The 144,179-nt window shown below is 38.0% G+C and overlaps 1 long non-coding RNA gene and 1 other non-coding gene across 2 annotated transcripts; one reads left to right on the top strand and one right to left on the bottom strand.

Annotated features, from left to right (window-relative positions):
* Positions 1 to 50,118: 50,118 nt before the first annotated feature.
* Positions 50,119 to 114,179, bottom strand: LOC125963989 (uncharacterized). The gene is made up of 3 exons (XR_007476438.1): positions 113,935 to 114,179; positions 112,781 to 112,883; positions 50,119 to 50,301 (listed from the first exon to the last, which is right to left on the bottom strand). It is a non-coding gene; the product is annotated as an uncharacterized LOC125963989 (long non-coding RNA).
* Positions 106,384 to 106,491, top strand: LOC117203429 (U6 spliceosomal RNA). The gene has a single exon (XR_004486180.1). It is a non-coding gene; the product is annotated as a U6 spliceosomal RNA (small nuclear RNA).
* Positions 114,180 to 144,179: the final 30,000 nt, after the last annotated feature.

The following is a 144,179-nucleotide window of genomic DNA, read 5'->3' as shown; positions in this document are numbered from 1 at the left end:
ATACTACAGTGAATTTAGGACTTTACTTTAAAAAAGGCACTTTGATGATGGGAGGGAAGATAGAATGCGAGATCCAGGCTGCTGAGTTAGGGAGATGAGCAAAATGTATGAAGATCTGGGAGGACCTGCAATAACTCTTCCAAGACAGAGTAAATGACTGAACTGAGCCAGGAGGAAAGACACGAGCCATGTGTACAGTGGCTTGCTGTACTCGGCTGTGCTAGTGTTGCGTGAGTTCAGCTGCTGATACTGGCTGGCACAAATTGGTAATGTGAGGAAACAATCATATATAAACCAGTATAACCTCTGTGCTATCCTGATATCTCTCCATTTACTCATCCCTTATAAGCTAGCTGGCATTATGGTAACAGATATTGTAGCAACAAAAATTATTCTTTTTCTTGGTTTTAGGTATTTTATGTGTCACCAGCAGATAATTTATTTTAATAATGATGAACCAGGGCTCAGGCACAGGAATTCAGGATTTCACTGGGTGCTCAGCTTGCTAATTTGTCTTCTTTACAAACCATTTCTGAAAACAATTACTTTTAGGGTGGAAATCTCCTTTACTCTCTTGCAAGTTCCTTGAAGAGTACTGTGACTGAGAACGGTTTGGATTCCCTGACTCACTGTGTTTTGACCTAGAAGGTGCTCAGTATGTTCTTGATTATTGACTGATTAACCAACACACACGTGCACGTGCACTCACGTATGATTAGAAATAAATATTTAAGCCTTACTTCTCTAACACAGTTGTGTTTAAACCTTCATTATAAATATTTCTCTTATCAGTCATGAATAAAATTATGGAAGTAAATAAACAAGGTTGCATTCAGTAATTGTGGAAGGAAAAACTATACAATTATCTGTATATCGAATTTGTTATTGTTCTGGTTAGAAATTAAATGTGCTCCTGAAGGAAACTGTCCATGGTATACCAGCACCTCTTCTGCCATTGTGGATCTGTAAGAAAAAAAAATTCTAAGCATTTGCACAATTCTGCCCCAAGAAAATTAGAAGTGTCGATCGCAAAGGAATGAAGTAGCAGCTATTTAGAACAGTGTCTCTCCTCCACATATGTGTGCAGGATCCGGCATGCTTTCTGTGCTTAATAGCATATGGCCTTTGTGTGGGTAACTCTTCAATGAATGTGTGACGGCGCCATCATGTACTTCGCACATGGGGTAAAATCCTTTACTGAAAGATTTTGTGCGTTGCTAATGAACGTGTTGCTAAAACTGTACTATGCCAAAAATAATCAGAATAAGAAAATACGTTTCCTCTGTCCATTTTCCAACTGAATGCTGAAAAAGTGGTCCCTCAGGGTCTCTCACACACTGTGTATAAAGCAACATCTTCTAAATTGAGAGAAAGGAGAAAACAACACATTCTTTTAGAATCTGGGCATTTTGTTGGTGTTCCTCAGAAGCTACTTTGGTGAAAGAGAATTTGATGTCAGGGCGGGTGAAATTATTAGCTTGTCCCTCAGGGAAAGGGGTACTGCTGTAGGAAACAGATGAAAGTTACTGTATGAGGCACAGGCTGCCAAGGAGGCACCTCTGATGAGCCAGGGTACTAATAACAAGTGACACATTCTTCTAAAATGGGACTCATGGTAAAGGGGAGCAACTGACGAGAGGTATATTTCCAGGAATACTTTGGGTTATGGAGCATGGAACCTCAGGGTTCCAAATGGTCACTTGGTTTCACTGTGGCAATTAGCTACCAGCAACCAGCATCTTTTATCTGCTTGATGTGACTAAAAATTTGACACTAATTATAATGAATGACAAATATACTGAAAGTTGGAGTCCAAGGCTGAGTGCTTGAGGACCTGGTAGTTATTAATGTTATTAGCTGTTGTCAGAAGAATTAATTTCAAACGTATTAATTCTGCGGTCTTTTCTCCTCTTTTAAAAATACTAGGAGAGTGATTTCTTTTATTGGACTCTTTTTCTCTTGTGCTTTCTAAATCTTAGGAAGTATTATCTCTTTAGATTGGAAAGCATATGACATGAGTCAGTGTAGCTTCTGTTCCAAGTACCTGTTGGTGTTTGGGGGCAGCACAGAAAAACAGTGACTCTCAGCATTCACTGTGCATCAGAATCACTTGGAAAGACTTAAAAAATACAGATATTCAGGGCTTACCCTCAAAGATTCTGAAACAACTGGTTTGTAATGGGCCTGGGTGGCTGTATTGTGAAAAGCTCTTGACATTCTGAGATGCAGCTAGGACTGAGGACAAATTGATTTAAACGACACATGTGAAGGTCATTTGTTAAAAGGACAGTGCCTGCTACAAGTTGTTGTTCAATTAATGATAGTGATGCTGGAGGAAGCGGAGGAAGATGATGAGAAAGAAGTACCAGTCTGCCTGACGATGCCATGAGACACAACATCCTCTTAGGCAAGGATGACATTACCCCTGCTTTCTGTCAGCTTATTCTTCTTAAAAATTGACTTCCCTTGTCCACCTAGTTGTAAATAGGTTCATCTATGTTTCTTGGGTTTTAAGTCCCTATTCATTCTAAGGTGCATCATCAAATTGGTAGTAGCTCTTTTTGAGGGAGAAGGGGGATCATGAGTGAAAGGCCCAATTAAATTTGCCTCTCATTACTAATCACATTCTGATTTCAGAAAGAGTAACATGTGGGAAAAGAGTCTTGTAAAAATGAGAAAATAGCCGTTTGACTTTCCTTTCCTATTCAAGTCTGAAGGATCGTCACCTAGTGAAATTAGTCTAATTAATGTTGGGAGTCTCCAGGAAAGTATTTCTGTTTACAAGCAGCTTAATTAAATCACCTTATTCAGGGGGAAAAATTGATTTCCTCTCTCTGCATTTCAGTAAAGTCCAAATCAATCATCTCTAAGAAGTACCTTTTTCCAACTTCAAATATTGTGTATTAAGTTATCAAAATGTTTTTGTCAGTAACCTTCAACCACCCTTAATGTGGAAAGTAATGTGGAAAGCTAGTACATATGTGAGCACAAGCTACTAAAGACACATAAAAATAAAACAAGCAGACTAAACTGTTGAATTAGTTACAAGTGTTCTTAAAGTACAACTAATCTACTGAGAAAAAGATGTCACATGTCACGTACAGATTGAATTATATACTAGCTCACCGGATTAACAAAGTTCATTGATATGAAAACATAAGTTACATTTCAAATCTTAAAAGGTCTCATAATTTAGGAGTACTTTTTGATATAAAATTTCTCTTTCTCTCTCTTTCCCTCTCCCTCTCCCTCTCCTGTGGTGGAAATAATTGTGACCTCCATAGGATGTAAAATAACTCAGAAGCTAATACTGTATCTGTGAAAGGTATCATCTTATAAAATGAATTTTTTTATTAACCATTTGATCTCTTTCCTTCCCTGGAATAATCCCCTTTTACAGTTGTTCTTGTGTTTCACATATTATAGTGACAGCTACTGGACTATCTTTTTTTGAACTGTGTAGACAGACAAAATAAAGCCATCTGTCTCTTCAGCACCAGATAACTAGGTAAGGTATTTATTCTATCTCTGATAGTACAAAGAAGGCAGAGAGAATTTTAATACTTTTTTTTGGAAACACTAATTTTCTAGACCCGCTCTTGTGTATTTGCTTTTAAGCAATCTCACCCCTACTGTAAATATAAAATCAGAAAATCTAATAAACAACATCAAGTTACATACTTATTAAGTTTATGCTGTACCCTATCATCTCCATGTTATTATTCTTGAAGGGCACTGAAATTTAAGAGACTTGAACATTTGATGTAAGCTTTTATCATGAGTACTACAATTGAGGAAAGCAAAAATAAAAGATGGTATCTATAAATTTTCTACAAGCTACCTATTCTGAGAGCATCACCCCTGCCCTAGTTTTATTGACATATAATTGAGATATAATATTGTATAAGTTTAAGATGTACATGTTGATTTCATACATTTGTATATTGCAGAATGACTGCTACCATAGTGCTAGCTAACACCTCTAACACATCACATAATTACCATTTCTTTTGTGTGGTGAGGACATTTAAGATCTACTCTCGTAGCAACTTTCAAATATATAACACAGTATAATTAACTATAATCACCATGCTCTACATTAGATCTCCACAGCTTCTTCGTTTTATAACTGGAAGTTTGTACCCTTTGACCAACATCTCCCCATTTCTCCGAACCCCACCCCAGCCCCTGGTAACCATTTTTGTACTCTGTTTTTGTGAATTCAGCTTTTTTAGATTCTACATGTAAATGGTAGCATACAGTGTTGTTTTTGTTTGGCTTATTTCACTTAGCATAGTGCCCTCAGGTCTATCCATGTTGTTGCAAATGGCAGAATTTCCTTCTTTTTCATGGCTGCATAATATTCCATTGTACATATATACCGCATCCTCTTTATCCATTCATTCATTGACAGATGCTTAGGTTGTTTCCATGTTTTGGCTATTGTGAATAACGCCGCAGTGAACATTGGAGTGCAGATATCTTTTCAAGATCCTGTTTTCCTTCCTTTGGATGTGTACTCAGAAGTGGAATTGCTGGATCATATGATACCTCTATTTTTTACTTTTTGAGGAACCTGCATACTGTTTTCCATAGTGGCTACCCCAGTTAATATTCCTAAAAAGAATGGACAGGGATTCTTTTTCTCCACATCCTCACCAATACTTGTTATCTCCTGTTTTTTTGTTAATAGCCATTCTAATAGGTGTGAGGTGATGTCATACTGTGGTTTTAATTTGCATTTTTCTTATGATTAATGACTTTGAACACCTTTTCATATGCCTGTTGGCCTCTGTATGTCTTCTTTGAAAAATGTCTATTCAGATACTCTGCCCATTTATTAATTAGATTGTTTGTTTTTGCTATTGAGTTGTATGAGTTTTTTATCCAGGCATATCTTGGAGATATTGTGAGTTTGGTTCCAGACCACCACAATAAAGCAAATATCACAATAAAGTGAGTCACATGAATTTTTTTGTTTCTCAGTGCATATGAAAGTTATGTTTACACTATACTACAGTCGATTAAGTGTGCAGTAGCATTATATCTTAAAAAAGTACATATTTTAATTAAAAATACTTTCTTGCTAAAAATGCGAACCATTATCCGAGCCTTTAGTGAGTCATAATCTATTTTGCAATATAACATCAAAGATCACTAATCACAGATCATCATGACAAATATAATAATAATGAAAAAGTTTGAGATTTTGCAAGAATTACTGAAATGTGACACAGAGACATGAAGTGAGGAAATGCTGTTGGAAAAATGGCAATGATAATCTTGCTCAGTGCAGTGTTGTCAGAAACCTTTAATTTGTAACAACAACAACAAAAAGCAATACCTGCAAAGCACAATAAAGAGAAGCACTATAAACAAGGTATGCTTGAATATGTAGGGTATTAGATCCTGCATGCCACAACTAAGACCTGAGGCAGCCAAAATAAATACTAAAAATATAAATAAGTAAATAAATATTTTAAAAATTGCAAATATTATAGGCAACCTCCCATTCAGTAGGTTGCCTTATCATTTTGTTGATGGTTTCCTTTGCTGTGCAGAGACATTTTAGTTTTATATAGTCCTACTTGTTTACTTTTGCTTTTTTGCCTTTGCTTTCGGTGTCAGATCCCAAAAAAATCGTCAAGACTGATGTCAAGGAGTTTACTGCCTATGTTTTCTTTTAGGAGTTTTATGGTTTCATGTCTTAAGTTCAAGTCTTTAGTTCACTTTGAGTTGATTTTTGTGTGTAGCATAAGATAGTGTTTGAGATACTTTCATTTGCAAATGGCTGCTCAGTTTTCCCAACACCATTTGTTGAAGAGGCTGTCTTTTACCCACTGTATATTCTTGGATCCTTTAACATAAATTAATTGATCATATATGCACGGGTTTATTTCTTGGCTTTCTGTTCCATTGATCTGTGTGTCTGTTTTTATGCCAATGTCATACTGCTTTGATTGCTATTGTAATTTAGTTTGAAATCAGGAAGCATGATGCCTTCAGCACTGTTATACTTTCTCAAGATTCCTTTAGCTATTCTGGGTCTTTTGTGATTCCATTCAATTTTAGGATTGTTCGATTTCTGTTGAAAATGCTGTTGGAATTTTGATAGGGTTTGCATTGAATCAATAGATGACTTTAGGTAGTATGGATATTTTAACAATATTAATTCTTCCACTTCATGAGCATGGAATATATTTTCATTTATCAGTGTCTTCTTCAATTTTGTTTATCATTTTCCTAGAGTTTTAAGTGTACAAGTCTTTCACCTCCTTGGTTAAATTTATTCGTAGGTATTTTATACTTCTAGATGCAATTGTCAATAGGATTGCTTTTTAAATTTCTCTTCCTGATAGTTTAGTGTATAGAAATGCAAGTAATTTTTGTATATTGATTTTGTATCCTGAAATTTTATTGAATTCATTGATTAATTCTAAGAGTTTTTTGGTGGAGTCTTCAGTTTTCTATATATAGTATCAAGTCATGTGCAAATAGTGAAGTTTTACCTTTTCTTTTCTTATTTGAATGCCCTTTTTTTCCCTTTGCCTAATTGCTCTGGCTAGGACTTCCAATACTATGGTGAATAAAAACACAGTGGTGAATAAAAGTGGCAAGAGTGGACATTGTTGTCTTGTTCCTGATCTTAGAGAAAAAACTTTTGGCTTTTCACCATTGAGTAGATGTTAGCTGTGCATTTGTCACATATGGGCTTTATTATGTTGAAGGTTGACCTACTCCTTTTTTTATTACTTTTGTATATCACTCTTTTTCTACATTTTGTGGTTTGAAATGAGCTTTTTATATAATTTTATTTTTCTCCTTTCTTAGCATACCTTCTTTTGATGGTATTTCCTCCCATTAAGTAGGTTGTCTTTTAGTTTTGCCAATGGTTTCCTTTGCTGTGCAAAAACTTTTAAGTTTAGTTAAACCCCATTTATTTATTTTTGCTTTTGTTTCCTTTTCCTGAGGAGACAGATTCAAAAAATATTTCCACAACTTATGTCAGAATGTTCTGCCTATGTTTTCTTCTAGGAGTTTTATGGTTTCCACTCTTATCTCTAGGTCTTTAATCATTTCAATTTTATTAATGTATATGGTGCGAGGAAATGTTCTAATCACATTCTTTTACATGTATTTGTCCAGTGTTTCCAGCACCATTTATTAAAAAGACTGTCTTTATTCCATTGTATATGCTTGCCTCATTTGTCATAATTTAATTGACCATAAGTGTGTGGGTTTTTTCCTGGGCTCCCTATTCTGTTCCATTGACCGATGTGTCTGTTTTTGTGCCAGTACCATGCTATTCTGATTACTGTAGTTTTGTAGTATAGTCTGAAGCCAGGGAGTGTGATATCTCCAGCTTTGTTCTTTTTTCTCAAGATTGCTTTGACAACTTGGGGTCTTTTGTGGTTTGATGTGAATTTTAGGATTATTTGTTCTAGTTCTGTGAAAAGTGTCATGGGTATTTTGATAGAGATTGCATTAAATCTGTAGATTACTTTGGATAGTATGGACATCCTAACAATTTTCTCCCAGTCCATGAGCACAGAATAACTTTCCATTTATCTCTATCATCTTCATTTTCCTTCATCAGTGTTTTATAGTTTTCAGAGTATAGTTCTTTCACCTCCTTGGTTAAGTTTATTCTAGGTATTTTATTCTTTTTGATGCAATTTTAAACAGGATCATTTTCTTGCTTTCTCTTTCTGATAGTTTATTAGTGCATAGAAAACAACAGATTTCTATATATTAATCTTGTATCCTGCTACTGTATTGAATTACTTTATTGGTTCTAATAGGTGGGTTTTTGTTTTTGTTTTTTTTGTGTGTGTGTGTGTGGAGTCCTTAGGTTTTCTATATATAGTGTCATGTCATCAGCAAAGAGTGACAGTTTAATTCTTTCCTTCCAATTTGGATGTCTTTTATTTCTTGTCTGATTGCTGTAGCTAGGACTTCCAATACTATGTTGAATAGAAATTATGAGAGTTGGCATCCTTGTCTTGTTCCTGATTTTAGAGGGAAAACTTACAGCTTTTCACCATTGTGTATGATGTTAGCTGTGGGTTTGTCATAAATGACTTTTATTATATTGAGATATCTTCCCTCTATACCAACTTTCTTGAGAGGTTTTTATCATAAATAGATGTTGAATTTTGTCAAATGATTTTTCTGCATCTATTGAGATGATCATGTGATTTTTATTCTCCATTTGGTTAATGTGGTGTATCACTTGATTGATTTGCAGATACTGAACCGTCCTTGTGTCCCTGGAATAAATTCCACTTGATCATGGTGCATAATCCATTTTATGTATTGTTGAATTTGGTTCGCTAATGTTTTGTTGAGGATTTTTGCATCCTATCTGTCTTTCTTCTCCATCTGGTATTCCCATTATATCTATATTATACTTCTTGTAGTTGTCACACAGTTCTTGAATATTCTCTGCTGTTTTTCCCATCTTTTTCCTCTTTGCTTTTCAGTTTTGCAAGTTTCTATTGACATAGTCTCAATGTCAGAGATATTTTTCCTCTGCCATGTCTCATCTGCTAATATGCCCCTCAAAAGTATACCTCATTTCCATTACAGTTTTTTTATCTCTAGCATTTCTATTTGATTCTTTCTTAGAATTTCCATCTCTCTTGCTACATTACCCATCTGTTCTTCTATATTGTCTATGTTTTTCATTAGGTCCCTTAGCATATTAATCATAGTTGTTTTGAATTCTGAATCTGATAATTACAACATTCATGCCATACCTCAGTCTATGCTTTCTCTGTGTTTTCAAACTGTGTTTTTTACCTTTTAGTTTGCCTTGTAATTTTTTGTTGAAAGTCAGAAATAATTTACTGGGTAAAAGGAGTTGCTTTAAATATGCCCTTCATGCTGTGGTGGTAAGGTGTGGGGGGTGGGGAAGCATTCTATAGTCTTATGATTAGGTCTCAGTCTTTTAGTGAACTTGTGTCCCTGGACTGTGAACTCCACTGGTGCTTCTCAGATTCCTCTCCCCTCCTTCTCCTACACCTTAGGTGAACAGGATGGCTAGAATAGGCTAGAGTTGGGTATTTCTCTTCTCCCAGATCAGTTAGGCTTTCATAAAACTAGTAAAAAAGTTTCTCTTGAAGCCAGATTTTTCTATGAAGAACAGAATGCTTTGGTATATTTCAAAATGGTTGCTTTCCCCCTCCCCTGGGTGGAAGTTCTGAGGGCATATTTTCTCTGACTTTCACTGTGAGAACCTGTTAAGGCTTTTGGAGGTAAAACCCACAACAGTATGAGGTCTCCCAAATGACTGGGTCCCCTCAAGTTTTTAACTCTCAGACTTTTTCCACACTGAGCCTCCAGCAATTTTGCAGTTATAGTTTAGGTTTTCCTATGTTGGTGCTGTTTCCTAGGGAGGTTTCTGCTCTGGTAAGTTGTGATTCTCTGTAACCTCCTATTTGTCTCTCCAATCTTTGGAAGAATGGTTTGCTCTGTGACGTCACTTCTATGACAGATCTGAGAAGAATTGTTAATTTTTTAGTTTGTTCACTTTATTTGTTACGGCAGAGTGACAACTTCCAAGCTCCTTACATGCTGGAATGGAAACCAGAAGTCTCATATTGCCCTTTTAATACTGGGTTTATTCTTAGGTATTTAATATTTTTAAATTGCTATTGTAAATTGGGTCTTTCCTAGTATTACATATCCTACTAATATTGTTTTATACATGAAAGCTGTTACTTTCTATATGTTATTTTTTCCCAATCACCTTAATAAATTCTCTTATTGCTTGTAATAATTTTTCAGTAAAATCTATTGGTTTTCCAGGTGTACAATCATGCCAGTTCACCACCCAGCACAACTAGAATACAATTGAAAGGGTGGTTCCTGGGGTTGTGAAACATGGTGACCCTGCTAATTCATGTCACCTGAAGGAGAGATAATTTTGCCTCCTCCTTTACAATTTTTATACTTGTGATTTCTTCATCTTGCCTAATTGTATTGGCTAGTTCCTCCAGAACAATGTAAACATAACTGTAGAATTATTTACTGTCTTTACCTTATTTTTGACTTTAATGGGGAAACACCACTGTTGTTTCCTATTAAGTGTGATGCTAGTATCATGGTTTGTTTTTTTTTTTTTTTTTTTTTTTTTTTTTTGCGGTACGTGGGCCTCTTGCTGTTGTGGCCTCTCCCGTTGCAGAGCACAGGCTCTGGATGCGCAGGCTCAGTGCCCATGGCTCACGGGCCTAGCCGCTCCATGGCATGTGGGATCTTCCCGGACCGGGGCACGAACCCGTGTCCCCTGCATTGGCAGGCAGACTCTCAACCACTGCGCCACCAGGGAAGCCCACTAGTATCATGTTAAAGATATCTTGAGTAATTTCTATTTATTTAAAGTTTTTTAAAAATCAGGTGTAGGAGAGAATTTTGAGTACAATTGATATTTGAGGCAATGGATGTCATCATGGTTACAAGAAAAGCATTTGTGTACATACAGAAAGGAAGGGATCATGGATTAAACCTGAGGAAACATCTGTATTTAGAAGGTGGAAGGAGAAAGAAAATATAGAACCAGTCCGAGGAGAGTCCAGGTCAACATAAAACTGGCTGATAGTGTTTTGAAAACTTTCTAGTATTATTTATAGAAACGTAAGCTATTTATGCTTGGACAGAAGTCCCAGCAACCAGTAGAATAACAAAATTAGGATATTGCTTATTTGCTTTGGAAGAATAATGTATATTAGTTTTGTAGAATTTCTGTAGAAGTTATAAATGATGTATGAAATAAAAAAGTATCTCTATGTGCTGCAACATTGCATTCAGAGGCAATCAGACAGGTCTATTGAGCTCAAAGCCCAAGATGAAGTAAAATGAACTCCTTTGCTTCATATTCTGAAACATAGAACTATTTCTTGTTTTCCTAATGTTTCACAGAATTGAATCTCTTGCTCTGGAGACACCTCATATCAGTTCTGTTAACAACAACAAAAAAAGTGATTCTCAGTTGTGCAAAGTTTCCCTAGAAATGTTTCTGCATGAGGCATATTTCAGTGATGTTCTCTGAAGAAATGGTAGTTCACTAAGTTGGAAAGTGTAGATGGAAGTACCAGAATAATTGCATCACAAGCAAGATCTTACATATACTGGATATACATAAACATGTAAAATATAATAGTAAGGAAAGAATCCATAGATTAGCTTAGTTTACCTTGAGAATATTCCTATTACTTGTCTTCCATTTTCCTTTTTTAGCTGATATTTATCTATCTAGGGGGTTTATTGATTATCTTAGAGATATTTTTTGACAGATAATGTAAAGTTACGGCATTATTATTTGAACTCATTCTTCTAATTGTGGGACTGTTGCTGGGCCCACTAGATGTTGATTTACAAGTCTGTTTACATGAGGATTTTCTTTTGGTGGAAGGAGAGAAGACAGAAGCAGAAGGGCACAGAGGTAATGGAAGAGAAGAAGCATGGAGAGTATTGCAGGGATTTGTCCCTATCTATCAACCCAGCCCCCAGTATTTCTACCAGAACTATATAAAGAAAAGGGCTGCCAGAATAGGCTATTTTTAAGAAACATTCTTTAAGATTCTGGGACACAGACATTGTGACATGGTGCCCAGAAGGTATGTTGGCCTTAGCCTAATAGCTAAGAAAGAGCCCTGGAGAAATTTCCTTGACTTTAAACCCTTGCTCTCCAAATGTCTAGCTTCGTGACTTTAGACAAATTACTTCCCTAAGCCTCAGTTTCCCATCTCTATTAGTTTTCTGTAGCTGCCATGGCAAATTACCATAAACTCAATAAGCAACAGAAATTTATTATCTCAGTTCTAGAGGCCAGAATTCCAAAATCAAGATGTCAGTAGGGGCATGCTCCGTTTAGGAGGCTCTGGGGGAGAACTTGTCCTTTTCCTGTTTTAGATTCTGGTGGTTGGTGGCATTTTTCAGAGTTCCTTGGCTCATGGCTGCATCATTCCAAGCTCTGCCTCTTTTTACATCCCTTTCTCTCCCCACCCCCTCCCAACCCCTTCTCTTTTTCTCTCTGGTGTATGAAATCTCCCTCTACCTTCCACTTATAAAAGACACTTATGATTGGATTTAGGACCCACCTAGAAACTCTAGGATAATCTCCCCACAGCAAGATCCTTGACTTAATCACATCTGCAAAGTCTGTTTTCCTTTATAAAATATCAATTACAGGTTCCAGAAATTAGGACCTGAAAAGTTGGGTAGCCATTGTTCAGCCTACTGCAATATCCTACGAAATGGTGATAATAAAAATGCCTACCTCCTAGTTGTGTGATAATAAAAGAGAAAACACAAGTAAAATATTTAGCATAGTTCCTTTCACACTATAAACATCAATAAGTGTTAGAGATTCTTCTCACTAAACTGTAAGCTCTTTGTAAAGTTACCATGTCCATTTTTGCACACCATCATAGCCCTAGTGATCAGCACAGCGCTACCACAATAAATATTTGTCAAAAGAAGTATATTAAAAGGAATATTTTTCTCACATTTGTTACCTCAAAATGTATCTTGGGCACATTGAGGAATCTGTGGGATAGGGGTGGGATAGGGAGGGTGGGAAGGAGGGAGGGGTGGGATAGGGAGGGTGGGAAGGAGGGAGATGCAAGAGGGATGGGATGGGTGGGATAGGGAGAGGGGTGGGATAGGGAGGGTGGGATAGGGAGGGTGGGAAGGAGGGAGATGCAAGAGGGAAGAGATATGGAGATATATATATGTATAACTGATTCACTTTGTTATAAAGCAGAAACTAACACACCATTGTAAAGCAATTACAGGGATAGGGAGGGAGGGAAGGAGGTGGGATAGGGAGGGTGGGATAGGGAGGGGTGGGATAGGGAGGGTGGGAAGGAGGGAGATGCAAGAGGGAAGAGATATGGAGATATATATATGTATAACTGATTCACTTTGTTATAAAGCAGAAACTAACACACCATTGTAAAGCAATTATAATAAAGATGTTAAAAAAACTTCCCATGGAAATTATCAAACAAAAAAAAAAAAACGGGAAAAATTTTTATCAATATGGAAAATTAGTTATGTGGGGGCTTATGTTCATACCATAAATTTGAAGAACATTGCAAAAGAGGAGTAATGAAGAGATACTGATTGGATATTAATATATGATAAAGCAATACCTCCTAAAATATTGGATATATACCCTGTGCTGTATATTACATCTTTATATCTTAGTTATTTTATGCCTAGTAGTTTGTGTCTCTTAATCCCCCTTCTTGCCCCTCCCCACTCTTCTCCTCACTGGTAACAACTAGTTCTCCATCTCTGTGAGTCTGTTTCTGTTTTATTATATTTGTTTAATAAAAACATTTTTATTTTAGATTCCACATACAAGTGAAAACATATGGTATTTGTCTTTCTCTGACTTATTTCATTAAGCATAATACCCTCCAGGTCCATCCATGTTATTGCTAATGGCAAAATTTCATTCTTTTTATGGCTGAGTAATATTCCATATATATATATATCTCACATCTTCTTTTTCCATTCATCTATTGATGTGCACTTAGGTTACTTCCATAGCTTGGCCTTATAAATAATGCTGCTATGAATATTGGGGTTCATATATCTTTCAAATTAGTGTTTTTATTTTTTTGCATATATACCCAGACAGAATTGCTGGATCATATGGTAGTTCTATTTTTATTTTTTTGAGGAACCTCCATACTCTTTTCCACAGTGGCTGTACCAATTTATGTTCCCACAAACAGTGTACGAGGGTTCCCTTTTCTACACATCCTTGCCAACACTTGCTATTTGCGGTCTTTTTATTGATAGCCATTTTGACAGGTATGAGGTGATTCTCATCATGGTTTTGATTTGCATTTCCTTGATGATTAGTAATGCTGAGCAACTTTTCATCCATCTTTATGTCTTCTTTGGCAAAATGCCTATTCAGGTTCTCTGCCCATTTTTAAGTCAAGTTTTTTTTTTTGATGTTGTGTATATGAGTTCTTTATATATTTTGAATATTAACCCCTTACCAGGCATATCATTTGCAAATATCTTTTCCCATTCAGTAGGTTACCTTTTTTTGTTGTTGATGGTTTCCTTCATTCTGCAAAAACTTTTAAGTTTGATTAGGTCTCATTTGTTTATTTTTTCTTTTGTTTCCCTTACCTGAGGAAACAGATCCAAAAAAGGTATTGCTAAGACCTTTGTCAAAGAGTGTACTGCCTATATTTTCTTCTGGGAATTTTATGTTTTCAGGTCTTACATTTTGGTCTTTAATCCATTTTGAGTTTATTTTTGTATATGGTATAAGAAAATGTTCTAACCTCATTCTTTTACAGGTAGCTGTCCAGTATTCCCAGCACCATTTATTGAAGAGACTGTCTTTTCCTCATTGTATATTCTTGCCTCCTTTGTAGTAGATTGACCATATGTGTGTGAGCTTATTTCTGGGCTCTCTATTCTGTTCCATTGATCTATGTGTCTGTTTTTGTGCCAGTACTATTGTGATTTGATTACTGTAGCTTTATAGTATATCTGAAGTCAGAAAGCTGATACCTCCAGCTTTGTTCTTCTTTCTCAAGATTGCTTTGGCTATTTGGAGTATTTTGTGGTTCCATATAAATTTTAGGATTATTTGTTCTAGTTCTGTGAAAAGTGTCATGGGTATTTTGATAGAGATTGCATTAAATCTGTAGATTACTTTGGATAGTATGGAAATTCTAACAATTTTCTTCCAATCCATGAACACAGAGTATCTTTCCATTTATCTCTATCATCTTCATTTTCCTTCATCAGTGTTTTATAGTTTTTAGAGTATATGTCTTTCACCTGCTGGGTTAAATTTATTCCCAGGTATTTTATTTTATTTTTTGATGTGATTGTAAATTGGGATTGTTTTCTTATTTTCTCTTCCTTATACTCTGTTATTAGTATATGGAAAAGCAAAGGATTTCTTTATATTAATCTTGTATCCTGCTATTTTATTGAATTCATTTATTAGTTCTAATAGTTTTTTGGTGGATTCTTTAGTATTTTCTATATATACTGTCATGTCATCTGCAAATAGTGACAATTTTACTTCTTCCCTTCCAACTTGGATGCCTTTTATTTCTTTTTCTTGTCTAATTGCTGTGGCAAGGACTTCCAATACTATGTTAAGTAGCAATGATAAGAGTGGGTATCCTTGTCTTGTTCCTGATTTTAGAGGAAATTTTTTCTGTTTTTTTCTTTACTGCTGGGTATGATGTTAGCCATGAACTTTTCATATATGACCTTTATTATATTGAGATATCTTTCCCCTATACCAACTTTGATGAGAGTTTTTATGATAAATGGTTGTTGAATTTTGTCAAACACTCTTTTGCATCTATTGAGTTGATCATGTGATACTTATCCTGTGTTTTGTTAATGTGGTGTATCACATTGATTGATCTGTGCATATTGGACTGTCCTTGCATCCCTGGAATAAGTCCCACATGATCATGGTGTATGATCCTTTTTATTGTTGAATTCAGTTTGCTAATATTTTGTTGAGAATTTTTGCATCTATGTTTATTAAAGATGTTGGCCTGTAATTTTGGGGTTTTTTTGATAGTGTCTTTCTCTGGTTTTGTTATCAGGATATTGCTTACCTGGTAGAATGAGTTTGGGATTGTTCCCTCCTCTTAAATTTTTTGGGATAGTTTAAGTAGAATAAATATTAAGTCTTCTTTAAATGTTTGCTAGGATTCCCCTGTGGAGTTGTCTGGTCCTGGACTTTTGTTTGTTGAGAGTTTTTTTGATTATTGATTCAATTTCAATATTAGTAATTGATCTGTTCAGATGATCTGTTTCTTCCTGATTCAGTCTTGGAATATTGTATGTGTCTATGAATTTATCCATTTCTTCTAGATTGTCCTAATTGTTGGCGTATAACTGTAATATTCTCTTATGATCTTTTGTATTTCTTTGCTATCAATTTTCCTCTTTCATTTCAAGTTTTGTTTATTTGGGTGCTCTCTCCTTTTTTTCTTACTGAAACTGGCTAAAGACTTATCAATTTTGTTTATCTTTTCAAAAAACTGACTCTTGGTTTCATTGATCTTTTCTTCTTTGGTGTTTATTTTATTTATTTCCACTTTAATCTTTTTTATCTCCTTCTTTCTGTTGACTTTGGGCTTTGTTTGTTCTTTTTCTAAGTCCTTTGTTTGAGATTTTTCTTGTTTCTTGATGTAGGCCTGGATCTCTATAAACTTTCCTCTTAGAACTGCTTTTGCTATGTCCCATAGATTTTAGAAAGTTGTGTGATTCTGATTTTCTTTTTGATTTCATCATTGATCCATTTATATTTTAGTAGCATGTTGTTTAGCCTCACATGTTTGTGTTTTTTCCATTTTTCTTCCTGTAATTGATTTATAGTTTCATACTATTATGGTTGGAAAGGATGCTTGTAATAGTTTCAATCTTCTAAAATTTACTGAAACTTGTTTTGTGGCCTAGCATGTGATCTATCCTGGAGAATATTTCATGTGTACTTGAAGAGAATGTATATTCTGATGTTTTTGGATGGAATGTTGTGTAGATATCTATTAAGTCCATCTGCTCTAATGTGTCATTTAAGGCCACTGTTTCCTTATTGATTTTATGTCTGGATGATCTCTCTATTGATGTAAGGGAGGTGTTAAAATTTCCTACTATTATTGTATTACTGTCAGTTTCTCCATTTATGCCTGTTAATATTTGCTTTTGATATTTAGGTGTTCCTATGTTAGGTACATATAAGTTTATGAATGTTATATCCTTTTCTTGGGTTGACCCATTTATCATTATGCAATGCCCTTTGTCTTTTATTAGACTTTGTTTTAAAGTCTACTTTGTCTGATATGAGTATTGCTTTCTTTTTGTTTCCATTTGCATGGAATATCTTTTTCCATACCTTCACTTTCAGTCTCTGTGTGTCTCTAGATTTGAAGTAGTCTCTTGTAGGCAGTATACATATGGGTTTTTTTTTTCTTTATTCAGACAGCCTATGCCTTTTGATTGGATTGATTACTCTATTTACATTTAAAGAGATTATTTATAGTTATGTACTTACTGCCATTTTGTTACTTGTTTTCTGATTTTTTTTAACATCTTTATTGGAGTATAATTGCTTTACAATGATGTGTTAGTTTCTGCTTTATAACAAAGGAAATCAGTTATACATATACATATGTTCCCATATCTCTTCCCACTTACATCTCCCTCACTCCCACCCTCCCTATCCCACCCTTCTAGGTGGTCACAAACCACCTAGCTGATCTCCCTGTGCTATGTGGCTACTTCCCACTAGCTATCTATTTTACGTTTGGTAGTGTATATTGTTTTTGTAGTTCTTCTCTGTTCTTTTCTTCTCTTCCCTTGTGATTTGCTGGTTTTCTTTATTTTTATGTTTGAGTTCCTTTCTCTCTACTTTTTGTGTGTGCATTGTAGGTTTTTGATTTGTGGTTACCATGGAGCTCATGTATGTTGACCTATAACTATATGTACTTATTTTAAACTTAGAGTCATTTAACTTCAATAGATCTATATCTTTTACTTTTACTCCCCCCACCACATTTTATGTTTCTGATGTCATATTTTACATCTTCATGCCTATTGCTTAACTATTTATTGTAGTTAGAGTTGACCTCATAATTTTTGTATTTTAATTTTGTACTAGCTTTTAAAATTTGTTGATCTACATGTTTTTACCAATGGGATTTTCCCCTTCCTGTATTTCATTATTTCTTGTTATAGCTTTTTTTTTCTTTCATTTAAAGAAGACCCTTTAACATTTCTTGTAAGGACAGTTTAGTAGTGATGAACTCTTTTGGTTTTTTCTTTTCTGAGCAACTCTTTATCCCTTTTTAAATTCTGAATGATAACCTTGCTGGGGAGAATATCAGATTCTCCTGAAAAATCAGCTGATAGTCTTATGGGTGTTCCCTTGTATGTAGCTCTTTGTTTTTCTCTTGCTGCCTCTAAAATTCTCTCTTTAATTTTGCCATTTTAATTATGATATGTCTTGGTATGAGTCTCTTTGGGTTCATCTTGTTTGGGACTCTCTGTGCTTCCTGTATCTGGACATCTGTTTTCTTCTTCAGGTTAGGGAAGTTTTCAGCCATAATTTCATCAAATACATTTTTTACTCCCTTCTCTCTCCTCCTTCTGGAACTCTGTTTTTCTTTGCGTTACACGGGCCTCTCACTGTTGTGGCCTCTCCCGTTGCAGAGCACAGGCTCCGGACATGCAGGCTCAGCGGCCATGGCTCACGGGCCTAGCCACTCCGTGGCATGTGGGATCTTCCCGGACCAGGGAACAAATGCGTGTTCCCTGCATTGGCAGGCAGACTCTCAACCACTGCACCACCAGGGAAGCCCTGGAACTCTTATAATACAATAGTATGCTTGATGTTGTCCTAGGGATCCCTCAAACTATGCTCATTAAAAAAAATTCTTTTTTCTTTTTGCTGTTCTGATTGGGTGTTTTCCACTATTTTGTCTTCCAGATCACTTATGTACTCTTCCATATCACTTAATCTGCTGTTAATTCCTTCTGGTGTTTTTTCATTTCAGTTATTGTATTCTTCAGCTGTAACTGGTTCATTTTTATATTTTCTAGTTCTTTGTTGAAGTTTTCACTGTGTTAGTCTATTCTTTTTTCAAGTTCAGTTAGCATTCTTATTACTATTGCTTTGAGCTTTTTATCATGTAGATTATTTACCTCTGTTTCTTTAGGTTTTTTTTTTCCCCCCTTGGTGCTTTATCTCGTTCTTTTATTTGAAGTATAATCTTGTTTTTTCTCATTTTGTTACCTTTCTCTGATTGTCTCTATGAAATTAGGTGAAACAATTATCTATCCCAGTTCCAAAGATGTGGTGTGTTCATTGTTGTGTTTTCTAAGACTTGTTTACAAAATAGTTTTTTTCTGTTCAATTGTTCACTTCCCTTCCTTTTTCCAACTTTTTTGTTCTTGCTCTCTTTTTTTGGTAGTATTTTCAACAGGAGTTGAAAGTGTTTCCTTGTGTGAGAGTATCCCTGTGCAGTCTGCATGTGTCCAGTGGCTTTGATGGAAGAGCTTGATCTGAAGTGAGCACATTCTTTGTCTTCCTCTAGGTGCACTTACAGTCTCTGCCTTTGTGGGAGATAAGGCTGGAGTCAGAGGGGCTAGAGCCAGAGCCAGTTATGAGCTGGGTCTTCTTCTAGGCTCAATGGCAATTGCTGCCCAACTGGAGGCAGGTCTTTGCCCCAAAGGGCTGAAGCAGGATCCTTGAGGGCATTGGGCTTCTTCCCAGTGTGATGGTTGTCTCCACCTTGATTGGGGGCATGGCCAGAGCCTGAGGGCTTGGAGCCAAACTTCTCAGCTCACTTTGTTCCTTTCCTGGTTCATGAGTGTGCTCACTGGCAATGGTGAAGTCATGCTGGAATGGTCCTGGCAGGCTGACCACACCACCAGGCAGTTTTCATTCTGCTGCCTGTGTACTGGGACTGGCATCAAGTTAGTCTGTGTGTGCACTATTCAAGGGTAGAGTCTCGGTTTCTTACAACCCTCTGGCAAGTCCCACTGGTTTTAAAACCTGCTAAGGTTGCTCATCTTCCTGGTGTCAGACCCCAAGCCTGGGCTGCCTAAAATGTGGCTTGAATCCCTCACTCCCCAGGAAGGCTATCCCCCTACTCTTCTGGGTCACCTGCTAGTATGTGGGTCCCAACTAAATCACTTCTTCTTCCCTCATACCAGACTCTGTGCGGTTCTTTCTTTACAGCCTTGTTGTAAAAAAGCTGTTCTGCTAGTCTTCAGGTTCTCAGTAAGAGTTGCTCTATATATAGTTGCAGTATTGGTGTGTGTGTGGAGGGAGGTGAGCTCAGGGTTCTTCTACTCTGCCATCTTTATCCTGCCTCCTCTTATTTTTCTGTTGTTGACAGATGTATGGGTTATTTCCAGTTTTTAACTAGTACAAATAAAGCTGCTATAATGGAACTGGAACATTTGGATAGCCAAGAGTTAAACCTTTTATTCCTCTCTCTCTCTGGCTCCATCAGCCCTTTTGATACATATTTTAGTTTTTACATTCCTAAGAGAAACACTACAGTTCCAAAGATGTGGTGTGTTCATTGTTGTGTTTTCTAAGACTTGTTTACAAAATAGTTTTTTTTCTGTTCAATTGTTCACTTCCCTTCCTTTTTCCAACTTTTTTGTTCTTGCTCTCTTTTTTTTGTAGTATTTTCAATAGGAGTAGAACACCAATGTAAAAAAAAAAATCCTATAGATTAAAAAATACTATTGGTCAAGGTATGGCTCTGGAATTGCAATTAAATATAAAAGGAAAACTCTCTTATATTGTGGATTGACTCTTCCTGTCTCTCATATCAGTGTTATAATGGGGTTCTTTGTATTTTCCCAGAAATGGGACTGAATTAAATTCTGCTAAATCTGTTTTATATGATATTGTTGCTTAATGACACCTATTTCTAATACTTTTCTTTGTTCACTTTTATCTTAGGAATTTCCCATTCTTACAGATGAGACAAGAAATTTTATTAAAATATTCATGTCTTTTTTTTCTCGTTTCTGTAGTAAATTTAAAGCAAAAGGAATTTTTTTTAACCCCTCTCAAGAAGAACAATAACCTTCAGTGGGTCTGAGTTTATGCCCCTTGTCTTAGGGATTTATGAAAAATTTTTCTGTTTTGCTGTCAAAATCAGAGGTTGTCAAGCATCTGAGGACAATCCCACACCCACGATGGTGGGGGATGTGAAGAACCTTTGAGAAGGAAGGTGATGGGTGTTGTGGAGAAGGAGGACAACTCTGCACAACACAGAGGCAGTTAGCTTTACTGAGACTGAGGTTTGGGGGATTACCATGAATGGTAGAGATCTACATCTTGTGTGATACAGGGCTTCACTGGGTCAGTGTCTGGAGGATGGTTCTAGACACCAAGGTGGGCCGCTGAAGACAGTGGCAGGATCTGTGGCTGAGACTGTTTTCAGTAGAGAGAACCATGGTGAAGGGCTTCTTTGGGCACCCAGGACAGGAGTGTCTGGTAGGCAGGAGACAGTAAGTGTTGACAGTGGCATCATAATAGAGGTGAGAATGGTGGCTTTCACAGGCAGAAAAATAATTTCTCAAAGATGCCTACATCCCAGTTCCAGAAATCTGTGACTGTTACCTTATATAGCAAAAGGGACTTCACAGATGTGAGGTGGTTAAGGATCTTGAGATGGGAAGATTGTTCTGGATTTATTTGGGTGGGCCCAATGTGATCGCAAGAGTCCTAACAGGGAAAAAGGAAGGGAGAAATGGCAGAGAAGGAGATGTGAGGACAGAAGCAAAAGTCCAAGTGATGTAATTGCTGACTTTGAAGGTAGAAGCAGGCCATGAGCCAAGGAATGTGGGCAGCCTCTAGGCGGTGCGAAAGGCAAGGCAATAGGTACTTTGCTAGAGCCTCCTAAAGCTATGCAGCCCTGACAGCACCTTGATTTTGTCCCTGTGAGACCCATTCCGGACTTCTGATCTCTAGAACTGTAACATAATAAATTTGTGTTAAGCCACTAAGTTTTTGGTACTTTGTTATAATGGCAGTAGGAAATTAGTATAGTGGCCACAATGGCCTATAAGAGTCAGACTCTTCCCTCATTTTTTAGGTTTCCCACAGGTTCTTCTAAGTTCATGTTTGTGTGGGGAAAGACCACACCCACCCCCGCCAAAAACCCCGAAAAAACAGTAGCAACTGATCTCAAGGATCTTATCATTCTAATGACTGGAGCTTAGAGTCAGATGTAATTTTATTAAAGAAAGAAAAGTGATGTTTTGAGCAACAGGGTTGTGATTTATATGTACGTCTCAGTGTGCATGATTTGATTCATTGTGACTCAAACCAAGTATCACATGAAGGTCCCAAAGGTTGAATCCTTACTTCCTTAAAATTTGTCTATATTACATGTTTAACCTGTATGTATTGGTAAGAAGTATTTGACCCTACAATGTCAAGGCCTCTAACAAGTGTAACTATAACCTTAGGAATAGACAGTTCTCTTGGTTTGCTGTACAATTACTGTAAGGTATTTGAAAGAGGAAACAGAAAGGGTGATTTAGAGCACTGGTTTGAATTTCTGCAAAGGGAGGGGGAATCTTTTCGAAGACACAAATGGAAGCCAATGAGAAAACACATGGCTTTCACACTAAAAGAATAAAAATAGCTCTTCCTTCTACCAGGGAGAAAAAGTTATTTTCCTCTTCCAGGAGTAATCAGTCATGGATTGTGCAGAGTGGAAAGTTATAGAGGCAGGAAAAGGCAGGAAAAAAAAACACAAGGGCCCTCTAAAAAGAGTCGCAACAGCACGTTTTGCAGTTTTTTGTGAGCACTTTGAATTCAATAACTTTGGTTCAGAGGACGCCTAAGCCATGAAACAAGTGTGTAGCAAAGGTGCATACCGTGTCTGAAGAAAATGGCCAAGAGAGAAAGTTTTAGAAGACAGTGAGTCAGGAAAAATTAAGATCATGCATAGGAAGACAAAGAAATGACAGTAAGACCTGGCATAATATATGTCCCCAATGATAGTGACTAAGTGGAAAAGCAGATCTGTAGGGTGAAATCCTAAAAATTGTAATTCAGCAAGAAGATTTTGTTAAGCTTTGCAATTATGGATGACTTTTTTTTCTCTTTGTCAGATGTTTTGAGTGGTCATATCATTTTTAAAATTAAAAAGTTGATAAGGAAGACTATCTTTCAGAAGACACTCTGCCATTCTTCTATTCCTCTGCCTCCTCCTTTCCTCCATCAATGATGTCTTTACAGTCACTTATCAGTCTCCTTTGCTGAATCTCCTTTTTCCTTATTATCATTTGGAATCTTTTATAGAGAGAGGCCTGTTTGCACAGCAAACTCAGATTGCACAGCATGAGACCCACAGAATCCTCTCTGCAGACATTACCAGATGCTTATTGGAGTGCTTTGCCAAATCTGCCAAGGCATTTGCAAATATCCAAGCTGTTTTTCCTGCTTTAAAATGTTTGGTGAAGAAACTAACAAAACAATGTAAAGCAATTATACTCCAATAAAGATTTAAAAAAAAATGTTTGGTGAAGAAACTAACAAAACAATGTAAAGCAATTATACTCCAATAAAGATTTAAAAAAAAATGTTTGGTGAAATGATGAGATGTAGGGGAGAGATGTAGAAGTTGGATGGCAATAAATACACATCTCTGTGGGTTGCTGTTACCTCCTAGGATGCAGAGCAAGAGCCATTGGGAAATGTTAATTCACTTAAAAGCTGGAGTCCCTTAGAGGAAAACGTAGGCAGAACACTCTATGACATAGATCACAGCAAGATCCTTTTTGACCCACCTCCTAGAGAAAGGGAAATAAAAACAAAAATAACAAATTGGACCTCATGAAACTTAAAAGCTTTTGCACAGCAAAGGAAAACATAAGCAAGACAAAAAGACAACCCTCAGAATGGAAGAAAATATTTGCAAATGAAGCAACTGACAAAGGATTAATCTCCAAAATTTACAAGCAGCTCATGTAGCTCAATATCAAAAATCAAACAACTCAATCCAAAAATGGGCAGAAGACCTAAATAGACATTTCTCCAAAGAAGATATACAGATTACCAACAAAAACATGAAAGAATGCTCACCATCACTAATCATTAGAGAAATGGAAATCAAAACTACAATGATTGGGCTTTCCTGGTGGCACAGTGGTTGAGAGTCTGCCTGCTAAAGCAGGGGACACAGGTTCAAGCCCTGGTCTGAGAGGATCCCACATGCCATGGAGCGTCTAGGCCCGTGAGCCACAACTGCTGAGCCTGCGCATCTGGAGCCTGTGCTCCGCGGCAAGAGAGGCCACGATAGAGGCCCGTGCACTGTGGTGAAGAGTGGCCCCCGCTTGCCACAACTGGAGAAAGCCCTCGTATAGAAACAAAGACCCAACACAGCAAAAATAAATAAACTAATTAATAAACTCCTACCCTATCTTCTAAAAAAAAAAAAAGCTACATTGATTTATCACCTCATACCAGTCAGAATGGCCATCATCAAAAAATCTACAAACAGTAAATGCTGGAGAGGGTATGGAGAAAAGGGAACCCTCTTGCACTGTTGGTGGTAATGTAAATTGATACAGCTACTCTGGAGAACAGTATGGAGGTTCCTTAAAAAAACTGAAAATAGAACTACCATACCACCCAGCAATCCCACTACTGGGCATATACCCTGAGAAAACCATAATTCAAAAAGAGTCACGCAACGGGAGAGGCCACGACAGTGAGAGGCCCGTGCACCGCGATGAAGAGTGATCCCCACTCGCTGCAACTGGAGAAGGCCCTTGCACAGGAATGAAGACCCAACACAGCCAAAAATAAATATAAAAAAAAAAAAGAGTCATGTACCACAATGTTCATTGCAGCTCTATTTACAATAGCCAGAACATGGAAACAACCTAAGTGTCCATCGACAGATGAATGGATAAAGAAGATGTGGTACATATATACATTGGAATATTACTCAGCCATAAAAAGAAACAAAACTGAGTTATTTGTAGTGAGGTGGATGGACCTGGAGTCTGTCATACAGAGTGAAGTAAGTCAGAAAGAGAAAAACAAATACTGTATGCTAACACATATATATAGAATCTAAAAAAGAAAAAAAATGGTTCTGAAGAACCTAGGGGCAGGACAGGAATAAAGATGCAGATGTAGAGAATGGACTTGAGGACATGGGGATGGGGAAGGGTAAACTGGGATGAAGTGAGAGAGTGGCATGGACATATATACACTACCAGATGTAAAATAGATAGCTAGTGGGAAGCAGTCGCATAGCACAGGGAGATCAGCTCAGTGCTTGTGACCACCTAGAGGGGTGGGATAGGGAGGGTGGGAGGGAGATGCAAGAGGGAAGAGATATGGGGATATATGTTTATGTATAGCTGCTTCACTTTGTTATAAAGCAGAAACTAACACACCATTGTAAAGCAATTATACTCCAATAAAGATGTTAAAAAATAAAAATAAAAAAAAGCTTGAGTACTTCCCAAAGGGTTGGTGTTGGTTCACAGCTGACCTTAAGAGGTGATGGTGTAGCAGGTAAGGTAAATTCAAGCGATTATGAACAGAGGAAGCTCCTGATGACTTTATGTCCCTTTCCTTCCTGAACTCTTACCTACTGGCTTATACTCCATAACATCTGGGGTGGAGAGAACCTAATGCCTTAAAGACTTTATATAGATACTCTTAGGCTTCCAGTTTCCAGAATCTTAGACCTTCCAAGTGAGTAAGTAAGACTTGACTTGGCAGTGTCTTTACATCTGTGACTTTATCTTTTATTTGGATTCCATGTCCAAATAAAATGTCACTTAGGATTTTGTCTCTAAGGATCTGGCTTGTTGGTTGGCCTGAGACATCTCTTGCTTTAAGGAGCGTTGTGCTGTATCCAGCTATAACACAAAATCTGGTATCCAGTCCAGAGGTGATGAGTATGCTGTGGGATAACAAGGGTCTTTGTTCCTTTTACCCCACCTGACCCTTCACATCCTTACCCATGAAGGGGAGGGTGGCCCTTCAGTTCAAGGCAATCTGTATGAAGTAGGAGAGAAGTTTGTATTTTCTGTAAATGCCATTTCAAAACATCCAAGGGTAGATCCAGGGGTAGAGCTGGGAGTGATCGTCTTGATCTTATTACAGGGATAGTGTCAGGACAAAGCCCCAGGGACCAACCACTTGATGAGAGGGATTTCAGGCTGGCTTGATGTTGGTTTTGTATGAACTAAGAGGCAACTTGATGGGAAAAGTAGAGACGTGTTTTTAATCTTTATCTTATTACTTGCATCCTGGATCTGCTCAGCTGCTAGCAAGATTCTAACCTTTTTGGTGTGGGGGCTGAACCTAGGTCCCCTTCTGGATGGATGTTTGGTGCTCTGGTTAAAATGCTGCAACGCAGAGAAGGAGCAGAGCCCTGCACGTGGACCCCGAAGACAGAATTATAGGAGGGTGCTGGAAATACTTCCTGCAGCTCTGTCGAAGAGCCCGTGAAGTGAGCTCACAAGCCTTTGCCCAATTTTGTCACCTTTCCCAAGGCAGCCCTTAGAATCGCCATAGGGGACTGGGCTGAGGATGTTATGGGAACAAAATGTATGAGAATGACAGTGGCAGTTTGCTAAATTCCTGAGGTGTCCGGGAGAAACTTACACTCATTTTTCTTGTTCTTGTTGTTGTCATTGTCCCAGAGAGTGAGCATTCATTCAGCTTTGATTAAAATGTGCCCTTTTCCAACCACCAGTTTATTTGTGCCTTAGTCAAACAGACGAATCCCTTAGAAGATATTATCAGGCCGGTGCAGTGAGAACTATTATGAATCTGTGACAGTTTCAAGACAGAGAGGTCTGAAGTAGCTGGCATGTTGTTGTTCATAATTCAGGAGCATTGGCAGAAGTCTTGGAAAATGAATGGATTTTCTTAACCTTATTACTTGCATCAGCATTAATAAGCCCTCTTTTTTTTCTTTTTTAAGAAGGAACATTCATTTCCACATTTCTATACAAAATATTTTCCCAGGGCTCTTACTATAATTTTAATTGTCACTTATGTAATAAACTTAAGATATTTCTGAGCATAGTTTTTACTCACAAACTAACCAGTTCCAGTTTGCCTGCTATTGGAAGCCTGAATAGGAGGAGCAAAGGACTCGAAAGAAATGACCAGACTCCATGCCCTTAGTCTCCATGTATGGGTTCCTCCTCAAGTTGCTTACAATGACCTGTGCATTCTGCTATTTCAGTTATCCATATTAGGGCAAGTAACTAGCTCATGGGCTGGTTACCGACAGAGTGAGATAAAAATGAGAAGGTTTGTTGAAAGCAAGGCATCTAGTAACTGTTTTTCATAGACAAGGCAGCAAAACCAACTCATTGGATTCCCAAGGTTCAGCAAGTCCATCCTTGAAAGATCAGAGACTGGAGTTCTAGAATCTTCCTGCTTGAATAGGCAGTTTTCAAAATCACTGATACACATACACTTTTCAGTGCAGTAGTTAGGGGTCAATCCAAAGTTTTTACTGAACTACAATTAAAAAGGGCTGACTTTGACTTCCCATTATAGGATGGATTAATTATCTGGAGAATATAGTCTATCAGAGAATACAAAAAATGCTTATTAAAATGTATTTTAAAATGACAAAGCTGGCAGGAAAGTAAGGGAAATTATACTAGGTTAGAAACAATGGGAAAGTATGAATCTAGACGGATAAAAGAATTCTGGAACTGGCCTTTATCTGGGGGCATTTGTATAGTGGGTCATACTTTAATGGGCCACACTTATGCATGGGCAGATAAAGGCTGAGTCTGAGGAGGGTAGAGGTCAGATCAGAGGCTCTTGAATAAGGCTGGTTCTCCTTTAAGAGTACTAAAAAAAGGCCCACTGCACAGAGGTAGCTGGAGAGATACTGTCTGCTTTTGCCTTAGCTCTGGGTGGAGTGAGGAAACACATTTGTCCAGAAAATTCCTAATTTCAACTCCACAGTCACATGAGTTTGGAGACAGAAATCATACTCTCCGTGGTATCCATAGAAAGTTTAGTCTAAAGTGCCACTGGATTGGTTGTACCTCCAGGTACCTGGCATAAAGAAGCAAATCTCTAGAGGAAAACATTTTAAACCAAGACTTCAAAGAATTCGTACAGGTAAATTTTTGCAAAACGTGATTGCAAAATTTAAAAAAAAATCACAAAACAAATGAAAAGTAAGCCACCATAAACAAGAGCCAGCTGAAAGAACAAATAACAGAATCAAACTTCTGAGAATAGAGATGTTGGAATATTCAGATACCAAATTTAAAATTATCATGTTATAATATTGTCTAAGGAAGTAAAAGAAGGTATGACAAAGGAACACATATCTATTGAAAATAATCAGTTATTTGAAAAAGAACTGAAAGAGAACTTTTATGAATAAAAAATATAATAACTCCAAGTAGAAATGCTATACAAGTTCAACAGCAGGTTAGACAAAAATGAAGAAAAGTACACCTGTTTGTAAACTGGAGGGTATCTCTAAAGAAATCGCTCAGAATGAAGCATAGAGAAACAGATGGAAAATATTACAGGGTAATTTAATAAATGTTGGAATCACAGTAATAATGTCTAATTTGTTGGACTAAGAATGAAGGTGGAACCAAGTCATTGGATAACAATTTATAAATCAGGAAGGAGGGTGATGAGAGTAAAAACATTCTAAGATCATTATGTCTTTGTAAAGATTGTAAAGATATTTAGACCTTAGTAAATATAAATATTGATATTAAATTTTCCAAGGCAATCACCGAAGAATGGAAGTAGAGTTTGTATCTTCCAATCTAAGAATGGGAAAAAATAGAATAAAGGGGAAAAATAAGAAATAAACCTCAGTCCTAAAGAAAGCAAGTTAGAAGGAGGAGAAAAAAACAAGAACATGGAAGATATTGAGGCAAAGAGGAAGCACAAAACAAGGCAGTAGAAAGTAATCCAGTTATATTAGTAATCATATAAGTGTAAATGTGCTAAACTCCCTGGTTAAAATACAAATATTTTCAGATTGAATTCTTAAAAATCCTACAATTTTCTGTTTACAGGAGATTGAACGTCTCATGCAGTTTATAAGAATATAGGAAGAGTAAAAGTAAGGGAATGGAAAAAGATATGCCAGGAAATATAAAGCAAAAAAAAAAAAAAAACTGGTGTAGTTATATTAACTAGAAAAAGTGGACTTTAACGTAGAAAACCCTACTAGAAATAAAGACGCTTACTATATGTTGATAAAAGTTTCAAGTTTTTAGAAAGATACTGATAATAATTTATAATGTAGAAGTGCTTAATAACATAGGTTCAAAATACATAAATCAAACTAAATATAAAATCAAACTAAAATATGAGCAGAAATCAACAAATCAGCTATCATAATGGGAGAATTTAATTTTCCTCTCTTGTAACTGATAAATAAAGCAGAACAAAATCAATAAGGGTATAGAAGATTTGAAAAATATAATCAACCATCTTGAGCTAGTTATATTTTTTTAAGACAGACTTTATTTTTTAGAGCAGTTTTAAGTGCACAGCCAAATTGAGTGGAAAGTACAGAGATTTCCCATATACATCACACATTCATAGCTTCCCCCATTATCAATATCCCCCACTAGAATGGCACAGTTGTTTGTTACAATTGATGAACCTACACTGACATTTCATTTTTACCCAGTGCCTATAGTTTACAATAGGGTTCATTCTTAGTGTTGTACATTCTGTGGGTTTAGATAACTATATAATGGCATGCATCCATGTCTTTATACAATTATCTTTTGAACACTGACTGCTTCCAGCAATGGGAGGAAAGAAATATATTTGTAATATATTTATAACTATTTAAAAATATGTATTTTTCCTAGCTCAAGGAACATTTACAAAAAATGAACATGTTCTAAGCCATAAAGCATGTTTCAACAAATTTTAAAGGCAGTTTCTTGTATGCTGCATTCTCTGACCTCAACTTAGAAGAGCTTAGAAGAGAAACTCATGTAATGATACTGCAAAGGAGTCAAGCTTTTTATAAAGTTATCTGCTTTTCTTAATACCTGGTTCTATTAAACAGACAAAGCATAGGCCAATTTCTCTTTGAAGACTGTGAAATATGAGATCAAAGGGAAGATCTTATTTGTGGGAAGGTGAGGAAAAAAATGATGCTAGAAACTTCCCTGTGATCCAGGCATGTTATCAATTCCTAGTTTCTTGTGCTACAGAGGTATTTCAAAATTTTGTAGTCTTACTGCTGTGCAAAACTGAAAATGCTAATATTTTCACATTATTTTAAAAATTAAAAATTTAGTTCATAAGGAACTAAAAGGGGTGAAGGCACTCAGATAAAAAAAACAAATAGTATCTGAAACCCCCCAAAGTATAGCACCAAAGAACGGTTTTCGATTTTTCTCTTATAAGATGTCAATTATTATTTCAATCAGGCTGATTTACTTTTCTTATTTTAGCCTTTTCCCATGGCCAGCTTGAAAAGAATTACATTGTTTAAACAGATTTTACTGCAATTCTTCAAAAGAGGGGTTGTTCAGGGTTTGTTTTGTTTTGTTTTGTTAACATTCAACAAATAGCATTTTGCCTTTGTATCGTTCTGCTGATTTGATGCAAAGTCTCTCTAATCTCAAAGCCTTTGGGATTGCATTTGCTTTAAGCTTTACATAATATGAATTCAATAGATATACCTGTTAAATTTTAACGTTATATAGGGATTTCTAATTGTTGAAAAAATATTTCAGAAACCTTAAATATAAATGCCGAAGCCAAAATTAGATTATCTTTAAGTTAATTACTCTAAGCCTCAGTTCTTCAGCTTCAAACAAAAATTGTGTTGCTCTTGTCATAAACTGTCCTATTAATATAGCATAGTTTAAATTTTTTTGATATAAAAATTTGAAACATTAATGAATTATTATTATAGCAGAAATCAGGTAACAAAAAATAATAAAATTACTTCAGTAGAATCTTAGCTCTAAAGTAATTTGAAAAGAACCATAAATAGAGAATAAGAGAAAATATTTCAAATATGGGTTCAGGAAAATATTAAATAGAGTTCAATGAAATTCTCTATAGTTCTGCATCTAGCATTATTCTAGTTCCTATGAGGCTTATTAAGAAAGTAAGTAGCATGGTTTTAAAGTTATATTAGAATTAACCAAGTGTTAAATTGGGGTTCATGACAACAGCAAGATTCAGGGTAGGAGAGAATGATATGAGTTGGAGATGTTAGGAAGTTACATAAAATAAATAGATGTCCTTGAAGGATAATAAGTCATATGTGAAAAAAGAGGCCAAGGGAGGAACAATGAGGAGAGGGGAACAGAATGAATATGTTGTGTTCTATATGGGATGGTAATTTTCTTCAAATTCACTCATCCTTAGAGAGCATCTGATAAAAATACTCTCCTTTAAAAGGCAAGTTACCTCCAAATATATTTGAATTTATGTGCATGGTCTTTTAATTTCATAAGAGAGGTGAACCATCACAGTTGCAAAGGTATCATAAGGATTTTTATGTTGATCATTCTTTTTATCATTTTTAATGTGGGATACCCCTGTTAAAAATTTCTCATAAATCTGGTAGTGCTTGGAAAGTCGTTGCTTTTTTTAGAGACTCCTTTCGTGTGTGTATGTAATTTTGAAACCATTTTTCTCTTTTTTGAATTATTAGAAGGATGAGACATTGGAAACATCAAGGATCATACATAAGCCAATTCAAAAAACATTACTTCAGAGACTTTGGGGGAAACATGAAATATCTTCTTGTGAACCAGCAGGCAGGTGATGTGATGTTTGCCAGAATGCTGCAGGAACTGTAATGAACATTACTGTTCCAAATACACTTGTTATTATTCAAATCAGAAAATGGTAACCTCATTTTCTGTCTCAATAGAATCCCTCTATTATGATGGTTGTACATTTTATAGATGTAGAAAGTCTTTTTTTTTCTTTTTTTAAATTTTATTGGAGTATAGTTGATTTACAATGTTTTGTTTCAGGTGTACAGCAAAGTGAATCTGTTATATACATATATCAACTCTTTTTTAGATTCTTATATAGGCCATTACAGAGTACTGAGTAGAGTTTCCTGTGCTATACAGCAGGTTCTTGTTAGTTACCTATTATATATAAAGTAGTGTGTCTATGTCCATCCCAAACTTCCAGTTTATCCCTCTCCCCCCCCCGGTAACCATAAGTTTGTTTTCTACATCTGTGACTCTATTTCTGTTTTGTAGATAAGTTCATTTGTACCTATTTTTTAGATTCCACATACAAGCGATATCATATGATATTTGCCTTTCTCTGTCTGACTTACTTCACTCAGTATGACAGTCTCTAGGTCCATCCATGTTGCTGCAAATGGCATTATTTCATTCTGCTTTATGGCTGAGTAATATTCCATTTTGTTTATGTACCACATCTTCTTTATCCATTCATCTGTCTATGGACACTTAGGTTGCTTCTGTGTCCTGGCTATTGTAAGAAGTGTTGCAATGAACGTTGGGGTGGATGTATCTTTTCGAATCATGGTTTTCTCTGGATATATGCCCAGCAATGGGATTGCTGGGTCATATGGTAGTTCTATTTTTAGTTTTTTAAGGAACCTAAGTACTGTTCTCCATAGTGGCTGTATCAATTTACATTCCCACCAACAATGCAGGAGGGTTCCCTTTTCTCCACATCCTCTCCAGCATTTATTGTTTGCAGAGTTTTTATGATGGCCATTCTGACCAGTGTGAGGTGATACCTCATTGTAGTTTTGATTTCTCTAATAATTAGTGATGTTGAGTATCTTTTCATGTGCTTTTTAGCCATCTATGTGTCTTCTTTGGAGAAATGTCTATTTAGGTCTTCTGCCCATTTTTGGATTGGATTTTTTTATGATATTAAGCTGCATGAGCTGTTTGTATATTTTGGAGATTTTTAGAGACTCCTTGGTAGACAAATTAAATGCTGGTGGTTGCTGATTTTTTTTCCCCACATGCTTTAGGAGATGAAGTAACTGGGGGAAGGGGGCAATTCAAAGATGAAAGAGAAGACTTGAAGTATGAAACGCCATCCTATTGATTAGCAATAGGGTCAAATTTTCATCTGAGCAAGAGCTGATTCATCATAGGAGATAGGCTTCTGAGAACCAACACAGAACAAAAAGCTCCTGTTTTTTTGTTTGTTTATCTAAAGAATTTATAAATGTAACCTATGTGCTTCCATGTTGTGCTGAGTCCAGAGGCATAGGGCTTCTCAATTTAACTCCCTACCCGAGTTGCCCTTTTGCCCCTGTGAGATCTAAACATTTTGGGGGCAATTATTGAGAACTTATTAGTAGTCTAGAATTTTTCAATTTTTGTAAATATTCTCTGAATATTCAAAAGTAATGTATATGTTATGCAAATACAAATTTTGGTATATACCTCTTATTAATTCTATTATATTAATTTATTTGTCAAGAACTGAGTTATATAAAATCTGTGGTAATTGGACTATATATATTTATGATTTATCATTGTTTTTCTGATAATTTGGTTTTATTATATCTATCATATTTTATTCAGCCTTCTGATTTTTTAAACATTTCTTTGTTTCCCTTTTATTTTTCTGTTGTTTAGGTTTTCTTGGCAATTTTCTAGTTTTGCTTGACATTTCTATTCTTCTGTGGTTATTTGAACTCATATTTTTCTCTCTCTGTTAAAAATAGCATTTTATAGCAGCTTGAGTGTCCACACCATTCCAGTTAGCAAGCTGAGTCTCTTACATATATTATTTAATTTTTGCAACAGCCCTGTAAATATTAATACCCCAATTTATTGATGAGAAAATGAAGTTAAGTCATTTGCTTGAGAACACAAAGCTAATAATTGGCAGGGCCAGAGTTTGAACCCACTCTTCTGTGGCTTCTTTTGTCCACTAAATTCTGTCATCTCCTTAGTTTAAAATATTTTTCACTCTGTCTTTTTTCCCATCACAACTTGTTTTAACTAACATGAGCTATTAGATCTAGAACCTTATATTAGTTTCTTTCTTTAGGTATAAAGTTTTCTTTTAAGGGTTATTTATATTTACATTAAATTTCACAATAATCTTGATAAAACTACTTAAACAGAATATGACATTTTACTGGTTATATTGCTTTCCTTTCTTTGCAGTTAATCAATTTTTGCTGTCTTTGAGAGATACTCTTCTATCTTCTTAAAATTTAAAACTTTATTCAGAATCTCTACAGTTGTGGCTCTTTAATTTTTCTATACAATTAAATATATTAGGGTACTAAATGGACCTTTTCTATGTGAAAATTCATATCTTCTTTTCTTTTTTCTTTCAAATCAGGGATATTTTCTTCTATTATTTATTTAGTTGTTGCTTCTCCTCTGGCCCTTCTCTCCTCTTAAAGTACTTTATGCTAGATGTTCTGGATACCTCCCATGCTGACAGTATTTTGTTCAGTGTATTTATCCTTCTTTGTAAATTTCCACTGAATTCTGGGAGCATTTGCAAACATGTCTTGTAATTTATTTGCTTGTTTTTGGTGTTATCTAATTAATTTCACTTTACTACCTCCAGTAAAATTCATCTCTCTTGATTTTCACATGAAAACTATTTTTCCTAACTCATGTCATTCTTTTTTTATACAGGCAAATACTATTGAGAGCACAAATAAATTACTTTCTGCAAACTTTAAAGTATTTGTAATAGTACAGTGCAGTTGTTATGATGCCCCAAATTGTTCACTTTCTTTTAAACTACTAAAATGTTTCTGTTTTCTAGTAATTTTTTTTCATTTTTCATCCTCACAGGTGGATGTATTTTTTTTTAATTTTTGAATTTTATTTTATTTTTTTATACAGCAGGTTCTTATTAGTTATCCATTTTATACACATCAGTGTATACATGTCAATCCCAATTGCCTAATTCATCACACCACCACCACCCCCCCATCACCACTTTCCCCCCTTGGTGTCTATACATTTGTTCTCTACATCTGTGTCTCAATTTCTGCCCTACAAACCGGTTCATCTGTACCATTTTTCTAGGTTCCACATATATGCGTTAATATACGATATTTGTTTTTCTTTTTCCGGCTTACTTCACTCTGTATGAAAGTCTCTAGGTGGATGTCTTTTATGTCTAGTAGCCACAGTTGAGCTGTGTTCTGTCAGAGATCATTTCTTTAGCTCCTATAGTTCCAGAAAAAGAGGAAAGTAGAAGTTTGTATTTTTTGATGTTTCAATTTTGTCCATGAAAGAGAGGCGTAGAAGCACTTTGGTGTCTGGAGCCTTCATTATTATAGCAAAGAATTCATCTATTCAACAAGTATTTACTGAGGACCAGCTCTGTGTCTGACACTACTGGGCACTGAAGATATGATGATGAATATTCCATATCCAGTCCTTGCTCTTATTTGGTTTATAAACTCTTAGAGAAGTCATATATCAGATAATTACACAGAAATCTACTTAAGTACCAAGAGTGGTAAGGGTTATAGAAACTTAATGGGTTCCTGGTGAATTGGAAGGACTGACAGGAGACTATTGTTCATAGTGTCGTGACCATAGAGAAGAGTCCAGAGAGGTAGGACAGGTCAGATCATGAAGGAATTCTTGGGACACATTAAGGACAATAATGAGAATTGTCCAATGAGAATAATCCAAAACCAGTGGAAAGATATGAAGTGGGTGGATGGTGTATTTAAACTTATATTTTTAAAGGCCCACTCTAGCTTCCATTGTGCGGGACAGATTGTAGGGACCAAGTGGATATGGGAGACCACTTTAGAATGTTCTTGCAGCCTTCCAGACAAGACATGATTGTGGTTTGGACCAGGCTTGTTGTAATGGAGATGGAACTAAGTGAACAAATTTAAGGAATATTTAGGTGGGACAGTATTATTAAGAGAAATGGATAACTGATTCATAGTGGGGGTGAGAAAAAAGGATTTCATTTCCTTTTCTGTCACAATAGCCTACCACTGATGTGACCCTTCTCTATCTGGCACTGCCTGCCTTAGTAACAATGACTTTACTTAGCACACTGTCTACTCCAAGTGGGAATGAGACTAAGAATGGGCCTCTCTTCATTCCACTATTTAGCGAAGTTAATGGCAGATTCTAAATGTCCCTACTTCCATCCTACTTGACAATTCCTGCTTCTAGGAGTCACAAAGTCATATGGCATTGAGAGTGCAGGTTCTAAAGCCAGACTGGGCTTGGTATTTGTTTCTGCTACTTACTGTCAGAGTGATTTAGGGCAAATTGCTTTATTATTCTTGCTTCAGATTTCATACCTGTAAAATGGGCATAATTCCAGCATCTACTTCCTTGCAATGTTGTGAGGCTTGAGTTACTGTTTATAAAGCACATGGAACAGTTTCTGGCACATTTTAAGTATTCTAATGTTAGTTACAACTGTTATTACTCTGATTTTGTGGTGGCTGGGAATCTTGCCCACTCACTTTCCTGGCAATTGCTTCTATTCTTGCAGGAATTGTTTTCTCTTATGTGGTTCCACGTATGCCATAGATGACATAATTAAAAAAAATTTTTTTTCCTGCCTTATGAGTAGTACACAATGCTTTTCCTCTATTAAAAATACTCTGCCCACTTAATTGGTAAATTGGACTATGATCACTGCCTTAATAATAAATTCTAAACTAACTCTTAATGGTTACCAAATTGTGCCTTTCTGCCATATTTAGTTATTAGATGGTAGAGAACTGATGTAGTATGTCTAAGAAACTGGCCTGTGGACATCAGCAGGAGGCAGATATGTGACATAATGAACGGTTACAAAAGGAAAATATATCAGCATTCAATCAGAGAAACAGCCACTAGGAGATATATATTAAGAGATTTATTGCATGACTTTGGCTTGTGTAATGGTGAGGGCTGGCTAGATAAGTCTGAAATCCACAGGGCAGGCTGTCAAAAAGGGTAGGATTGAGCTCTCTGGCTCAAGCTGAAGCTGCAGTCCACAGGCAGAATTTCTTCATCAAGGAATGATTACTTCCAATCTTAAGATTGAGTTGGGAGTACCCTGATTATCTAAAAATAATCTCCATTAGTTTCAGTCAACTGATTATAGACTTTAATTACATCTACAAAGTATCTTCGGCAATATCTAGAATAGTAGTGTGTGTGTGTTTTTTTTTTTTTCAGTATGTGGGCCTCTCACTGCTGTGGCCTCTCCCGTTGCGGAGCACAGGCTCCGGACGCGCAGGCTCAGCGGCCATGGCTCATGGGCCCAGCTGCTCCGCGGCATGTGGGATCTTCCCAGACCAGGGCACGAACTCATGTCCCCTGCATTGGCAGCCGGACTCTCAACCATTGCGCCACCAGGGAAGCCCTAGAATAGTAGTGTTTGATTGAATAACTGGGGACTATAACCCAGCCAAGTTGACACATAAAACTAACCATCACAAAAAACAGTACTTAAAATCTTTTAGAAACTGCTTTTCTGTTTTAAGGGAAGGTTATATGGTCTAAAAATGCAATCTTTGGAAATCAATTTCAAGTGACTGGAAAGCTTTTTCTAATACTTGCACTTTACTGTATGAATTTTAAAAATTACTGATGAGTTTTGCTATTTCAAATGTTTGTGCTATATTAATTGACTACCCTTCTTCCTCCCACTATACCTTTTTCAAACACAATTTACTGCATTCTGATTCAGGTGACAGAGGCATCCATTAATTTTTGGTTGTGCAAGCTTCTAAATTGCTTTGTTTTCCCACAGATTTTTGAAAAACAGTACTACCACCCACTTTCACTTTTGTTGTTAACTCTTTTCTTCTTAAATATAGAAGCAGCTACAGTGTCTTCTCTCTTTCTCTCTGTCTCTTTTTTTTCCCCATCTTCAATTTTAGGTCCCTGAATAGGCTTCTATGTAGTACTGCTCAACCTCATCCATTGCTACCTCATGCAGAGGGCTGGTTCCAGATTTGTTGTCTTTCAGGTGTCTCTGGCCAGCAGCAGAGCCAGTCAAGAAAATAATCCTTTTACACTGTGTGGGTGGACTTTGTTGATCTTACAGAAATAAGACAGGGCACATTCTGAGCTGAGACTGTCTCATCTGTGCTGCTTTAGTTGTCTGATTTTAATTTAGAATGTTCACTTTTAGTTAGCTTGGTTTTAGTAGGTTAAAATTAACTGGGGGTGAAACCAAAACAACAGAAAGAGTCTAGGGGAATCAGTGACTTACTGATGCCAGTCAGGACAGCGTGCTGTGTGGAGAGGAGTTCCAAGAATCAAGGAAAAAGGGGGCTAAAACAAGTATCAGGAAGCCAAAGGAAGGTCAGTGGTGTAAGAGAAAGAGAAATCTCAGGGAAATGGCAAAAGCCATAAAAGGAAACAAATAGGGAGCAAATTTTAAAACAAATGATGTGATATCTGGAAAAATATGTCGAAAGGACTTCAAGAAAGGACAGTTTATTTTCTTCATCTGTGATATACTGAGTTCATTAGCATTACATTTGATCAAAAACTTCAAAGAATTAGTTTTTTTTTTTTAATTTACCATTAATCTATTGCCCCTCCATTCACTCAAATCAGTATTTTCCCATTGGTTTATTTTATTTTAAAAATACAGTTAAGACCAGTGATTCTCAAAGCGTGGTCCCTGGACCACTGCACCAGATACCTGGGAACTTGTAGAAATGCTGATTGTCAGGCTGAGTCCCAGACCTATTGGATTTAGAAACTCTGGGAGTGGGGCCCAACAGTCTGTTTTATCAGGCCCTCTAGAAGCTCAAGTTTAAGAACTACTAGTTAAAACAAGTATAAAAACTGTCTTTAAGAATGCCAGTGTTAAGCGTTACAATACCAAACTTTTCATTTCTTGAGGTTCTATTAGAGGATACTGAACCTAGTGCCTAATCCATTACTTCTTAGAGATCTGTTTTGTTCCCAGTGTCATCTAGATCCACTTCCAGTACAGGAATCTCTTTCTCACTCCTGAAGGGCTGAACAGAATTTTTATTCTTGCCTGCTAAGTGGAAGTACAAAAAGTTTTTCTAGCATTTCTGGTCCTTTTTATCTTGTTGCTATCCTGAAAATAAATTCAATTTCTCTGCTGGTCTGAAGCACACATACAAGTCTTATTTTTAGGGATTTGATATATTGCAAAGTCCTTTGGGTTCATTTCAGTTGAATTTATAATTAGGCTCCCTAATACACTCATGCTGGGAAATGACTCGATCAACCTTTTGAAGTGACTCACAGCACATTTTCCTCAAAGGGATCCTCTTACAGAAGCTGTGTATTTTTGATCATTCTTGTTCTATAGTTTTCTGTAGTTTCTACAGTATGAAACATAAATTAGACTAACCAGTAGTATCTACCTCCTTTCAGTGTCCTCTTCCATTCCTCTGGATTACTGTATTATTTTAGCCCAATATTGTCTTTTTCTTCTCCTCTGTTATCCTGTCAGATGTCAGATACACTCTCTGTGTGTCTTACAGATTCCTTTTTTACATCCCGGAATGAAAAGAGGATGGGGTAAATGCAGAAGAAGGATAATTTTGCTAGTTGAAAGCTAAGGAATTTCTAATGGCTTTAGTTTTCCCTTTGGAATAGGAGGTGAGGTAATTTGTTTAGATAGGGGGAAGTGAGTGAATTGGAAATATAGGTATATTGGTAGTTAAAATATGGGAATACTCCTAAGCTATGCTAGGAGTCCCCATTTGCCTCTGTTTTTGTGTCCCACCCTTACCCAGGATCCCTAGACCTTTCCATGATCCAGCATCTAGAGGGTAGCACTGTCTGACCCCAAAGCTACATGCAGCCCCGGTTCTGATCAGCGGATTCCCATTCCTTACTGGTAGCTAAATATTTTGAAGATTACTGTGATCAGAGATTTTCTGAGAGAGGAAAATATTTGAATAGGTGTTGTATATAGTGGGACAGCGGAATGGCCACAGAAATTCAGTAGAATTCCTGAAGGTCATATCAAGGGCTCAGTTGCTGGTGATTGTTATGACTTTATGGTTTTAATCATTATAGGATTTTCTCAGGTGAAGGCAAGGAGAAAGGAAGTAGTCGAGTTGATGAGGTTTGGGGTTTTGCTAGAAGGTTCAATAAAAATACAAATAGGCAGAAAATAATTCATATTTCTACCATATCAAGCAAATCTGTGAAAAAAAATGGGCAAAATTATGACCAGTATGGTATCCTTTTAATGAAAGCTAAAGATGTCTAAAATACTCTGCTGGGAGTCTTCTCAATCCGTGGGTCTGTATCTCACATTGTCTTTGAACTGCTTTATAACTCTGCAAGTTGTAGAAAATTGATGGTGATGCAAATTATTTTTGTCCATAAACATGCAAACAGACTTTATCCAGTGGAGATGTAAATGATGCTTATCATGTGGGTATTCATTGTTTTTACATCTATGAGCAAATTCATTTCAGCATTTTTGATTGCCTATATTTGTGTTTGTTCTTCAGACTCTTCTTTGGTTTTATATATCTTACTGGATTCCCATTAATTAATGAGTTAAATAAAATCTTTGACAGGGGCTTCCCTGGTGGTGCAGTGGTTGAGAGTCCACCTGCTGATGCAGGGGACGCGGGTTCGTGCCCCGGTCCGGGAAGATCCCACATGCCGCGGAGCGGCTGGGCCCATGAGCCATGGCCACTGAGCCTGCGCGTCCGGAGCCTGTGCTCCACAACGGGAGAGACCACAACAGTGAGAGGCCCGCGTACTGCAAAAAAAAAAAAAAAAATCTTTGACAGATGTTTATTTTATGTTTGCATGAGAATCATGATGATATCTATATACCTATATCTATATATCTTATAACGAACAGTTCAAGCTTCTCTTTTTCCACTGGTCAGGCTGGCATTGTCTGCCAACAGATGCATTCATTTGTTAACTTGATCATTCAACAAGTATTTATAGAACACTTACCATGTGCTAGCTCCTGGGTTTGGTTTAATGTCTCTATGGACAGCTCATGCCCTGACCTCTTAACCCCACTCACCATACTGACACCTTAACATCCATCACTTGCTAGAACAACTTATTTGCTATGACCATGTATCATTTTTCTTAATTTTTTAGAAACACTTTTTTTTTGAGAAGTAGACATGGGACCAGAACCAAGACCTCCTCACTCATGGCTTGGTGCCCTCTTCATGCCTCCTTATAGATCCCCATCCTGGGATGGGTAATGCCAAGCCAAATACTTATCAGTTTAATTTGCCTTCTAGAAAGGCAGAATGGAACTCTAGTGATCAGGGGAAGTTTACATGAATAAAATAAGCAACAGACGTCTGTAAGTTTACCAAGGAAGTGCAGTGAAGTAAGAAGAGCTGAGCAGAGGGGCTTTTGTGTACTTGCTAAATGTTTGCTCCCTTGCCATTTTCCTCAGAGACCCATTTGCTTCTCTTTTCAGTCTGGCTTGATCCATTTATATTCATTTGAATGTTTGTTTCTCTTTTTCCTTGTTCATTTTCTCTGTAGCCTTCAGTCATTCCTGACAAGGTGATTTTAGCCTCATTTTTTGTTGGTTCTTATTTCATTTTCTTTCAAGAGATGAAAAATTCTACTTTTACTGGGGAAAAAAGTATAGTACTTCATAAAACTTTCGGTCTTGCAGATTGGAAAAAAGATTTGTTGCTATATTAGGAAAAGTGGAAAGACTCTTGATAGAATAAAGAGAGATTAGTTATATTAGGAAAAAGAAAAAAAAGACAGAAAGATGTTCCAATTAGAACCGCTGTCACCAAAAACATATTTTAATATATTATCTTCAAATTAAAATACTTCACAAATTTTAAAATAGCTGTCCCCATGCCAACTCGTAGTGATAACATTCCTCTGATTTGTTCGAGGTAAAGAAATGAAATCCCCCTGGGTGCTTTTGATGAAAGCACTGAAAGTAAATTACACTTGAAAATCGTGTTCTCTTACAAATAGATAAACAGACTCTTTAAAAATATACAACATGCTTTGAATATTTCACTCAAGTGCAGATTATTTTTTGAAAAAAGTAGTGCACAGAAATGAATTTACAAACTGAATTGAGTTGTGAATTTAAAGAGTTATGCAGTCAGATCAGTTATAAATTTCATTTGGTAACAATTTCAGATATATTAAAGACAGATGCAAATTTAACATCAGGATAGTAAGGATAAGAAGACTAGTTTAAGGATTTCATGGAAAACATGTTTTGGGGCAAAACATGTCTTATATTGTAAGACTCAGAGGAGATTATTCAATAAAAATAAGTTTAAAAAGAAAAGACAACAGACACTATCAAGTTTATCCAAGGCTCCAGGGATTGATTTTTCAACATGTGCTCAAGGAGATGGGTAGGGCATTATATATGGCACTGATAAGGCTTTAGCAGGGTAAGCCAGTTAATCTCCTTTGTAGTCGTTCTTTTACTGAAGCAGTTCACCTCTTTCCCTATGCTCTCCCTGCAATCTTTGATGGTTAGGCATATGCCCAGAGAAAACTTCATAGCAGTGGATCCTGAATCAGGTAGATTAACTTTGCCTATGTTGAAATGAATGCAGCAATTCCTTCAGTAGAACTAGTTTCTGAGACTCTAACCCGGGTGGTATGAACAATCACTGTCACCACTGAGTTAATTCCCCTCTTCTATCTGCTAATTTAACTGGAAATTTTAAAAAAATTATTTACTCATATATGCTCTTCCTTTGATGACAAATTTTAGATATGGGTAAAGGCTGATTTAAATACTTAAGTAATCAGCTCGGTGCTTTGTGTCCACCTAGAGAGGTGGGATAGGGAGGGTGGGAGGGAGGGAGACACAAGAGGGAAGAGATATGGGAACATATGTATATGTATAACTGATTCACTTTGTTATAGAGCAGAAACTAACACACCATTGTAAAGCAATTTTACCCCAATAAAGATGTTAAAAAAAAACAACCCACAAACAATTGCCTTGCGCTGTTGGACAAGCCCACTACTGTGGTATTCTCATGCAAACAAGGCTCTTTGACACTTATGGGTTTGGGTGACTAGGGGTATCACTTAGTCACCCACACACCATGTTTCCATAGAGTAGAGGGCTCTTCAGTTCTACCTGCCAGGAGGTAGCAGTATTGAAGTGATACTTCAGCATGGTGGGTGACTGTGCCAGCTGCTGGGCAACTCCTAGGTAGGTAAGATAGGTCAGGCTTGTTGTGGGTGACTAGCTGCCTCCAGTTTAGGGGAAAGAATGAGGAAGCTTGGATTTGGCCTTAGTTCCTCATGGCATTCTCTAAACCAGCTTTAGAGAAACCGTATCCTGTATTCTGTACAATGAAACTGAAATTGATCTGCTTTGGTCAATTCTTTGGGTACCTAGGACTTCCAGGGGAACCAGGAAGTGGTGAGAGAGGTTCATCAGCCCCCCTGCAAAGGCACTGCCCCAGCAGTCAGGCTTTTCTTTCAGCCTTCCTTTCTCAAACCTCTTTCTCATCTCTAATTGCAAGGTTTCCCAATTTTGGCATTATTGACATTTTGAGCTGGATAATTTTTTGTTGTAGGGAATTGCTTTGTGCACTGGGGCATGTTTAGCAGTATCTCTGGTGTCTACCCAGTAGATGCCAGTAGCAATCCCAGCCTCCAGACGTTTGCCAAATATCCTCCAGGGATCAAAATTGCCCATGTTGAGAACCACTGTCTTAATGAAGTGATCTTGGAGAATGGAAGATTCTAAAAAAGAACAGTGAATATGTGCTCCAAGTTACACAAGCAATTACTGTCTTTCCTGGGATGGCAGAAATATTCCATAGCATACTATTATTTTCCTCAGAAACTATAGACAGGCCTTTCATTTTATGTTCTTAAGATTCCTTTTTGCAAACTCATGGCTCAGAATAATCAATACATTTGAAAATTGTTTTTTTCCCCAAGTGAGAATAACAAGTCAAAAAAAAAAAAAAAAATAACAAGGCTTTGCTTCCCCCCCCCCCCCCCCCCCCCCCCCGTGAACAGGCAGTTTTTCTCTAGTCAAGATGGTAAATGTCTTGTGCACTAAGATGAATTCAGCTATAGGGAGCTGATACATCTAGGTCAAACAGCTGTCTTTGGTGTATATTTGTACTCCCTCTGTAGGCATTTCTAAGTTCAGAAAACCTTCTCTTTATTTCTTTCCCCCTATAGCTTCAACAGCACATTCGGAATTACCACATGAATAGCCTCCTTCGGGCTTTTCCTGTTTTGGGAATCAATCCTTGACTTTTCAATGATGAAGCATTTGTCTTCCCATCTTCACTCACCGGGGTAAAGACATAGGGGTTCAGGGACTCTGTCACAGCCCAAACTAATTGAACACGTGGCATAGGGCATTCAGGGTTGAGCTGTCTTTATTCTCATCAGGTCGGATAGTATGCCAAACTTGTTTCCCATCAACCTCATTGTTATGCCATCCCCAATTCATATTATCAACTTATATTTGGTATTATATCTAACAAATTTTAGAAATGCCAAAATTGTAATGAACAACCCCAAATAGAAAACCAAAGCTACATTATATATTTTCATCATTACAGGACTTTTGTTTTTCTTTGTTTTGCTTATTGGGATTCATGTAAGTTAACACAGCAAGCAGTTTTTCAGTTACAAATTGGCACTATTGTCAGCACTTATCCTTCTCCTCAATTTTGGAAAATTGTAAAGCCATTGATGATTTTATAAGGCAGAACTCTGGTACGAAAGGACTTGGAAATCATTGTAGAATGTTCTCTGAGGCTATTCATTCAATATACTACTGAGATCAAGTGGTCAAACAAAATATTGGGCATCTTCAAGGGAGATACTGAAAACAAGATGTTATCTTTCTTTCTTCTACAAATTATGATACATCTGTACTAGAAATATGGGGAGTAATTTTTGTCAGTTAACAACAGAAAGGATATTAAAGTTAGAGAAATCCAGAAAAAAAAGGCATCTGAAGAGTGTGTGTGTGTGTGTGTGTGTATGTGTGTGTGTGTGTGTAGGCACACCCACAGGTGTATGAAGGGTAGGTATGGGGAGAAAGAGGTTGGGGAACTGGGGTGAGAGTAAGGGCTCCTATATGAAAATGTACTACAAATATTAGACCTCCACTTGGAAAATTAAAGACTAGGCAGAAACCTGATTAATATCAGTAAAATCACAAACAACATAGATAAGAGAAAGAAGGGCTTGTTCAAAAAAATCTTGAAGGTCTAGGATGAGAGAAGGTCCTTTAGAAACTTGAGAGGGACATTTAATATAAATACAGAGAAGCATTAATTGGCTTAGTTGAGGACAACATGTTGAGACATATTAAGAAGAGCTATAGGTAGGAAATGAAAACACACTTAAAAAGAATTGGGACATATTTATTTAGGATTGACAAAGTTATGAATGACTTACATGAAAAGTAGGACTAAACCCAACCTTCCTTTCTATAACTTTGATTGGAAATACAGCCCACGCTGGATGTGTCAAACATGGATCTGAATAAGGAGATTGTTATTTCCATGTCTTTTTAAAAATTAATTAATTAATTAATTAATTTTTGGCTGTGTTGGGTCTTCGTTTCTGTGCAAGGGATTTCTCTAGTTGTGGCAAGCGGGGGCCACTCTTCATCGCGGTGCTTGGGCCTCTCACTATCGCGGCCTCTCTTGTTGCGGAGCACAGGCTCAGTAGTTGTGGCTCACGGGCCTAGTTGCTCCGTGGCATGTGGGATCTTCCCAGACCAGGGCTTGAACCCGTGTCCCCTGCATTAGCAGGCAGATTCTCAACCACTGCGCCACCAGGGAAGCCCTATTTCCATGTCTTGTTGTTGATGTTGAATGAAATTCTTTGTCATGATGTTTAACCACCAGCTCCCACACTTTTTATATCCTTTCTTTACATCACCACTGAAGAGAATAATCCAGAAAAGTTACCTTACAAAACACAAGATCTTTTGTCTGTAAATAAATGAATGGTCGGCCAATTTCTGGTTGGGTTGAGAAATACCTGGAAGCCAGATTGACTCTCTAGCTCCATTGCTGACATCTGTAAATAGTAACAACAGTGATCAATATTTATATATCAGTTACTGGGCCAGATACCCTAATTTAGTCCTCACAACAACCCTATAGGCAGATGCTTCTCTTACTCCCATTTTACAAATGGGGACTCTTAGATACAGAGAGGTTAACTTGCCCAAGGTCATAGAGTTAGTGAGTGAAAGAGCTGGTATCTGAATCTAAGGACTGCAATTCCCTCCTCTACGATCTTAACCACTTGTATACTGTCTACCTCTCGCCAGAGGAATTGCAGTGATTCCTGTGAAGCAGCAATTTAATCAGAAGACAATGTGAAAACTGTTCAGTGATGATTACGAGCGAAGGAAAAAAAACAACAATTAGTTTAAATGTAATGTGGATCAGTGTAAGTATTTTCGGCTCCAAATATGCATGATATAGTTACAAAAGTGGAGATGGTAACTGGTCTAACCCAAATATCAATGTGTGGTATTATCTGGAAAACTTTATGGGATTTTTACTTTTGCCCCCTATTTTCAGTAGTTAGGTTTATAAAACCCTTCAAACTCTTAGTGTAAAAGTACAAATACTCTGCCAAACAACATTCCCCTTTAAAGTGACACTTTCAGAGGACTTCAAAGTGAATGTTTGAGCTAAAGTGCGTCTTAAAAATACCGTGACTGACCAGAGGTAGAAATGCTATGAGGTCAAAACAAGGCTATGGGAATTTTTTAGAAAAAATAGCAGGCACTGAATTATTTAGAGATGAGGGGTATTGTGTTTGGAAGAGGATTTTTCTAGATTTCCCATACTGTCTTCCCCAGGTGATTTCAAAGAAAGCTGTGAAAATGTAGGAGCTGGTAGTTGAAAATAATGACAAAGATTTGAGTCCTAATGATCAAAAAACCCCTTACTAACTTAGAATGGCCATTTTCCCCTCCAAACTATCCGTAACTAGGTAAAGGACATGGTGTGTTAGCTTAGCTCAATTATTTTTAAGCACTTTCAAAGAAAAACCCTTGGCATCCTTTCTTCAAAGAAACTTTCTGAAGAAACCTAGTATGTAGAACACAAGCTCAAGCTGATGCTGGGGTGGGAGTGGGGAATCTGCTGGGGCTGTGTAGACACCCTCCCTTTTGGAGACATCCTATCCCTCCTGAAGGCAACCTAGACATTTAATATGAAACTGAACAAACTTCTGTTTTAGCTTGTTGTTGTAAATTTTGGCTAAAATGTTGAAATAATAAGGCATAAAAGACATTACATACACCCAGACCCCAAGTTTAACAATATGTATTTTTAGGTTTTTGTCAAGCTAGTACCTTTTGAATACCATTCTTATTCAATGTAGGCTAAATCCATGTTCTTTAAAATGTATTGGTAAAGAACCTCAAATTGATTTTTCTTGATTCAGTTTCGTTTAGTAGTTCGTGTCTTTCTGTTGCATTCTTTATGGCACCAATAGCTATAGAATTTATAAAGACTAGCTAGATGGCAAGAAGCAAGTATGCTACAGTTACTTTGAAACTGAGTTTGAACTTGGATGTATGTAATCTATTTTTTCCACTTGAAGAGATTGAACATATTGTGTTATCTGTACTAAAACCTAGTGTTATTGGAGAGAACGCTGGTCCTAAGAACCAAGTAGGTTAAGTGATGTATTGCTTTTATTCTTTTTTCTATCATTTTTCCCTTCCAGTGCTTTCTCATCTACTGGTCTCTAGGGAAAGCTCTGAGTCCCCTTCCACTCTATTCTTTAGAATCCCAAAGAGACGGTGTTTGGCTATGGATGAGTGAATCATCCAACAAATGTTTATAGCACCTGCTTCTTGCTAGGCACTAAGCTCTGCTCTGATACTACAGTGGTGTGCAAACCAGAGGAGGTTCAATGTTCCCACCCTCATGGAGCTTAGACTTCAGAGGGAGAGACAGACATATTTACATAATTATAAGATACTGAGTAATGATTGTGACACGTTATAAAGGAAAGTATAGAAAAGAATAAAATCATGTACCAGAGACCTAATTTGGTCTGCAGGAAAGGAAAAACCTCTCTGTGGAACTGATGTTGGAACACTTAATATAAAATTAGAGTGTTAAGAGCTCAGGGAATTGAAAGTTAAATGAAGAAGATTTGGGGTTAGAAAAATCACAGGACTGGAGGAGCTGAAGGAACATATTTTTGGCAGATGATGTCCTTGCTTTATCTGCTGAAGGTAGAACCCAGATTCTAGCTAGGTACCAAGGTTAAATGCTTCTGATGGGACTGAGCAAAATAAGAAGTACAAAGAAATGGGATATGCTTTCATATACATTTTAAGATTTTCATTTTCTGTGGGTCAATAGAGAAGGAATTTACTTTAGAAAAAATTAAATTAATATGAAGAGTTTTTTATTATTAAAATTTCAGGCATTTGGGCAAATATCATGAGATTTGGACATTTATATTTTTGAGGTTAGATTTTCTGAGCTGTCTTCACACTTGGTTCATATCATTTAACCCTTTCAGGTCTGCTTGGGGAAAGGGATGAAGTCATGTCTCAGAGTGTATACTATATGGCTTTCTGGTAAATATAATTCATCTTCAGTCTTGACTCCTCTTACAGGCTTCTACAACAATACAAAAACATGTTTTAAACCAAGAGGGGCTCTACCTAATGGTTTCATTGGTTCCAGCAGATATGTAGAATCAGTGTCAAGATTTGGAAAATCAGGCATATTTTTTTTTTTGTTTTGACTGAGCCCTACTGAGGTTTACAGGAAAAAAACAACACAGTATGCTATGCAATTAGCTTTAAGTCTCCCTTTCACATTTTTTGCAAAGACGGGTCAAAATTTTAGGCATGGGCATTTATTAAGCCAAAACACTATGAGTTTTGGCTTAATAAATTTTGGGGCTGAGCAAAGTGGTAAAGACTTGGGCTTCTTCCTGGCAAGTTATAGTAGTTATCTGACATCTTTTATTCAGCAAGCATTTCCTCTGATTTTTTGCAACAAGGTTCTGCTTTCCCATAGGAGATTACTCTTACTCCATTCTATATGATCTGGATAAGATAATTACTCAAGATGTACCAGCTCTCTGTCCGAACGTGAGCAGTGACTCAAGCAAGACTAATGGGATTCCTTCTGGGAATTTGAATTTAGGCCAATTCTCCTTTTACGGCGTCACTAAGACACATAATTTCAACTGACTGTGGACCCACTTATCAGGAAATGTTATTAAATAGATTTAAAAACAATCATGAGAAGAGTAATTCCAGGGTAGAAGATTGTTGGAGCTGAGTCATTTTTTAATGCTAGAGACCGAAAGAGACCCTCTCTGAGATGCCGTTCCCCAGATCCTCAAGCTATCCTAATTCTTGTCCTTCCTAGGGATTCTGTGAAGTACGTCATTTCCCTCCTGTTGTGGTTAAGTTAGAGTATGTTCTGACACTGGCTAGTATGTTTTTGTTATATTCCTTTGGATTGATTTCCTTTGGATGAACCTCCTCGGCTTGCTCTTCTCATGCCCCAGAGTGGCACACCCTCCTGGAAGAGGGCTATGGAAAAGGGCAGAGGAGGCTGCTGAACTTGATTTTAGTATAGGCTTTGGGCCAGAACCACCAAGGGAGTCTCTTGGCCTCCACATGATCCAGTCCTGTTCATCAACGCTAGAGGTTCTTTATCAGCACTTACGGTTAAGTCCATATAGCAACAAAAAAAATGAGCTTTGGCCTCCCCTATCCTCCTTTCTCGTTAGGTTTAAGTAGAGAATCGCTTGCGGGAATATGGTCAAGAAGGTTTTCTTTGCTTAACTTACATGGAACCCAAATGTCAAAGCGATTAACATAACCAATCTGGTGCAAATGATTTTCAATGCTTGATTTGGATATTTTGAGTATGTCGGCTATCTCCCACGTGGTATAATGTTGTCAATTAATGTCTCCATTTGACCGTTATCAACTTCAACTGATCTACCCAACCATGAAGCATTGTCTAGGAAGAAATGTACAGCATGAAACTTCACAAACTACTTTTGACACGTTTGATCAGTCACAGCACCTTCTCCATACACTGCACAAATCTCTTTTTGCATTTCAGTTGCATTTTTACCTTTCTTGAAATCTTAAAGGATAATATGCCAAAAATGTTGCTTTTTTCTTCCATCTTCAATATTAAAATGGCTACACCAAAATTTACCAGTTTTGATAAGATTTTCTTTTTTAAATGCAGGCTAATATGACAGCTCTCACAATCAATCTAACAGAATTGTTTCAAATTAAGTTAAAGACAACTAAACGCTACTAGAGCCACCTTATGGAAAAAAACCGAACAAAGTTTTTGGCCAACCCAGTATATATCTTGCTCATGGATCTGTAGTGCTAGGTGGATGGTTGAGGTGGAAAAATTCTAACCAAGTGTCACTAGAGGCATGACTAATGACTAAATAAACCCATTTCCTTGAGTGATTTTTTTTTTAACATCTTTATTGGAGTATAATTGCTTTACAATGGTGTGTTAGTTTCTGCTTTATAACAAAGTGAATCAGTTATACATATACATGTGTTCCCATATCTCTTCCCTCTTGCATCTCCCTCCCTCCCACCCTCCCTATTCTACCCCTCTAGGTAGTCACAAAGCACTGAGCTGATCTCCCTGTGCTATGTGACTGCTTCCCACTAGCTATCTATTTTACGTTTGGTAGTGTATATATGTCCATGCCACTCTCTTACTTTGTCACAGCTTACCTTTCCCCCTCCCCATATCCTCAAGTCCATTCTCTAGTAGGTCTGTGTCTTTATTCCCGTCTTACCCCTAGGTTCTTCATGACCTTTTTTTTTTTTTTCTTAGATTCCATATATATGTGTTAGCATACGGTATTTGTTCTTCTCTTTCTGACTTACTTCACTCTGTATGACAGACTTTAGGTGCATTCACCTCACTACAGATAACTCAATTTCGTTTCTTTTTATGGCTGAGTAATATTCCATTGTATATATGTGCCACATCTTCTTTATCCATTCATCTGTTAATGGACACTTAGGTTGCTTCCATGTCCTGGCTATTGTAAATAGAGCTGCAATGAGCCAGGACATATTTAAAGTGATAAAGGAGAAAAACCTACAACCAAGATTACTCTACCCAGCAAGGATCTCATTCAGATTTGATGGAGAAATTAAAACCTTTACAGACAAGCAAAAGCTGAGAGAGTGCAGCACCACCAAACCAGCTTTACAACAAATGCTAAAGGAACTTCTCTAGGCCAGAAACACAAGAGAAGGAAAAGACCTACAATAACAAACCCAAAACAATTAAGAAAATGGGAATAGGAACATACATATTGATAATTACCTTAAACGTAAATGGACTAAACGCTCCCACCAAAAGACACAGACTGGCTGAATGGATACAAAAACAAGACCCATATATATGCTGTCTACAAGAGACCCACTTCAGACCTAGGGACACATACAGACTGAAAGTGAGGGGACGGAAAAAGATATTTCATGCAAATGGAAACCAAAAGAAAGCTGGAGTAGCAATTCTCATATCAGACAAAGTAGACTTTAAGATAAAAACTATTAGAAGAGACAAAGAAGGACACTACATAATGATCAAGGGATCGATCCGAGAAGATATAACAATTGTAAATATTTATGCACCCAACATAGGAGCACCTCAATACATAAGGCAAATACTAACAGCCATTAAAGGGGAAATCGATGATAACACAATCATAGTAGGGGACTTTAACACCCCACTTTCACCAATGGACAGATCATCCAAAATAAAAATAAATAAGGAAACACAAGCTTTAAATGATACATTAAACAAGATGGACTTAATTGATATTTATAGGACGTTCCATCCAAAAACAACAGAATACACATTTTTCTCAAGTGCTCATGGAACATTCTCTAGGATAGATCATATCTTGGGTCACAAATCAAGCCTTGGTAAATTTAAGAAAATTGAAATCGTATCAAGTATCTTTTCTGACCACAACACGATGAGACTAGATCTCAATTACAGGAAAAGATCTGTAAAAAATAGAAACACATGGAGGCTAAAGAATACACTACTTAATAGCCAAGAGATCACTGAAGAAATCAAAGAGGAATTCAAAAAATACCTAGAAACAAATGACAATGAAAACACTACGACCCAAAACCTCTGGGATGCAGCAAAAGCAGTCTAAGAGGGAAGTTTATAGCAATACAATCCTACCTTAAGAAACAGGAAACATCTCAAATAAACAACCTAACCTTGCACCTAAAGCAATTAGAGAAAGAAGAACAAAAAAACTCCAAAGTTAGCAGAAGGAAAGAAATCCTTGAGTGATCTTACAAAACTTGATGAGATCAGGAGGGCACATATCATTTCCACTTTACAGACACATAAACTACAGCTCTGCGTCTATGTGGTATGATGGTGTCAGGACAGAACTCAGGACTCTGTCTTCTGCATTACTGAGGCCACATCATATATTTTAGTTGACTGTGAATAGAGCTTCTATTTTAGAGATTTAAAAATTATGCTGGCTATTGGAAAATAATTGCTTAAGTATCCTTAGTCCCTGCCCTTGCACGTGGTGAATAATCCATTTATATTATTCTAAGTACTTGCTTGCCAGTTTAGCTTGAGCTATATAAAATTGCCATTTGGTAGGTGAAAAACTGTCAAATACTGGCTGTTCCATGTGATTCAACCCACACCATTGAGAGATCAATTCACCTCTTACCACTCACCCTCCTCACTCAGCCACACTTGTGGCCTCCTCGCTGTCTTCACACAGAATGTTCTTGCCTCAGGGCTTTTGAATTTCTGTTTTCTCTGTCTTGATTGCTCTTCTTTCAGATAATGATTCCCATCCTCACTTTCTTCAGAAATTTTATGCAAATGTTACTGTCTCAAAGAAGCCTTCCTTCATCATCTAGTCTAAAATTTCAATCCCCTGTCCTGACCAAACACACCTTTTCTATCCCCCTTTCTGGTTTATTTTTTTTCCCTTTAGGATCCATCATTATTTTACATATTATATATAGTTATTTATTTTCATTTATTGTGTATCTTTACCTTATAATGAAAGCTCCCAGTGTGTAGCGATTGTAGTTTGTTTTATTCACCGCTGTTATTTCCAACATTTAAAATAGTGCCTGATACATAGTAGATGCTCAATAAGATATGTTGAATAAATGAGTGTGAACTGACCTGTAGTAGCCATAAATCCATGGGTCTAGATCTTTGACAACATCACATGGGTAATTGGTTACTCTGTTTTGTGACAAAACCAGGATTGTAGAGGTCTCTGTAGCTATGGTACAGAGTGATGGGGAGGCCAAGGAAACACAACTGTGGCCCATTCCTTTCCCATTCTAACAGGACAGCTCAGTTTTTATCTCTCTTATATTTTGGGGTTCAGGTAGGATTTCATTAGGGAAAAGGTTTATGCAGATGGATAATAACAATTTGAAACTACTGATTTGGGATAACCACAACAAAAAGTGTTTATAAGTGATCGTGTAGTTTTGAGACTAAAATATTGTGATTACAGTGTTTTTTCAGCACCCCATGAGGAGTGTAAGGGGTGGGTGTGATGGGGAGTCATCTGTAAAACCCACACATTCGGTGAGCTTCATATTTGAGAGATTTTTAAAACTGTTCTTGAAATGTAAAAGTTATTGTATTTTAATGAATTGTTGAAAACTCCCTCTCCCTCATTCCTTGGTATATTACTCTATATTAACCCTCCATGTGATTGAAAATTCCTAGTGGGGAAGGGGACACAATATTATTTATGTATTTACTTTTTGCTGGGAAATTGGCCTGAGTGCTATACTGGCCAGAAGCAAGGGAAAGTGGCATCAGGAATAACAGGTCTTAGTCCACAGTCTCCGAATTTGTGTATTTCAACAAATTTTTAAACACATGATGACACAAAAATTGTTAAGGCCGTAGTATAAAGACATTAAAAGAATTGATGTGAAAGCAAGATGGTGAACCATAACGTAATCAAAAGATATGTCTGCCTCTATTTGTTCTCCCAGTAACCTGGCCCAGAACCCTGCCTCAGATCACTGAGGGCTGCCTTAATCTCCTGTTTTTCCATGATACACTGCTTCCCTCTCACAAATCCTTCAAAATGGATATCAATGCACTTTATATGTTAATACAGAACTTTGCTCTATTGAAAATATAAACATATAAAGCAAGCTTTTACCTATCAAGATTTACAAATTGAAAAGGAACGTGCTAATCACAGTAAGCGTTAGTTGAATACTTAATAATTCTTAGACTAGAAGAGTAACTGATATTTAGCTAATAATTAATAATGATTTGGATGGAAGAAATACTATTTTCATGCAACTATACACATGTAAGACTACCAGGGGAAAATAGATGGGAACAGGAAAAAGGAAAGAAGCTGTGTGATAGTTACAGCAGAATGAATGAAATTCTGAGTGAAGATTAGAAAGTCCAGGTAAATAAGACAGAGGAGAGCCAAAGGGTCCAGTGATACCGTAAAATGGAAAATGCAGCTGTTGTAATGAAATGAGGTCCTCCGTCTATTTTTTTTTTCTTGCCCTTACATTGTTTCTGTTAAATAAACATAATGGTTCGGTTCTTAACCTGTTTTGATCCAGGGACCTTTTGAAAATCTTGTTAAAAATGATAGATTTTCTCCCCAGAAAAAAATGCTCCTATGCACAATGTTCTCCAAGGCCACTAAGTGGTGTGCAAAAATGTAACCTTCTTTGTTTACCTGCTGCATTTGTCTCTGTCTCAAGCCTGCATTCTGCCTGATAGCAGGAACCTAATCCAGCTCCTGGCAGTAAGCCATCCCTTCAGTGGCTTCTCCATGACTTGAGGTTTAAAATAACAACAACAACAAAATCCTGATATTTCCTCCCCTCTTCCTGCTTCTGGGGTTACCTCTAAACCCTGGGGCTCTGCTTCTTGTTCTGGCTCTACTTTGAGCAGGTATCCCTGAGACATATGAACAGCGTGTTGGGGCTTCTGGTTGTTGCTTCCATCACTGCTTGCTTTTCTTGCTGAGCAGCCATGTCCCCATTGTGGTGCACCTGCATGGTCCCTGCTCCTGGTCACTGCTATGTCCTTTTGTCCTGACTCCCCGATTCTCCCTCTGTTAGGGCTCTGCCCTTCTTCCAATCCTTTTCTCCTTGACAGCTTGGAGGCTCTGGATGGCACAGGAGAAGTAACTTGGTCATAAAGGATTCTCCTTCTGGGAATATAAGAATATGTCTACGTATTTTCTTATTTAAAAATATACAAAGAATAAATGAAAAAGTAATCAAAAAAAAAGAATGAAAATGATTTATAGTGGGTGGGTAGGAAAGGAGTAAAAGGGATGGGGAAGGGAGTGAGACTTTCGAGTGTGCCTTTTAAATAGTTTGGACTTTTAAACCATTTTAACAATTTACGTATTCAAAAAATGAAATTAAATGAAAAAGGATGAAACAAGTCAAACCTTAAAATTGTTTACTAACAGGAACAAATACTAATCCTAACTATATATTGAACTGATAACATAACTATAGATAAGATATTTAATTGGATTATATTTGTACACCTATTTGTACTTGGATATAATGTAAGATAATAAAATAACTGCAGGGAAATCTTAAACTATATTTAGTAGTTAACTAATGGCAGTTATTGTAATTCTAAAACTATTTTGTGTGTATTTTAGGATAAAATAAATGAATCAAGTTGTTGATATCGTTGGCAGCCAGGATTTTCACCAGGAGAAGGGAGTTTCAACATACAGGATGTAAGGACAGTAAGGAAGAACTCCTTGGTATTAAATTTAGATTGGAGTTATAATATAAATTAAAACTTTAAAATATCTGTATATAGCTATAAGCACATATAAATATTATATAAATAATAGAGAACATATATATATGTATATATGTATGTATACATACACAGAGAGATAACTGGCTAACTGTATACATTTGTTCTCCCCTGGAAAGACCTAAAATCAAAGACACCCTAGTGGCAGCAAGTACCACTAGTACCCAGACCTTGGTTGTGAATACCATAATCTACTAAATGAAACCAGAATTTCTTAGAGAAACAGCTAAAATGGGGAAAGTACAAAGTGAGCCTGGAACTTCTTGTGACAGGAAACAATGAACTGTTCAAAGACTAACTGGGTCTTGTCAAGAACACAACATGAATAGTAATGGTAATACATAGTAAAAAGTCCATGAATCCACAGTGATACCCAGAAATAGGGAGAGGGAAAATGAGAGGGAGAGGGAGAAGGGCAGGAATAGAGGGAGGGATTGAGAGAGAAGATTGTCCTCCTTTAAGTAGAATAATGCCAACTAATAAACGCAGAATGAATGATAGAACAGTCCCCACTTTGTAAACTCTAACATATTAAATTGATTTAGGTAAGCATCATCAATGGATGCTGTGGTGCTGTGGTAGCAGAAAAACAGTCCCCCAAAATGTTCATGCCCTAATCCCAGAAATGTGTTACTTTACATGATAAAAGGCATTTTGCAGATGGGAGTAAGGTTAAGGACTTGGAGATTATCCTGGATTATTTGGGTGGGCTCAGTGTCATCAGCAGGGTCCTTATAAGTTGAAGAGGGAGGTAGAAGAGAGAAACAGAGAGATGGCAATATGAGGACTCAGTTACTGATTTTGAAGATGGAGGAAGCAGGCCATGAGCCAAGGGAAGCAGGCAGATAGTGAGATGGTTGGAAAGAGTGGGTCAGGATGGTAACAGTTGGTGGTTCTTGGGGAGGGATATGCAAGTGTTCATGCAATTTTCTTTTACTTTTCTATAGGTTTGAAAATTTTCAAGCTAAAAAATTAGTTAAAAAGAAAAAGCCTAGGGGCTTCCCTGGTAGCGCAGTGGTTGAGAGTCCGCCTGCTGATGCAGGGGAAATGGGTTCGTGCCCCGGTCCGGGAAGATCCTCTCCCGTGGAGAGGCTGGGCCTGTGAGCCATGGCCGCTGAGCCTGCGCGTCAGGAGCCTGTGCTCCGCAACGGGAGAGGCCACAACAGTGAGAGGTCCGCGTACCGCAAAATGAGTTAAACTAGGTGTGGATTATTATTGTCATTTTGCACATAGGAAAGGTTAATAATATGAACATAGACACAAGCACCAGTGAACATCAGGGATGGAGTAGAACTCAGGTATTCCAGCTATGCATCTGTTGTACATTTTATTAAATCAGTGTTTAACCACCTGTGGGCCCTGGTGGCTTCAGGATCTATTGCAGAAAGTCTGTCCTGCAAATGAATTTGGGTACCCAGCTTTGTCTATAGATTGAACTATGCCTCACACATATTCTACTATTTACAATGTCAATTCAGCTGTTTAAAAATATTTAAAAATTAAAGTATTCTCCTTCTATTAAATATGTACATTGAGAGTTTTAAAAAACTGAAAAGCCAAGGATTTGGATATTTTCTTTCTGGTTACTTCTATGGCGCCACTGCTCATTCTCAGCATAGGCCATCAACATAGGACAATACTGATCCCAAGTCTTGCCTCACTAGAAGAATTTCTTTGAGGGTGGAGAATTGATATGAGTTTTTCGTTGTTATATTTCTAGAGCCTAGAACAGTGCCTTGTACTTAGCATGTGTCCAGTAAATACTGGTTGAACTAATGATGGGACAGAACTTCAAGGATGGAACCGGATTAGCTAAAGTGTCATATATTAACCGTCCACACACAGATAGAATTTTGTCTACATTTTAGAGCCATTAAAGAGCTCTCTGAAGTCATCCTTAGACTCTAAATGAAACCCCACTCTACAGTTCTTCCTTCCCTCTCAGTAATTTTCTATTGATCTTCTAGTCTTTATTTCTCTGTTACTCAATTGTTACTTCTAAATAGGCCCCACTAGCTGGGCTGAGTGCCTTTTTAATCTGTGCATTTTATTTCTTGAAACACATTTTAAGCTTCTTAAGGACAGAAACTACTTCTTATCTATTTTTTTCTACTCTTTTTTTCAAACCCAGAACCTGACATGGTGTCTATTTTTTTTTTTTGTAGGCACCTGTTATTTTTGTTTCTCCTGGCTTCTATTCATTCCTCTTCTCTTTTTTTTTTTCACAGACACACACTATATTTTATTTTTACAAGAGATAAATAGACTGACACCAAGCATTGTAAATGGATGACCACAACAAAAGCAACAATGATTGCAATTACCAAACACGAAACCCACTCATACTATGTCATAATATTGACATTCAGTCCAGTAATCCTCCACTGTAACAGCTCCTTTACTTTGCAGTGAAAATTGATTTGTATATTTTTTGCCTCTGAGTCCTTGTGGGATTTTTTTTTTATTCAAACAGAAAGTCACAAAAATTATAATCATCCTCATCAGTTCACTCAGTCCCATGTAATTAATTTTTTTTCATCTTGATCTTTTGTTAGCACTTTTATGATTTCATCAGTTTTCCATTAGAGTTCAGAAAATGCTTATTCATTCAGTTCACCAGTATAGTCAGTTACCAGAAACCTGTACTTTCAGAGTCTTTTCCATGAATTCCTTGAAGATGAAACCCTTTTATAGGAACATATTTGCAAAAGCATCAGATACACCCAGAACTGTCTGTAAATGACAAAAGACTTAAAAATGACCATGGTTAAAGATTTGATGAAAGTTCATAATAATGCAACTGACAAGGAAATTTAGTTATTTCTGAGATATACATTTTAAAGTAATAACTAGAATTATGACTTACAACATTATACCAGAATATATAAGATTTTTAGAAATTTCATGTAATGTCTCAAATATTTATATTAACATATTTCCATACAAATAATCCAAAGAAAGTCTGGTATTAGTTGTTTTGTTTGCTTGTTTGTCTTTTTATACTGCAGGTTCTTATTAGTCATCAGTTTTATACACATCACTGTTTACATGTCAATCCCAATTGCCCAATTCATCATACCACCATCCCCACACCCCTGCCGCTTTCCCCCCTTGGTGTCCAAACGTTTGTTCTCTACATATGTGTCTCTATTTCTGCCCTGCAAACCAGTTCATCTGTACCATTTTTCTAAGTTCCACATATATGCGTTAATATATGATATTTGTTTTTCTCTTTCTGACTTACTTCACTCTGTATGACAGTCTCTAGATCCAACCACGTCTCAACAAATGACCCAATTTCGTTCCTTTTTATGGCTGAGTAATATTCCATTGTATATATGTACCATACCTTCTTTATCCATTCATCTGTCAACGGGCATTTAGGTTGCTTCCATGACCTGGTTATTGTAAATAGTGCTGCAGTGAACATTGGGGTGCATGTGTCTTTCTGAATTATGGTTTTATCTGGGTATATGCTCAGTGGGGGGATTGCTGGATCATATGGTAATTCTATTTTTAGTTTTTTAAGGAACCTTCATACTGTTCTCTGTAGTGGCTGTATCAATTTACATTCCCACCAACAGTGCAAGAGGGTTCCCTTTTCTCGGCACCCTCTCCAGCATTTGTTGTTTGTAGATTTTCTGATTAAGCCCATTCTAACTGGTGTGAGCTGATACCTCATTGTAGTTTTGATTTGCATTTCTCTAATAATTAGTGATGTTCAGCAGCTTTTCATGTGCTTCTTGCCCATCTGCATGTCTTCTTTGGAGAAATGTCTATTTAGGTCTTCTGCCCATTTTTGGATTGGGTTTTTGTTTATTTAATATTGAGCTGCATGAGCTGTTTATATATTTTGGAGATTAATCCTTTGTTGATTCATTTGCAAATATTTTCTCCCATTCTGAGGGTTGTCTTTTCGTCTTGTTTATGGTTTCCTTTGCTGTGCAAAAGCTTTGAAGTTTCATTAGGTCTCATTTGTTTATTTTTGTTTTTATTTCCATTACTCTAGGAGGTGGATCAAAAAAGATCTTGCTTTGATTTACGTCAAAGAGTGCTCTTCCTATGTTTTCGTCTAAGAGTTTTATAGTGTCCAGTCTTAGATTTAGGTCTTGAATCCATTTTGAGTTTACTTTTGTGTATGGTGTTAGGGAGTGTTCTAATTTCATTCTTTTACATGTAGCTGTCCAGTTTTCCCAGCACCACTTACTGAAGAGGCTGTCTTTTCTGCATTGTATATCTTTGCCTCCTTTGTCATAGATTAGTTGACCATAGGTGCGTGGGTTTACCTCTGGGCTTTCTATCTTGTTCCATTGATCTATGTTTCTGTTTTTGTGCCAGTACTATATTGTCTTGATTACTGTAGCTTTGTAATATAGTCTAAAGTCAGGGAGTCTGATTCCTTCAGCTCCGTTTTTTTCCCTCAAGACTGCTTTGGCTATTCGGCGTCTTTTGTGTCTCCATACAAATTTTAAGATGATTTGTTCTAGTTCCGTAAAAAATGCCATTGGTAATTTGATAGGGATTGCATTGAATCTGTGGATTGCTTTGGGTAGTAGAGTCATTTTCACAGTATTGATTCTTCCAATCCAAGAACATGGTGTATATCTATCCATCTGTTGGAATCATCTTTAATTTCTTTCATCAGTGTCTTATAGTTTTCTGCATACAGGTCTTTTGTCTCCCTAGGTAGGTTTATTCCTAGGTATTTTATTCTTTTTGTTGCAATGGTAAATGGGACTGTTTACATAATTTCTCTTTCAGATTTTTCATCATTAGTGTATAGGAATGCAAGAGATTTCTGTGCATTAATTTTGAATCCTGAAACTACCAAATTCATTGATTAGCTCTAGTAGTTTTCTGGTGGCATTTTTAGGATTCTCTCTGTATAGTGTCATGTCATCTGCAAACAGTGACAGTTTTACTTCTTCTTTTCTGATTTGGATTCCTTTTATTTCTTTTTCTTCTCTGATTCCCATGGCTAGGACTTCCAAAACTACGTTAAATAATAGTGGTGAGAGTGGACATCCTTATCTCGTTCCTAATCTTAGCGGAAATGCTTTCAGTTTTTCGTCATTGAGAATGATGTTTGCTGTGGGTTTGTCTTATATGGCCTTTATTATGTTGAGGTAGGTTCCCTCTATGCCCACTTTCTGGAGAGTGTTTATCATAAATCAGTGTTGAATTTTGTCAAAATCTCTTTCTGCATCTATTGAGATGATCATATGGTTTTTATTCTTCAATTTGTTAATATGGTGTATCACATTGATTGATTTGTGTATATTGAAGAGTACTTGCATCCCTGGGATCAATCCCTCTTGATTGTGGTGTATAATCCTTTTAATGTGTTGTTGGATTCTGTTTGCTAGTATTTTGTTGAGGCTTTTTGCATCTATATTCATCAGTGATATTGGTCTGTAATTTTCTCTTTTTGTAGTATCTTTGTCTGGTTTTGGTATCAGGGTGATGGTGGCCACACAGAATGAGTTTGGGAGTGTTTCTTCCTCTGCAATTTTTTGGAAGAGTTTGAGAAGGATGGGTGTTAGCTCTTCTCAAAATGTTTGATAGAATTCACCTGTGAAGCCAACTGGTCCTTTGCTTTTGTTTGTTGGAAGATTCTTAATCACAGTTTCAATTTCATTACTTGTGATTGCTGTGTTCGTATTTTCTGTTTCTTCCTGGTTCAGTCTTGGAAGGTTATACCTTTCTAAGAATTTGTCCATTTCTTCCAGGTTGTCCATTTTATTGGCATAGAGTTGCTTGTAGTAGTCTCTTAGGATGCTTTGTATTTCTGCGGTGTCTGTTGTAACTTCTCCTTTTTCATTTCTAATTTTATTGATTTGAGTCCTCTCCCTCTTTTCCTTGATGAGTCTGGCTAATGGTTTATCAATTTTGTTTATCTTCTCAAAGAACCAGCTTTTAGTTTTATTGATCTTTGCTATTGTTTTCTTTGTTTCTATTTCATTTATTTCTGCTCTAATCTTTATGATTTCTTTCCTTCTGCTAACTTTGGGTTTTGTTTGTTCTTCTTTCTCTAGGTCTTTTAGGTGTAAGGTTATATTGTTTACTTGAGATTTTTCTTGTTTCTTGAGGTAGGCTTGTATAGCTATAATCTTCCCTTTTAGAACTGCTTTTGCTGCACCCCATAGCTTTTGGATCATCGTGTTTTCATTGCAATTTGTCTCTAGGTATTTTCTGATTTCCTCTTTGATTTGTTCAGTGATCTCTTGGTTATTTAGTAACGTATTGTTTAGCCTACATGTGTTTGTGTTTTTTACGTTTTTTTCCCCTGTAATTCATTTCTAATCTCATAGCGTTGTGGTCAGAAAAGATGCTTGATATGGTTTCAATTCTCTTAAATTTACTGAGGCTTGATTTGTGACCCAAGATGTGATCTATCCTGGAGAATGTTCCATGCGCACTTGAGAAGCAAGTGTAATCTGCTGCTTTTGAATGGAATGTCCTATAAATATCGTTTAAATCTATCTGGTCTACTGTGTCATTTAAACCTTCTGTTTCCTTATTTATTTTCATTTTGGATGATATGTCCATTGGTGTACATGAGGTGTTAAAGTCCCCCACTATTATTGTGTTATTCTCAATTTCCTCATTTATAGGTGTTAGCAGTTGCCTTATGTATTGAGGTGCTCCTATGTTGGGTGCATATATATTTATAATTGTTACATCTTCTTCTTGGATTGATCCCTTGATCATTATGTAGTGTCCTTCCTTGTCTCTTGTAACATTCTTTATTTTAAAGTCTATTTTATCTGATATGAGTATAGCTACTCCAGCTTTCTTTTGATTTTCATTTGCATGGAATATCTTTTTCCATCCCCTCACTTTCAGTCTGTATGTGTCCCTAGGTCTGAAGTGGGTCTCTTGTAGACAGCATATATATGGGTCTTGTTTTTCTATCCCTGTGTCTTTTGCTTGGAACGTTTAATCCATTCGTGTTTAAGGTAATTATCGATATGTATGTTCCTATGACCGTTTTCTGAATTGTTTTGGGTTTGTTTTTGTAGGTCCTTTTCTTCTCTTGTGTTTCCCACTTAGAGAAGTTCCTTTAGCATTTGTTGTAGAGCTGGTTTCATGGTGCTGAATTCTCTTAGCTTTTGCTTGTCTGTAAAGCTTTTGACTTCTCCATCAAATCTGAATGAGATCATTGCCAGGTAGAGTAATCTTGGTTGTAGGGTCTTCCCTTTCATCACTTTAAGTATATCCTGCCACTCCCTTCTGGCTTGTCGAGTTTCTGCTGAGAAATCAGCCGTTAACCTTATCAGAGTTCCCTTGTATGTTATTTGTCATTTTTCCCTTGCTGCTTTCAATAATTTTTCTTTGTCTTTAATTTTTGCCAATTTGATTACTATGTGTCTTGGCATGTTTCTCCTTAGGTTTATCTTGTATGGGACTCTCTGCACTTCCTGGACTTGGGTGGCTGTTTCCTTTCCCTTGTTAGGGAATTTTTCAACTATAATCTCTTCAAATATTTTCTCTGGTCCTTTCTCTCTCTCTTCTCCTTCTGGGACCCCTATAATGCTAATGTTGTTGCATTTAATGTTGTACCAGAAGTCTCTTAGTCCGTCTTCATTTCTTTTCATTCTTTTTTCTTTACTATGTTCCTCAGCAGTGAGTTCCACTGTTCCGTCTTCCAGGTCACTTATCCGTTCTTCTGCCTCAGTTATCCTGCTATTGATTCCTTCTAGTGTAGTTTTCATTTCAGTTATTGTATTGTTCATCTCTGTTTGTTTGTTCTTTGATTCTTCCAGGTCTTTGTTAAACATTTCTTGCATCTTCTCGATATTTGCCTCCATTGATTTTCCGAGGTCCTGGATCATCTTCACTATCATTATTCTGAATTCTTTTTCTGGAAGTTTGCCTATCTCCATTTTATTTAGTTGTTTTTCTGGGGTTTTATCTTGTTCCTGCATCTGCTATATAGCCCTCTGCCTTTTCATCTTGTCTATCTTTCTGTGACTGTGATTTTTGTTCCACAGGCTGCAGGATTGTAATTCTTGCTTCTGCTGTCTGCCCTCTGGTGGATGAGGCTTTCTAAGAGGCTTGTGCAAGTTTCCTGATGGGAGGGACTGGTGGTGGGTAGATCTGACTGTTGCTCTGGTGGGCAGAACTCAGTAAAACTTTAATCCACTTGACTGTTGATTGGTGGGGCTGGGTTCCCTCCCTGTTGGTTGTTTGTCCTGAGGCAACCCAACACTGGAGCCTACGTGTGCTCTTTGGTGGAGCTAATGACAGACTCTGGGAGGGCTCACACCAAGGAGTACTTCCCAGTACTTCTGCTGCCAGTGTCCTTGTCCCCATGGTGAAACAGAGCCAACCCCCGCCTCTGCAGGAGACCCTCCAACACTAGCAGGTAGGTCTGATTCAGTCTCCCCTGGGGTCACTGCTTCTTCCACTGGGTCCTAATGCACACACTACTTTTTGTGTGCCCTCCAAGAGTGGGGTCTCTGTTTCCCCCAGTCCTGTCAAAGTCCTGCAGTCAATTCCCACTACGCTTCAAAGTCTGATTCTCTAGGAATTCCTCCTCCCATTGCCAGACCCCCAGGTTGGGAAGCCTGACGTGGGGCTCAGAACCTTCCCTCCAGTGGGTGAACTCCTGTGGTACAAGTGTTCGCCTGTCTGTGAGTCACCCACCCACCAGTTATGGGATTTGATTTTACTGTGATTGCGCCCCTCCTACCATCTCATTGTGGCTTCTCCTTTGTCTTTGGATGTGGGGTATCTTTTTTGGTTAGTTCCAGCGTCTTCCTGTCAATGATTGTCCAGCAGCTAGTTGTGATCCTGGTATTCTCGCAAGAGGGAGTGAGAGCACGTCCTTCTTCCCCGCCATCTTGTTTCCTCTTCCATTCCTCTTCTCTTGATAATAACATTCTGCTTTCTTTCTGGGAACTCATCTCACCTCTATTTTGTAGACAACTGTGGGTAAATGCAAGCTATCCTGTCCTGTCTTAGCCAAGCAGGAGAGGAGGTTTTGGAAGAGATAGGTTAACAGCTAGACTGTAATCTTCTTCAGCATTATAATTAATTGAGGAAAAATAGAACACTGTCAACCTTCTTACGATATCAACTCAAGAAATTTTTTCATTGCAATGGTCTCTGTGGGTTTGCTGTGAATAGATTACTGATCCATGAATATTCTTGCATACTTGGTTGTCAAGATAATTTATCGTATAATCTATAAGTTTTGATTTGTAGCCTCATAAAAGACAGGAAGCCAGGCAGCCTCTCCTTTAGTTCCCCAGTGACAGGTAACTAGAAAGATATTTAAGCTGAGGGACCCTAAGCCCTGCAGTTTTCTTGTGTTTTTGTGATTCGCACTCTTGTCATGTCAGTGCTGGTCCCTCATGACTAAAGTGTATCCCATGTAGTGACTGAGACATTGGAAGATGTGTCTGGGGTGTCCAAGGCCTCCACGACCTTGTGGCAGTATGTTGTTGTCCCTCTTCTTAAGGCTTCTGTGTGCTTTCTTAAGGCTAAGTAAACTCAGTGATGGATAAGCCTATTGTATGCTGTGCACTTGATTGACAGTCTTGCAGCGTGTGACCCAGACTCAGCCAATGATACTTTCTCCTGGGACTTTGAATCTTGGGTTGGTGGCATATGTCCTAAATGGATTTTTTTTCTTTTTTAATTTGACTGGCAGCACAGCACTCTGACAAAGCTATAGAATAGTTCTTGCTCCCTGGATGTCAGAGCTACGTGTGTTTCTGTCTATTTCCAAGCTTTTCCACGGTTTCTGTTAGCATGCTCTCTTTCCAATGAATTCCTGTTTACCTAATTAATCAGAGATGGTTTCTTTTAGCTGCCACCAGAGAACTCTGACGATACAGCTATGAGTAAGGTAAGTTCTCAATACATTTTAATTGTTTAGTTAGTGTCTTGATTAGCTACTGCTCTGTAATAAATCACCTCTAAATGTGGTGGCTTGAAATTACAACCACTTATTTAGCTGCAGTTATGCAGGCCCATGGGTTAGACTGGGCTCAGCTGTCTGGTTCTCTTGGTCTCAGCCAAATTTCCCCACATTCAGTATTTTTGCCATAAACATCTTTGCCACAAATGTTTTTGCCCCAAACATTTTCACTGCATAGCTAAATGGCTGTGAGGCAAGTTTGCTATCATGGATAAAATAATGAAAAATAAAAGTGGGATACTAAAAAGGACATACTAAAACATGAGAAATGAGTAACAAAGTTAAGAGGACCTTATTGCAAAATACAAAATACTTGAATACATTTAGAATGTGTGTAGATTCATGCAATACTGCACGTATAACTGATTTTATTTTGTGGGTTGTACCTAAGCACTTGTCTTCCAAGGCTTTCGTTCATGATATTTTATACATTGATTGATTGATTGTTAATTTGTCTCCCTGTTTGGTGCCACACTTTTTCTTTTTTGCTAAAATTTCTTCCTTTATTAATAAAGGTAGCAGTTTTCAAACACTAGGATGCATATTTGTAACTGAGCTTTGTATTGTGTTGGGAAAGCCTCTGCACTGTTGTTTGTTAGCATTATTTCACATGCTGGTTGAAAGATGTTTCAAAGTTCTATGGGAAACATGGGTTCAACTCTGTGCCTTTGAGGCTTTTGAGGCCTCTTTCTCTTCCAATGTCGTGTGTTTCAAAATAAGAAACCCACTCTTGGGACAAATCATCATCATCATCGGTCAACTCAAAAAAAACCAGTAACGTTGCTAACCAGAAGAAATGCTAATGTATTCAACCAGATGAAAACAAACTTTCTAATCAAAAACTGCCAACCATTTATTTTACTTTTCATGGAATAATTGCCTTAAGGCCAATTAGCTTTGGGCAAAAATGCTTGTGGCAAAGATGTCGCTAAGAATGTTTATGGTGAAAGTGCCTAGAAAAATTTTCTCATGCTTTTGTGGTGGAATGCACGTCAGGTGGGCAGCTTTGCTTCTGGAGGTTAGCTGGCCATCTAGGAAGTTTCTCTGGTCTTAGAACTGGCACAACATTGCTTCAGCTGTATTATATTGATAAAACTAAGTCACAAGTCCAGCCCAGCTGGGAGGTCACATTACAAATGGGTATGGATATAGAGAAGGGAATAATTGTGGCCAATTTTGTAAATAAGCTGTCACAGTAATTTGAATGGAAAGGAAGTATACAGAATAGAAATAGATATTAATGCAGAAAATGTTGTTGTGTACTTTAATCTGCAATTGAAATGCTTTGTCCAAAGCACATTTCTCTTTGGTGTGAATGGAATAGGCTAGCTGATGTTCATCCCATGGCCTGCCCAATGAAAATATGCCCACCTGCACCAAGGAGGCCCTATTATGAACTATAATGCCTTGACAAATAACCAGAATGTGGGAGGAATGGTATATTTCTTTTTTAACAGATCAAATCATATCATTAGGTCTTAAAAACTTAGCATTATCATGTCTTATTAATTTTTCAGAGGGATAGTTGCCCAATTCTTTTTTTTTTTAACTGCCTAGTCCCCTTATTTTCTTTTTTTTTTAAGCATTTTTATTGGAGTATAATTGCTTTACAGTGGTGTGTTAGTTTCTGCTTTATAGCAATGTGAATCAGTTATACATATACATATATCCCCATATCTCTTCCCTCTTGCCTCTCCCTCCCTCCCACCCTCCCTATCCCACCCTTCTAGCTGGTTACAAAGCATGGAGCTGATCTCCCTGTGCTATGTGACTGCTTCCCACTAGCTATCTATTTTACATTTGGTAGTGTATATATGTTCATATATACACTACCACTCTCTCACTTTGTCCCAGCTTACCCTTCCCCTTCCTCATGTCCTCAAGTCCATTCTCTTGTAGGTCTGTGTCTTTATTCCCATCTTGCCCCTAGGTTCTTCATGACCATTTTTTTTTTTTAGATTCCATATGTATGTGTTAGCATACAGTATTTATTTTTCTCTTTCTGACTTACTTCACTCTGTATGACAGACTCTAGGTCCATCCACCTCACTACAAATAACTCAATTTTGTTTCTTTTTATGGCTGAGTAATATTCCATTGTATATATGTGCCACATCTTCTTTATCCATTCATCCGATGATGGACACTTAGGTTACTTCCATGTCCTGGCTATTGTAAATAGAGCTGCAGTGAATATTGTGGTACATGACTCTTTTTGAATTATGGTTTTCTCAGGGTATATGCCCAGTAGTGGGATTGCTGGGTCATATGGTAGTTCTAGTTTTAGTTTTTTAAGGAACCTCCATACTGTTCTCCATAGTTTGCCCACTTCTTGTCATTGATAGACTGGAGTGCTAGAAAGGTCAGGGAGAGCCCTTAACTTAAAAAAAAAAAAAAAAAAGCTAAGAAAAAACATTCTCCAAGCCTTTAAAGTAGGGTTATGTCTCATTCCACCTTTGCATCTCTCCATGATAATGACAGGCTTTACAGAGAAGGCGTTTAAATATTGAAGAATTAATACTGGCTTCTATAGTTGAGACTGCATCATTAGTTATGTCCTGACTCATGTAGCTGGAAAACTTATTTACTTTGGATTGTAGAAATAGACTTTAGTCAGGTGTAGAAAAATTCATGTGGTGGCCTATAGAATTAAAGAAAAATGGACCACTTCAACCAATATTTATTAAGTATGTGTTCACATTCAATATTTATTTAGAGGGGAAACTGGTTTATTAATAGTAAAAATTCTTCCTCCCTCCCTCCCTCCCTTCCTTCCTTCCTTCCTTACTTTCATCCTCTTTTCCTATTTTATTTTCTCCCAAACAAAATTTCACATCAATGAGAACATTAGGTAATGATAAAGTATTTACTGAGGTGAAGTGGAGTGGCAAGGAGAGGGTTGGTATTGCACTGTGCCCGCTGTTTCACAGTTTGCATACCAAGCTCAGTGAGCCCTACCTGGTTTTCCAAATTCCTCTTCTCATCCTCACAGCTACCAGGTTTCCTCCCTCTCTTTTCCCATCCACACTCTGCCTTCTTGCTCCTGCCTTAGATTTTCTAGATCTGTATCTGGGATTCTCAATTTTTCCTTTCTTAGGCAGAGCAATTTAGTGCTGTAACAGTTTTAAATTCAAACTTTGACACTCCCACTCACTAGTTAAAACTGCCTACAGTAACATCAAAGGCCATTATATGAGGAACAAAAGTTTTACTCCTGTTTAACAAATAGAAGTTCCTCCAGATATCAAAATTTGCGTTCCTTAGAAGGCAATGGGAAATAAAAACTGACAAATCTACTATGAGCAGATGACCATAGTAAAAGGCAAAATAAGCAATTTCTTACATGGCCTGCATAGGAGAGGGGCCCATTTACATCTTTCTATTGTGTTAAAAGTTGTTTTGATGTGTAAATCATTTAAAAGTTAAAATAATTCTCATGATATTTTAGCAACCCTTATGGAATGGAGTCCTGGAGGTATTCAACTTGTCCAACCTCTAACACACCCATAGTTATTGTGATAATGAAATTAACTGTATCTGTTGAGAGATCTTTGACAGCAGTAATTGACAAGTGAACGCTTTAATGTACATCTGCCCCCATCTGAACACTTTTTTCCCAGGATTTCTCTCCTGAAGCTACAGTGATGGGGTGGGTGGGAGGGGCTAGCCATCTCCATCATGCCTCTTTCTGTTGGTTCTCCCAGCTCTTCCACTTCATTCACTGCCCCTAATTCTTGCTACCTGGATTGCAGTCCCTGAAAAGAAATTTGTCTTTGTTTCCCGCTCTGTTTTCTAGGGAACCTAAGCTAAGATACTCATTAAGAAAAAAAAGAGGATAAGACTGGGAAAATAAGAATACTGTAAACTCAAACTTTACTTACTTTAAAGTGTTTTATGTGCATGAGGTAAAGGGCTATAATTCCTTCCACTCAACGTTCTTTGAAATATCAGAAAGACTTGTCATTTTCCATTTTTTCCCCCAAAGATTGAAAAAAATCCGTAAGTGCATTAGAAAATCAAAAAATGTAAAGAATTCTTAGACAATAAAAAGCAATTGAGATTATTTTATAAGAGAATCAAGAGCAGGGAAACCATGTCTCCAGATCCATTTCAAGCCTACCTGTATTTTTCCATCTCCACCGTCACCTTCCTAGACCAAGGTATCTTCCCCTCTTGCTGGGGTTCCACCTGGTCTCTTTGCTTTGCTCTTGTCCTCCTACAATTCCTTCTCTATGCTTTTCCCACCTTCAAGCCTTTGCAATTTATTGTTGCCTCTGCCTTGGATGCTCCTTACCTGCTTCTTCCCGTTGGCTCCTTTTAGTTCACCTTAAACATCATTTTCTCAGGTCAGAGCATCTTCTGACCTCCTGGTCTAAAGTCACCCTCCTCTTCTGCTTACCTCCCATCATTTCCTATTCCATTTATCTGTTACTTTTTTCATGGAATTTACCAAATCTGTTACAGATTTTTATTTGTTTGCTTCCATATTAGTGGCTGTTTCTCTCATTAGAATATCAGTGCCATGAGGGCGGGAACCTGGTCTGTTGTCTTTATTGCCCTATCTTGGGTTTTCAGCACAGTTAGTGACACACAGCATAGAAAGAATGACACTTTTCTTAGGGCTCTTCACTCAGTCAACGAGCACTGTACCAACTATTGAGCTAGATATTGGCAGTCAAGAGGAAGGAAATAAGACCCTGCCTTCAAGGAGCTCTGAGTGGAGAAGAGCATGGCCTTTTATTTTCTGATGCATAGTTTGATCATTTGTGCTACATATTTTATTTTTTTACCATTAGACTTTACCACACTGAATGCAGGATCTCAATCATCTTTGTATCTCTACAGAGGTTAGCATATACCATGAAAATAAAATCATATTTTTGATAACATTTAAAAAGTTCTAAGGGAGCTTTTATAAATATGATAAATTATTATTATTTTAATATTACTATTATTATTATTTTTTTTTGTGTGTGTGGTACCCGGGTCTCTCCCATTGTGGAGCACAGGCTCCGGACGTGCAGGCTCAGCGGCCATGGCCCACGGGCCCAGCTGCTCCACGGCACGTGGGACCCTCCCGGACCGGGGCACGAACCCGTGTCCCCTGCATCGGCAGGTGGACTCTCAACCACTGCGCCACCAGGGAAGCCCTAATATTACTATTATTAATTGTCCAGTAAAGTATAATCAGTGCTTCTTAACTATTTGTTAATTACCAAATGAGATGTTTACGTAAAAGGGTGAGAAAAAGATTGTGGTGTTGGTGAAAAAGAAGAGTCTGAGTGGATTGTAGGTAAAGTGATCAAAAGAAAAATTGGATTTGAAAGCCAAATCCCACACTGCTGTAAGGATACTCTTCTGCTCATTTTCTTTCCTGGAACTTTATAATTTAATAATAATCATTTCTTTAGATGTCTGTAGGAAGTTAAATAATGAGTCTGCTGCAATTTCAACACCTAAGAACAAAAAGTTCACAAACCATAGCATATTTATCTACTTGAAAATTACCTCATTATTTTCCAGCTTCAGTGTGAGAAGGTCACGCAAATTAATTAACAACATACGGTCAGCAACATTCATTTAATTGTGATCTTTTGGGAGAAGGAAATCATGTACCACTGTCACTGATGTGAGTTGGGAAGCGGGGGAACATCACACACCTGTAATTTTATTAATTATTAATGAAGACCAATATAAATAATGCATTTCCTATTTTGTTTACTAAGCCAGTGGGACTTGGTATAGCCTGAGATAATATCTCTGCCTAAGACAAAGAAAATTCCAGCTGCTCTGAATTTCTCGGCTGGAATTTATATCCTATAAATTCCAGCCGATAGTTTGCCAAAAAGGGATCTGGCTACTACAAGTGGATTTACAAAAATGCTGTCTGTGAGCTAATGCTTAATAAATACAGCTTAATGATAATAATGTGAGCTACTGAGATGAAAATACTTGTAAGGTAAGACCTGGTGCCTTTTCAAATCAGACATGTTCCCCAGACATCATGGAGCCATGTATACTTTAGAAAGAAAATTAAAGGAAATTTATGCATGTGTGTGGTCCCATATGAATGCTCACCAAAGGGGGACTTCAGCAGAGGACAATTTTAATAATCAAGTGGATAGGGCAACCTGTTCTGTGTATGCTAGCCAGCATCTTTCCCCAGGTACCCTTGTTATTACCCAGTGAGCTTATGAACAAAGTGGCCATGATGGCAGGGATGGAAGTTATGCATGGGCTCAGCAACATGGACTTCCACTGACCACTGCCAACTTGGCTGTGGTCACTGCTGAATGCCCAATCTGCCAGTAGGAGACACCAACTTTGAGTTCCTGATATGGCATCATTCCCTGGGGTAATCAGTCAGCTACCTGGTTGCAGTTTGATTACATGGGACCACTTTCGTCAGGAAAGGTCAGTGCTTTGTTCTTACTGGGATAGACACTCTGCATACAGATTTGCATACAGCATTGCTTCTGATCAAGGAACTCATCTCAAAGAAAAATGAGTATGGCAATGGGGCCATGCTCATGGAATTTACTGGTCTTCCCATGTTCACTATCCTGAAGCAGCTGGCTTGATAGAGTGGTAGGATGCCATCTGAAAACTAAGTTACCACACCAGTTAGGTGGCAGTTCCTAGCAGAGCTGAGGCAAGGTTCTCTTGAGGGCTGTATATGCTCTGAAATCAGCATACAATATATGATGCTGTTTTTTCCATAGTCAGGATCCATGGACTCAGCTATCAAGGGGTGGAATGGGAGTGGCACTACTCACCATTACCTGTAGTAACCCACTAGCAAAATGTTTGCTCTCTGTTCCTGTAACTTTATGTTTTGCTGGCCTAGAGGTCTTAATTCCAGAGGAGGGAATGCTTCTACCAGGAGACACAATGTTTCCATTAAACTGGAAGTTAAGACATGTCCACTGTGAAGTCCTCATGCCTCTGACTCAACAGGCAAAACAGGGAGTTCTTGTGCTGGCTGGAGTGATTGGTCCTGATTATCAAGGAGAACTTGGACTGCTTTTCTACAATGGAGGTAAGGAAGAGTATGTCTGGAATAAAGGAGATCCCTTAGATTGTCTCTTAGTATTACCATGCCCTGTAAATATGGTCAACTACAGCAGCCCCATCCAAGTAGGACTGATGGCCTAGACCCTTCAGGAATGAATGATCACCCTGCCAGGTAATGAGCCATGACCAGCTGAGATGCTTGGCGAAGGCGAAGAGAATACAGGATGTCTGGTAGAAGAAGGTAGCTATAAATATCAGCTACAACCACATGACCAGTTACAAAAATGAGGACTGTAATGGTTATGAGTATTTCCTCCGTATTTCTTATGAATACGTTTGTGTATGTGTATAATATCTTTTTTCTTTCCTATGTTATTCCCTTATCATGTAAGGTAAGATATATTGACTTGATATCAGTATTTAAATATTGTTGATTTTACGTCATAGTATTTAAGTTATTGGATGTCGGGAGAAGAGTAAACATCACTCAAGGACTTTACCTCTTTTTCTGGGAAAGGTATTAGTGCGTTTTCAGTTGTATGTAGGATAGTTGTATCATGTTAGATGGAATTATAACCTTGTTATTGTTTTTATCTGGAGATTAAGTATGGTTTAAGGAGATGCATATAGTTGCCAAGTTGACAGCTGGTGGGCTTGTGATAGTTAATTTTATGTGTCAACTTGACTGGGATAAGGGATGCCAGACAGCAGGTAAAACAGTGTTTCTGGTGTGTCAGTGAGGGTGCCTCCGGAAGAGATTAACATTTGAATTAGTAGACTGAGTAAAGATTGCCCTCCTCCATGTAGGTGGGCATCATCTAATCTGTTGAGAGCCTGAATAGAACAAAAAGGCAGAGGAAGGGTAGTTTCACTCTCTCTGCTTGAGCTGAGACATCCATCTTCTGCCCTCTGACATCAGCGCTCCTGGTTCTTGGGCTTTTGGACTCAGACCAGGACTTACACCATCAGCCCCCTCACTCTCAGGTCTTTAGACTCAGAGTGAATTATACCATTGACTTTCTTGGGTCTCCAACTTGCCGATGGCAGATCTTCTCAGTCTTTATAATCATTTGAGCCAGTTCCTCATAATAAATCTTTTTTTACATATCTGTTATATCCTATTGGTTCTGTTTCTCTGGAGAACCCTGACTAATACAGTGTGTGCATCTATGTGTCTATAGAGCTAGTATTTGATATAGAAAAGAATCCACTGAGAAGCATAGAAATAAAATGTAAAGAAAGAATAAAGAGTAATTAGAGAATAAAAACTTATTACCCAGTCAGATTTCATAGAATCGGAAATCTAATAAAAAGGCATTTGAATCAAAAGAACCTGGGTACAACCTAAACATTGAAAATAAGGGGAAAATGTCCTCCCCCCCTTTTGTTTTTCATTCACTCTATACCCTTTCCTGATGATTTCATTCACTTCCAGAGCTTCAGCCCAGATGTCAGTGTATAAACGTGGACTAGAAGAGAAACTTTTAGCAAAAGTTTACTAGATAACATTCTATGAAAGACCTGAGCTCTGCACAGGCAGCTGCCTCTAGACATCTTACGTGGATACTCTGGTTCCTCAGACTCAGCGCACCCCAACCTGTACCCATCACTTCCCCTTGCAAACCTGCGCCTCAGTGCCATCACCATCCAGCCAGTCTCCCACAATAAGCCCCAGATTCACCCTTTTCCCCTCCTTTCCATTTACTCCTCATATTTGATTGTCCATTGACTCCTGTTGCTTCTACCTGCATTCTTTTGAATGCAAGCTCTGTCCTCTGCCTCCCTTCCCCCTGCCTTAGTTCAGACTCTATCAACAGAGTCCAACAGGTCTGTGCTTCTCCAGTCCTTCTGAATCTCTCTCCATCTGCCATTACTGCTGCCAGAACAGTTCCCCAGTCTGCAGACCACTGGTGATGCTCAAACTCCTCATCATGCCACAAAGGCCCCTCACAGCCGGGTCCCAACACACCTCTCCTGTGACAACCACTCACTCTTCCCAAAGCCCAGCTCTTGGGAATTCTTAACCATTCCCCCAAAATGCCAGGCTCCTTTGCACTTTCACTCCTTTGTATCTGCAACTCCCCCTGCTTGGAATTCCTCTATTCCTTCTTCCTGCATTCTCCTTGAAGCCACCTCCAAATGGGTGACAATCTTGGGTACTGGTTAAGACTAGGGGCTATGGAGACAGATAGTCGGGGTTGGAATCCTCCACCAACTTGCAGTGTGATCTCAGGCAAGTCACTTAACTTCCCTTGTCTTAGGTTCCATGTCCATAACATGGGAAGATCAATAATGATACCTATATCTTAAGACTGTTATGAGAGTTAAATGATAAAATATATGTAGCAGGACTCCACATCCCTTCTTAGAACAGTAAATGTATAATAAATGTTAGATACTATGACCAAAATTTCTCAAGGCAGAGTTAGTTCTTCCCACTTCTTGGATCTCTAAAGATGAGGGCTCTGGTATCTGGAAAGTTTGCTCAGAAGGACAAGTGATGTCCTGAGTTCCGAGGAAATTACTAGGGGAGTTTTCATAGTTAGACCAAGGAAAATCATTCTTTATTTCTTCAGAGTCCTAGGCACTGGGGATACAAAGTGACCAGTTTGTTGAATAAGCCTTTTGGAACTAAAGTGCAAAATTATATTTTTCTTCCCTCCGTTTTTAAAACTTTCTCAGCCACTGGATAAGAACCCATCAAGTCCTATAGATATTCTCTTCACTCTTGAGTAATTGACATTCTCTAACCTAAGTCACAAACTCTGTCTCAATTCAGTCGAATTTCCAGTCTAAGACATGATTAAAGCTTTAAACTTGATTTAATGCTATTTCGTTTCTTTGCTCCAGCTCTGCCTGCTTTAGGCTAAAAGCCTAGAGTGGGAAAGTGAGTGTGGTGTTGGATAATGATAAACAAAACACAGACCTATTTTTCAAGCTCACTGTCTTTTGTGGGGACAGACGAATGGTAGATTGGATTACAGTGTGACATATGCTGTAATAGAGGTATGATTATGGGCGTAGCAAAGCAGAAGAAGGGTGCTGAAATCAAGCTGTGACATGAGGAAGGCTTCCTATAAGAGATGAAACATGACCAAAGCTCAGTCTCACAGGACTGGCGACAGTTTCCAATAGAGGAAGTAGCAGGTGCAAGGCAGGAAAAGGATCATGAACCTAAGGATCACTTGCCAAAGGGATTGGGTTTGCCATAGATCCCAAGGGAGTTACTTTTGCCAGCTGTGCTACTAAAATGTATATGACCACACAATGTAGGCGTGGAATGTGGTTTAGATATGGATTAGATTAGATATGGAAAATATTGTGGGTTGATATTTTGGGTTCTCTGATTTACTAGCTGCCTGATCTTGGGAAAGTTGTTGAACCTCTTTGAGCCCTAGTTTCTTCACCCAAAATGGAGAGATTGTTACTCACCTCAAAGTGTATAAATTTAAATGAGGAACTACATATGCAGAGTTCTTTGTACTATCCTATTGGTTCTGTTTCTCTGGAGAACCTTGACTAATCCAGTGTATGTTTCTGTGTGGATATGTCTGTGTGTCTATGGAGTTAGTACTTACTTGGTTTGGGCTTAATAATTGTTAGTTCATTTACTGAAACTATCTCCACTCCCTGCTTTTAATTTATATTGAGGACAGATTGGAGGAGCAGAAATTATATGGCAAACTCAACAATAGCATTTCTAGATATTGAGACAGCATGGACCTGAATTAGCAAATTGGTAGTGGGATGGGAGAAAAACCACATATAGTTGGAAACAGTGCCCTAAAAGAAATAGACTAGCTATGTCTGTTGTCATTGTTAATTTTCAATTACATTTTTATTTGCCCACTCGCTGATTATGTTTGTTTGTCTGGCTTCAGGATCCATCATCTTTATGGTATTTGAATGTAGCCTTGTACACAATTTGAGATCCTCAAAGAGAAGTTATTTCTATAAAAAAATGATTTGTACATTAAAATAAGCTGCCACCTGGGAGATTATAACCTAGAGGCATCATTACTTTATTAACTGAGCCCAAAATTGTTGGAGTAAGATTACCTCAGATGAAGAGGTGGCATATGATTCTTAATTGCTTTTGATTTCTAACACAGCTTATTTTGGTTTAACTAAAATACATGTCCATTTATTTGAAGTACTCTGCCTAGAAAGGTGGGGCTATGAAGTCAATGCAAATAGAGGAGAATCATCAAAAGAAATATGGTGGAAATGGCACCAGAGGAATCAGAAAACCTGGGTTTGTTTCTGGCTCTGTCACTGACTAGTTGGGTAACTGGAAAGGTTGCTTGTAGGATAAATAAATATGATAAGATGAATATGGGGCCTGAATGGTGAAGTAACTGATAATGTATTTCCTTTTGAATCCCCCCTCTTATCTCTTTCTTTACTTCATTATCTTTTACCTGTTCAAACCACTAAGGCTCAACTGTTACCAGAGGTTCACCTGGGTATGAAAGAATTTTGTAAGAGTGAGGGTGATATGCCAACATGAGTGTGTCGATATGATTATATTACTAGTTCTTTCTTTTTGTGACCTTCTTTCTGTTGTTAATGCCAAACCAGAATTTCTTTTAGTGACTTTGATCTAGGAACTATTATTATTCTTAGTGAAAAGTCTTTCACATAATTCATATCATTTAAAAAATCATGAATATTTACCCATATTATTCATATTTACTAATAACACTTCCAATGCTTTTGATGACAGAGTAGCTTAAAGCAGGTCAATATTTCAGGCTAATTATTTGTGTGTCACCTGTTGCTGAATTTCTTCAGCAAATAGTACCATTCTTGGTTTGTGACTTAGATGACAGTAGAGAGTCAATCACTAATGTGAATTGAATGTGAAAATCAGGACTTGTTTGTTTCCTGGTTGATTGCTTTAATTCTGATTTGATTTCTTCACACCAAAGGAAGTGAACATGTAGTAATCCAGGTGGAAATTTAATATCCTGTCTATGCAGTACAAAATTGGAGTGGGAAACCGAAGCTTTTTGCAAAACATTCTATATCAATATCATGCCAAAAATGTTTTTTATTGAATGTCTAGAAATATGGTCCTGTTGTAAGATTTAGTACACAAAGAGTTGTCCCAACCCAAATCTGTGCTTTCAAAAAACATATTTTCATGCTATGAGCTTAAGAGAAAGAAGAGGGAGGCTTTCTAGCTAACAGTAGTAGCTGAGGTACTGTGGCATTTTAAACAAACTTGAATGGCCCAGTTGCTCAATAAATCCTCTTCGTTTACTTTCACCAAATGCACAGGAGGTTGGGACATGACACTGAGTTAATTATGGGTGCAGGACTTTCCAAAATAACACTGGGTTGAAGACAGGTTGACATTTTCAGTAATGCCATGGGTCAGAAAGGTAAGCTAATTTGGGCTCACGTAAATCTGGAAAGCAGCTTTATGTTTTACCCAGTAGAAGGAAAGAAACAATCCTTAGAGTCCGTTGCAACACTGCCTTGGAAGGGTCCTAAAGGCCATCTCGTTTAAACTGCAACACTTGTGATCAGGTTGGTTGGATCTAGAACGTCACAGAGTGCTTGACCTTCAGGGCCTGGGCTGGTCACAGAGCTGAAGAACCATTTTGACTCAACCAGTCCCAGAGTGCCAGATGAATCTGCTCAGTGGCCAATTCCCTATCTTCACGGTGCACATGTGAATACTCACCTGTGTGCATGCCCCCAAGTGAACACATACACACGCACACACACCATGGTGTGCAAAGGAAAGGCTTGAGAATAAGACCAAGAAAGCTTGTGTTTTTTATCCCTTTTCTGTTACTTAATAGCTATGTGGTCTAGAGCAAATCACCTCAGCAAATCACGCTGGATAACTGCCTTTTGCCTCTCTGGATGTCCTATCTACCCTTCTCTAACCTGCTCTCTGTCCCAGGGGGCTGACTTTTAGGGACTATATCAGAAGGCTTCCTAGTCTTCTGGTTTCCTGTTGGGTTTGGTAAATGCTGAGCCCCAGCAGGAGGCTGGAGGGAGAGAGAACAGTGAGCTTGGATGTTTTTCTGTGAGCTCACCTTGGGCTGACTTTGTCCCTCAACCAAAGGTCATAACTTCCCTTGGGCATATTATCCTTGTGTGACCCTCCCTGCTGTCCCCCTTTATCCCTCACCCACATAGTCCCTACCTACCTTACAAGCTGAGGATTTTCCCTTGATAAATAGTCTCTTTACTAAACTCTCTTTGAATTATGTTCATTTGGTTGTACCAACTGTTTCCTGCTGGCACCCTGACATGTTTTGTTTTGTTTTATTTTTTTCGGTACGCGGGCCTCTCACTGTTGTGGCCTCTCCCATTGCGGAGCACAGGCTCCGGACGCGCAGGCTCAGCGGCCATGGCTCACGGGCCCAGCTGCTCCGCGGCATATGGGATCTTCCCGGACTGGGGCACGAACCCATGTCCCCTGCATTGTCAGGCGGACTCTCAACCACTGCGCCACCAGGGAACCCCCCCCCGACATGTATATTCAATGGACTATTATGAGACGATCTCTTAGTTTATGTCACTGTTCATCAAAGAAGGGGCCATGGTGGGTCAGTGATGACTGCCGTGAGCTCAGCTAGAGGGAGGTGAGCATAGATGTCCAGAATTAGCTCTTTCACAAGTCTCCTCTGGTTCTAAATGTTCTATGACTCAATGTGTAAGAAACTGAAAGAAGCCTATTACATTTTGGACTTTTATATTTCTATGGGGAATCTGGACTGGGATGATTAGACAAATGTAGTTTAAAGGAAGTTACAAGCAAGGTGTGCCTATGAAAACCAGAGATGAATCCATACACACAGAGTCTTCCTATAAATAGTGCCTTTCAACTATTGTTCGTTATTTTCAGTATTGGATTATTTTTCACCAAGTATTGCTTTTTTGTTAAGTGTTAATTCTAGGTCAGTGTTTTCTTATATGTAGCAATATACAGATTATAAAAAATATACAATAGTTAGACAAGCCTCATTTGGCAATATGGCAAAAGTATTTACTACCAATTAGTAGTATTAAAAACCATCCCTAGGGCTCTGGGTGTATTCTCTGGATTGCAATTCTTTTTACTTTCCCATCTACCTCTCAAGTTAAAACAGAAACTGCTTATACTCATGAAATTTGCCTGGTAGTAATACCCTTGGGCTTTCTTGTAAATTTTCCAAGAGTGTATATATGGTCAGAAAAGCCAAATGTGCCTATTTCAGCCCTCACTGTGGTAAGACTCATGAGATGATTTGAGGTCACCTTTCTCCTGGTAAGGATTTTATCCAGTTTCATTTTCAAAAAGGATCAACGACCAAAACTGCTTATGATCCCCAGCGTGAGTAAAAACTTTAAAGGAATTTTTCTGTTAGAAAAAGTTACTAGAGCATTCCTGTCAAGCTGTCTATCTTTGTGGGATTTGATCATTTGAACATTCAGTAGTTGATAGAATTTGACAGCTGCTGCAGCTGTCTTTTTTTTTTTTTTTTTAAAGATACTCCTTTAAGGGCCTTATATCATGGTTCTCCTCTCAAAACAGTGACCCAGAGCACTTGCCACTTTTGCCCACAGAAGCTAAACCTACTAGTTACTGGGAAAGAATATATTACTTGGCTATAGGATGCTAATAGTAAAGATAATTCTTCTTATCTTTGTTTTCCAAATTCCTTTCACACATGCTTGGTTATGTTATATTTGGGATAATGTAATGAGGTTCTTAGGGAAAGTGCTTTATTTTTAGTTTACACATGAGAAATCTGAGGCAGAGAACTGTTATTATCAGGCAGCACTAGAACCCTAAATTATTAGTTCATAATAGGCTTTAATTTTCATTTTCATGAGTTATTCATATTTAACATATGCCACATAATTTAACCGTAGGAGAGCATTCCCCATTCATAATTAGGTTCGTAAAAATGGTCTAGTAGTTGAAGATAATACTCTCCACTTTCAAGATACCCAATATTTTTAATGCTATTTTTTCATCTATATATTCCAACTTGAAGCACAGTGTGATTTGGTGCTTTGAGACAAGGCACAGACCATTAAATAGGCTTGGGATTTTGTATCCCTCACTAATCCCCTCCCAGCCCCTTTCTGCTTATTTCTTTACCCTGAAGCAAAGGCTGAGATTCTTCTCCACATGAGCCCTGTATTTGGATTTTAGAGCATATGGGTCATAGCACCACAGTAAAAGGAAAATAAAGATTTATACAGATGACTTTGGCAATTCCAACCCTCTTTGTTCCAAAGAACAAAACTTCCTTTGGCATGTTGTGTCAGAGGACTTGCTTGCACTACCTTCATATCCTTTGCAGGAAATGTATATAATTGAGAAGATCTCATCTGGAAAATCTAGAGTAATTATACTAATGAGCTGGACCTGCTGATCCCAGAGATCCTTTCAGCTTTAACAGCCTGGAATTTCAAGTATTAACAAAGAATTTGATCTCCAAATGATTGAGCTATTGTGTGTGAGGCAGAGAGCAAAGGGGTATGAGGAAGGGAGGGTTTCAATGTCCATGTGACCTAAGAAATGAGGATTGAGAGAGATCAATCCCAGCATGAAGGAGCCATGATGAAAAATATTATAGAAGCAAACTTAGAGAAATCACAGATAGTCATAAAGTTGAAGTTTGACTGGGAATGGAGATAATTACATGGACTTGGAACAGAGGAATTGGGAACCAAAATGTCAGCATAGTGCTGCATTCTGGAATCCAAGCATGTGGGTTCAAATCTCAGCTCTGTCCTCAACTGTACATCTGTCCATATATGATTCAGTACAGAACAGCACACACACCTTAGAGCAGTGATTTCCAACCTTATTTGGATATTAGAGCACTAGACTCATCTGGGAGTTTTGAAAAAATGCAGGTGGCTGGGCCCACTTCTGGAACAGTTCAGTCAGAATCAGGGACTCGTTGGGGACTGGGGTGGTGGAGGAGATAGGCTTGAGAGCCTGGTTTGAAAGTCACAGGTTTATAGCCATTATTCTCACATTTTTGTGTGTCAAAATCAACTGGGGTGTTTGTTAAAATAGATTGCTGGGCTCTATGCTCATTGATAGTGTTCCTGGTGAATTTGAGGTTCTTTCTTTGTCGCGAAAGGATTCGGAGATGCAGTGATAGGTAAGAATCAGATTTATTTAGAAAGAAACACACTCCATAGACAGTGTGGGCCATCTTGGAAGGCAAGAGGCAAGAGGCTTCAAAATATGGTATGGTTAATTTTTATGGGCTGGGTAATTTCATAGGCTAATGAGTGGGAGGATTATTCCAGTTATTTTGGGGAAGGGGTGGGAATTTCCAGAAATTGGGCCACCTCCCACTTTCTGGCCTTTTATGGTTAGCCTCAGAACTGTCATGGCATTGGTGGGTGTGTCACTTAACATGCTAATGTGTCACAATGAGCTTATAATGAGGCTCAAGGTCTAGTGGAAGTCGAATCTTCTGCCATGTTGGACCCAGTTGGTTCTCACTAATTTTTGTTATGTACTATGGCTATGTCGTTCTTTTAGAGGTTGTGCCCTGCCCCCTTTCCTCCTGTTTCAAAAGTGAACATCATCAGGTCAAATAGTTTGTCCACAGATCAGAGTGTTGCAGGAAGGGACATCTCTTCCAGGGCTCGAGAGTGGTCTCTTAGAGTGTTAGAGTGGGTCTAACACTCAGAAATGAATTGTCCAAGGAGACACATGTGCTGACAGAGACTTTATTGGGAAGGGCTGCCTGGGCAGAGAGCAGTAGGGTAAGGGAACCCAGGAGGGCTGCTCTGCCTTGTGACTCGCAGTCTCAGCTTTATGGTAATGGGGTTAGTTTCCTGGTTGTCTCTGGCCAATCATTCTGACTCAGGGTCCTTCCTGGTGGCACGTGCATCACTTAGCCAAGATGGATTCCAGCGAGAAGGATTCTGGGAGGTTGGTAGGCATATGGACTGGCATCTCTTCTCTCCTTTTGACCTTTCCCAAATTCTTCTGCTTGGTGGTAGCTTGTTAGTTCCAAGTTCCTTACCAGGACCTCCTGTTTTAAGATAACTCATGCCTGGCCAGGGTGGTTTCAGTCAGTGGTTCCCCTAACAAGAGTATTCAAATCTATGACTATCCTAAAAATACCTGATACTTGATTTTATTAAATATAAACAATGACACAAGAGGAGCACGAAAAGAAGATGAAGCAGAATAATTCTATGTAAGATGAAAGACAAGTTGAACTCTAGCACATACATGGAATTGAACAGAATTCAATTGTTAGGAATTTTGTGGTTAAGGTCCCACACATTTTCTTTCCCCTCATAAGTCGAATTTGTAGATTGACTCCTCCTGACACCACAGGTCACCTTTTAAATGTTGACTTCAGTTGATTTTCTCAGGTGAGAAATGAATTTTATTAAATATTCTAAGAATATCTCATGTACTAGAAAGAAAAATATGATTGCTATCAGGTGATAAACATTACCATGAAAAGAGACCAGTGTAGATATGAAAAATCTAGTCCTAAAGCATACAGAATACAGTCTGAACAATGTTGTAATGGCAGAACACATAGAATTCCTGCTTGTTTGCTCTTACTGATGTCTTTTCAGAGGATCTGGAAAGCTTTGTGTGTGGTGTGGTTTTTTTTTTTTTTGGTTCTCTCATTTAATGAGGTGGAGTATTCTCTAAGGCTCTAAGCCTTGTCACACAAGATGTGGTCCACAGACCTGGAAATGTGTTAGAAAAACAGGATATCAGGTTTTTCCATAGACATATAAAATCAGAATTTACATTTTCACAAAATTTCTAGGTGAGTTATGTGCCTTTTTAAGTTTCAGAAGCTGTGCTACAACATTCCAACATTGTAAATCAGGGGTTGTGGGGAAGCAGATCATGGTCTAACAGAGAGCATGAAGATACATTCTCCTAGATACTGCTCCAGTTAAGATATGCGTTGGGTGCAAACAAATAGGCAGAGAAAAAAAAATGTTAAAGAAGAAAAACCATAGTTCATTGTCCTCCATCTGCCTTGCCTACATAGTGTAGAAATTTGGGCCTATATTGGTGAGAAAAGTTTCAGAGGATGGTGAGACACTTTCATGGCATTAGCTGAGACCACTGGCTATCTTGGTTCTAGTTGCTTTATCTTTCTAAGGTGAACCAAGTCCTGACAGAAAAACAGGGGAGTGAATACAAATAATAAAAGCAATCCCATTGTAACTGGTTTTTGAAAGTTTATCCTAATGGATACAAACTTGGAAGGGTCTAATTTCTTCTCAGCCAGTGCCTTTGACATTATTCTGTTGAATCTGGCTTTCCTAGATTTTAATAACATCTTTGTCAGATCTCATAGCTTCCAAATAAATTTCAGTTATTAAGTCTAGTCCAGTCCAATATAAAACTTCAATCACACCTACCCCCTCTTCCTAGCTCAGGGTTCATCAGTGGCCTGAGGGGGCATGCAGCACGGGGCGGGGGGAAGGAGGCCCTCGCTATTAAAGTCCACTTCCCTTCCCTTTTCCTCCTCTGGTGTGTTGGGCTAGGGAGGAAGGAGATGGCATGAGAGGGAGAAGATAGAAATAGATGTATGGACACATGTGTAAGCTTTTTAGGTGGACTGTGGGAGGGACCCACTTCATAATTACTCTCATGGAAGATCCATCTCCAGCTCAAACTTTTCCCTTGGCCTCCAGATTCCTTCACCATTAGTATTTCACATGGCCATAAGCTCCTGCTGCTTCCTGAAGCAACAGAGAGCCCTCCTATTTAGGGTGTGAGCTCGTAACTCAAGTCTCGCTACTATGTTCCAGTGTTCTCTTGACATATGAGAGACTCATACATCACTCATACATCACACATCACTCACGTACTCAAACATCACCAGACACCACATGGCTTCCGTTCCTTCCTTCACTTTTGCCATCTGTGTTCAACTTTCTTGTCTGTTCAGATTAGCAATAACACTAGGAATGAGATGCTCGTCTCTTTTTCCTGTAGACACCCCCAAATCCTACAAGTGGTCTTTTGGTGGAGCCCTCACTGGACTTTGGTGGATGAGCACTCGCCTTCCTTCCTCCCTCCATGAGGAAAAGCTTCAGTACCCTGATTAGACCTTAGAATCAGTCACGTGTGAGTCTGTGGATCCTCAACCCCTTCTTCCCTTTCTCCCTCTCTACTTTTCTGTTTCTGTCTCGGGGGAGAGTCCTGAGGGATGTTTTGGAGCAACAGAGAGAATATACTCACCTTTTACAAGAACTTGGAGGGGCTGTCCTGCTCCCCAGTTGCTTGTACGTTTATTTAGGAAGTGTGTTACTAGACAATTCTGTGTCCTCAGCCGTGAGGCCTCACTGCCAATAGTATAGTAGGAAAGGTTCTACTCAGCAGCCCTTTACGTTATAATATACAATATCTATTGATGATTTCCTTTGTACTGATTGTATTAAGCATTTTATGTATTCTATTTCACTTAATCCATATGACAATACCATATGATAGTTCTATTGTTATTCTCATTTAAATAGTTAAACTCTGTAATGGACTTCTGTTATATCTGGTTGCACAAAAATATTTTTAAAAGCCTTCCCATTTTGTAATAATTCCATTGAATTATGTCTTACTATCCTAGTGAGGAAACTAACAAATGAAAACTTTGTTTTTGGAGAAGAATAAGTGATTTCGATTCTACCCACCAGATATACCTGCAAGAGACTTCATACAGAATTGAGTCACGTGTAGTGAAGAGGCATGGTGCTGAGTTTCCATGTTGCAGCAGGTACTGAGACAGAGAAAGTGTGTTAATCCGTTTGGGCTGCCGTAACAAAATACCACAGGCTGCGTAGCTTATAAACAACAGAAATTTATTTCTTCCGGTTTTGGAGCCTGGAAGTCCAAGATCAGGGTGCCAGCATGGTCAGGTGAAGGCCCTCTTCTGGGTTGCAGACTTCTCATTGTATCCTCACATGGCAGAGAAAGGGCAAGGGATCTCTCTGTAACCTCTTTTATAAGGGCGCTAATCCCATTCATGAGGGCCCTGTGGTCATGACCTAAACGCCTCCCAAAGGCCCCAAATCCTAATACCATCACCTTAGGGATTAGGATTTCAACGTACAAATTTTGTGGGGGGACACACACATTTAGACAATTGCACTGAGGAAGGCTCTATTACTGACAGTGATGGTAGCAGCCCCCTGACTTAGGCACTTTCTGATGATGGCAGAGGAAGAAGTTTCCTTCTTGGTAGGTTGGCTCTGAGATGTAGCTCTGGATGTTCTCCCCAGAAGCTCAGCTTGGATTCTGACTCTTCAGCCTTACAAAGGTTCTGTGGACTCTCTCTGTCTTTCTCTCTGCTTAAACCAGTAACACAGGGTTTGTTGGCTACAGCAAAGCACCCTGGCCAGGACAACAACATTACCAATATCGCTTCTATTCTTCATATTTGAAGAGGGAAAAACTGTAGACATTAATCTGTTTTATAAAGACAATCCTTAGAAAAATCTGAAAGTCGGGACTATCAATGGTTACAATATTTCTCCACCACTAATAGATATAGCTTTACTCTAACAGTGTTCTATTGAAACTAAGATGCTTATGAGGAGAATGTTTTAGATAACATGAAGACTCACTCTGGGTTCAAAATATCATATTTAAGATTTTGCTTTGGCATTGATGCTGCATATGATTCAGCAAATTTGTTTCGCTGAAGCATAGGATCATGGGGTGAAAAATCAGAAGACCTGTTTGAGTTCCGGCACTGCCCTTTATTAGTTATGTGGTCTTAGGCAAGTTTATTAACTGCTTTGAGACTCAGTTTCCTCATTATAAAATTGAAATAATCATCACAGTAGTATTTTCCATCCATTCAAGTTTTCTGGAAGATCAGATAAAAATGTTCTGTGGGCAATGAAAAGCTAAAATAAATAAAATAATAATTATTATAGCTATGGTCTTTTGAATAATCTCTGTGAGTAGAAAATAAATGCCAGATTTATTTATAATTTATTATATATAATGCCAGATCCATTTATAATTTATTATAATTTAATTTATTATAATCTGGCTTTTCTCTAAAAAGTCGGATTACTAGGAGAAAAAAGGAAAGACATTTTTAGGAAGGCATAGAGAACATATATATTTCTTTGCATGCAAACGTCTTTTTTCTCAAATTACGTAAGGCCTCTGATCAGAATATAGCAATTCAGGATCCCAGGAGAGTCAAATACATTTCATCTACAGTTCTGGAAAGGATGGCCAATTTTTTGAATGCTTTATTACCCATGAAAACTTCTTATTCCCCAAATATTATTTGTTCAATTAAATAGAAGAATAGAAGAATAAATAGAAGAGTAAATAGAAGAACAGTAGAAGTTGCCTAGAGGTTCTTAGGTCTCTGGAAAGTTGCTGGGTAGTTGCTAAGTCAAGTCTGTCTTTTGAAGATGGAACACTGGGACCCTGGCGCTTGTGTTGTCTAGTGAAAAAGGCCAAGGTCATTTCCATGGGGACTGCCCTTCTCCTGCTCTCTTCCCCGCCCCCACCCCCCTTCCTCAAAGGGTAGAGTAGGTTTAATGTGTAAAAGAGCCATGAATTCCTCTTGGGTGTACTGCATTCCCCCCTTCCCATCTGTGCTTCAGGATTACATCATTTTCCTGAGTGTAGAAATCAAAAGGAGCATTTTTCATAATTTGCAAGGGTGGCTATGGTAGGTCAAGTTTGCTATAATAGCTTTTCAACTGTGTTCTATCTTCATTTTTACAATCGTTATATGCATGGGATAGCTGGTGATAACTATATTCACTGGCACATGAGACCACTCCCTGTGAGAAAAGCATTTGCATTGGAAGAATAGGCTGCACTTGCCATGCAACTGCTCTCAGCAGAGAGGATCAGATATCAGGAGCACAGGTGGAGAGATGGCAGAAGCCTGAAATCTTCAGTATAATAACTTATTTCACAATACAGTGGTCCCTCCTTTACTGTGGTTTCACTTTCCATGGTTTCAGTTACCCACAGTCAACCATGGTCTAAACTATTAAATGGAAGATTCCAGAAATAAAACATAGATAAGTTATAAAAATTGGGTAGTGTTCTGAGTAGCGTGATGAAATCTGGCACCATCCTGCTCCATCCTGCCTTAGTCATTTGGTAGCCTTCTGGGTTATCAGATCAACTGTAGTGGTATCACAGTGCTTGTATTCAAGTAACCCTTATTTTACTTAAAACTGGCCCCAAAGTACAAGAGTAGTGAGGCTGGCAATGCAGATATTCTCTTACTGTGCCTAATTTATGAATTAAACTTTATCATAGCTAGTTATTATAGGAAAAGCACATAGTATATATAGGGTTTGGTACTATCTGTTGTTTCAGACATCCACTGGGGGTCTTCGAACATATCCTCCTGAGGATAAGGGAGGACAACTGTAAACTGTGATTGGGTTCCCTGAGACTACTGGAGAAAGGGCGGAAAATTCTATACAACTGATAGGATGCCTAAGCATGATGACCCACACAAATATTGGAGTACAGTCAGAGCTTTGAGGAAGGAAAGCTGGAAATTTGGAGAAAGCTTTGGACTTGGAAATGGGATGCAGAAAAGGTTTATTAAGATTTCTGGGGGCAAAGGAGCTTGGTGGAAATGTGCATTCTATTTATTAGAAACCCTTCCCATAACTAATACTTGAATTGTGCTTTAGAGCATACAAAGAGCTCTTATATACATCAGTTCTCTTTTCATCCTCCCAACCTGTGAAGAAACTATTTTGTTCCCATATTTCTTACAAGGAAACTGAGGCTAAACTTTCTTGTTTAATTTGCTTAAGCTCACACAGCAAGTGAGTGGTGGAGATAGATCATGTGACCTCAGCTGGAGCCCATTCTTTATTACCCCAGCTATCTTGCTGATTACATTGAGGATAATGGTGATGACTTTAATTTTTATTAATTTTTTTTTTAAACATTACAGGAATTCTTTCTTCAGGCTAAGAAACTGAGGCTTGTAATGTCAGTTTTGAATTCTGCTTTATAGTTCCAAGGTGAGAAGCTTAGATCCTTTACTCTATTTCAGATTTCTTGACTAAACAATGATGTTATTTGAAGTTTTCTGATATTTGTCAAATTATTTAGGTCAACACATGGAAACAGCTTCAAGTTTAAAATGACTCTTGTAATCCCTTTCCTGTTTCTCTCCCAAGAATGATTTCCTCTTTCACGATTGGTTGGCCTGTATGTTACTGTAAAAATCAGTTTGTGGAAGGCTAGTTATTTTAAAAAAGTTGATTTTTTTTTTACTATAATGGAAAAATGCTATTTTCAGAAGCATGAATTTAATTGTCTTAGATTACTAGAGTCCCAAAGAACCAACTGTGATAGATATAGCTACTACTGTCAAGTAAGTGATGCTATAAAGGAAAATAAAATTTTGGTAGAAAGATTAAACAATTACAGAAAGAGAAGAATGGGATTTTGTTGCCTAAAGACAATGATGTAAACTGAGAAAGAATCCTAGTTGGCCGCCCCCTTGTCAGGAAAGGACATCTGTCTTTGAACATACACATAAGTCATGAAAGTACAACTCCCCCAGGGAGGGGTAAAATTTTAAGCCTTAGCAGGATTTTAAGTCATAATGTACATAAACTCAACAGTCATTTGTAAGAAAAGGTTTTAACAGGGTTAGAATTAAGGGAGAAAAGCAGGACACGTGACTGTGGACACTTAAAGAGACAGGGTAATAGCATTCCTAGGGTGATAACAGGACTTTGGAAGGGGCCTAGTTCCTGATCTTTCTGAAGACAGTCCAGTAATAATCCTGCTCACTTTCTTATCTAACAAAGACAGGCTTAATATCCTGCAAACAAATTAAGAGATAAAAATATATAACCTTTTATATTACTTCGGTTTCTGATACAGACAGTGTGGCCAGACAGGATGTTTAGCCTAGTTGATTAAAAGCACTGAGCTAATAAGACCCCTAAAAATTATCTGTTCACAGTAAGCTTTGTGTCCTGGAAGAACAGTGCCTGCCTATGCTGAACTGTGCAGTAGACAGAGTTCATCTCGAGTGTCTCTTACTCCCACCTGCCTCCTCTGTCCCTGTTCCCAGAACTTTCCCACACTTTCCATTTCCCTAGTGCTCACTCACATCCTCTGGCTCACGGAGACTTCACACCTGGGTCTGCTTCTGGCTGTGTCTCTGCTGCAGCCCTTTCCTTTCTGCCTAGCTTCTATTTAAACTTACCTGTCCTTGCTCTCCTGACCCCAAGGCCACGTTTTCTGTTAGATGAGAGTATCTGATAACCCGTGCTTTCCCAAACCCAACTTCTAGTGTTCCTCCAGATATCAGTAGATACAACTCAGGGGGATAGAAAAAGAGTTACTTGGCAAAATAAGTTTGTAAAATTCTGCATTGTATACCACCGTCTTAAAGATTCACAATTCTCATTAGCATATTAAGGCTTGGTGAAGTCTTTCAGAAATAAATTTTTGTGATGAATTCAGTATGGAAGAGACTATTATAACAATAAAAATGAAGGTGTAAATTTTTATCCTTCCCAGATATTATTATTTATTCTAACACAAGTCTATAGAAAAAAAATGCCTTGACTTTGAGGAATGACCCTGAGTTTTGGAGTTTCAGGCACAACAGTGTGTATTGATGGGTGGTATTTGGCACAATTCAAATTATTTCTGATTACTTTCTGCGCTGCTAAACTAAGCCACAGTCTTAGGGTATTTTGATTACTTCCTCTCCAATCAGAAAAAACGGGTAGAGTTTGGGTAAGCTTAAGGCTCTTGTTTTAGCAATTTCTATGTCCATTATTTCCAGATATTCTTTTTTTTTTAATTTCAAAAGATATTCTTTTGAGAAGTGAAATGTTCTTCTTTTCCCATCAGTCCACTAATATCAGGTCACTCAACATTTAAAATACGGGTGAGAGGAAGGGGATATGGGGATGTATGTATACATACAGCTGATTCATTTTGTTATACAGCAGAAACTAACACAACATTGTAAAGCAATTATACTCCAATAAAGATGTTAAAAAATAAAATAAAATATGGGTGATATTGGATTCTTCTTCTTTTCTTTTTTTGTTTGTTTGTTTGTTATAGCCATCTCAGGTCAGGAGCAGAGCTCTCTGATAATGTGATCAGATGACTAAATTGCAATCCTCTCCCATTCCATCCTCTGCTAATGAAAATATTTTTATTTATCTGGGAACTGGGGTATTTTGGAAATTATATTTTAAAGTGATTATATTAAGAAGATGCCTTTTGGAAAGCCTCAAAATGAGGTCACAGACCTTAAAGAAATGTTTACTGCCTTAGGAATTTAGGCTGTCAAATGGAATCTGGAGAAAAATGCTGTCAATTTAGTTTCCTTCCTCCCTTCCTTCCCTCTGTGTGACCAGAGCACAAGATCTCTCTTTCTGTCTCATTCTCTCTCTGGATGCCAGCTCTTGTTTCCCATAATATAGACATTTATTAGTTCTCTGGTCTAATAAAATTTTTTAAAACTTCTAATATTTTAAATCACAGCTTTTCATCTGTGACTATGGTGGTTAAGTTTCTAACTTTGATGGAAAATCTCCTATTTCCACCAGTTCAATCTATCAAATAGTTGCAATGGGTATGATTGGAAGTTTTTCTCTGCTAACATCTTCCCCTTCCCTTACTTTTTGTTAAGTGTGAGTAGAGATGAGCCATTCTGTAAATCCAATATAATGATGTCTGAAATACAGGATTTGGGAAGTTCCACAGAAATCATTTGGACAGTTTTATCAGACATACTTATTCAATAATGTACTGCAAGATTCTACTGATGACTATGGTAAATTCTAGAGCAGAAACCTGTTTTTGAAATACCGAGCTCCTTAACGTGCCATGTATGTGTACCTTTTAAAAATTCCTTACTGGGCTTCCCTGGTGGTGCAGTGGTTGAGAGTCTGCCTGCCAGTGCAGGGGACACGGGTTTGTGCCCCGGTCTGGGAAGATCCCACATGCCACGGAGCGGCTGGGCGCGTGAGCCATGGCCGCTGAACCTGCGCGTCTGGAGCCTATGCTCCGTGGCGGGAGAGGCCACAACAGTGAGAGGCCCGCGTACCAGAAAAAAAAAAAAAAATCCTTACTAATGAAAATTTATCTTAACTTTATACATATATATATATATACACACACACATACCTATCAAATTGAACTTTATTTATTTATTTATCTATTTATTTATTTTTGGCTGTGTTGGGTCTTCGTTTCTGTGCGAGGGCTTTCTCTAGTTGCGGGGAGCAGGGGCCACTCTTCATCGCGGTGTGCGGGCCTCTCACTGTCGTGGCCTCTCTTCTTATGGAGCACAGGCTCCAGACGCGCAAATTGAACTTTAAAGTGCCAATTTACCGGTTAACTTAACGAACATCAATCAAAAGAGGTAGTGACTAGCCAATCAGCCGAGAAACACATCAGTCATACTAACTGGGAATAGTTGTATATAAAATTTTGACATTAGTCAATAGGAATATGTCAGTAACTTATCTAGAGGCTTAAATCACATTTAAAGATTTATTTCTGCTTGTGACAGAGCCTGTCCCTGAAGAGAACATCACAGGCAGTTGAGCATATGCTTCTTTGGAAAAGCTTCTCATTCAGCATTGAGGTTGAATTATGTCTGCATGATTCATGTAATTTATGCTCCATATCTCTTTAGGAGAGAGAACTTAGTAATAAGCATGCAAGCTAAGGAGCATCTAGTAGGATGTTATCAATTACCAATTCACCCCAAAGTTTTATGGTCAAAGGGCCACTAATAAGGGCAACTGTAGGGAAAATGGTAAAGCTGTACCCACTGTAAACTTGACTAATTGGGAATCCTTTTCCTACCTAAGGACCTATAAAGTTTTCAGGAGGCAGTGGAAAGGTTTAGTGTCTGCCCTTGAAGTCCAGCCTTGATTTTTCCCCTTTTTGGGGATATATCTCATATTCTAAACCTTTGTCCTTTATCTGCAAATCTCTCCACCAAATATCAATTCAAACTTACCTTCTTGGATGTATTCCCTCAAGGCTTAGTCTTTATTTCCTGTAATAATGGTTCATTATTTTAGAATTTGTGTATTCTCCGGCAAAAGGCATGCTGGAATTACCCTAGTAATATAGAGTGGTGGTATACATAAGAATCAGGGTGGATCTGGGGAAAAGTGACTGACCTGATGACCTGCGGACACCTACGAGGTTCGTGGATGTGCTGTGTTCATGAGAGGAGTGAACGTAGATGTGATTAAGTGACTCACCTTCTGGATAAAATAATAATTTTTTTCCTCAAAAGAAAACTCAAGGGTTATCAATTATTTAGTTTAAATTGTCTATTAAGGGAGACACAAGAGGGAAGAGATATGGGAACATATGTATATGTATAACTGATTCAATTTGTTATAAAGCAGAAACTAACACACCATTGTAAAGCAATTATACCCCAATAAAGATATTAAAAAAAATAAATAAATTGTCTATTAAGTAGACAAAGTAATATAGCTGACTTGTAATGTATAAAGCTAGAGGATTTATAGTTACAGTATACAGATAAAGTTCACAAAATATAAGGCCACGAAGGCTTGCTAAACCCTTCTATTTATAGTCAAGATAAAGAATTAAAGTGTGGTTTTATAACATTGCCTTTACAGTAATTATGGTGGGCGGAAAGACATACAAAGCACAAGACAGATGTATATTGATCATAGTAACATGTTACTATAATAAATTGTAGTAGAAACACTGTGTTTAGTGGAAATGATTGGTTAGTTTAGCTTCTAATTATAGAATCAAGAGGGAGAAATTCAAACTTTTACTAATATTTCAAGGTTATGTTATATGACTTCTCAAATAAAATATTTATGAATTGATATGAAGGTGATATACATGTGTTCATTTAAGAGTCCTCTTTTATTTATGCACTATGATCTACTTGTCTTTTAATAGTTCTTAAGAATAAGGGCTTATTTTATGTTTCTTCTAAATATTTTTATTTAAATTAATTTTTACTGGAGTGTAGTTAATTTACAATGTTGTGTTAGTTTCTGCTGTACAGCAAAATGAATCAGTTATACATATACATATATCCACTCTTTTTTAGATTCTATTCCCATATAGGTCATTACAGAGAACTGAATAGAGTTCCCTGTGTTATACAGTAGGTTCTTATTAGTTATCTCTTTTGTATATAGCAGTGTGTATATGTCAATCCCAATCTCCCAGTTTATCGCCCCCACCGCCGTTCTCCCTTGATAACCATAAGTTTGTTTTCTACATCTGTGACTCTACTTTTATTTTGTAAATAGGTTCATTTGTACCATTTTTTTAGATTCTGCATATAAACAATATCATATGATATTTGTTTTTCTCTGACTTACTTCACTCAGTATGGCAATCTCTAGGTCTATCTATGTAAATATTTTTAAATGCATCATAAGACTATGATTACAACAAAAAAACAAACATGCTCATTTACATGTAATTTTACAAGAGGATGAATGCAGATGGGATTCTAATTAGAACTGTATTTATCAATTAAGTAAATAATGTGTTTGCTTCTTGGTAAAGCAATGTGAGTGACAACCCAGGACATATGGTCTTACGAAGACAAAAATGTTATGCTGGAGGACACCACTATCTCATTACTTGGGGGGAGGAGGGGCTGGGTAAAGATGTGTGAGCACCTCCAAATCCCACCTCATCCTAAGCCAGTGTAGGGCTATTTGGAATGGGTGGCAATGGTAGCCATGCCCCAGGTAGAAATGGAAGGGTTTATTTTGCCTCTTACAATCTGGCATGCGAAAATGGTGTCCCTCTAGATTTCTTCAGAAGGGTGATTGCCTTCTTATTCTACTGGAAGCCTCTTTTCCAAACTTTTTAGAAGAGCTCACTGTTTACATCTCTAGAGGCCCAATGGAGTCCCACGTTTGAATTTCAAGAAGTGACTAGAGATCATAGAGTTATTTTCTCTATTATTAAGTCCTAAAATGTAAAATGAACATTCTGTCTGCTCTGAAGGATAATTGAAAGCTGATAGCTGTCCTCTTGTATTTGTGGTTTTGTTTTAACATGTCTTTTTCACCCCCCAGGGAAATCCAAGGGCACATCTTCTGGTATATACATTTACAGATTTATCTTCTATTTCAGGAGGCTAAGGAAATCCAATTAATGAATTTGGTTTGGACAGATTACAGGAACAGATGGATGGTGGTTACCAAAAGCCTGCCATGTGCTGCTAATATGTAAATAGACCAGTAAATTATTCCTGCTCTTGTGTTTTGAGAACACACGTTGGTTTCCTAAGCTCTGTATAATTCAAATGAGGAATACTTTGAGTATCAATGTTCAAATGTGTTTATTTTAGAGTTAAATAACAGATAATTTTTTAGATTTCACTGCATACATAAATCCTGTTGATTTGTGAATCTGAGGTTTTCACTAATTTTCTGGGCAGTGATGAGCTACGCTGATTTTAATTCTACTTGTTCATTGCACTGCATTACAAGCTAGAATATAGTTGGCTGATTTTGATTTCATGCTTCAGATTGGAAATTGCATTGTGGAAATGAACTCATCACAACAGGTAAATGAATTTGACCAAGATATTAAGTGGGCATCTCCACCATGCCTAATGCAACATCAGTATCTTCTCTGGGGTGCATAGGCATCTGTGACAGCTAAAAATGAGTTCCCTTGTTCCTCGAGTGCTTAGCATCTAATTTTAACTAACCCTGAAGGAAAGCCCAGAAAGCTGTGTCATGCTGCCCTGAAAATCATCAGGGACCAGTCCACCTGGGCTTGGCATGCAGTGAGTCTGCTCATAAAATTTTCATGAAAATGAGGATGGATGCCTTCTGCAGGTTGCTCATTCTGTAGGCTACTAATATGAAGTCACTGAACAACAATATATATGGGAATATCTGGTTAATAATTTTAGAGATAGCAATTTTTTGGAAGTTTGAAAGATGACCTTTTGTTTTTTAAACCTATCTGCAACAGTCCTGTTCTCTTTCTCTTTCTACTTTTTTCAGTCTTTGTATTTTTTTCTCTCTTCTTTCAACTCTTGATTTTGTCTTTTTTTCCTTCCAGAGTAAAGAGATGATGGAAGGGAGATATATTCTGACAAAAGAGAGGGTCATAATAAGAGACTATGCAATGTATTTTGATTTGTGTTTGGATCACATTGTATATTTTCATGTATTTATTTTGAAAAGTTGGAAAGTTGAATTTTTAATTATTTTTCTCAATTTTTCCCTAATGAAAATCAGTAACATACTTAGAATCAATGTTTAAAATGTTTGTTTCTGGATTGATCTAGTTTTATACATTAATGATCTCTGCATCTTAATTTTAAGGATTTTGGTCTTTTTTTTTTTTGTCCTAAAGTAAGGATAAAGAAGTTGGTTTATCAAGTAGGCAGAGGACTGGATGCAAGGTACGAAGCCAAAATGGGATGTGAGCTGGGGAACCAGGAAAGAAAAGATTTAGCTTTAGTGATTGGAAAAATAGGAGGTAGCCTGGAGGAACTCAAGAGCATTTGCCAACATCTCTTCTATACTTGAGAGAGTTGCATTCATTCAGAGGTCCTAGAACAGGCTGGAAACCATGGTTTTCAAATCCCTTTTACTCACAAAACTCTTTTATTAACTGAACTCTTGAACAGATTCTATTATGTTAAATAGATGAAAATGATCATAGTGAGGTAGAGCTCTACTTTCTTGGCCTCATATAAAGGTAGTCTCAGAGTGAACATTTGTCTTTGCAGAGCACAGCATGAAAATCACTGTGTTAGTGATTTTCAGCCTTGCATTCTGATTTTGTTTCAGAAAGCAAAGTCAGTATGACTAATTTTGGTTGTCACTCAGTGAGTTCTTTACTCATGTGAGATTGAACAATAGAGGCATGCCTTGATGGACACCACACGTGGGGCATCCTTGGGCAGTTTGGAAACGTACCTGAGTCAAGGGGGCAGTGTGTATTCTCCTGGAGGTACATAAGGGCTGACAGAAGAGGATCTCAAGCAAAGAGAAATGTCTAACCATGTAGCCTTCCTTCCTCAAGGCAATCGCTAAGGCTCACAGTGTTTTCTGAGGCAGAGGTCCCTAGCTCTTCCCGTAGCCTGAGATGTGCTTCCTCCAGCCCTTGGGAGGATTGCTTCTTCTTGTTCTTCAAGTGTCAGATCACTGGTCACCTGCTCAAAATGGCCTTTCCTGACTGCTCTGTCTCCTTTAGGCCCTCTTCTTACAGTCAGGTTAATCATTTCCATCGCAACACCCTGTGTATTTTTTTTTAAGGGACTCTAGGAAGAGTTGTAGCTTGCTAAGTTTTAGTCTTCCTCACTAGAATATAATTTCTGTGAGAGCAGGAACCATATCGCTCTAATTCCCTCTTGTAACTTCAGTACGTGGTGGTTACAATACCTGGTACATAGTAGACATTCAATAAATATTTGTTGAATGAATATTTTATATGAGAGGAATAAAACATAACAGAGACCACTAGAGGACTCATTGGGGTCATTTCTTTTAGGCAATTTCCCAGAACAGTGAAGTATTAATTTTCTGAATATTTTTATTAAAGAAAATTGTGAAGTTTTATGTATCAGAGAATGTCAATACTTGTAAAGTGAGTGTATTTATAGATTTCTAATCAGTCATCCATGGTAAAGGAGATAGAAAGTATTAGGAAAAATAAGAAACAGGATAATACATATTTTCTCTCTTCCCTTTGTTGTTATAACCACGTCACATTAAAATTAATGACATTCATTTATCCTAGAGGTAGTGCCATTTTGCACTACTCACTTTCTGCCATGGTACTTGATAGTACTTGAGAGTAAACGTTTCCCTTCTGAATGCTGTTACTTGGGTCCCTACCAGTCTCCTGTGGATCCCTGTAAGGCGAATGTGGAGATCCTGATGAGGGGGACACAATGCTGCACAGAGAGGATACAGAGGGCCACGATAGTCACCCATCAGTAGACAGTTGTTGGAGCTAAGGAAAGTGGGTTTTATAGGCATAGGACACTTAAAAGAGATAAGAAGAGTTGACCTTTCTTGTTTATGCATTTTTGAGGCAGTGGAATTTGTTCATATTTCATTTCGAGCTTGGAAGACTTATGGGAACTAGACATAATTACGACCAGGTGAGTTAGTAATGTTGGAAGGAGGATGGGAAAAGAAACTAACAGTTATGGACTGCCTGCTGGGTTCTGTGATAAGTACCTTTATGCCCATTACCTTCTAGAAATTCCAGATGGAGGAGGCTCGTCTCTAACAGCTGACACCTGAACCTCAGATTCCTGGCAATGAGGTATAGATTGGGGAAAATGTTCATCTGTTATCATCACACTATAGTAATAAATGTTGTCAATGTTTGACTTTTCCTACTAACCGAAAAATAGGAGTTAGAATTTTTGCTTAGCAGGATTTTGGTATGAACTCTTAATTAACATTTCATTTATGTGCTTTTCCCCATTATTGTCAAGAGGGTTGGGGAAATGATGAGTCATGACAGCAAACCATATCTGAATATGAGTCTACCTTTTTCTCACCTGATACGTGTTACAAGTCTTTATTGCTTCAATTTCAATTTATTAGACAGCTGTTTTTAAAGTAGGCATGGATTTTTACTTCTGTAAATATGAGTGCTTTGAGAAGTTTACTCTGTTGGGTATTGAAAGCAATTAAAGTTAAATAGTGTGTATGTGTTTTAAATTATACCCATGTGATGATGAAGTGATATTTGAATGTGAGTTGTTGTTTTTTTTTTTTTTTTGGGCGGTATGTGGGCCTCTCACTGTTGTGGCCTCTCCCGTTGAGGAGCACAGGCTCCGGATGCGCAGGCTCAGCGTCCATGGCTCATGGGCCCAGCCGCTCAGCGGCATGTGGGATCTTTCCAGACTGGGGCACGAATCTGTGTCCCCTGCATTGGCAGGCAGACTCTCAACCACTGCACCACCAGGGAAGCCCTGAATGTGTGAGTTTTTGATTTACAATGACAAAATTCAGATTACAGAATTCAGAAAATGTAATCCAGAATGCAGGTTTGTAAAAATCAATCTCTAATAGCAAAATAAACAAGGATAATATAAATGTAACATTGTATCTGATTGAATGGCTATTGAACCTTGGCATTTGAATTCCCTTATTTAATATGGAAGTACTCAATATTTGACTGTCCCATGGATACAGCTTTCTCCATGTTTCCACTCCCCCCGATCCCTTTCAAAAATTTCTGCAAACTCCCAAGTTGTTATATGGCCTATGTGAGTGTTTAAAAATGAACCAAATTTGCTTTTTTATTTTTGAAAATATTGTGACACCTCTTGAGCCCTTGCGTCCCATCCCTGTTATGTGGCTGGAGATACACTGAGGAGTCCCAGAACCCTCATGTTGTCAGTTTTGCAGGCCCCGGTGTGGCTGGAAGCTTAATGAGCCCTGCTATCACCTTGGTCGGTTGGCTTAGTCCTCTGATCCAGAAACCTGCTCCTGTCTTTCATCCGTGCATCATGTCATTGGAAGGGAAGGCATCCCTTTCACCATAAAACCCTCCTTTCCATACTCATTTCACCCCAGAAAGCTACTAAGGTACAGAGGTGTAGAATAGTACTGTTCTTAGAATCATTTATTGAGTCAAACTAACCCCCTAGTTTTCTTGCCTTACCAACCAGGACACATTCCATTCAGAAGGAGCCCTCAGCCCATGCTTGGTGCTCTCCAATCTCTTCTCAGCCACTCATATCTCCTGCTGCTGCCCACCCAAGACACCTAGGCTTATTTTCCTAAATCCTAGGCTGTTATGAATAACACAGTTAGAATAGAAAAATGAACCACATCACTTTCTGCTTTAATGTAGAACTTGGTTCATCCTAAAACTGTCTTGGACTCTAATTTCTCACCCACTGGAACTTCTTTGCAGCCTTCTTTTCCCCTGACACCTAGTTTTTCCTCAGAGTGGGAGGTGGGTAGGATAGATTCTTTCACTCTGACCCAGCTCTGCTCAGAACTGTGTTGGGACTGTAAATCTGTGGATCAGCAGAACAGGTTTAAATGAATAATCCATTAGGTTTAGGCTTTTCTATTGATTTAAAAAAGCCTATTCTGCTTCTTTTAGATCCTGAGAATGTGAACAAGTAATTATATTCAATGCTGCATAAGATTGCTTGTACATGTTTTTAAATGAACCATTATGACACAAATTACCTTGAAAATGTAATATTACCAGGTCAGATGTTAGTATCCTTTTGGAGTCTGTCATCAATTACATGTTCAGATTACAGACTGAGTAAAGGTCATTCCTACTCACTAATTCTGCCAGATATACTGCCAGGTGGGAGAGCTGCTTAAGAAGGCAGTTTAGTTTAAGGACAGGACATCCTCTTACAAACCTACCTCTGAGGTGGGAGCTATTTGCAATAACATATTTATTCATGAATTTTCCAGAGCATAGGGAGAATGACTGAAGTTTCCCTTCTCCTTAAGAATGCATGAATTTAACTTTATTAGTTGTTATATGCTTCTTGATTTTTAGTTGGAAAAGCTCAGAGGGCCTTGATATTTTGCTCTCAAGAAATGGGCCCTTGGCTAATCTGCCAAAGGCAATCTTAGCCACCTTTGGGGTGTCTGAAGAAGGCTTGTAAGGTCAGGACACCAATTCTCACCAGGGTGCCCCCGTTCAGGTGTCATCTCCACTCGCATTGATAGAATTTTATTTATAGCTTTTGTAAATTAAGGTATTTGTGAAAGTTAATTTGGACGAGGAAGTCATTATCCAAGGGAGAAACACAAATGGGGGGAAATCATAACAGAAACAAAGAGCTGGTTTAAGTTCGAGATGGTTTTGAATGAAAGCAGATGCACAGATATATCAATAGATTAGGATTGTAGGTGATATTTGATGGTAGAGAATAAAGCTGAGGTATTGCCTCAGGGAGTCTCATCTCAAAGAGTTAGGCTTGAGTGGGGAGTCCTCCCTGGTAGCCCTGAGAGAAGGGAACTAATATTTAGGCACCTATATGCACCAGGTGCCTCTGTATACATCATCGCCTTTGAATAGATGATGGGCCTCACACTGCCAGGGAACAGTTCCACAGAGAGGAGCACACTAGCGGAGACTTGGACAGAAGATAAGCAGGGTTAAAGGAGCAAATTTCTCCAAGAGCTGTGCATAGATTGAAAGCTTCAGACACAGCTATGACATCAATGGTGTAATGACCACAGAGAAGACATCAGGCCCAGAAAGAGGTGACACAAAGTTAGAGACAAAAGCTACAGAATCAAAGGAATAGTTGAAATACGAAAATGCTGGACTCTAGAGCTACACCATGCACCTTACTGTGATTAGTTTTAATCGTTTGTACCCCTAAGATGAGCAGTTACCAGATTACTGAGATTTCTCTAGCCTTCATGGTGACTTATACTCCACAGTTCCTGAGTTCTTATTTAGGACAACACTATGTTGTATGTATTTGTCCACTTAGGAGTAACTAGGGGTAGAGGCTAAAGAAAAGCCAGCGAGAACTCTCTAATTCTTCCTTCTTCCTTTCTGAAGTTCTTTGAAAGCCAAGGAAGTGAGGGACTTAGGCTTTCACCATGGCCAGGGGGACTCCAAGGTGGCTGGAAAATCACAGTTCTTGCCTGGCTAGTGTTGGCTTCCTTAAGCTGTAGTCATGAGGACGAATTTTCCCACATTCAGGTATCTAGGAGATTTCTGTGATCTTCTAAGACAGGTAACATGTACGTCTATGCCTCTTGGGCTCTGTAGATATATATCCCTAAAAGAAAGCTCGGTGACTCGAATTTCTCTGACACCATGTACTTAAGCTTCTGGATTCCTTCTCACTTCTTGGAGAGCAGTACCAGAGGGCTGGAAGGTTTATCCCTATTCTACTGGGACACTGCAGGACTGTGCAAATGCTTCACCTGAACCTAAAGTTCCATAGGTTCATATTCATTTGTCCAGAGGTGATTTGTTCAGGACACCTCTGTGTCAGAAGATGCCTTGCTCATTACGGAAGTATTCCATAACGAAATATGAAATATGAAGTCATAAAATGTCAATATAAAGATGTGCTATATCTATTTCATTATTAAAAAGATAGAAAAATTGTGGTTCACATTGCAGTTTCTGAGGAGACCTAAAGGAATATGAAATTGATTTTAGTCCTAATCACGCTGTATGCCACTGAACCGAACTGGTCTCATGTTTCAGTGCTGGAAACAAAGGCAAAAAGGTCAACCCTAGACTCTGAAGCACAAATTCCAAAAGAGCCCCATTGCCCTTTTTTTTCTTGTCCTTTGCAAATAGATAGGGCTCCAAAGGAGAGACAGCCCAACTAGGAAGATTTCAAAATATGACTCTTCCAGATCCTCCTTGGGATCTCCAGTTTGGAATAGAAACCCTGACATTACTGCAGGCTGTATAGGCTACAGGAGTTCAGCCTGAACCTGTATTCTACAGCAGGAATCTCCGAACAGGCGGCAGAAGCCTTGTGATCTCTGGGGTGTGGGGTGTGGGAGCTGGAGATACTGAGGGTGAAGTGCTCAGATGGGAAAGAAGTATTGCTGAAAGGGTATGAGTATGGAAGAATCTGGAAGCAAGGAAATCGTTAGAGGCTCCTGAGCTACATCAGGAGAGAGTTGATGAGGGTCTCACCTAAGGAGATAGAGCTGGGATGAAGAAGGGAAAGAATATTTGAGAGATGTTTCACAGGTAAAATCTTCAGTACAACCATACCTCTTAAACTTTGAAGTTTCAGTCTCCCTCTCTGGTGTTGCACGGGAGCTTCAAGTGTGAGAGTGAGAAAGCTCAGGATGGATGCCCAGAATATAGACTCAGCTTCATTCTAGTCACACACCTTGCAGTTGACAACCTCTACCACCACTACCACCAATGCGAAGTTATTTACACCTCTAAATTTCCTACATTCAGCTCTCTCCTGTGTTCTCCTCAGTCTCCCCATCCCCTGGGATATCCTAGGTCCCAGTTTGAACTATCAAATTTTATAACTAATTGTGATTCACTTCGCCATAGTTTTATAAATTTTTCATTTTGGTTTATTGTTTTAAAATCAACTCTTCCCCTAGGAGATACAGCAATGATAGAAAATAAATGAAACCTGTGCTTATTACAACTCACCCTACATAAATCATCTTACCCTTGGTGAATGGGAAAATGGCTATTCGTGTGAGGCTGAAAATTGAATGTACTCGGGCAAATTAAGGAGCAGAAAATGAGTATGAAATGAGAGCATTCAGAAAAGGTTGTTTTAAGACGTTTCAGGTTTGTTTTTCCTCTTCTGCTCTAAAATATTCTGTGTACTAAGGACTTGCCCAGGAGTCAAGGGGAGCAGCTTCTACATTATCAGAGTCAGTGTGAACCTGTATTATCAGCAGGTCTACAGGACCCTAAGCATTTTTCTCAGGATTAGAGAAGATGTGGTAATCATCACACAGAGCTGGGTCTGAGTGAAATGAGAAGCAGACCAAAGGTAAGAGGTCTCTGGGCAGAATTTTTTTCAAAAGTGGTTTCAGACTTCCCTACACGGCTGAAGTCCCCAAGAATTTAAGTACAGATCCATGAGCAAAACTTGGGATTTGAATCTGAATTTTTAAGCTTGGGCCCTGGAAATGTACATTTTTATAAAAGCTCTTGAAGTGACTAAGAGACATGATCAGGTTCATAAACTTCATTTCTGGTAGTTGGGACTAGAATATAAGAAACTAAGAAATGGGGTTGAGTTTTCCCTTTAATTACCACCTCAGAGAAGTACCTCTAGGTTTTACTTCTTTCTTATAAAATAGGAGGCTCCCAGATCCCTCCAGGATCTAAAATGTTATGATTCAATAAATAAGAGTTTTAGCAGTTACATTTCTGTTTTTGTGCCTTTGGGTTTAGAAACTAATTTTCAGAGCTTGCCTTTAATGTAGATGGAATTTGTGGCTGACTATAGCACCAATTCAAAGGATTCCAAGTAGGTTTTTCTTCCTCTGAACATCTTCTACACCAGCCTGCTTTCAGTTTCGGAAATTTCTGCATTAGAGGAATGGGTTAAAGTGAGGTCTCTTTAGTTACATATTTAAGTCCCCTTTTGTAGGAGTTAGTAACTGCATTAGCAAGTTGATAATAGTTTTGTACCAAATATTGTAGCATTTCTCAGCCACTTTTTCTATCATGACACTTATGACTAGTTGTGTTCACATGTGCTTTTCTTTCTCATTGATGCAGTCAGTGTTGTGTATGATGCCCAACTGTATCTCTACTGTTTTCCTTCCTATTATGAAAGTATCTCAGAATACAAAGAATGAGAGTGACATAATTATTAGAATAACCTAGAATCTGGTCAAGTTTTATAAGAATAAAAGTATCACTAATTCTCCAAGTTGGATGTGAGTAAAAAAAAATTAGTTGAGACATGCCTCTTCTGATTGTGACTGTGTTAATTTGCTAGGTCTGCCATCAACTGATTGGTTTAAACAACAGAAACCTATTGTCTCAGTTCTGGAGGCTAGGAAGTCTGAAATCAAGGTGTTCTTCTTTCCAGGCATGTCTGGCTCTGTGTCCAAATTTCTCCTTTTTATGAGGATACAAGTCATATTATGTAAGGATTCATCCTAATGATTTCATCTTAACTTGATCATCTGTGAAGACCTTATTACCAAATAAGGTTACATTCACAGGTACTGATGGTTAAGACTTTAACATTTTGGGGAGGGTACAGTTAAACCCATAACAGTGTCATTCCATTGTATGGTGGCATTTATGGTGAAAATCTAATGAATTAATTTATGAGGTGGATCATGGTCCTCGGAAATTAATAAAAACATAGACAGGTTTTTCTGGTGTGAGATGGAGAAATTAAAGATGGAGCACAGAAACTGCCAGAGGCATGACTGGCCCAGATTGAAAGGCCTTAAACTGCCAGCAAAAAGTAATTGGTAATGAAGACTGTGGGAAGGGTTGTCATAACTAGGAGAACTACCTTAAGGTAGTTGCAAGGACACTAAATACAAACTTAGCCTTCTTTATGTAGAAGACAGCTCCTACAGGGAAGTGTGGGAAGGGTAAGGTTACTAGAGTAAATTTTGGAGTAGCTGTTTTGAATCTCTGCTCCTGAGAGTTTCATAGCATTAAATTTTTATATCACCATCTTACTGTTATAATAAAAGCATTAATCACATCATTAATAAAACTAGTATTTTATCCCAAACCTGGTAGTTTTCTATTGGTATATATTAAAGTTGTACAATTGCACAGCACATATACTGTGCACTGACATGTATTTTGAAGGTAGTCTGGGAAATGGGAAGGTATTTGATGGTATTTTGGAAATACATAGTGATGCCTGCTTGTACTGTCATGAAGCAACTGTGTGCATATTTCCCCAACTTCATGATCATGTTGGTATCGTGAAATTGTTCAAGATGGGAGAATTTATACTATGGCAATTGGCAAGTGCTGTAAATTATAGCTTCAACTTTGTTTTGAAAGCTGGTTATTAAACATTCACCAGAACACCACCAGATATAAACTGTGTTTTAAACATATTAATACACTCTGGTTTTAGGTGCACTTACAAGAAAAACTGTTTTTCCTGTTGAACAAAAGTAGCTGTTTCTTGGTACCATGCATTAGAATAGTGTGAAGATGAACAATAGGGCCAGTTTAGGAAGCAGATGAAATGAATTTGAACTGCAATCTAGTAATGGCTTCTAAAGCTCTTGAGCAAATTGCCGAGGTAATTCTGGTATGTGAAATGCATTCATTAAGAAGAGTTAAAATTCAAACTTCCTGCTTCCCTGACACAGGATGATTAACAGGAGGGCTAGAAGGATCATCATTTCCATGGAAAACCCTGGAAGTCAGAGAGTTCCAAGCTGTCATTAGTTGTTTTCAGGATTAAAAAATTTAAAAAAAATGACTAATTAAACATTTGTTAATTCAACCTGTACATTTTATGGGTATTTGGATAATACGCACTAATGTGAAGAAAAATGAGCTTAGGAACTTAGAACCTTCTTTAGGTTGATTTGCCTGTTCCCACCTGGAATTACCAGAGAAGAACAAAGATGTCACCTTTCTGAATAAGTCTGCAGTGCATCTCAAGCTTTAATGCGTTTATAGATCATCTGGGAAGCTTGTTAAAAAATTTAGATTTTCATTCAACAACTCTGGGGTGGGACCTCAGCTGCTGGTCCCCAGAGCACACTCTGAGTAGCAAGGAGCTAGAAATTTTTCAGAGGATGTGAGTGTGGAGATGCCCCTGACTGGGTGTGACCCTCCCTCTCGCCCACCTTGCCCTCAGCAGCAATAAGCAACACATGATTTGAAGGTTTTCCTTCTATTTTATTCTGCTACACTTTCTTTTAATTTAGATTTATTTACTGGTCGATGGTAACAGTGTTTTCCCGTAGAAATTCCTCTGAGGTCACCACTTCTTAACATTTAAACCTGTTCTATTTTTTTTTCTCCCTAAGTCTTGAGACTAACTGGAATCTCTGTAATTCCACACAGCTTCCAGTAGAGGTCATTACCTCGTTACAGAAATATTTTCTTTCTTTTTTTTTTTCCTAAGAGATAGTTCAGTGGCTGGGATGAATTTGCCTTCTCTGGGAGGGAGTGAGCCTAAGGGACCAGTTATCTCCAAGGCCATTGGTTTGCACATAATATCCCCTCCATGCAAAAGTGGGAGTGTCAAAGATGGGCAGACTTTTCCAATCCCCTAGGAAAAATGAAGGAAACAACAACTGAAGCATGGCTAAAGGGCTACAAAATTTAAATGCAGTGTATTAGTTTGCTAGGGCTGCCGTAACAAAGTTCCACAGCTAATGACTTAAACAACTGAAATTTATTTTCTCACAGTTCTAGAGGCTGGAAGTCCTCAATTAAGGCATTGGCAGAGTTGATTTCTTCTGAGGGAAGGATGTGTTCCAGGCCTCTCTCTGACTTATTAGATGGCCGTTTTCTCCCTGTTGTCTTCATATCATCTTCCCTCTGTATGTGTCCATGTCCACACTTCCTTTTCTTATAAGGACATCAGTCATGTTGGATTAGGGCTCACCCCAATGAACTCATATCAATTCAGTTACCTCTTTAAGGACTCTTAATAAATACAATTAGTGCTCACTTCGGCAGCACATATTACTAAAATTGGAATGATACAGAGAAGATTAGCATGGTCCCTGTGCAGGCATGACACGCAAATTCGTGAAGCGTTCCACATTTTTTTTTTTTCTATTGTGGTGCTGATGTACCTTCTGGTTGTTTCAATATTTTTGTATTCTTTCTAACATATCTGTTAGTTTCCTAGCCTAATTTTTTGCTTTGTTATTGTTCCTTTTTTTTTTTTTTTTTTTTTTTTTTTTTGCCACTCACGCAGCTTGGGGGATCTTGGTTCATGAGCCGGGGGTCAGGTGAAGGAAGTTTCTGTGGTGGGAGCTCCGAGTCTGAACCACTGAACTAATAGAGAAACTCAGACCTCTGGAAATACTCACTGGAGTGACGTCTCATGGAGGTCCTTGTCTCAGCACCAAGACCCAGCTCTACTCAACAGTCTACAAACTCCAGTGTTGGAAGCCTCAGGTCAAACAACCAGTAAGACAGGAACACAATCCCACTCATAAAAATAAAAAAAAATGAGACGGCAAAAAAATATGTGACAGATGAAGGAGCAAGGTAAAAACCTACAAGACCAAATAAATGAAGAGGAAACAGGCAATCAACATGAAAAAGAATTCACAGTAATGATAGTAAAGATGATCCAGAATCTCGGAAATAGAATGGAGGCATGGATTGAGAAAATACAAGGAATGTTTAACAAAGATCTAGAAGAACTAAAGAACAAATACAGATGAACAACACAATAACTGAAATGAAAAATACACTAGAAGGAATCAATAACAGAATAACGGAGGCAGAAGAACAAATAAGTGAGCTGGAAGACAAAATGGTGGAAATAACTGCCAAGCAGCAGAATAAAAAAAAAACAAGGAAAAGAATTGAAGACAATCTCAGAGACCTCTGGGACAATACTAAATGCACCAATATTTGAATTATAGGGGTCCCAGGAGAAGAAGAGAAAAAGTAAGGGTCTGAGAAAATATTTGAAGAGATTATAGTTGAAAACTTCCCTAACATGGGAAAGGAAATACCCACCCAAATCCAGGAAGTGCAGAGAGTCCCATACAGGATAAACCCAAGGAGAAACACACTGAGACATATTAATCAAACTATATAAAGTTAAGTACAAAGAAAAATATTAAGAGCATCAAGGAAAAAGCAAAAAATAACATACCAGGGAATACCCATAAGGTTATCAGCAGATTTTTCAGCAGAAACTCTGCAGGCCAGAAGGGAGTGGCAGGATATACTTAAAGTGATGAAAGAGAAAAACCCACAACCAAGATTACACTACCCAGCAAGGATCTCATTCAGATTCAATGAAGAAATCAAAAGCTTTTCAGACAAGTGAAAGCTAAGAGAATTCAGCACCACCAAACCAGCTTTACAACAAATGCTAAAGAAACTTCTCTAGGTGGGAAGCACAAGAAAAAAAAAAAAGACCCACAAAAACAAATCCAAAACAATTAAGAAAATGTAATAGGAACATACATATTGATAATAACCTTGATTGTAAATGGATTAAATGCCCCAACCAAAAGAAAAGACTGGCTGAATGGATACAAAAACAAGACCCATATATATGCTGTCTACAAGAGACCCACTTCAGACCTAGGGACACATACAGACTGAAAGTGAAGGGATGGAAAAAGATATTCCATGCAAATGGAAATCAAAAGAAAGCTGCAGTAGCAATACTAATATCAGATAAAATAGACTTTAAAATAAAGACTGTTACAAGAGATAAGGAGGAACACTACATAATGATCAAAGAATCAACCCAAGAAGAAGATATAACAATTATAAATGTTTATGCACCTAACACTGGAACACCTCAGTACATAAGGCAAATGCCAACAACCATGAAAAGAGAAATCGATAGTAACACAATAATAGTAGGGAACTTTAACACCCCACTTACACCAATGGACAGATCATCCAAACAGAAAATAAATAAGGAAGAACAAGCTTTAAAGGACACAATAGACCAGATAGATTTAATTGATATTTGTAGAACATTCCACCTGAAAGTGGCAGAATACACTTTCTTCTCAAGTGCACATGGAACATTCTCCAGGATCACATCTTGGGTCACAAATCAAGCCTTGGTAAATTTAAGAAAATTGAAATCATATCAAGCATCTTTTCCAGCCACAACGCTATGAGATTAGAAATAAATTACAGGGGGAAAAAAACATAAAAAACACAAACACATTGAGGCTAAACAATATGCTACTAAATACCAAGAGATGACTGAAGAAATCAAAGAGGAAATCAAAAGATACATAGAAACAAATGACAACAAAAACACGACAACCCAAAATCTATGGGACGCAGCAAAAGCAGTTCTAAGAGGGAAGTTTATAGCAATTCAATCTCACCTCAAGAAAAATCTCAAATAAACAGTCTACCCCTACACCTAAAACAACTAGAGAAAGAAGATCAAAGAAACCCCAAAGTCAGTAGAAGGAAAGAAATCATAAAGATCAGAGCAGAAATAAAATAGTAATGAAGAAAACAATAGCAAAGATCAATAAAACTAAAAGCTGGTTCTTTGAGAAGATAAACAAAATTGATAAACCCTTAGCCAGACTCATCAAGAAAAAAAGGGAGAGGACTCAAATCAATAAAATTAGAAATGAAAAAGGAAAAATCACAACTGACACTGCAGAAATACAAAGATTTGTAAGAGAATACTACAAACAACTATATGCCAATAAAATAGACAACCATGAAGAAGTGGACAAATTCTTGGAAAGGTACAATTTTCCAAGACCGAACCAGGAAGAATTAAAAAATATGAATAGACCTATCACAAGCAATGAAATTGAAACCGTAATTTAAAATCTTCCAACAAACAAAAGTCCAGGACCAGATGGCTTCACAGGCAAATTCTGTGAAACATTTAGAGAGAGCTAACACTGACCCTTATCAAACTTTTCCAAAAAATTGCAGAGGGAGAAACACTCCCAAATTCATTCTATGAAGCCACCATCACCCTGAAACCCAAACCAGAAAAAGATGTCACAAAAAAAGAAAATTACAGACGAATATGACTGATGAACATAGATGCAGAAATCCTGAACAAAATACTAGCAAACAGAATCCAACAACACATTAAAAGGATCATCCACCATGATCAAGTGAGATTTATCACAGGGATGCATGGATTCTTCAGTATATGCAAATCAATCAATGTGATACACCACATTAATAAATTAAGGAATAAAAACCACATGATCATCTCAATAGATGCAGAAAGAGCTTTAACAAAATTCAAAACCCATTTATGATAAAATCTTTCCAGAGAATGCACATAGAGGGAACCTACCTCAACATAATAAAGGCCATATATGACAAACCCACAGGAAGCATTATACTCAATGGTGAAAAACTGAAAACATTTCCAATAAGATCAGGAACAAGACAAGGATGTCTTGTTAAAAATTTGTTAAAAAACTTGTTATTTAACATAGTTTTGGAAGTCCTATCCATGGCAATCAGAGAAGAAAAAGAAATAAAAGTAATACAAATTGGAAAAGAAGAAGTAAAACTGTCACTCTTTGCAGATGACATGATACTATACATAGAAAATCCTAAAGATGCCCCCAGAAAACTCCTAGAACTAATCAATGAATTTGGTAAGGTTGCAGGATACAAAATTAATGCAGAGAAATCTCTGGCATTCCTATACACCAACAATGAAAAATCAGAAAGAGAAACTAAGGAAACACTCCCATTTACCACTGCAACAAAAAGAATAAAATACCTAGGAATAAACCTGCCTAAGTCTTTCTCCCTCTGCCTAAGGAGGCGAAAGACTTGTACTCAGAACGCTATGAAACGCTAATGAAGGAAATCAAAGATGACATAAACAGATGGAGAAATATACCATGTTCTTGGATTGGAAGAATCAATGTTGTGAAAATGACTATACCACCCAAAGCAATCTACATATTCAGTGCAATCCCTATCAAACTACCAATGGCATTCTTCACAGAATTAGAACAAAAAATTTTACAATTTGTATGGAAACACAAAAGACACTGAATAGCCAAAGCAATCTTGAGAAAAAAAATGGAGTTGGAGGAATCAGCCTCCCCGACTTCAAATTATACCACAGAGCTACAGTAATCAAGACAGTATGGTACTGGCACGAAAACAGAGATATAGATCAGTAGTACAGGATAGAATGCCCAGAGATAAACCCACACACATATGGACACCTAATTTATGACAAAGGAGGCAAGAACATACAAAGGAGAAAAGACAGCCTCTTCAATAATTGGAGCTGGGAAAACTGGACAGCTACATGGAAAAGAATGAAATTAGAACAGTCCCTAACAACATACACAAAAATAAACTCAAAATGGATTGAAGACCTAAATGTAAGACCGGACACTATAAAACTCTTAGAGGAAAACATAGGAAGAACACTCTTTGACATAAATCACAGCAAGATCTTTTTTGATCCACCTCCTAGAGTAATGGAAATAAAAACAAAAACAAACAAATGGAACCTAATGAAACTTCAAAGCTTTTGCACAGCAAAGGCAACCATAAACAACAAAAAGACAGCCCTCAGAATGGGAGAAAATATTTACAAATGAAACAACAGACAAAGGATTAATATCCAAAATATACAAACAGCTCATGGAGCTCAATATCAAAAAAACAATACAGTTAAAAAATGGGTGGAAGACCTAAATAGACATTTCACCAAAGAAGATGTACAGCTGGCCAGGAGGCACATGAAAAAATGCTCAACGTCACTAATTATTAGAGAAATGGAAATCAAAACTACAATGAGGTTTCACCTCACACCAGTCAGAATGGCCATCATCAAAAAATCTAGAAAAATTAAATGCTGGAAAGGGTGTGGTTAAAAAGGGAACCCTCCTGCACTGTTTGTGGGAATGTAAATTGATACAATCACCATGGAAAACAGAATGGAGCTTCTTTAAAAAACTAAAATAGAACTGCCATATCACCCAGCAATCCCACTACTGGGCATATACCCTGATAAAACCACAATTCAAAAAGAGACATGTACCACAATGTTCATTGCAGCACTATTTCCAATAGCCAGGGCATGGAACCAACCTAAATGTCCGTCAACAGATGAATGGGTAAAGAAGATGTGTCACATATATACAATGGAATATTACTCAGTCATAAAAAGAAATGAAATTGAGTTATTTGTAGTGAGGTGGATGGACCTAGAGTCTGTCATAAAGAGTGAAGTAAGTCAGAAAGAGAAACACAAATACCATATGCTAACACATATGTATGGAACATAAAAAAAAATAAAATTGGTATTGATGAACCTAGTTGCAGAGCAGAAATAAAAGATGTAGTCATAGAGAATGGACTTGAGGACACAGGGTGGGAGAGGGAAGCTGGGGTGAAGTGAAAGTAGCATCGACATATATACACTACCGAATGTAAAATAGTTAGCTAGTGGGAAGCAGCTGCATAGCACAGGGAGATCAGCTTGGTGCTTTGTGATGACCTAGAGGGGTGGGAGAGGGAGGGTGGAGGGAGGCTCAGGACGCAGGGGATATGGGGACAATATGTATGCATATGGCTGATTCACTTTGTTAAACAACAGAAACTAACCAATATTGTGAAGCAATTATACTCCAATAAAGATCTATTAAAAAAATAAAACAGTATGACACTGGTGTAATGATAGACGTATAGATCAGTGGAATGCAATTGGGTTTCCAGAAATAAACTCATGCATTTATGGCCAATAAATAAATTAAATAAATAAATAAATAAATAAATAAAATTAAAATCTGAGGTATGGGGGTATTAGGATTGCAACATATGAATTTTTTTTTTTTTTCATTACGCGGGCCTCTCACTGTTGTGACCTCTCCCGTTGCGGAGCACAGGCTCCGGACGCGCAGGCTCATTGGCCATGGCTCACGGGCCTAGCCGCTCCGCGGCATGTGGGATCTTCCCAGACCGGGGCACAAACCCGTGTCCCCTGCATCGGCAGGTGGACTCTCAACCGCTGTGCCACCTGGGAAGCCCTATATATGAATTTTTTTTTAACATCTTTATTGGGGTATAGTTGCTTTACAATGGTGTGTTAGTTTCTGCTTTATAACAAAGTGAATCAGTTCCCATATCTCTTCCCTCTTGTGTCTCCCTCCCTCCCACCCTCCCTATCCCACCCCTCCAGGCGGTCACAAAGCACCAAGCTGATCTCCCTGTGCTATGCGGCTGCTTCCCACCAGCTATCTACCTTACGTTTGGTAGTGTATATATGTCCATGCCTCTCTCTCACTTTGTCACAGCTCACCCTTCCCCCTTCCCATATCCTCAAGTCCATTCTCTAGTAGGTCTGTGTCTTTATTCCTGTCTTTCCTCTAGGTTCTTCATGACATTTTCTTTTTCTTAAATTCCATATATATGTGTTAGCATACGGTATTTGTCTTTCTCTTTCTGACTTACTTCACTCTGTATGACAGACTCTAGGTCTATCCACCTCATTACAGATACCTCAATTTCGTTTCTTTTTATGGATGAGTAATATTCCATTGTATATATGTGCCACATCTTCTTTATCCATTCATCCAATGATGGACACTTAGGTTGTTTCCATCTCCGGGCTATTGTAAATAGAGCTGCAATGAACATTTTGGTACATGACTCTTTTTTTTTTTTTTTTTTTTGCTGTACATGGGCCTCTCACTGTTGTGGCCTCTCCCGTTGTGGAGCACAGGCTCTGGATACGCAGGCTCAGTGGCCATGGCTCACGGGCCCAGCTGCTCCACGGCATGTGGGATCGTCCCGTACTGGGGCAGGAACCCGTGTCCCCTGCATCGGCAGGCAGACTCTCAACCACTGTGCCACCAGGGAAGCCCCATGACTCTTTTTGAATTATGGTTTTCTCAGGGTATATGCCCAGTAGTGGGATTGCTGGGTCATATGGTAGTTCTATTTGTAGTTTTTTAAGGAACCTCCATACTGTTCTCCATAGTGGCTGTAACAATTCACATTCCCACCAGCAGTGCAAGAGTGTCCCCTTTTCTCCACACCCTCTCCAGCATTTATTGTTTCTAGGTTTTTTTTTTTTTTTTTAACATCTTTATTGGGGTATAATTGCTTTACAATGGTGTGTTAGTTTCTGCTTTATAACAAAGTGAATCAGTCATACATAAACATATGTTCCCATATGTCTTCCCTGTTGCGTCTCCCTCCCTCCCACCCTCCCCATCCCACCCCTCCAGGCTGTCACAAAGCACCGAGCCAATATCCCTGTGCCATGCGGCTGCTTCCCACTAGCTATCTACCTTACTGTGCTTGTTAGTGTGTATATGTCCATGACTCTCTCTCGCCCTGTCACAGCTCACCCTTCCCCCTCCCCATAACCTCAAGTCCGTTCTCTAGTAGGTCTGCGTCTTTATTCCTGCTTTATCCCTAGGTTCTTCATGACATTTTTTTCTTAAATTCCATATATATGTGTTAGCATACGGTATTTGTCTTTTTCTTTCTGACTTACTTCACTCTGTATGACAGACTCTAGGTCTATCCACCTCATTACAAATAGCTCAATTTCGTTTCTTTTTATGGCTGAGTAATATTCCATTGTATATATGTGCCACATCTTCTTTATCCATTCATCCGATGACGGGCACTTAGGTTGTTTCCATCTCCGGGCTATTGTAAATAGAGTTGCAATGAACATTTTGGCACATGACTCTTTTTGAATTTTGGTTTTCTCAGGGTATATGCCCAGTAGTGGGATTGCTGGGTCATATGGTAGTTCTATTTGTAGTTTTTTAAGGAACCTCCATACTGTTCTCCATAGTGGCTGAACCAATTCACATTCCCACCAGCAGTGCAAGAGTGTTCCCTTTTCTCCACACCCTCTCCAGCATTTATTGTTTCTAGATTTTTTGATGATGGCCATTCTGACTGGTGTGAGATGATATCTCATTGTAGTTTTGATTTGCATTTCTCTAATGATTAATGATGTTGAGCATTCTTTCATGTGTTTATTGGCACTCTGTATATCTTCTTTGGAGAAATGTCTATTTAGGTCTTCTGCCCATTTTTGGATTGGGTTGTTTGTTTTCTTGTTATTGAGCTGCATGAGCTGCTTGTAAATTTTGGAGATTAATCCTTTGCCGGTTGCTTCATTTGCAAATATTTTCTCCCATTCTGAGGGTTGTCTTTTGGTCTTGTTTATGGTTTCCTTTGCTGTGCAAAAGCTTTGAAGTTTCATTAGGTCCCATTTGTTTATTTTTGTTTTTATTTCCATTACTCTAGGAGGTGGGTCAGAAAGGATCTTGCTTTGATTTATGTCATAGAGTGTTCTGCCTATGTTTTCCTCTAAGAGTTTGATAGGTCTTTAAGCCATTTTGAGCTTATTTTTGTGTATGGTGTTAGGGAGTGATCTAATCTCATACTTTTACATGTACCTGTCCAGTTTTCCCAGCACCACTTATTGAAGAGGCTGTCCTTTCTCCATTGTACATTACTGCCACCTTTATCAAAGATAAGGTGTCCATATGTGCATGGGTTTATCTCTGGGCTTTCTATCCTGTTCCATTGATCTATCTTTCTGTTTTTGTGCCAGTACCATACCGTCTTGATGACTGTAGCTTTGTAGTATAGTGTGAAGTCAGGGAGCCTGATTCCTCCAGTTCCTTCTTTCGTTCTCAAGATTGCTTTGGCTGTTCGGGGTCTTTTGTGTTTCCATACAAATTGTGAAATTTTTTGTTCTAGTTCTGTGAAAAATGCCAGTGGTAGTTTGATAGGGATTGCATTGAATCTATAGATTGCTTTGGGTAGTAGAGTCATTTTCACAATGTTGATTCTTCCAATCCAAGAACATGGTATATCTCTCCATCTATTTATATCATCTTTAATTTCTTTCATCAGTGTCTCATAATTTTCTGCATACAGGTCTTTTGTCTCCTTAGGTAGGTTTATTCCTAGATATTTTATTCTTTTTGTTGCAATGGTAAATGGGAGTGTTTTCTTGATTTCACTTTCAGATTTTTCATCATTAGTATATAGGAATGCCAGAGATTTCTGTGCATTAATTTTGTATCCTGCCACTTTACCAAATTCATTGATTAGCTCTAGTAGTTTTCTGGTAGCATCTTTAGGGTTCTCTATGTATAGGATCATGTCATCTGCAAACAGTGACAGCTTTACTTCTTCTTTTCCAATTTGGATTCCTTTTATTTCCTTTTCTTCTCTGATTGCTGTGGCTAAAACTTCCAAAACAATGTTGAATAATAGTGGTGAGAGTGGGCAACCTTGTCTTGTTCCTGATCTTAGTGGAAATGCTTTCAGTTTTTCACCACTGAGGATGATGTTTGCTGTGGGCTTGTCATATATGGCCTTTATTATGTTGAGGAAAGTTCCCTCTATGCCTACTTTCTGCAGGGTTTTTATCATAAATGGGTGTTGAATTTTGTCAAAAGCTTTCTCTGCATCTATTGAGATGATCATATGGTTTTTCTCCTTCAATTTGTTAATATGGTTTATCACATTGATAGATTTGCGTATATTGAAGAATCCTTGCATTCCTGGAATAAACCCCACTTGATCATGGTGTATGATCCTTTTAATGTGCTGTTGGATTCTGTTTGCTAGTATTTTGTTGAGGATTTTTGCATCTATGTTCATCAGTGATATTGGCCTGTAGTTTTCTTTCTTTGTGACATCCTTGTCTGGTTTTGGTATTAAGGTGATGGTGGCCTCGTAGAAGGAGTTAGGGGGTGGTCCTCCCTCTGCTATATTTTGGAAGAGTTTGAGAAGGATAGGTGTTAGCTCTTCTCTAAATGTTTGATAGAATTCGCCTGTGAAGCCATCTGGTCCTGGGCTTTTCTTTGTTGGAAGATTTTTAATCACAGTTTCAATTTCAGTGCTTGTGATTGGTCTGTTCATATTTTCTATTTCTTCCTGATTCAGTCTTGGCAGGTTGTGCATTTCTAAGAATTTGTCCATTTCTTCCAGATTGTCCATTTTATTGGCATAGAGTTGCTTGTAGTAATCTCTCATGATCTCTTTTATCTCTGCAGTGTCAGTTGTTACCTCTCCTTTTTCATTTCTAATTCTATTGATTTGAGTCTTCTCCCTTTTTTTCTTGATGAGTCTGGCTAGTGGTTTATCTATTTTGTTTATCTTCTCAAAGAACCAGCTTTTAGTTTTATTGATCTTTGCTATTGTTTCCTTCATTTCTTTTTCATTTATTTCTGATCTGATTTTTATGATTTCTTTCCTTCTGCTAGCTTTGGGGTTTTTTTGTTCTTCTTTCTCTAATTGCTTGAGGTGCAAGGTTAGGTTGTTTATTCGAGATGTTTCCTGCTTCTTAAGGTGGGCTTGTATTGCTATAAACTTCCCCCTTAGAACTGCTTTTGCTGCATCCCACAGGTTTTGGGTCGTTGTGTCTCCATTGTCATTTGTTTCTAGGTATTTTTTGATTTCCTCTTTGATTTCTTCAGTGATCTCTTCATTATTAAGTAGTGTATTGTTTAACCTCCATGTGTTTGTATTTTTTACAGATCTTTTCCTGTAATTGATATCTAGTCTCATGGCGTTGTGGTCAGAAAAGATACTTGATACAATTTCAATTTTCTTAAATTTACCAAGGCTTGATTTGTGACCTAAGATATGATCTATCCTGGAGAATGTTCCATGAGCACTTGAGAAAAATGTGTATTCTGTTGTTTTTGGATGGAGTGTCCTATAAATATCAATTAAGTCCATCTTGTTTAATGTATCATTTAAAGCTTGTGTTTCCTTATTTATTTTCATTTTGGATTATCTGTCCATGGGTGAAAGTGGGGTGTTTAAGTCCCCTACTATGAATGTGTTACTGTCGATTTCCCCTTTTATGGCTGTTACTATTTGCCTTATGTATTGAGGTGCTCCTATGTTGGGTGCATAAATATTTACAATTGTTATATCTTCTTCTTGGATCGATCCCTTGATCATTATGTAGTGTCCTTCTTTGTCTCTTTTAATAGTCCTTATTTTAAAGTCTATTTTGTCTGATATGAGAATTGCTACTCCAGCTTTCTTTTGGCTTCCATTTGCATGGAATATCTTTTTCCATCCCCATACTTTCAGTCTGTATGTGTCTCTAGGTCTGAAGTGGGTCTCTTGTAGACAGCATATATAAGGGTCTTGTTTTTGTATCCATTCAGCTAATCTGTGTCTTTTGGTGGGAGCATTTAGTCCATTTACATTTAAGGTAATTATCGACATGTATGTTCCTATTCCCATTTTCTAAATTGTTTTGGGTTCGTTATTATAGGTCTTTTCCTTCTCTTGTGTTTCTTGCCTAGAGAAGATCCTTTAGCATTTGTTGTAAAGCTGGTTTGGTGGTGCTGAACTCTCTCAGCTTTTGCTTGTCTGTAAAGGTTTTAATTTCTCCATCAAATCTGCATGAGATCCTTGCTGGGTAGAGTAGTCTTGGCTGCATGTTTTTCTCCTTCATCACTTTCAGTATGTCCTGCCACTCCCTTCTGGCTTGTAGGGTTTTTGCTGAGAGATCAGCTGTTAACCTTATGGGGATTCCCTTATGTGTTATTTGTTGTTTTTCCCTTGCTGCTTTTAATATGCTTTCTTTGTATTTAATTTTTGACAGTTTGATTAATATGTGTCTTGGCGTATTTCTCCTTGTATTTATCTTGTATGGGACTCTCTGTGCTTCCTGGACTTGATTAACTATTTCCTTTCCCATATTAGGGAAGTTTTCAACTATAATCTCTTCAAATATTTTCTCAGTCCCTTTCTTTTTCTCTTCTTCTTCTGGAACCCCTATAATTCGAATGTTGGTGCGTTTAATGTTGTCCCAGAGGTCTCTGAGACTGTCCTCAGTTCTTTTCATTCTTTTTTCTTTATTCTGCTCTGCAGTAGTTATTTCCACTATTTTATCTTCCAGGTCACTTATCCGTTCTTCTGCCTCAGTTATTCTGCTATTGATCCCATCTAGAGTACTTTTAATTTCATTTATTGTGTTGTTCATCGTTGCTTGTTTCATCTTTATTTCTTCTAGGTCCTTGTTAACTGATTCTTGCATTCTGTCCATTCTATTGTCCATTCTATCTCCAAGATTTCGGATCAACCTTACTATCATTATTCTGAATTCTCTTTCAGGTAGACTGCCTATTTCCTCTTCATTTGTTAGGTCTGGTGCGTTTTTATCTTGCTCCTTTATCTGCTGTGTGTTTTTCTGTCTTCTCATTTTGCTTATCTTACTGTGTTTGGGGTCTCCTTTTTGCAGGCTGCAGGTTTGTAGTTCCTCCTGTTTTTGATGTCTGTCTCCAGTGGCTAAGGTTGGTTCAGTGGGTTGTGTAGGCTTCCTGGTGGAGGGGACTAGTGCCTGTGTTGTGGTGGATGAGGCTGGATCTTGTCTCTCTAGTGGGCAGGTTCACGTCTGGTGGTGTGTTTGGGGGTGTCTGTGGCCTTATTATTATTTTAGGCAGCCTCTCTGCTAATGGGTGGGGTTGTGTTCCTGTTTTGCTAGTTGTTTGGCATAGGTTTTCCAGCACTGTGGCTTGCTGGTCGTTGAGTGAAGCTGGGTGCTGGTGTTAAGATGGAGGTCTCTGGGGGATTTTCGCCGTTTGATATTATGTGGAGCTGGGAGGTCTCTTGTTGATCAGTGTCCTGAAGTTGGCTGTCCTACCTCAGAGGCAGAGCCCTGCCTCCTGGCTGGAGCACCAAAAGCTTTTCATCCACAGGCTCAGGATAAAAGGGAGAAAAAGTAGAGGGAATTAGTAGAAGTATGAGGAAAGAAAGAAGGAAAGGAGGGTAGGAAGGAAGGAAGAAAGAAAGAAGCAAAGAAGGAAAGAAGGCAAGAAGGAAAGAAAGGAGGGAGGGAGGGAGGAAGGAAGGAAGGAGGGAAAGAAGGAAAAAAGACAGAAAGAAAGAAGATACAGTAAAAATAAAATAAAGTATAATAAAGTTATTGAATTAAAAAATTCTTATTTAGAAAAAAAAAAAAAGGGACGGAAAGAACCTTAGGACAAATGTTGGAAGCAAAGCTATACAGACAAAATCTTACACAGAAGCATACACATACACCCTCACTAAAAGAGGTAAATGGGGAAAAATCCTAAATCTTGCTGTCAGAGACCACCTCCTCAATTTGGGATGATTCGTTGTCTAAAGGAGGGAAGGAAGGACGGAAAGAAAGAAAGAAAGAACGAAGGTAAAGTATAATAAGGTTATTAAAATTAATTATTAAGAAAAAAAATAAAAAAAAAAACATGGACGGATAGAACCCTAGGACAAATGGTGGAAGCAAGACTATACAGACAAGATCTCACACAGAAGCATATACATACACATTCACAAAAAGAGGAAAGGAGAAAAAATCATAGATCTTGCTCCTAAAGTCCACTTCCTTAATTTGGGATGATTGGTTTTCTATTCAGGTATTCCACAGATGCAGGTACATCAAGTTGATTGTGGAGCTTTAATCCGCTGCTTCTGAGGCTGCTGGGAGAGATTTCCCTTTCTCTTCTTTGTTCTCACAGCTCCCAGGGCTAAGCTTTGGATTTGGCCCTGCCACTGCGTGTAGATCGCTGGAGGGCGTCTGTTTTTTGCTCAGACAGGATGGGGTTAAAAGAGCCGCTGATTGGGGGCTCTGGCGCACTCAGGCCGGCGGGGACGGAGGGGCACAGAGTGCGGGGCGGGCCTGCGGTGGCAAAGGCCGGCGTGACTTTGCACCAGCCTGAGGCGCGCTGTGCGCTCTCCCGGGGAAGTTGTCCCTGGATCCCGGGAACCCGGCAGTGGCGGGCTGCACAGGCTCCGCGGAAGAGGGGTGTGGAGAGTGACCTGTGCTCGCACACAGGCCCCTCGGTGGCGGCAGCAGCAGCCTTAACGTCTCCCGCCCGCCTCTGGGGTCCGCGCTTTTAGCCGCGGCTTGCGCCCGTCTCTGGATTCCGCGCTTTCAGCCGCGGCTCGCGCCCGTCTCTGGATTCCGCGCTTTCAGCCGCGGCTCGCGCCCGTCTCTGGATTCCGCGCTTTCAGCCGCGGCTCGCGCGCGTCTCTGGGGTTCGCGCTTTTAGCCGGGGTTCGCGCTTTTAGCCGCGGCTCGCGCCCGTCTCTGGAGTTCCTTTAAGCAGCATTCTTAAACCCCTCTCCTCACGCCCCAGGAAACAAAGAGGGAAGGAAAAGTCTCCTGCCTCTTCTGCAGGTGCAGGCTTTTCCCCGGACTCCCTCCCGGCTAGCTGTGGTGCACTAACCCCTTCAGGCTATGTTCAAGCCGCCAACCCCAGTCCTCTCCCTGCGCTCCGGCCTCAGCTCGCAGCCCCGCCCGCCCCGGCGGGTGAGCAGACAAGCCTCTCGGGCTGGTGAGTGCTGGTCGGCACCGATCCTCTGTGCGGGAATCTCCCCGCTTTGCCCTCCGCACCCGTTGCTGTGCACTCCTCCGCAGCTTCGAAGCTCCCCCCTCCGCCTCCCGCAGTCTCCGCCCGCGAAGGGGCTTCCTAGAGTGTGGAAACTTTTCCTCCTTCACAGCTCCCTCCCACTGGTGCAGGTGCCGTCCCTATTCTTTTGTCTCTGTTTTTTCTTTTGCCCTACCCAGGTACGTGGGGAGTTTCTTGCCTTTTGGGAGGTCTGAGGTCTTCTGCCAGCCTTCAGTAGGTGTTCTGTAGGAGTTGTTCCAAGTGTAGATGTATTTCTGGTGTATCTGTGGGGAGGAAGGTGATCTCCGCGTCTTACTCTTCCGCCATCTTCCCTAATTCCTGTTTCTAGGTTTTTTGATCATGCCATTCTGACTGGTGTGAGATGATATCTCATTGTAGTTTTGATTTGCATTTCTCTAATGATTAATGATGTTGAGCATTCTTTCATGTGTTTTTTGGCCATATGAATTTTTGATGGGACCCAATTTAGCCCATAACATGCAATAAATAGACAAACTGTCTTAAGAGAATGGGACTTCACTGAAAAATAGCACTATGTCTACAGCTATAATTTGTCTGGAAAATTCAAATCAAAAGTTTCTTTTCCCTCCATTACCTGAATATGTCTTGAAGATGGAATTAAAATAAAAATCAGCTCCAGTTGTCTTAAGTAATTGTTCATTTTTTGTAGGTGTTACATTTTGATGGCTGATCTAGGAGTAGATCATAGGGGAGGAGAACTCTGAAGCAGGAGACAGGGTGCACATCTTCCAGTTCCATTATCCAGACCAGAGGCATTTCCTCCTAAATTACGTCCCACCACTATTTCTATCATAATTTCTTTGTTTCAGGTCTGTTGAGTTTCCTTCTTCTTCTTGACATCTTTCCAGAGATCACATGAACTAAAGTAAAGTCTCTGTTCTTTGAATTCATTAATTCATTCCAAAGACATACTCCAAAGCACCCACTATATTTTTAATACCCTGGGCACATAAACTTAAATGTCAGTAACTTCTCCCTAGTAACTTACTATAATAGAGTAGAAATGTTTGTAAGAGATGTGTGGCCATGTGCCATTGCAGAATAGTTGTGGGGGGGTAGAGTAATTTTAAGGAGGAATCAGGAGATTTTGATATGTCCTTAATTTGGCATTTATTCATATGCCTTAGGAACCCTCTTCTTACCCACCCAAGAATTGTTATTTTTGTATTTCTCAGAAGGCAGTACACATTGTAGGTGCTCAATGAATACTTGTAGAAGAATGAATAAAATCAGGTGTTATAATTCTCTTACTCAGGAATAAATGTTAAGGTACTATTCTGCAAGGTGGGCTTACTTGGGTGATCTGCCCATTCTGGGCACCAGCCCTTGTCCATCAGGGTCCACACGGGCCACATAACTATAAATCCTACTCCCAGAGGGGCTTCATCAGAACAACAAAAAGGTATGTTGTAAATGACTGAACACGAGTTACAGACTTAGAACTTTATAGAATTTAGCTATTTTGAAGATGCAACAACTAAAATGTTATAGACTGGGGTTTTGAGATTAGCATTTTACTTTCTCCTTTCTAAGGAAATAGTGAAAACCTTGGTCAGCTCTGGCTGAGAAAGTTGTATCCGTCTTGATCTCCTTCAGATTTTCAGGTTTATTACGTTAGTTCTCTTGTAAGTATTCTGCCTTGTTCTGTCCTATGCCTTTTGGTGTCAAGAAGGTCACTTCTTCACAGCAGAGCCCTTTTTAATTAAAATAAAGATTCTAAATTTGCTTTGGGTCCATTTTAAGTGCAGAGACTTCATTAATTACACCAGGAGGAGGTTTCCTAATGCTATAACATCTAGGAGCCTTTGAAAAATTAATTTGAAAAGGTTTTTCTTCCTTAGTGTGCGGTTTTGTGTGAATTTGTTTCCTCTTGAGTATTCTGATGGCTGTATCTTTTTTGTTTTTTAAATCCAGATTGCTTTAGAGGATGAGGAGCCTGCTGATTTGATTGCAAATGAAATATAAACCTCACAACCAAGAACCATTAATACCATAACATTCTATCTGGTTTTAGCCACTAGGGAAAATTACTATTTAGCAAAATGTTGAAATAAATAAATAGTAATTTATGACACCATTGTTTTCTGTTGTTGGAAACGTCACCTTTAAAAGTAGTTATCACATCTTGGAGGGAGACTCATGAAAAGAAAAAGAGTTTGAGGGGTTTTCTCCAGTGGTGCTCTCCTGCTTGACTCTTTTTCCACCTTATTAACCCACTCCTACTGAAGCAAATACACTTGGTCTTCCACTTTGTTTTTTCCCCAATTTCTTTTTGTATAAATACTCTTGGCTTTGAGGTAACATGAAGGAGTGAATGCTAGGTCTGAGAGTCCAGAACATAAGCAGACATGAAAGCCTCATCACTAGAACATCAAAGGCTAACACAGAAAGTGCTAAAACAGAAATCAAGTTGTTTCCAGCTACCGTTTCTTGTGAGATATTTAGCATCCTGTTCAATATTTGGACACTTGGACTATTCCACAGGCTCCTCAAATCTAAAGTAGAAGTGAGTTAGAGGTAGAAACCTAGATGTGGTCCTTTAGTTGTCTGAGCAAGGACATTGTCCCAGTAGATTCTCTCTCGACATCGTTTGTGCTTGGGCTCATTATGTCCTATCAGTATTTTTACTTTTTAGTTATTTATTTTTTGAACTGGTTAAAGATTTAGATCAGAATGGGGACACCGTGTAGAAGCTATTCATGAGGTTTACTTGCCAGTTTATTACAAATTGCATCCCTCTCCCCAGGGAGAACACACTCTCTGTTTCCTTTAATCTCTTTTATAAGGGATGACAGTACATATTAACAGAGGGCAAGAATAGATCATTGGGTTTAAGTATTAATGATCATCTAATAATAAGATGTGATAGGATTATATTAGAATTGCAAAACTGGTCTATTTATTAAGAGTGACAGGCTATCAAATTATAAGCCTCAGAGGACAGAGGAATAATTATAATCTTCTAGAAATGCAAAAAGTTAAACTCTTTTGAAAGTCAGTTTTATTATTTTGCTATAAACTATGGCCAAATATGGTTAACTCTGAAAATGTCTGCTATGTGAAAAAAAACTTTTATTAGCATTTAAATGAGACCTCATCTTCTAACACTTTCTGGTAGTTTTTAGAAGAATTCTACCTTTTTGGTATGTTCGTTATGCATAAGGATGTTAAGGTCTTGTTGATAACATAGAAATTAATATGCTTTTAAAATGTTTAATTCAGTGTTATAAAATGATTATTAGCTGCAAGTATAGTACATTCTCTAATAGCTCATTACAAAACATGTTATGGAATATATCAGTTAAAAAAGCTTTATATACAGTCTGTGACGACTTGAAAGAAAAGGCAGTGTGAGCAATAACCCTAACACAGGATCTCAAAGTGGGAATTCACATTTCATCTGGAACCTTGACTGACTACTTATAGAACTTCCTCTACAAAACTAAACAAGTCACTTCCCTGATAATAGCAGCTAACTTATTTGGATGTTCTTTGAGCCCCAGTTGAGTGACCTTCATCTGGTGTATTGTCTTCCATTATCTCCAGCCTCACTCAGCCTCCCATTTGGAGTATCTTCATTTTTCTTTCTTGGCTTCTTTATCAGAGCATCTAATTTTAGCTCCTACCCCGTTTCTTCTCTTTATTTCTAAAAAATTTTGAGGAATGTTCTTTAATAATTAGTTTAATTTATCTGTAATTTTTCAACTCATTGCATCTTGGCATCAATTCCTACCATTTTACCAAAACCATTCCTAATTGCTGGATTTGGCAGTAATTATTTTCCTGTCATTTTCTTTTTTCTTTTTTTAAACGTTTTATTTTATATTGGAGTATATTTGATTAACAATGTTGTGTTAGTTTCAGGTGTATAGCAAAGTGATTCAGTTATACATATATGTATCTATTCTTTTTCAAATTCTTTTCCCGTTTAGGTTGATACATGTATTTTGGATGTTGGCTTTGAAGATAAAGTACTAGACCTGTAGACCAGCTTGATGGAGCAGGATGTCATCCCCAAATAGTGACATCTGCATCTGTGAATATTGGGGGGATTCGAAGACTCCAACACATTCACCCTAACAACTCTAGCCAAGCCCTGCACTGGTTCCTCAAGGTGGTCAAAAAATATAACTTATTTACTAATCGTGCCCTCTCTTTTTATGAAAGTGGGATTCTGTAATTACTAAACACTGTTAAAGTGCAGTAATTATATTTCATTATACCAACAGGGGGATAATAAGTGTTGGCTATTACCCCCAGAGTCTAGCTTCAAATTTTTTGAACTCTAGAGCATCAGTGTGGGGCTACATAATGCTAACTTCACTTCTCTCTGATCCCTACAAGGACCATACAGAGTAAAAACAGACTGCAGTTAATGGTGCCCTAGGAGTAGGAACTGGAGAGGTTAAGAAAAGTCCTATACAGGGTATGCAAATAAGTACATTGATGCAGTTTGACATGAATAAACAGCTTGAAAGCCCAGGAAAATTTTAAAAAGATCTAGAGAAACAACTAGTCATGGTAAACGTGGCCTCAGCCTACATTTCCATGATTAAAACAGCAGAGTAAGTTAAAGAATGCCTTTGGAAGATCACCTCGGTTTCTTGTTAGTTAAAATCAAGACATACAATTTGTCCATTGTAATAGGGCATGGTATCCTTACTATAAAATTCTATCTAGGGATAAGCAGGAAGCTTCTTCATGACTAAAAAGTTATATCTAAATAAGTAGAGAGGTAGAAATCTTAATACCTGAATTATAGAGATGAAGTTGGTCTACCTTTCCTGCCCACCAATAGGACTTTGTGTCTCCCTAGAGGTATAAACCATAAGACCTGGAAGCTTTTTAATTCTGTTACCTGATCTACCTATGATGATGGTCCAGGAGTCACTACAATAAACACTGAATTAATCAGGTTCAGAGAAAGTTATTTTTACCTTAAATGTATAAAAAACACAGATGACTGAAAAGATAGACTCATTTTCAGGACCCCAGGAGCATTCTCATGCCTTGAAACCTAATGAAATTTACCTTGCTGGGTTTGAGATGTTCTTGGGAACTGCAACATCTTTATTCCTTCCCAACTGGAATGGGAATATCTATTCTATACCTGTCCCACCATTGTATTTTGGGAGCAAATAACTAGTTTGTTAGTTTCACAGGCCCACAGATGGGGAAGAATTTTACCCCAAGATGGAGCATAACCCAAGTCTTATTATACTTGATTTAGATAATTTAGAAGATGAGTTTGGGGACTTTTTTTGTTAATGACATTTAGATGAGATTTTTGGATTTAGAGTTGGTGCTAGAATGGGTTAAGTCTTTTGAGGAGGTTGGAAAGGGGTGAATGTATTTTGTACTTGGGAAGGATATGAATTTTGGGAGACCAGGGGCAGACTATTATGGGTTGAATTCTGGTCCCCAAAAGGTGTGTTGAAATCCTAAGGCATGGTACTTGTGAATGTGACCTTATTTGAAAATAGACTCTTTGCTGGATTATCCAATGACTGATTTCCTTATAAGGAGAGAGAGCTTTGGGGACACACAGAGACATAGAGGAGACACAGGGAAGAAGACCATGTGAAGGCGGAGGCACATACTGGAGTTATGCTGCCACAAGACAGGAAATGCCAAGGATTGCCAGCAACTATCAGAAGCTAGAAGAGTCAAGGAGGGCATCTTCTTTAGGGCCTTCAGAGAGAATGTGGTCTTATCAACACATTCATTTCAGACTTCTAGTCCTAGAACTATTAGAGAATACATTTCTGTTGTTTTAAGTCACTTGGCCTGTGGTAATTTGTTACGGCAGTCCTAAGAAAGTAATACAAGGCAGGGTTCTATTTATATGAAGTTCTAGAAAATATAAACTAATCTATAGTGACAGAAATTAGATCAGTGGCTGGCTGGAAATATGGGGGTGGTATGTTGGGGACAGGAGGAAGGAGGAAAGGTTTACAAAGGGACATGAGGAAATTTTGGGAGTGATGGACATACTAATTATTTTGATTGCAGCGATCGAAACAGCATAATGTGCACTTCAAATATGTGCAGTTTATTGTATGTCAATTATACCTCAATAAAGCTGTTAAAAAAGTCATTTCTGGCGAGTAGAATTGGGTTTAGAATGGAATTAAGTGAGGGCTGTTGAAAGAGTAGCAACATAGAATATATTTTCCTTCTTTTATCTATGTTGCTGTTTCTTTTATTTCTGAGAAAAAGAAAGAAAACATTGTACTTGATTAAATTCTTGGAAATTAGCTCTTAAGTGGATTTAAATGAATTAGCATTAATCTCCCATGGACACTTTTGCCATTGTCCACTTACGGCACCTTTATCCTAACATTTTGCCTTGGTTGGGTTCTATTCTCCCTTTATCAAGCTCAGTAATTGGAAGTCCATTGATAATTGCAGTCATATTATTTGTCTCATTTTCTGTGAGAAGCATTTTCCAATGTGCTGTTGTAGTCTTAGGTATAATTCAGTTAGTAGAGACTTTGTCCTAACCAATGCCTCCTTAATGACAGCTGTTTTACTCTGCTGGGGCAGATGAAGCTAACTAGCTTTCTATTAAGGCAAGGTAAGAGGTGGGGATAAATATCTATTTTTTTTCTTTATACAGATCTGATAGTGCTGGCTCACAGATATACATTAATGGTCTTTGCAAAAGATCTTGTGTGATTTGAAGATTTATGATTGGTGAAAAATGAGGGAACAAAAGGGAATTATAGCTTTGTAGTATTTTACATGGTTGGACAGTTTCTTCTTCTTAAAACCTTTAATGACGGAAGTCTCCTTTAGTTCTCCTCTGATTTCCTGGCTTTTCATGCTCCTCTTTTTATTTTTGTTTTCCATTTAAACGTACCTCTGTACCTACTCTTTGGATGACCTCCTCTAAATGAATGGCTTCAAGCACTACACTTACTGTTACCACTCACAATTCTGCTGAGCTTTACACTTGTACACACAGCTGCCTAAAGGGTAGTTCTATGTCCCACCTCCAGGTAGTGAGACTTACCTGTTTCCCCCAGTGTCTACTCAATAAAGCTAAACATCTTCACTATTTCTGCTTCTCCTCCCTTCACAGGCAATTCTTTAAAAGTCTTTTACTTTTTTTTAATGTAATTTTTATTTTATATTGGGATATAGTTGATTTACAATGTTGTGTTCGTTTCAAGTGTATAACAAAGTGGTTCACTTATACATATACATATATCCATCCTTTTCCAGATTTTTTTCCCTTATATGTTATTACGGAATATTGAGTAGAGTTCCCTCTGCTATAAAGTAGGTCCTTGTTGATTATCTATGTTATATATAGTAATGTGTGTATGATAAATTAGGAGTTTGGGATTAAGATATCTTTTACTTTGTTTTACTTCAATATCTCATATCGCTCCCTTTGTTTCCAAATCTTCCAATTCCTCTCTATTTGAGTTACACACTAGATTGTAGACCATGACCTATATTTTAATTTTTCTCTTACATATTCCATAGAAATATCTTTTCAAAATGGACAGAGAATCTGCTTGAAGTCCTTTAATATTCTCCAAAATAGTCCCCCCAAAGTTCAGAGTTCTTTGTTTAACCAGTAAGATAAAACCCCTAATCACAAATCTAGCCATATTACTGTGTTTGCTATACATTTTATAAATACCACATTTATCATTTTATCAGGTAAGATAGTCCTCTTACTTTACTAGCTTGTTATGTTTGTTTGTTTGGGTTTTTTTCTTTTTTGGGCTGATGTGCTGAATTGTTTATCATAAAGGGGTAATGAATTTTAAGTTACTTTCCTTCATTATTGATAAGATTCTATTGTTTTCTCCCTTAATCCATTAATGTAATAAATTAAATTAATTGGATTTTTAAAAAGTTAACCAACTTTGCATTCCTGTGTAAAAAGAAACTTGCCTATGGTTTACTATATTTTTCACATAATTCAGGATTTGGCTTGTCTATATTTTGTTTATGATTTTGAATATGTGTTCCTGTGTGAGGTTAGTCTATTGTTTTCTTTTCCCATATTATACTTGCTTGGTCTTGGTATCTAGTTACACTAATTTTATAAACAATTTCAGGAGTTGGCCCTCTTTTCTTTATAAAACTCTGGACAAGTTTTATAAGTTGGAATTACCTGTTCCTTGATAGTTTCATGGAACTCACCTATTGGACTGTCTGGGTCTGGAGTTTTCTTTGTGGAGACATGTTTTTAACTTCTTACTCAAATTATGTAATGTTTATGTAAATAGTAGGGGTCTTCTTGAGCCAGTTTTTGAAAGTTATATATATTTTTGGAATTTGACATCTCATCTCTGTTTTCATCTTTACTGGTCTATTATATCAATAGACTTCTAACATAAAAATTTTTACCTTACAATTTACCCTCTTTTATTCCAAATATTTTTTTAACATCTTTATTGGAGTATAATTGCTTTACAATGGTATATTAGTTTCTGCTTTACAACCAAGTGAATCAGTTATACATATACATATGTTCCCATATCTCTTCCCTCTTGTGTCTCCCTCCCTCTGACCCTCCCTATCCCACCCTTCTAGGTGGTCACAAACCACCTAGTTGATCTCCCTGTGCCACGTGGCTGCTTCCCACTAGCTATCCACCCTACGTTTGGTAGTGTATATATGTCCACGCCACTCTCTCACTTCATCACAGCTTACCCTTCCCTCTCTCCATATCCTCAAGGCCATGCTCTAGTAGGTCTGTGTCTTTATTCCCGTCCTACCCCTAGGCTCTTCATGACATTTTTTTTCCTTAAATTCCATATATATGGGTTAGCATACGGTATTTGTCTTTCTCCTTCTGACTTACTTCACTCTGTATGACAGACTCCAGGTCCATCCACCTCACTACAAATAACTCAATTTCGTTTCTTTGTATGGCTGAGTAATATTCCATTGTATATATATGCCACATCTTCTTTATCCATTCATCTGTTGATGGACACTTGGGTTGCTTCCATGTCCTGGCTATTGTAAATAGAGCTGCAATGAACATTTTGGTACATGACTCTTTTTGAATTATGGTTTTCTCAGGGTATATGCCCAGTGGTGGGATTACTGGGTTGTAAGGTAGTTCTATTTGTAGTTTATTTTTCTTTTTTAACATCTTTATTGGGGTATAATTGCTTTACAATGGTGTGTTAGTTTCTGCTTTATAACAAAGTGAATCAGTTATATATATACATACGTTACCATATCTCTTCCCTCTTGCGTCTCCCTCCCTCCCACCCACCCTATCCCACCCCTTCAGGCGGTCACAAAGCACCGAGCCGATATCCCTGTGCCATGCGGCTGCTTCCCACTAGCTATCTACCTTACATTTGTTAGTGTATATATATATGTCCATGCCTCTCTCTCACTTTGTCACAGCTCACCCTTCCCCCTCCCCATATCCTCAAGTCTGTTCTCCAGTAGGTCTGTGTCTTTATTCCTGTCTTACCCCTAGGTTCTTCATGACATTTTTTTTTTCTTAAATTCCATATATATGTGTTAGCATACGGTATTTCTCTTTTTCTTTCTGACTTACTTCACTCTGTATGACAGACTCTAGGTCTATCCACATCATTACAAATAGCTCAATTTCGTTTCTTTTTATGGCTGAGTAATATTCCATTGTATGTATGTGCCACATCTTCTTTATCCATTCATCCGATGATGGACACTTAGGTTGTTTCCATCTCCGGGTTATTGTAAATAGAGCTGCAATGAACATTTTGGTACATGACTCTTTTTGAATTTTGGTTTTCTCAGGGTATATGCCCAGTAGTGGGATTGCTGGGTCATATGGTAGTTCTATTTGTAGTTTTTTAAGGAACCTCCATACTGTTCTCCATAGTGGCTGTGCCAATTCACATTCCCACCAACACTGCAAGAGTGTTCCCTTTTCTCCACACCCTCTCCAGCATTTATTGTTTCTAGATTTTTTGATGATGGCCATTCTGACTGGTGTGAGATGATATCTCATTGTAGTTTTGATTTGCATTTCTCTAATGATTAATGAGGTTGAGCATTCTTTCATGTGTTTGTTGGCAATCTGATTATCTTCTTTGGAGAAATGTATATTTAGGTCATCTGCCCATTTTTGGATTGGTGTTTTTTTTTTTTTTTTTTTTTTAATTGAGCTGCATGAGCTGCTTGTAAATACTGGAGGTTAATCCTTTGTCAGTTGTTTCATTCGCAAATATTTTCTCCCATTCGGAGGGTTGGCTTTTCATCTTGTTTATGGTTTCCTTTGCTGTGCAAATGCTTTTAAGTTTCATTAGGTCCCATTTGTTTTTTTTTTTTATTTCCATTTCTCTAGGAGGTGGGTCAAAAAGGACCTTGCTGTGATTTATGTCATAGAGTGTTCTGCCTATGTTTTCCTCTAAGAGTTTTACAGTGTCTGGCCTTACATTTAGGTCTTTAATCCATTTTGAGTTTATTTTTGTGTATGGTGTTAGGGAGTGTTCTAATTTCATACTTTTACATTTACCTGTCCAGTTTTCCCAGCACCACTTATTGAAGAAGCTCTCTTTTCTCCACTGTATATTCTTGCCTCTTTTATCAAAGATAAGGGGACCATATGTGCATGGGTTTATCTCTGGGCTTTCTGTCCTGTTCCATTGATCTATATTTCTGTTTTTGTGCCAGTACCATACTGTCTTGATTACTGTAGCTTTGTAGTGTAGTCTGAAGTCAGGTAGCCTGATTCCTCCAGCTCCATTTTTCGTTCTCAAGATTACTTTGGCTATTCAGGGTCTTTTGTGTTTCCATACAAATTGTGAAATTTTTTGTTCTAGTGCTGTAAAAATTGCCAGTGGTAGTCTGATAGGGATTTCATTGAATCTGTAGATTGCTTTGGGTAGTAGAGTCATTTTCACAATGTTGATTCTTCCATTTCAAGAACATGGTATATCCCTTTGTATCATCTTTAATTTCTTTCATCAGTGTCTTATAATTTTCTGCATATAGGTCTTTAATCTCCTTAGGTAGGTTTATTCCTAGATATTTTATTCTTTTTGTTGCAGTGGTAAATGGTAGTGTTTTCTTGATTTCACTTTCATATTTTTCATCATTAGTGTATAAGAATGCCAGAGATTTCTATGCATTAATTTTGTATCCTGCTACTTTACCAACTTCATTGATTAGCTTTGGTAGTTTTCTGGTAGCATCTTTAGGATTCTCTATGTATAGTATCATGTCACCTGCGAACAGTGACACCTTTACTTCTTCTTTTCTGATTTGGATTCCTTTTATTTATTTTTCTTCTCTGATTGCTGTGGCTAGAACTTCCAAAACTATGTTGAATAAGAGTAGTGAGAGTGGGCAACCTTGTCTTGTTCCTGATCTTAGTGGAAATGCTTTCAGTTTTTCACCATTGAGGATAATGTTGGCTGTGGGTTTGTCATATATGGCCTTTATTATGTTGATGAAAGTTCCCTCTATGCCTACTTTCTGCAGGGTTTTTATCATAAATGGGTGTTGAATTTTGTCAAAAGCTTCCATGTATTGAGATGACCATATGGTTTTTCTCCTTCAATTTGTTAATATGGTGTATCACATTGATTGATTTGCGTATATTGAAGAATCCTTGCATTCCTGGAATAAACCCCACTTGATCATGGTGTATGATCCTTTAAATGTGCTGTTGGATTCTGTTTGCTAGTATTTTGTTGAGGAATTTGGCATCTATGTTCATCAGTGATATTGGCCTGTAGTTTTCTTTCTTTGTGACATCTTTGTCTGGTTTTGGTATCAGGGTGATGCTGGCCTCATAGAATGAGTTTGGGAGTGTTTCTTCCTCTGCTATATTTTGGAAGAGTTTGAGAAGGATAGGTGTTAGCTCTTCTCTAAATGTTTGATAGAATTTGCCTGTGAAGCCATCTGGTCCTGGGCTTTTGTTTGTTGGAAGATTTTTAATCACAGTTTCAATTTCAGTGCTTGTGATTGTTCTGTTCATATTTTCTATTTCTTCCTGGTTCAGTCTTCGCAGGTTGTGCATTTCTAAGAATTTGTCCATTTCTTCCAGGTTGTCTATTTTATTGGCATAGAGTTGCTTGTAGTAATCTCTCATGATCTTTTGTATTTCTGCAGTGTCAGTTGTTACTTCTCCTTTTTCATTTCTAATTCTATTTATTTGAGTCTCTCCCTTTTTATCTTGATGAGTCTGGCTAATGGTTTATCAATTTTGTTTATCGTCTCAAAGAATCAACTTTTAGTTTTATTGATATTTGATCGCGTTTCCTTCATTTCTTTTTCATTTATTTCTGATCTGATTTTTATGATTTCTTTCCTTCTGCTAAATTTGGGTTTCTTTTGTTCTTCTTTCTCTAATTGCTTTAGGTGCAAGGTTAGGTTGTTTATTTGAAATGTTTCCTGTTTCTTGAGGTAGGATTGTATTGCTATAAACTTCCCTCTTAGAACTGTTTTTGTTGCATCCCATAGGTTTTGGCTTGTTGTGTCTCCATTGTCATTTGTTTCTAGGTATTTTTTGATTTCCTCTTTGATTTCTTCAGTGATCACTTTGTTATTAAGTAGTGTGTTGCTTAGCCTCCATGTGTTTGTACTTTTTACAGATCTTTTCCTGTAATTGATATCTAGTCTCATAGCGTTGTGGTCAGAAAAGGTATTTGATACGATTTCAATTTTCTTAAATTTACCAAGGCTAGATTTGTGACCCAAGATGTGATCTATCCTGAAGAGTGTTCCATGAGCATTTGAGAAAAATATGTATTCTGTTGTTTTTGTATGGAATGTCCTATAAATATTAATTAAGTCCATCTTGTTTAATGTATCATTTAAAGCTTGTGTTTCCTTATTTATTTTCATTTTGGATGATCTGCCCATTGGTGAAAGTGGGGTGTTAAAGTCCCCTACTATGAATGTGTTACTGTCGATTTCCCCTTTTATGGCTGTTACTATTTGCCTTATGTATTGAGGTGCTCCTATGTTGGATGCATAAATATTTACAATTGTTATATCTTCTTTTTGGATCGATCCCTTGATCATTATGTAGTGTTCTTCTTTTTCTCTTGTAATAGTCTTTATTTTAAAGTCTATTTTGTCTGATATGAGAATTGCTACTCCAGCTTTCTTCTGATCTCCATTTGCATGGAATATCTTTTTCCATCCCCTCACTTTCAGTCTGTATGTGTCCCTAGGTCTGAAGTGGGTCTCTTGTAGATAGCATATATATGGGTCTTGTTTTTGTATCCATTCAGCCAGTCTGTGTCTTTTGGTGCGAGCATTTAGTCCATTTACATTTAAGGTAATTATCGATATGTATGTTCCTATTCCCATTTTCTTAATTGTTTTGGGTTTGTTATTGTAGTTCTTTTCCTTCTGTTGTGTTTCTTGCCTAGAGAAGTTCCTTTAGCATTTGGTGTAAACCTGGTTTGGTGGTGCTGAACTCTCTCAGCTTTTGCTTGCGTGTAAAGGTTTTAATTTCTCCATCAAATCTGAATGAGATCCTTGCTTGGCAGAGTGGTCTTGGTTGCAGGTTTTTCTCCTTCATCACTGTAAATATGTCCTGTGACTCCCATCTGGCTTGCAGAGTTTCTGCTGAAAGATCAGCTGTTAACCTTATGGGGATTCCCTTGTGTGTTATTTGTTGTTTTTCCCTTGCTGCTTTTAATATGTTTTCTTTGTATTTAATTTTTGATAGTTTGATTAATATGTGGCTTGGCATGTTTCTCCTTGGATTTATCCTGTATGGGGCTCTCTGTGCTTCCTGGACTTGATTAACTGTTTCCTTTCCCATATTAGGGAAGTTTTCAACTCTAATCTCTTCAAATATTTTCTCAGTCCCTTTCTTTTTCTCTTCTTCTTCTGGAACCCCTATAATTCGAATATTGGTACTTTTAATGTTGTCCCAGGGGTCTCTGAGATCGTCCTCAGTTCTTTTCATTCTTTTTTCTTTATTCTGCTCTGCAGTAGTTATTTCCACTATTTTATCTTCCAGGTCACTTATCCGTTCTTCTGCCTCAGTTATTCTGCTATTGATCTCATCTAGAGTATTTTTAATTTCATTTATTGTGTTGTTCATCATTGCTTGTTTCCTCTTTAGTTCTTCTAGGTCCTTGTTAAATGTTTCTTGCATTTTCTTTATTCTATTTCCAAGATTATGGATCATCTTTACTATCATTATTCTGAATTCTTTTTCAGGTAGACTGCCTATTTCTTCTTCGTTTGTTAGGTCTGGTGGGTTTTTACCTTGCTCCTTCATCTGCTCTGTGTTTTTCTCTCTTTTCATCTTGTTATCTTACTGTGTTTGGGGTCTCCTTTTTGCAGTCTGCAGGTTCGTAGTTCCCGTTGTTTTTGGTATCTGTCCCCAGTGCCTAAGGTTGGTTCAGTGGATTGTGTAGGTTTCCTGGGGGAGGGAACTAGGGCCTGTGTTCTGTTGGATGAGGGTGGATCTTGTCTTTCTGGTGGGCAGATCCACCTCTGGTGGTGTGTTTTGGGGTGTCTGTGGACTTATTATGATTTTAGGCAGCCTCTCTGCTAATGGGTGGAGCTGTGTTCCTGTGTTGCTAGTTGTTTGGCATAGGGTGTCCAGCACTGTAGCTTGCTGGTCATTGAGTGAAGCTGGGTCTTGGTGTTGAGATGGAGATCTCTGGGAGATTTTTGCCATTTGATATTATGTGGAGCTTGGAGGTCTCTTGTGGACCAATGTCCTGAACTTGGCTCTCCCACTTCAGAGGCACAGCCCTGATGCCTGGCTGGAGCACCAAGAGCCTTTCATCCACATGGCTCAGAAAAAGGGAGAAAAAATAGGAAAGAAAGAAAGAGAAAGAAAGAAAGAAAGAAAGAAAGAAAGAAAGGAAGGAAGGAAGGAAGGAAGGAAGAGGATAAAATAAAGTAGGATAAAATAAAATAGTTATTAAAATAAAAAATAATTATTACAAAAAATTTTAAAGGGTAAAAAAAAAAAAAAAGAAAGAAAAAAAGAAAACCGGATGGTCAGAACCCTAGGACAAATCGTGAAAGCAAAGCTATACAGACAAAATCTCACACAGAAGCATACACATACACACTCACAAAAAGAGGAAAAGGGGAAAAAATAATATATCTTGCTCCCAAAGTCCACCTCCTCAGTTTGGGATGATTCGTCGTCTATTCAGGTATTCCACAGATGCAGGGTACGTCACGTTGATTGTGGAGATTTAATCCACTGCTCCGGAGGTTGCTGGGAGAAATTTCCCTTTCTCTTCTTTGTTCGCACAACTCCCCGGTTCAGCTTTGGATTTGGCCCCACCTCTGTGTGTAGGTTGCCTGAGTGCGTCTGTTCTTCGCTCAGACAGGACAGTGTTAAAGGAGCAGCTGATTCGGGGACTCTGGCTCACTCAGGCCAGGGGGACAGAGGGGTACGGATGCCGGGCAAGCCTGCGGCCACAGAGGCTGGCGTGACGTTGCACCAGCCTGAGGCGTGCCGTGTGTTCTCCCAGGGAAGTTGTCCCTGTATCACGGGATCCTGACAGTGGCGGGCTGCACAGGCTCCCGGGAGGGGCGGTGTGGATAGTGACTTGTGCTCGCACACAGGTTTCTTTGCGGCTGTAGCAGCAGCCTTAGCATCTCATGCCCATCTCTGGTGTCCACTCTGATAGCCGCGGCTCACACCCATTTCTGGAGCTCCTTTAAGCAGCGCTCTTAATCCCCTCTCCTCGCGCACCAGGAAACAAAGAGGCAAGAAAAAGTCTCTTTTCTCTTCGGCAGCTCCAGACTTTTTCCCGGACTCCCTCCTGGCTAGCTGTGGTGCACTAGCCCCTTCAGGCTGTGTTCACACCGCCAACCCCAGTCCTCTCTCTGGAATCTGACCTCTGAAGCCCGAGCCTCAGCCCCAAGCCCCCACCCGTCCCGGCAGGTGAGCAGACAACCCTCTCGGGCTGGTGACTGCTGGTCAGCACCGATCCTCTGTGCGGGAATCTCTCTGCTTTGCCCTCCGCACCCCTGTTGCTGTGCTCTCCTCCATGACTCTGAAGCTCCCTGCCTCCACCATCCGCAGTCTCTGCCCGCAAAGGGGCTTCCTAGTGTGTGGAAACATTTCCTTCTTCACAGCTCCCTCCCACTGGTGCAGGTCCCATCCCTATTCTTTTGTCTCTGTTTTTTCTTCTTTTCTTTTGCCCTACCCAGGTACGAGGGGATTTTCTTGCCTTTTGGGAGGTCTGAGGTCTTCTGCCAGCGATCAGTGGGTGTTCTATAGGAGCAGTTCCACGTGTAGATGTATTTCTGATGTTATCTGTGGGGAGGAAGGTGATCTCTGTGTCTTACTCTTCCGCCATCTTCTCCAGAATCCCCTATTCCAAATATTGTTAATTTGTGCCTTCTATTTTTTTTTTCTTGGTAACTCTTACCAGAGTTTTGTCTGTTTTATCAGTCATTTTAGAATATTAATATCTAACTTTTAAAAAGTCTCTGTTTTATAATATTATTTTATATTTCATTAATATTAATTTTGTTTTTATCTTTATATCCTTCCATACGCTTTGGATTTATTCTTGTTCTTAGCTTTGTGAGCTTGATCTATTCATATTTATTTTTATAACTACATGCTCAGTTTTATTTTTGTATCCTATTTTTTTTATTTCTACTTGTCTCACTTTACCTTGGATCCTGTTTTCCTCCTTTCTAGCTTTCTTTTGGATTGATTTTCTTTTCATTCTATTTATTCTCCTTTACAGGTTTGCAATTTATACATTATATTTCTATGCTATAATTTTCTACACAGAAACCACTATTTATCAACTTAAAAAGTTCAAAGCTATAAAATAATGTTAGGAATGAAATGGGATAGGACTCAGATTCATATATAATAAGAAAACAATGAAAATCACTTAATGGCAGTAGATTAAGAACATAAAAAAACAGGAAATATGCTAAAAATCTAATTTATCAAACCTGAGTTAAAAATGATCTGCATATATTTATAACCATTAAAAATTGAACAATGGTTAAAATTTACATGTCAAAATATTAGCAGACTCAAGCAATTTTCTGAAAGCTTCAGCATCTCTGTCATGCACACATTATTCTTAAGAATAGAACATAGGAAAAGTTTTACAATGCTATAGGTGAATTTAAAGTAAATATTCTTAAAAAGTGAGTACATACTCAAAGCAGCAATGTAAAAATAGCTTAAAATACTGTGACTAAGTAGGATTTAACTCAGGAATATAAGAAAAAGATTAAAGAAGAAAGGACATATAAAAATAATAGTAGATACAGAAAAAACATAAAATCAATAGCAATTCATGATGAAAAATACACAGTGAATTAGGTATAGAAAATAATTTTTTCACCTAATAAAAGGCACTGCCAGTAATCCATAGGATACAGAGGTAATGAAGGCAAATATGAACATTCTTTTCAAAATCAGGAACCAGATAATTATCTGTGAGAGCACTCCTTCTATTTTATATTTTACTGAAGTTTTTATTCACTAGTCCTTCTGTTGATTTTTCTCCATTTATTTTTCGGGTGAAGTAGGCTAAATTTGCCTCTTAGTAGTTCTTCATGAAAGACTCATGTGACTAATATTCCCTGTTTTCTTAAGAGTTCAAAACATTTTGTTTGGAGCCTGTATAATTGGCTATATCCTGGGATCCCAGAACCTTCTAAATATTATTAAAAATTTGCATACAGTAAAGTTCACTCTGTGCTTTAAAATTCATGGCTTGTGACAAAGGCATAGTGTTACATATCCACAATTATAATATCATACAGAATAGATTGACCATGCTAAAAACAGATCAGTCTCCTGTGCTTTACTCATGCTACCTTCCTCTACCCCTGAGCCTCTGGCAAACACTGATCTTTTTACTACAGCTATACTTTTGCCTTTTTCAGAATGTCATATAATTGGAATCATACAGTATGTAGCCTTTTCAGAACGGCTTCTTTCACTCAGCAATGCATATTTAAGATTCATCCATGCTGAGTATGGATTAATAGCTCATTTATATTTATTTATACTAAATAGTATTCCATAGTATCAATGGACCAAACTTTGTTTATGCATCAATGTACCAAGTTTATGCATTCGCCTATTTAGTACATCTAGATTGTTGAAGGCTTTCTGTGATTATTAATAAAGCTGCTATAAAAATTTGCCTGCTGGTTTTTGTGTAGAAATAAGTTATCAAATCAATTAGGTAAATATTTAAGAGCATGAATACTGGGTCATATTTAAGTTTATGATAAGTTTTATAAGAACCATCAAGCTGTCTTCTAAAGTGGCTGTACCATTTTGCATTCCCGCCAGCAATGAGGGAGAGTTCCTACTGCTCCATCTCCTATATATATATATATATATATGGAAAAAAAAGAATCTTGACTCATATCATGCCACACACAAAATTTTATTCAAAATGACAATAGCTCAAAGATCCAATTGTGACTGGTAAAGCTATGAAATTTTCAGAATAAAATATATAAGAAAATATTATTCACCTTGGGATAGACAAATGTTTAACAAGACACACGAAACAAAAAAGAAAAGATTTGGGGCTTCCCTGGTGGTGCAGTGGTTGGGAGTCTGCCTGCCGGTGCCGGGGACACGGGTTCATGCCCTGGTCCGGGAGGATCCCACGTGCCGCGGAGCAGCTGGGCCCGTGAGCCATGGCTGCTGAGCCTGCGTGTCCGGAGCCTGTGCTCCGCAAGGGGAGAGGCCACAACAGTGAGAGGCCCGCATATAGCAAAAAAAAAAAAAAAAAAAAATTCATATATTTGATGATATTGAAATTAAAAATTTTGTACATAAAATGAAACCATTAGAAGAGTGAAAAGACAACCTATGCAGTGGGAGAAGATGTGAAAGCATATGAAAAGATCATCAACTTCATCAGCCATTAGGGAAATGAAAATGAAAACCAGAGTGAGATATCACTATACAACTGAATTTGCTTCAGTTAAACAGATGGAAAACACTAAGTGTTGATTTTTATATAGGGCACCTGGAATTCTCCTATACTGTTGATGGGAGCATAAATCAGTACAGTCACTTTGTAAGACTGACAGTGTTTACTATAACTGATATACTCATTCCTATGATGCTGAAATTACACTCCTAGGTTTATACCCAACAGAAAAATAGTGTATGTTTCAATGTACTTATTTCATGTACTTACATACATGAATTTTCTTAGCAGCACTTTTTGTAAAAGCCAAAAAATGGGAACCACCCAAATGTCCGTCAACCATAGAGTGGAAACTAAATTGTTGTAAGGAATGGATAAATTGTAGAATTCTGTACAGCAATGAGACTGAACCATCTACAACAATCAAAAGGAGCTAGATAGCAAAGTTGTACTATATGGTTTATTTATATAGATATAAAACCAGGCAAAACTAATCTGTGCTATTTTAAATCGGGTAGTGGTTATCCTGAGATGAAGTGGGTTAGGTCAGTGATAGGAAGGGAGTATAAGGGTGGCTTCTGGGAGGTGTGTAGTATTGTTTCTTGATCCATTTGTTGTTTACATGACTTTGTTTAGTTTGTAAAAATTCACTGAGTTTATGCTCACAATTTGTATACTTTACTGTATTTTTTATTATTCCATAAAAACTTCAAAAACCAAAACCCAAACCAAAACTCTTTGTGGTAATCTACCCAAAATCTATATGATTTGAAGCAGGAGGGCTTTTCAACCTACTACTTCTGCTGTATTACCAAAAGCTGTAGCGCCCCTTGGGCCCATCTCTCTATGCTTGCTTATTCCAGCTCTTTCGGAAAAAAAAAACAGAACGAACTAATGGTTTCTAAACTTGGCTGTATATCAGAAGAAAACTTGGGAATTTTTAATAAGGTATAGATTTACACTCTTCCAGGTTAATTTTATCCACAGACAGGTTTGGGACCTAATGTTAAACTACTCAAAAGACTCCCAGAGGGATTCATCAGGCATAATGTTAATTTATAATTACATGGGTACAAGTCAGTTTGACCAAATTCTGACCCTGGTTATTTCATGCCTTTTGTACTGATTGGACTCAATGGGATCCATATTAAAAAGATAAAGCTTGTTAGATAGCACCATCCTAATAACTCAGAACCTTCTTTTAGAAAACTTTCAAATCGTAATCAAATTACAGATGTTCTTACATCTGTAATTGGTGGATGAAACCCATCTCATGTGGTTGTTATAAGGAATAAATGGAGAATACAGTAAAGCACTTAGCATAGTGGTATCTGGTGCATAAATTTTTTGAACGAGTTTCCAGGATCTCTATGAGAGTCAAATTGGCATTTCTCAGTCAATTTGGAATTCAGCTTTTTCAGAATAGTGCCCTATTTTTTGGAATACGAAGCTAATACAACTACCCACTAACATCAGGTGCATTTTTGAGGTGTTTATTCCAGCCATGGTAATGAATTTGTACTCATCAGCAATGATTTCTTCAAGTTCCTAATCTGGATTATCACCATCCTTTTGTAAAATGCCTGGCCGGTGTTAGGGAGGAATCCAGAGCCTGTGTCATGAGCAAAACAGGCCTATTCAAGTGTAAAATTAAATCTCCTATCCACTCTTTCCTAGCAACATGATTTAACCAATGAGCCAACCAGCTACAGGGAAGTGAACAACAACCATGTAATTGGTATGAAATGCTCCACTGATTCAGAAGACCAATTTGGTCACATCTCCTTAATTTTTTCAATTAATCACTTCAGTACCCAACTTCCTTCTTTATCAGGAAATCTAGAATCTCCCTCTTGGGGTTTCCCCTACCCTTAATTTGCCCAAAAACTTCAGAATCTCACACAACCCCAAAGCAGTTCACATTTTTACACCAACAAGAAAGAACCCTGGGGTTTTCCAGTCTACTGCCATGAAATCTATTACCACGTGGTGTGACTTTTGCATTTAGTCTTGCTCTGTCATGCAATTAGTATGGAATCACTGATGTTATGAAGCCTAGATGATCCAGATTCCTGCGGAGACTACGATGGTTCTTTGAGGATAGATAATCCCTTGGTGCTAAGCTTGGCTAAGAGTGCCCCAAAGCTCTCCACATTATGGGATCTTTAGTGTCCACATATTTCAGCTCTCTTATAAGTTACTTCCATGTTTCCTCATCGTCCCAGAAGTGGTAAGACAGGATCAGCTATGTATTGCTGTTACTTCACAGATCCAAAACCACTGTCTTCTTTTTCTACATAGGAATCAACTATCTAACTGCATAATGTCTGCTGTTGTTTCTTTTCCCCAGATTGTGGTACTAATCCCTCAGCTTTCCAAAGAAGACTAATTTCCATGACTTTAGGGCTTCATCTCTATACTTCTTGTATTCAGACTCCAACAGCCATGGTACCCAAGCAGGGAAATATCCTGCTGCCTCACTGTATTTTATATTCTAAGGCTTGCCTTCTATATGCCCATTTCCTGCTCCCAAACCTAACTCTTCTCAAAATGATAGACAGTGGAAATATTCTCTACCTTCCAGGCAAACAGTATTATCCACTTGGAAGATTATGTCTTCAGTGCATGATACACACAGAATATTATTCTCCATTAGCAGTACATTTGTAGCTGGGATTTTGGCTTAAATGCGAGAGTATTAACATTACAGTTAAGTTGGGCATTGCACGGTACAGATTGGTATCACTGGTATTGCCTTTGGAGTTATGCTGGTATTAACTTTTCAGAAGTGTAAATTCTTGGACCCCACTCCAGATCTACTGAGTTAGAAACTTCGGGGCTGAATTCCAGCAATTTATTTCAACCAGTCCTCTAGGAGATTGTGATTAAAGGCAGAGTTTGGGAACCACTGATCTACACAGAAACATACTTTATAATTGTTTCTCCTGTAGGAGGTAAAGATCTGACTTCTGTGTTCTTGGTGATGTTTTCTGAGTGTCAGCTGTTCTTCAAACATGAATATACATATGTCTTTTCTAGGATAAGCAACTGGATATAGAAAACAGTGTAGTATAAACAGGTTTTTCTTGGAGCTTTTTAAAAAATCTGTGTCTGTTAGTAGTTCTGAGTTGGGGGCTCAGTGTCCTATCTGGGATATATGAAGAGGCACTAAGGAAACCCAGGGGACTCACTGCCATGTTGTTGCTTAGGTCCTAAGGTCCCTAGAATCTGCTGCCTTGTTTCCGGCTTTCAGCATCTTCCTTTTCTTGTTTGTTGTGTTATGTCCATGGTGTTTTCTTTGTAAGTCAGTAGAACTAGGCAGGGTCCATGGTTTTTTCCTTGCAAGAGGATAAAAGTATGTGGGATGGAGCTACCACAAGTTGGCAGAACGAGTTCTGTGAAGCTCTTTATAGCCAAATCACCATAAACTTGTGGTAGTGTTTTATGTCTTTTCCAATCTTTGATGTATTTTTATTAAGGAAAAATGTGGGATTAGAAATGAATATTTTGATCTATGTTGGGATTATTTGAATTCAGATGCAGTATATGGTGCTACTGAGCAATGGGAACAGTAATTTCTCAGACACTTTGATACTTCTAGCCCATGGTCTATTGTGAAAGAATGCATTGCCCCTGAGAAAATGTATTATGAGAACAGAACAAGAGAGCACCAGGAAGAAATAGTGACAGTAGCAGCATTTTATTTCTTCTAGGTGACAAACTAGTGGCAAGGCTACACAACTTATGCACCTACCTATCTAATTTAGAAATAAGATTTTAAGATTTAGAAAATACTGGGAAGTACGTTCTGTAATGCAGTGTGCTTTTGTCACTTTCATCATTCTCAGGAATGAGAAAGAATCCAATAAGCACTTTTACACTTTCAGGTCTTGGTCTTTACCTTAGCTGCATAGTTGTCATGAATCAGATCAGGCATAGATTTAGATCAGTGCTAAAAAGGAACATGTATCAGAGCTCAGAGTGTTACAGTTTAATGATCAGTTACTTAGATTCATAGGGGAAACATTTTCATTACATTTTTCCAGAAAATTATTTGATAATGTAAATATATATTCTTTTTTATAGTAGCAGGGTACAAGCCTTCTGCTCACATCACTCACCAACCACTTTTCTTATTTGTTTATTAAATACTCATTTATCCTTTCATTTAATTATATGATTTAAATTAACCAAGTTGGTTGTGGGTTTATATTGTAGATTCTGTTATAAATAATGTACTTGATACTAATTTTTATTATAACAACTTGCATAAATTCTGCACTTTGTAGTGGTTAACTACCTTCTTGTCCTTTTGTATAACGTAGTGCATGCTTTAAAAAACAGATCTCCTTACTTAAGAATTTAGTTCCCTTCATTTATATATTTCTTTAAAAATGTTTATTAAATTCCGGCTGAATGCTAACCATTTACCAGATACCATAAAGCAAAGATGAATAAAAAACAATCCTTCCCTTCAAGGAATTCTAGTGGAAAAATGCATGAATACAATGAAAT

The sequence above is a fragment of the Orcinus orca genome, chromosome 3 (assembly GCF_937001465.1).
Source record: "Orcinus orca chromosome 3, mOrcOrc1.1, whole genome shotgun sequence".
Classification (NCBI taxonomy): Eukaryota; Metazoa; Chordata; class Mammalia; order Artiodactyla; family Delphinidae; genus Orcinus; species Orcinus orca.
Note: the sequence above shows the minus strand (reverse complement) of the source record. Positions and strands in the feature narration are given on the sequence as shown.